Source organism: Mus musculus, chromosome 19 (assembly GCF_000001635.26).
Source record: "Mus musculus strain C57BL/6J chromosome 19, GRCm38.p6 C57BL/6J".
Lineage (NCBI taxonomy): Eukaryota > Metazoa > Chordata > Mammalia > Rodentia > Muridae > Mus > Mus musculus.
In genome coordinates, this window is record NC_000085.6 from 5,927,183 (window position 1) to 6,064,161 (window position 136,979).

The window sequence follows — 136,979 nt, forward strand, 5'->3', positions numbered from 1 at the left end:
AGTTCCAGGCCAGACAGGATACAGCATAATGAGACCCTGTGTCAAAAGAGGAAAGGGGGGAGGGGTCCGGTGAAAGGGTTCGGCTTCCCTTCTGAGTGCTGGGATTCCGGACAGGCACCATCACAGGCTGTTCCATTCAGTGCTCAGGACAGAACCCAGGGCTTCACGCTTGCTCCATAAGCGCTCTATGAACTAAACTCGCTATCCCCAAGTCTGACGAGCCGCAGAACGCACATGGTGGGAGGAGAGAACCATTCCCACAGGCTTTCCGCTGACCTAAACACTCACCAATAAATAAGTCAATTTTGTAAAGTGTAAGGAAGGAAAGGGCAAGCCAGAGACACCATCATGCTACTCTTAGAGATGAAAGAAGGCTCGAGGGCCAAGGACCTCTGGACCTTCCAACAGCAGGAGAAGACAGCGACAGACAGAATCAACAGCCATGCTAACACCTTCTTCACTGTAGCCTCACTGGCCTACTGACCTACATAACATGCTAAAGAATCTCTACGGCTCCTCTGTTGTTGTTAAGTTACGTGCATACGTCTGCCTCTGTGGAGATGTGTGGGGGAAGCCTCTGAGGGTACCTGGACGACCTTATTACAGGCGGTGTGAACTGCTTGACACTGGGTTCAGGGAATCACACCCAGCTGCTCGGCATGAGCAATATTTTAAGCACTGAGCTGTCTCTCTGGCCCAGATGTACTGTATTAAACCACCAAGCAAGCTTGTGTTAATTTGTTCCAGTATCAATGGAAAATGAAATAAAGGAAGCTAAGAATTTAATCTTTTTCTGCCTTTTTTTTTTTTTTTTTTTTTTTCTGTGTAGCTCTGGCTGTCCTGGAACTCACTCTGTAGACCAGGCTGGCCTTGAATTCAAAATCCACCTGCCTCTGCCTCCTGAGTGCTGGGATTAAAGGCGCGCACCACCATGCCAGGCTGCTTTTTTTTTTTTTTTTTTTTTTAAACTACATGGTAACCCTGACTGACTCGGAACCTAAACCAGGCTGGCCTCAAACTCACAGAGTCCACCTGCCTCTGTCTCCCTGTGTGCCAGCACGGCTGGCAGTACTTAATCTCCAGTTGGCAGGCAGTACTTAATCTCCAGTTGGCAGGCAGTACTTCATGCTCAGTTCCACAGGATGCATCAGTGCTAGCCTGATGTCATAGAGAAAAACTAGGGCCAGTCCTGGAAAGGGACCCAGGCCACATGGTGGTATGGGTAAAAGTTAAACTTTGAATATGTCCCCGAAAGAGGTATGTTGGGAATTTACTCCCCAAGGCAACGGTGTTGGGAGGCGGGGCCTGCTGGGGGCTGTTGAGGTCAGAGGGCTGTAAGCCCATAAAAAGTTTAGTTCCAACTATGGAAGGGCTGGAGAGTGCAAGCCCACTTTCTCTCTCTCCCTCTCCCCCCATCTACCCAGTCTCCCTTCTGTCTTCTGCCAGGGGATGACATCGTATGAGGACCCTCACCAGATGCCAGCTGGCATCCAGATGTTCTCAGACACTCCAGCCTCCAGGACCAGAGCTGGCAACAAAACCGGAAGTTATAGGGGTGGAAGGTTGTGGGGGGGGGTGTCTTAAGTTCTTCTCCAAGGCCCAGGGCTGTACTGGCAGCACCCAGCCCAGGGTTCTTTGGGGCGGTCTCTGTAGGGGGTGGATGATGGGCAGGGTTGGAGAAGATATGTAGGGAGCTGCAGAGCACTATGGGAATTGTTTTCTGTCACCCTGGATGGGAAAAGCTTTTGCTCAGAGCTGTCCATGCTACTTGGATGGCTCCTTGGCTCTTGCTGTTAATCTAAGCAAGACAAAGACCTGGTCTCCATCCAGAAGGGCCTGGCCCTGGGTTCTGCCCTGTACAAGGGTTTGAGGAGGGCACTTAGCCTTTCCTCCACTCACAAACAGGCTAGAAACCCAGTCTCTGAAGAGAGTCCCAGCAGGCGGGATGCGCATACATGGAGTTGTGCAGACAGACCTGGCATTGCCATTTGGTGTCTCACAGTTAATCATTTATGGAATGGAATTTTTAGTTGGGGCACTGAGGTATGTGCCTTTAGTCTCAGCACTCAAAAGACTGAGACAGGAGGATTGCCATAATTTTTAGACCAATTTGGGCTACATATACTGAGTTCCAAGCTAGTCTACAGAGTAATGCCCTGTCTCAAACCAAAAGAAAAATAAAATAAGATTTTCAGTTACTAAACCAGCTTTTTACACAACCCCTCTCCACCCACCCCAGGCTACATGTAAAGACCTAGGTGTGTGTGGGGTGGGGGTGGGGTGAGGCTGGACTAGTTTAGCTCTTTGGGGATGGCTCCCACCCTAGACCCTGTGTTCGGGTTGGACATCCCAGTTGTCCATTGGGAAGGTCCTGGGGGCACCATTGTGGCTAAGGAGTAGGGCCCACAAGGCACAGAGAAAGTCTGTGCAATCCGTGATGGATGGGAGAGAAGAGATTCAGTTCACACTGAGCCTGCAGCCTCCCTGCCCTCGGACGGACCCACGAGGTCCAGTCCTACAGCTTCCTCCCCCACGGAGATGACCACACAGACTGACTCAGCCCTTCCTTCCCGTCCCTGCCACTTCTTCCTGGAAATTGCCCTCATCCTAGGCTCTGACCTCTGCGGGCCCTAGAGGATACAGTCAGAAGTCCCTCCCCCAAGGGTGGACAGAATGAAGGGACTAAGTGGAGTCCCCTCCTCTTGGTTGGGCTGGAGCCAGCTCTCCACATCTTGGAAATATAGGGCCCTGAGAGGTAGACACGATGCCAGAGATGTCAGGGACAGTCATCTCGGGGAATCGAGGGAAGACACTGAGAAGGGATGATGGAGGTCTCAAGTGGTGTTCGAGGGCCCCTTCTGGGTCGCAGGGCCTCTGGGAATGGTGAAGGAGCTGTGTGCACCCTTGGAGAGCCTCTGATGTCCCAGCCCAGCTTGGTCTACAGTGCCTGTGGCCTGAGCCCACCCCAGGCCTGGGCTGGATTTTTTTTTTCCTTGATTGTTTTATGTTTCCTTCCTCCTGGGACTCCTGCCAAGCCCGGCCCTCCCCTCCTCCCTTTCAGAGAACTTGACATCCAAGGCTGGGCTTCCAGATGAGCAGTCACCCATGGACTCAGCCTCGGGAGACCTCCTTGGAAATTGGGTGGTAGGGCCTTGCTGGGGGACTTTCCTTTAGGTTTGAGTTTTGGCCTCTAGCACAGTACCATGGGGTTTTCCAGAGTGGTGACAGTGGTGACAGTGGTGACAGTGGTGACAGTGCTGTCCTAGTAGGGACAAGCCCAAACACTTCCTCTTAGAAGCTTTTGGGAGTGTCTTGGCTGCATGGCTGCCATCGGTAATAAATGAAAGGGTCATTAGGGGCTGTCTGCAGGACCTCCCAGGCCTAGGACTTTCTAGGTACCTCATCATTATTAGGGACATCCTTCCAATCACAGTCTTCACTCTCAGCACCTGGTGTTGCAGGTGCTGGCTGACATAGATCCTAAAAGGCCTTGTTTGTTTGTTTGTTTGTTTGTTTGTTTGTTTGAGACAGGGTTAACTCTACACAGCCCTGGCTGCCCTGCAACACACTGTATGGACCAAACTGGCTTCTAACTCACAGAGATCTGCCTGCCTCTGCCTCTAGAGTACTGATAAGAGCATAAGCCAGCCTGCCTGGCCAAAACATCATTTTTGCATGTGCACTTTAGCTCAAGATCTGCTGGACTAGAGAAGACACAATGGCCAAACTAGGCCCAACCTCTGGAACAGGTGACATAAATATCAATTCTAAATCAGTTTGGATGTGACATCATGTAGTCCCCAGGACAGCATCAAGCTCTGAATCACCACCAGGAAGACATAGTCAGTGGCTGGGAATCAAAAGAACAAAAGAGCGGCCTGCAATATGGCTTAGTGAATACAGATGCTTGCTGCAAAGCCTAGCAATCTGAGTTCAATACCTAGGCCACACCATAGAGGATGCTGGAAGGAAAGAACCAACTTTCAAAAGTTATCCTCTGGGGGCTGGTGAGATGGCTCAGCGGTTAAGAGCACTGACTGCTCTTCTGAAGGTCCTGAGTTCAAATCCCAGCAACCACATGGTGGCTCACAACCATCCGTAATGAGATCTGACGCCCTCTTCTAGTGTGTCTGAAGACAACTACAGTGTACTTACATATAATAAATAAATAAATCTTAAAAAAAAAGTTATCCTCTGACCTCCACATGTGCACCATGAAAACACACACACACACACACACACACACACACACACACACTACGAGAAAGAACTGCAGAGATGGATTGATGGATTTGCTGCCAGGGATAGAAAAACAAAAAACAAAAAAGAGGGTTGGCAGGGCTCCAAAGAAAGGGGACATCGAGCAGGTATGGGTGCGCTGGGTGAGCAGGAGGAAGCCTGGAGAGACTAGAGGACTTAGCACATACAGGGTGTGACCATAGACGAGACTACAATAGAGCAAGGCACAGAAGGGGACAGTAAGGGGTAGACTGGTTACTTTTGTCAACTTGACACAACCCAGAATTACCCGGAAAGAGGAAGCCTCAAATCCGGAATTTCTCAAATCAGACCTGTGACCGTGTCATGCAGAGACTGCTGTGACTGTTGACTGGGCGGTACCATGCTTCAGCAGGTGGCTATAGAGAAAGCTAGCTGGTTATAGTCCCAACTCTCTGGTCTCCAGTGTGAGTCACTCCACTCTCCAACCTCTAAATGGCTGAGGCTTGGACTTGGCCAGTCTGAACCATGGGGATAGTTCAGGGGTGGAAATGGGGTAACAGTAAACACAAGCTCTGGAAATCCTGGGGCTGTGAGGGTTCCAAAGGCCGAGACTAGGGACGCTGGTGGCTAGCTCTGCTGCTGTAAGCGAAGGGCCTGCCTGAGAATAAGAACGACACAGAAGAAGCAGAGGCACTTCCTGTGTTGGTGCACACCTATAATCCTAGTACTCAGGAAGTGCAGGAAGGAGGATCAGGAGTTCAAGGCCAGGCTCAGCTTCCGAGTGAGTTCAAGGTTAGCCTAGACTACTGAAAACCTGTCTCACCCTCCCTCCAAATAAAGAATGCAGAGCCAGGAAAACTAATTTATGAGATAGTTTATGTTCCTGGTCCCAGACATACCCAAAGCATTTTCATTACATTAGCTAACAAATTCCAGTCTTTGCTTGGGGTTTTGGTATGGTTTCTGTCACTTGCCATTGAGAAGTCAAGGTTCACTGCTGAGTAACTGAAGACCAGAGACAGAGATGGTCATGACGGTTACTGAATGTATTGGGAATGACAATAGGTGTCCTTTGGGGTATACCACAATTAGAACTTTAGAGCTTTCTTCTTCTTCTTCTTCTTCTTCTTCTTCTTCTTCTTCTTCTTCTTCTTCTTCTTCTTCTTCTTCTTCTTCTTCTTCTTCTTCTCCTTCTCCTTCTCCTCCTCCTCCTCCTCCTCCTCCTCCTCCTCCTCCTCCTCCTCCTCCTCCTCTTCCTCCTCCTCCTCCTCTTTCTCCTCCTTCTCCTCCTCCTCGCCTTCCTTCTCCTTTTTTTTTCCTTTTTTGTTTTTCAAGACAGGGTTTCTCTGTGTAGCCCTGGCTGTCCTGGAACTTACTCTGTAGACCAGGCTGGCCTCAAACTCAGAAATCCGCCTGCCTCTGTCTCCCAAGTGCTGAGATTAAAGGCGTGCGCCACCACTGCCTGGCCTTCCTCCTCCTTCTTCTCTTCCTCTTCCTTCATTTCCTCTTCCTTCTCCTTTCCTCTCCTCCTTCTTGGTTTTTCCAGACAGGGTTTCTATGTGTAGCCTTGGCTGTCCTAGAACTCACTCTATATAGACCAGGCTGGCCTCGAACTCACAGAAATCCAACTGCCCCTGCCACCCAAATTCTGGGACTAAAAGGCATGTGCCACCACCACCAGGCATTCTTTTTGTCAATTCAGAGACAGGGTTTCATTCACTATGTAGCTCTGTCTGGTCTCAAACTCACTGTGCTGGCTAGTTTTATGTCAACTTGACACAAGCTAGCTAGCTGAAAGGAGGGAACCTCAATTGGAAAATTGTCTCTGTAAGATCCAGCCATAGGTCTGCCGGGCGGTGGTGGCGCATGCCTTTAATCCCAGCACTTGGGAGGCAGAAGCAGGCAGATTTCTGAGTTCGAGGCCAGCCTGGTCTACAAAGTGAGTTCCAGGGGAAAAAAAAAAAAAAAAAAAAAGCTCCAGCTATCAGGCATGTTCTTAATCAGTGATTGATGAGCACCCCACTGTAGAGTCACCCCTGGGCCGGGCTGGTGGTCCTGGGTTCTATACGAAAGCAGGCTGAACAAGCCTTGGGGAGTAAGCCAGTAAGCAGTTCCCCTCCATGGCCTCTGCATCAGCGCCTGCTTCCAGACTATGTCCCCTGAGTGCTGGGATTATAGGTTGCATTCCCATGCCCAACCCAAACTCATCTCTCTCTCTCTCTCTCTCTCTCTCTCTCTCTCTCTCTCTCTCCCTCCCTCCCCCCCTCCCTCCCTCCCTCCCTCCCTCCCTCCCTCTTTCTTTCTTTCTTTCTTTCTTTCTTTCTTTCTTTCCCCCAACAAGCTATCTTTTCATGCAGCCCCAAACTCAGTCACATCAAGAGTCAGTTTCCTGGTCACACCTGACCTCCAGGCACCCACTACTCCCAGGGATGGCGGCATGATCAACTTTTACAGACACTCGCAGAACTGTTAGTAAGCACGGCCCCTCTCATCTCTTTACCCAAATGCTAAAAATATTTAGACAAGTTGAGCTCCCAAATCCTGCAGGGACTGATAGAAATCCCAGGGAAGGCACTGCAGGGCACAGATGACTATGAGGCGGGTGGGGAAGCCCTTGTAGATTTCTCTATTTGGTCACCGGAGCAAGCCCCATTCAACCAAAATAGGCTGCCCATCACAGTCCCGCAATATTGTGTAGACTGCTTGCTGTGGTTTGGATAAGCGTCCCCTGAGTACACTCATGATGAATTTTAATTCCTGTCAGGCACGATGGTGTGAGAATGTGATCCAAGCACTTGAGGTAGGATGTGCCATACACTCTATTGGAATTGTGACAACAGGGGACAAGACGGTCCTTGTTCTTGGAGATCAAGAGTGAGTAGCATGAGGGACAGGCTATGGAGCACTTCAGGAATAAAGTGGCAAGGCAGTTGTGACTATTTCTGTTGTTAAAGGCAAGAATGGGATGAGGCTGGAGAGGCGACTTCAGTGGCTGAGAGCACCTGCTGCTCTTTCAGAGGCCCCAGCATCCGCCATCAGGTGGTTCATAACTGCCTATAATTCTAGCTCCAGTGGGTTCGGACACCTCTGGCCTCCTAGGGTACCTAAACTCACATGCACATAGCCCCCCCTCCCAATCCACAAGTTAAAAATAATAAAGAAATCATTTTGTAAAAGCTGGCGAGAAGGCTCAGCAGGTAAAGGCATGTGCCTACAAATCGTGATACTCGGACCTCAGTCCCCAGAACCACGATGGAAGGAGACACCCAGCTCTCACAAGGTGCGTCTCTGACCTCCATATTCATACTGTAGTACACATGCCCCATCCAAATAAATACCTTTTAAAAAACTGCAAAGGTTGGTGATGTGACTCAGTCGGCAAAATCCTTGGCCAGTGTGAGCGAGGCTCTGGGTTCAATCACGAGCTCTGAATAAGCTGGGTGTGGTGGCATGCCCTTATAATCCAGCACTCAGGGGGTAGGAAGGCCAGTCTCAGCTATATATTTAGTTTGAACAGGATATGGGGATAAACCCAAACCCTATCACACATATCCCTAGGGGCAACTTTTGTTATCAGAAAGGTTCTAGGGAGCCCCAGGCACTCATGGGAATGACAGAAGACTTTACGAGAAACCTGCTTGGCGGCAGTAATGGCCTTCCTTTCCCTTTCTGCTTCTCTGAGAGGTGAGAGAGTGGTTGGAACAGGCTCGGTGCAGTAAGTGGGCCAGAGGGGAGCCCTCCTTTCCCAGAACTGTTCCTGCCAGGTGGAAAAGCTTTCTCTGAAGAGTCCGAGGGTGTCGGGACCAATGGCTCCTGCTGCTGACTCTCCCCACATGTTCCTGCTCCTGTTGTGTGTGGGGACAGCCCTGGAGGGTCTGGGCATGATCAGGAGAGTGGAGTGGGCAGTGAAGACAGGGCTGGCTTGGGCTGTCAGAGAGAAGTGTCCAGGAACCGGGGTCCGTGGGGTCATGGGCAGCAGCTGTCCTTGAGACCTCTGAGGGGCCTCTGGACCAGGGCAGCTGTAGACCTTCAGCTGTCAGGCAGGCTCTTGGCTGGGAGGAGCCTGGGGCTGGAGGAGGGTGGGGCTGGGAATGTGGAGCTGGCTTTGGCTCAGCCTGGTCTGAGGGCAGTCTACTCTAGGACCCTAGGCACTTCCACGGCATTCCCACAGGGAACAGAACAGCTGAGGGTATGTGAGAGGTGGCTGGTTGCCTGAACACAGCTAGCTGATTGAGCCCATCTTGGATGTCTGTCCTCTTTGGTGTCTGTCCTCTTGGACATCTTTGGAGATTTCCTAGTCAGAACCTTGCTCCAGATCCCCACCATGCCATCTGTTGCTGAGCCTTGCCCTGTGACTCTTAGGGTCAAACGTGTTCAATGCTTTCTTTATGGCTGGATTTATAGTATGACTCCTAAGCCTTTCCAGCCTTCCAAAGCTGAATTAGACTAGTTACAATCTCACCCTTCCCAGGCCCAGGTCCTGCTAGATCAGCAACTAGCACGCCAACGCCCCTCCCTTCCTCTCAAGCACAGAGCTGGGTTGGTTCCCAGGACTCAAGTCCTCCTCGTGGGTCGGCTATAGACAGTTGCAAACTTCCATGTAGATGATGGGAAGTGAACCCAGGACCCCTGGAAGAGAAGGCAATCCTCTCAACCACTGAGCCATCTCTCCAGTCACAATTTTGGGGGTTTTAAAAGAATGTTTCAGGAGCTAGAGACATGGCTCAGTGGGTAAGAGCACTGACGTGTGGGGCCGTGATAGGCAGCCTATTTTGGTTGAATAAGGCTTGCTCCCTACCCTGCAGACTTGCTCTTCTAGAGGTCCTGAGTTTAATTCCCAGCAACTACATGGTGGCTCACAACCATCTGTAATGGGATCTGATGTGCGCTTCTGGTGTTTCTGAAGACAGCTACAGTGTACTCATACATAAAATAAACAAATCTTTTTTAAAAAGCATAAAAGAATGTTTCTTTTATGTGTATATATATGCATCATGTGCTATTCCAGCCTGAGATACAGAGCAAGGCTTTGTCTCAGAAAAATCAAAACCAATCAGCCAGTCAGAGAGGAAATAACAAACCAGGGGGCTGGAGGGATGGCTCGGGGGGTTAAGAACACGTGTTGCTGTGGCAGAGGACCTGAGTTTGGTTCCTAGCACCCACATAGCTGCTCACAATCATCTGTAATGAGATCTGATCATTCTGACTACTGCAGGTTCCTGCACGCCTGCACGTAATGCACATACATACTCAGGCACACACGTCAAATAAATACTCTTTAAAAACTTCAAAAGTGGGCTGGTGAGATGGCTCAGTGGATAAGAGCACCCGACTGCTCTTCCGAAGGTTTGGAGTTCAAATCCCAGCAACCACATGGTGGCTGACAACCATCCGTAAAAAGATCTAAAAGATCTGACTCCCTCTTCTGGAGTGTTTGAAGACAGCTACAGTGTACTTACATATAATAAATAAATGAATCTAAAACAAAAAACAAAAAAAACAAAAAACTTCAAAAGTTGCCAGGTATGGTGGTGCACACCTTTAATCCCAGCACTTAGGAGGCAGAGGCAGGCGGATTTCTGAGTTTGAGGCCAGTGCCTGGTCTACAAAGTGAGTTCCAGGACAGACAGGGCTACACAGAGAAACCCTGTCTCAAAACAAAACAAATAAACAATAAAAGAGAGAGAGAGAGAAAGAGAGAGAGAGAGAGAGAGAGGGTAAAACCCCTAGTCAAGACCTCTCTGGCAGGTTAAGTTTTGGGCAGGAGGGAGGAATGATGAGTGCTGCGCATGTGCAGAACCGTCAGGTGGGTTCAGCCAGGCCCAGGCCCAGCAAAGTGAGGACTCAGCTCACCGGAAGTGATCAGGGCCAAGGGACCTGGGGTCAAGGGAAGGAAACCACACCCAGGGTGATTCCAGAAAGCAGGACAGATGGAAGGATCGAAGGACCAGTGTCCTGGCATCGACCCAGCCCTCCCGCCCCTGGGCGCCCCTCGTGGCTCTAATTCCCTAGCTTTGCTCCTGGCACTCAGCTGAGTTCCCACGGACTGGAACTATGAGGGGCTTTTGTTCCCTCCGCAGCTCTGCCCTCCAAGAAAAGGGGCTTGACTCCTAAAAGGGCAGCCACGCCCGAAAGGGGAGAGGGTGGCAGTTTCCCTCTATGAGTGAAGTAGGAAGCAGAGTCATCGATTTGCCTTGAGTTCTTGTGTCAAGGCGCTCGAGACCGGATCTGGGGAAGATGCTGCAAAAGGCAGATGGGGCCCTGTCAAGCCTGTGTCTTCCTTCCCCAGCACTTCATTCCGTTTCAGAGTTCTATGTCCAAGGGCAGGCGCACAGGCGAACTCTACTAGCAACGCATGCTGCAGGAGACTGTGGAGGCAGATGAAGTGAGGACCAGGGAGGCGAGCTGGCAGTCACTTGGCACCAACTTCCTGACAAGACTAAAAGGAACCTTCTGGTGCCCCACCCTTTTTGTTTGGGTCTTCAATGCCTACCAAGCTCTCCCAGATCACCTCCAGCCCCATTTGACTTGTATCCAGGCAACAGTCCCGGGCTTCCATTCATGCCTAGTGACAGAGTCCTTGCTTTCCTGCCTTCTCCCTTGACTCGCTCGCAGCTCCTCCCACTGCCACATCTCCATCTCTTCCTAAGCCTCCAAATCTTCCTGAGTCTGGACTCTGTCCACTGCGGGGCAGCGGCAGGACATGACGTTCCCCACAAACGTTCAGAAGCAACATGACAATCGCTAAGTGTCCCCGGAGGAGCCTCGTGGGCTCCCGTGATAAGGGCTAAGTGGGAGGGCAGCAGGATGGAGCTGGAGCTTGGTTACGGCTGCCTGATGGGTTAATCTTCCCAGGCTGTCTCTACGACAAGGGAGGGGCAGGCTGAGAGCTCATGCTTGGCTTGGTTAAAACACTCCTGTGCTCATGTGCCACGCATGCCACTTCTGAGGTTGACAAGTCATCCTGCAATGTGGACCATTAAATGTTTCCTGTGTTTAGAAGCCAGAGAACAAGGGTTATTGGCTCCTCAAGTCAAGGCTTGTTTCTAAGGCTTTCCTTGAAAGTTTTTTTTCTACATAGCCCCAGCTGTCTTAGAACTCACTATGTTAACCAGGCTGGCTTCAAACTCTGAGAGATCTGCTTGCTTCTGTCTCCCTGATGCTGGGATTAAAGAGCTACACCACTGTCTTAGGGTTTCCATTGGTGATGAAAGACCACAACCAAAAAGCACATTGGAGAGTGTGATGGTTTATATTTGCTTGGCACAGGGAGTGGCACTATTAGGAGGTGTGGCTTTGTTGGAGTAGGTGTGTCACTGTGGGCGTGGACTTAAGACCCTTCACCCTAGCTGCCTGGAAATCAGTCTTCTGCTAGCAACCTTCAGATGAAGATGTAGAACTCTCAGCTCCTCTAGCACCGTGCCTGACTGGATGCTGCGATGCTCCTACTTTGATGATACTGGGCTGAACTGTGAGGAGCGGGTGTGGCGGCAGTCCCAAAGGCGCCAGGGACTGCAGCTCAGTCGTATGACTTGCACCTGACTTCCTCATATAAGCCACAAACATATTGAGAGCTGCACAGGTGTACCAGGATACTGGTGAATCCATTTTGGTGGAGACATGCCCCTGCTGCCCTGATTAGCTGAAGCTGCGTACCTGGTGAGGTGACGTGGCCTGCTGTGAGTGGATGAGGGCTGAGAGTATATAAGAGTGAGAGGCCCGGGTTAGAGGGAGGATTATTAGGGGGAGATATAAACAAGAAGAAACAGGACTGAATAAACGTGTGCAGAAGGATCCTGTTGCAGCGTCGTTCTTCCTGGCCAGTTGGGCTCGCACAAGACTGAACCTCTGAACCTGTAAGCCAGCCCCAGTTAAACAGTCATCTATAAGACTTGCCTTGCCGGGCAATGGTGGTGCACGCCTTTAATCCCAGCATCGGGGAGGCAGAGGCAGGTGGATTTCTAAGTTCAAGACCACCAGCCTGGTCTACAGAGTGAGTTCCAGGACAGCCAGGAACCCTGTCTCAAACAAACAAACAAACAAACAAACAAACAAACTTGTCTCGGTCATGGTGTCTGTTCACAGCAGTAAAAATCCTAAGACAGGGAGAAAGGGTTTATTTGGCTTATACTTCCATATGGCTGTTCATCACTGGAGGAAGGAGATTGAACAGGCAGGAACCTGGAGGAAAGAGCTGATGCGGAGGCCATGGAGGGTGCTGCTTTCTTAAGGCTTCCTCGGCCTTCTTAGGGAACCCAGGACCACCAGCCCAGGGATGGCCCCACCCATAATGGGCTGGGTCGCCCCCCATGAATCACTAATTAAGGGAATGCCCTGCAGGCAGCCTGCAGCCCTGTCTGATGGAGGCATCTTCTGAATTGAGGTTCCCTCCTTTCAGCCAACACTGATTTGTGTCAAGTTGACAAAAGACCAGCCAGTGCCGCCACCATGCCCAACCTCCCAAACACTGTCACAAGAGGTGAAAGCTCTCATGGTGGCCAACCTGTTCCCCAGTGCCTCCTCCCAGCAGGTGAGGAGCACTGGCTGGCTCGGTAAGGCCCCATGCCTAGCAGTCAGAGCTGCTCCTCCTCGAACTTCCTAGGGCTGGCATCTGGGTTTCCCTCCTTGTCTCTGGCATGTGAGAGAGGACAGCCTGCTTATTATGGGGCAGAAATGCGTGCCTAACGTAATTCTGCAGTCTATCCCCAGATACCAGAACAAATCGACACGGTGTGCGTGTGTCCTAGGAAGCCTGACCTTACACGAGAGCTCTGGGCTACAGGTAAGTCCAAGTTACCGCTGGTCCCAGCAGAGTGTCAGATTGACCAGAGACTACAGCTATGGAAGGGCTCAACACGGCTGCCTCCTCCAGATGGAGAGGTGGGGCTGAGACCTCAGCATGCAATGTGAGACCTGGTATATGAGACTCGGCACAGGGAGAGCCAGGCAGGCTGCCAGCTGCTCGCTCTGCAGCCCAGTTTCCTCCTCAGCAACTGTAGCCTGGGGACTTTGGGAGGATGCAGGGTAAGGCTTGGGAGAGTTCCAAAGGGCTGGACCAAAGCTCTGCCTTCTCTGGACATAGGTCAAGTAGACAACATTCCTAGGACACTACTCAGGGGGAAAAAAAAAAGATTAAAATCAGTTATACTAAAAAAATTTTTATTTCTCCACACGCTGTATTTGATTCATACAAAAAAAGTCAGTTTTCCTGCCTTTGTGTCCATAGATGGTTCACGTCTGTACATCTACCTCATGAAGCAGGAGAGAAGCAGGGCGTAATTCAGATCAGAGCCACGCTGCATGGGGGTGAGGGACAGTGGGAAGCCGTGACTGGACGGCCCAGCCCTACAGTCCTGTCCCTGTGGCCAGATCCTTGTCAGGTACTCCAACAGTTTGGCCACCAGAGAGCCATACCTGGGCTCTTGGTGTTTGTGAGGCCAGGCAACCAGGCTGAGGACTCAGATTCTGACCACCTGCGCTGCCACGCTCAGGCCCTGCCTGCCCCCACCGTCCATGGCCTTGGGCTGCCTCCTGAGGTAGAGGCGGCCAAAGGTGCCGCCCACTTGTCCTTTGGTGAGCCGCCCAGGATTCACACAGACACAGCCAAAGATGTCCTGGGAAAGAAAGGACACTGGGTTTAGAGGCCCTCAAGTGGGTGCAACATAGTCAGACTCTTTTTTTTTTTTTTTTTTTTTTTTTTTTAAAGATTTATTTATTATTATATGTAAGTACACTGTGTGTACGGATGGTTGTGAGCCACCATGTGGTTGCTGGGATTTGAACTCTGGACCTTCGGAAGAGCAGTCGGGTGCTCTTACCCACTGAGCCATCTCACCAGCCCCCCATAGTCAGACTCTTACAGCGAGTTCTAGAAAATAGAAACAAAGGCAACCACTCGGGCAGACAAGTTCACTTGTGAGTGGAGAGTCTCCGGGGCAGAATGAAGAATGCCGTGGCTCTCAGGGAGGGAGCTCCCATACTGGGCGACAAAGCTGACCCCAACACTTTGTTTTCCCACATGGAGGGGCTATCTAGGAGTTGAGATGGGTGTCGCACACTGCAATCTTAGCACTCAAGAGGCTGAGGCAGGACAAGTCAAGGGTTCCAGAACATTCTGGGCTGTAGAGACCCTGCTTCAAAATGCTGCCCCTTGAAAAGCAGACAAACCAGTGTTTAGGAACTGACTGGGCCCAGCTTGAAAACGCTGGTATTGGACTTCTGCAAGGGAGTAAATACTGAGGCAGCGGGGCCTATAGAGCAAGAGTTTAAGGTATTGTTGGCTGAGCCCATGGGGAAGCCAGGTCAGAGTGCAGGGAAAGGCAGGCAGGCCACATGTCCCCAGGTCACCTTGCTATGGCCTATAGCCCTCACTCTGACACCTAGGCTCTGACAGGCAGGCGTGTGTCACTTTCTCACACTTCCTTCCACCAAGGGACTGACTATTTGCCACCCCTGACCTCAGCAATCAGCTCTGTGCTGGCCCTGAGAGGATATTGTCCCTTTCAGTAGACCCAGTTAGAGCAAGTGCCAGGTAGCCTGAAAGAAAAAGTCAGGTTCCGATGTCTCTGGAAAAAAAGCCAGTTCAAACCCACCTTCACAAAGTATCTCAGCTCGGACGGCACTATGAAGACATCGGGGGTGACCGGCAGCTGGGCATAGGTATAGAAGTTCTCGTAGTCTATGGCCATGTCCTCGTGGGGTGGATAAAGTGGGTAGTAACTGCAGAGATGGGAGAGCCGATTCAGGAGCCCTCCCTCAGTGAGGCTCCCACTCCCAGTTTCCACATTGCCCGTAAATATGGTCCGCCTTGTGCTCTTCCATTTGAGGGGACAGAACTTAGCTTTGTCACCATAGGGTGAAATTTCCTGTAGTCCCGGGCAGGGTCCTGACAGTCAAATATGCCCAAGCTCTGACCCAGTTCCTCTTGGGGTTGGCAGGACACTCACCTTCTCTGCGTCAGGATATGCTTAAGGACTCGGCTGAATCTGTCTGACGTCCCGGAAGAGCTGGGAAAGACAGAAAGCAATGGGAGGGGGACAGACCAGGTTTCTAGTCAGTGCTCTTCAAGGAGGACCCTCGGACTCAAGCCAACTAGAGAGAAGCTGAAGAGCAAGGACACAACTCCAGGGGAAGCTCGGAGTCACACTGCAAGCAGCCAGCTTTTCCCAGGGCAGGGCAGCAGGGCACGGGACCACCCTTAGAGGGAGAGAAGAATCCTAGGAACCGGGATATGGGAGGCCTCAGCACTGGGGCCAGCACTGTCCCGCATGAGACAAGTCACACATTTTAGCACCATGAAGCCACACAACCTGGCAACCCTGTGTCTCACACCCCAGTCAAAGCACACACCCAACCGCTGACCTCCCGGCTTGTCCCTCTCTTCTGGCAAGGAAGTTTGATAGACAAACCAGCTGCCTAGCCTAGATGCCAGGTCTGGCGGTGTCCAGCTGAGGGCCCCACATTCACTGTTCTGATAAATCCATGGGAAACGCACAGAGGAACACTTGAACACTCAGGTCACAAATTGGGAAGGTAAAGAAAATAACCAGAGCCAAAAATATAAATTTCAGTGCCTGGGTGTCTCCATTAGATAGACCAGGCTTGGTTCTTCGGGCCTCAGACCCAGCAGACTAGCGACAGCCACAAATCTGCCTGCCTGTCTGCTACCTTCAGCAGACAGAGAAAGGCTCGGCACTTTTGGTTTAAGTGTGGCTCTCACAACTCCGTTCCAAGACTGTCAAGTAGCATGGGGGATGTGGGTGGAGGTAGTGTCTTAGTGACAACAAGGACAGGACACAGGGAGCCAGCAGTCTTCTTACCTAAAGATCTCCTCAGCCCCGATGTGGAACAGCAGGTCCGTGGATGTCAAACCAAACATCACTCCATTTATGGAGAGGCTGCAGGGCTCTGACACAAACTGCACTCGCTGAAAGGAGGAGCTGACATGAATACTCGCATCCAACAGCCAGAGGGTTCTTTCCCACTAAAGCTGGGGCCTGCAGACCACCAAGGACCACCCAAGGGTGGTCCTATGACATCTCTGTTGCGGACTTAGGGGCTGTGCTCCCTCCTGAGAGGGTTTCTCTGCCCTCCTCCCCAGGGCGGTCTTCACCCCACCCACAGATGGCCGGCCCGAGCCGGGCACTGGTACCTTTTTGTCCTCTCGAGACAGCTCGGAGAAGGTGAAAGGCGGCTGTGGGTATACTGGCTCATGATGGACATCCCTCAGAGACGGGACAAAGACAAGGTGGGAGCCGGAGCTGCTCAAAACACAAACGCCAGAGCGAGTCAGCAGACCTGGGCTGTAGGCTCAAGTGTGAGCATGGCCTTTTGCTGGCAGTCCTCCGGGGAGACTTGATGGCATCCCACTCTGACCAGACACTACCTCGCAGGACCCCGTGAGGGAAAGGCAACCTCCTGGCACATAAACATGCTGATCTGGATCTGGTGCACATAGCTTAGGACACATCGTCTCTTGATTTTTGTGGCACCCTTTACAGAGGAGAACTGTTGTCTGGTGGGAAAAGGGAAAAAATGGAGACCTGGAGATGGGCCTGGGAGGCAGTGTGGTATTAGGAATTTGAGGCTAGCCTGAGCTCTGGAGTGAGACCCTACTTGAGGGGGAGCCTCAGGAATGGAACTAGAGCTTATGTCTGACCTCAGCTCTCCAGGACATAGGTAGCTTGCAGGCAATAACGTTCTCCCGACACATGGCTGGGGCAATACAAGCCAGGGAAGAGGGAGGCAAACTGGTCAGATCCTAAGGCTACCCCACACCTTGAACATCAACTCAAACCTTCCTGCCAACAAAGGGCTTCTGGACACTGAAGACGGAGACTGTCAGAGGGCCAGCCACCTCCTCATTCATGTCAGGAAGTGATACCGTTTCTACTCAGCAAATGAATGCTAAAGAGATACTGCCCAGCGGCAGCTGCTCCTTTGATGGGGACAGGAAAGTCTCTAGGGTTACAACATGGGGTGGAGAAAAAAGCTGCGGTTCCCAGGGCCAGCTGTCTCCACAGCCACACAGGGAGAAAAGGGAAGCCCACTTCTTTGGTTCCCTTTGGTTCCGTGGCAGAGAGGGCCACGGTAAAGCCAACAGGTCTAACTGTTGCTGTGAGGACGCGTTGGGAACCAGCCAATAGCTCTGCAAGCCCTTCCTCCTCGTGCTTAAACAATGAATGAAACAGGCACAGATGCCCCGGAGCCGGAGTTACAGGTTAGTTTCAAGTAGCTTGATGTGGCTGCTGAGAACCAAACTCTCACCGCTGAGCAGCCTCTCCATCCCTGCAGAGGGACTTTTGACACACCGTCAGACACTGGGAACTTGTGTGTTATGTCGGATCATCAGAATCTCGAGACCAAAGGTACCTTTCATATCACTCACAATCTGTCACCAAGTTCACTGCCACTGTCCAAGTCCACCATGTGGGTGCTAGCGTGTGGTGAATGGGACACGGAGGGAGTTGGAAGGGGCAACATTTTCTCCAAGTCTCCAGCATGGAATTCTGAAGGTACAAGGGGCTGGGGGTGGGGCGGGGCAGCTGTTTGACCTCATGGGACTGAGCTGCTCTTCGGGACTGGCTTCAGGAGAGCAATGGTTAAGGCGGAAACAGCCTCCGCTCATGGCTTGGAGCTGGCTATAGGGGGATGGGCCAGGAAGAAAATTTCAACTATGTGCAGCCTTGCACAACTTCACTTCATACATCATGGTGGGAGGGTCTCACTGTCGTCACTTGAGCAGTGAGGTGCACCAGGCCTCTCTGCTGCTACAAGGGAGCTCGCACACATCTGCCAACCTCTGAAGGCTTGGGGTTCTGCATCTCTGACTCAGCACCATTTCTATATTGCTCAGGCAGGGTGGGGCGGCTCCCTGCCCTGCAGCTCACACTAACCACAGATGAAAGTGCCTGGTGGCGCTGGGCGCTGGCCCCCAGGGTAACAATGCCCGGTCTATTCTTTGTTTATGTCACTGCTATCAATAGCACATGGGATGACGAACCAAAATCAGAATCCAGCCTCACGTTGGATGCACCAGCCAGTGCTGGGTGCTGCTCCAGAGCCTCTCCTGCTGTGGGGGGCGTGTGGGAGTGGTGGTGGCAGAGGTTTATCTTCTGAGGACCTCCACTCAGCATTCCCCAGGTTTCATAAACTCAACTGGCCCTAGCAGATCTGAGAAGAGGGAGGGTATCTGTAACCCTCCATTTGAGAAGGGAGGAGGATGGAAGCAGCTAAGGGCTCAAATCTCCTGGCTCTAGGCCTGATGCCAGCACTCGGTTGTATTACAACTAATCAACCCGGGATCTGTTCTCAGGACAGAAGGCGGAAGGAAGACCTTTCCAAACCACCTTTGTTACAGGTTTGCTTTAAAGCTGAGCCTCAGGGATGTTTGTTTACTAAACAGAAAGCAAATCCCAGGAGCCCGCCCACCACTTCATTTTCTTTCTGACCTGGCCAAACGAAATGGACAGGAACTGAGGGTCAGCTTCCGGTGACTCTGCCTCTAGCTTTAGACTCTCACTGGAGCCGTGAGGCCCACACTAGAACCCAGTGCTGATGTCAGTGCTGGGGCCTCAGTCCTGTCTTCCAAACTATGCCGAGGACTCCAGATCCACCCTCACTCAAGTCTTTCCCACCCATCACCCTAGCTCTTGGCAGCCGTCCCCCACCATGGGGAGCATTGACTCAGGAAAGGAACTTGGGCTCACCCCAAAGCATTCCCTTTGAGCGAGGAGAGGCTTGGGGCCTCTCAGGATTTCTCTGTCACTGGAATGCCTCCCTACCCTGGGACTATTCCCATGGAGTAACTGCTTATACAAGGGGAAGTGAGAAAGGGAAGTGAAGAGAGCGAGGAAGAGCATGTGAAACGCGTCCTCTCAAGTTTGTTTATCTGACTTACAAAGATGCCTTTTTACCCACTCTCCAGCACTCGAAGGTCAAGGGCTCTATCTCATCTCTGAGTTCAAAGGGCGGAAAGGACAGAACGGCCACGCGGTTTCAGTTTTCCTACTTGTCCTAGAGGAACCTGGAGAGCCCCAGGTTCTGCCCAGCAACTGGAATGCTAACCTTCTCGTTCCTTCGATAACTGTTCTCAGGCATTGCTTGAAAACGTCTTCGAATGGGCTTGTCAACTTACAGTTCTGCAAGAAAGTAAAAGAGGTGCACTCGGGGCAGACACCTGGTGTCTGCTCGGGGCTAAAGCTTGTAGGATGACCCCGAAGGGCTCAGAGCGGGCACAGGGTAACAAGGAGAAAGACAGGAGCCAGGCACAGGGCCCTGAGCTTTGCAAACCCAGCACTCAGGAGGGTGAAGCAGGATTGCTGTGAGCGCCAGACTAGCCTAGGATACAGACGGAATTCTAAGCCAGCCTGGCTCTAATGTCTCAAACAAAAAGGGGTGGGCATGGGGTAGGGCTGCCCATCTGCAAGGAATAGAGTCGAGACAAGGGAAGAATTACTCTCCTCGTACACAGCTGCGAGTCTGGGATGAAGACTGCCTTGAACCTTTTCTGTGAAGGAGAAACACGGAAGCCAGGCCCTTGACCGAGACCCCAGGAAAGACCATTTGTGATTATGTATCTCAGGACCTTAACACGTGACATACCAACTTAGAGCAGTAGCCACAGAACAGAGTTTCAGTCTCTGTCTCTTCAGCGAAGGTAGGCAGTGTGCCAGTCTCACAGGGAACTTTCTTTCCTTCTTATTTAGTTCCCACCCCCCCCCCCCAAGACAGGGTTTCTCTGTGTATCCCTGGCTGTCCTGGAACTCACTCTGTACACCAGGCTGGCCTCGAACTCAGAAATCTACCTGCCTCTGCCTCCCCAGTGCTGGGATAAAAGGTGTGTGCCGCCACTGCCCGGCTTCTTCTTCTTTTTTAAAATTTATTTATTTTATGTATATGAGTACACTGTTGGCTCTCTTCAGACACACCAGAAGAGGGCATCGGATCCCATTACAGATGGTTGTGAGCCACCATGTGATTGCTGGGATTTGAACTCAGGACCTCTGGAAGAGCAGCCAGTGCTCTTAACCCCTGAGCCGTCTCCCCCTAGGGGACTTTCAGAGCCCAGGCTCCTCTGCATTTGTCACTGCTTTTGCGCCTGAGCAGTTAGGTGGTATTGGAAAGGAGCCACCCATTTCTAATCCCTCCCTGGGTTCCAGACAGTCTGGTGGACTGGAGCCTTCAAATTCAAGACATGTATTAAACATGGCCAGTGACGATGTTTTCCTCATAGCTACAGGGTAGATGTAAGCCTGCTGCAGTTATAGACACACTCCCAGCCCTTCCCCCAGGCACTTACCTCCACCTGTTCATGTTTAGCATCCAGGAAAGGTCCGAACTGCCAAGGACAGAGGTGGGGAGAAAGCCCCCAAGGAACAAATCAGAATCGTCCAGTCTCAAAGGCTTTTAGACAGAGTATCTAAGGGCAGTTCCCTGCCCAGCTCCACCTGTCCCCTGGAGAACCTGGGGAGGCAGCAGATGGGCAAGGGGCATCTGAGTCCTGTTGTCCTCAGAGGGCTTCCCAGGGCCCTATATCCCCCGTGGTTGCCTCAAATGACACTGGGCTCTTTCCTGTTTTCTACACCTAGCAAGAACAGCAGACCACTATGTTCCCGGTAGCATAAAAAGACATCAGTCTGAGATCAGGACCAAATCAGAGCAAGAATCTTTCAAAACCAGAGGAGGACAGTAATGCTGGGCCTCTGGATCTAGTGACCGCTATGGAATGGGGATATACCTCCACAGGTGCAGATTTTAAAAAATCCAAGCACTTGGGAGGTAAAGGCAGGCAGATCTCTGTGAGTTCAAGGCCAGCCTGGTCTATGTAGTGAGATGCTGTCTCAAAAACAAAATGAAAGAAAACAAAGAAGAATTAACAAAACAAACTCTTTGTAAAGGATAGACAGACGTTTCCTAAAAACTTCAAAAATGTTAAAACCCCTTTCTATTCCCATTTCATTCCCACCCTCACTGCCTCCCTGCACACAGGGGACCTACCAGGATGCAGACATCTGGCTGGTCACGGTTGATGATGGCGATCAGATCAAGCAGGGGGTCATAGGTGATGCTGTCGGAGGTGGTATAAGGCCCGCAGGCAACTACCACCATAGTCTGCTCAGAAGCTGAGACAGAAGGCATTGTAAGGTCACGAGGAGAAAGAAAACGGGCATTGGGTGAAGGGAGCAAGGCCACTGAGGGAAACGCCACAGGATTTGTTTATATCCCACGAGTGCAAGTCTGGGGGACTCAGGGTGAGAACCTCACCCCCTCCCAAGAACACTGAACCAGCACAGGCAGGGAGGACACTGAGCCAAGGTGGCCTCTACAGGTACCTGCACTCAGAAGTGCACATAGTCACACAGTACACATATAAGCAAGCAAACAAACAAACAAACAAAATATATATATATGAATTATTTCAAACTTGGTGGCTTTAAAGCAATGTCCTATCTTACAGTTCTGGATGCTGTAGTGCAGAGTAACGTTGTCAGCAGGCTGCTGACTTCTAGAGGTCACTTGTGTGCCACCTTTAAAGCCGGCAGCCTACAGCTTCTGTTCCCCGACTTCCATCTCTCTGCCACCCATTTTCCTAAGGACCTGTGTGGCTGTACTGGATAAACCCACTCCAAAGATGACTGATTTATTTTCAATATAATTTATTGATTTTATTTTATGTCCATTGGTGTTTTGCCTGCTTGTATGTCTGCATGAGGGTGTCAGATCCCTGGGATAGGAGTTACATGGCTGGGAGCTGCCTTGTAAGTGCCGGGTATTGAACCTGGGTCCTCTGGGAGAGCAGCTCCTGCTTTTAACCACTGAGCAATCCCTCCGATTTATTTTACTTTCTGAGACAGTGTCTGGTTATACAGACCAGGCTATATAGCATATATAGACTAGGCTTGACTTGAACTTACAAAGATCTGCCTGCCTGTTTCCTAAGTGCTAAGACTAAAGGCAGACACTACCATACTACCCAGCCCCATCTCAGCACTCAGGCACAGGAGCAAAGCCCTTTCGACCATATAAAGTGGCGTCTACCACAGGATACCACCATGGGAGAGTCTGCCTTTCTCCCCCACACAGGCATCTGTGAGACTGTGTACACACTCCTGATCCCAGGTCATCTCCAAGGATGCCTGCACATACATCGATGTGCGGGGCACGGGCAGCATGCCAGAGTGGGCATTTATTGAAAATCTTTGCTGGGGTTTCTTCTACTTTGCTTACAAAAACGTTTAGAAATGCCTTTCCCTTTTCTCTTGTGGTAGCACAGGATGGAACTCAGAGCCTCACATTCGCTACACAAGTGCTATCTACTGAGTAATACCTAAGCCCAGCTACTGATATTTTGAAACAAAGTTTATTAACTTAAAAGAAAATTTATTATTATTTTATTGTTTTGCATTTTATATTCAGATTACTTGATCTTCCTTCCTTCTTTCTTTCCTTCCTTCCTGTTTTTTGAGACAGGGTTTCTCTGTGTAGCCCTGGCTATCATGGATCTCACTCTGTAGACCAGGCTGTCCTCAAACTCAAGAGATTTGCCTGTCTCTGCCTCCAGGGTGCTGGGATTAAAGCTTGCAAAGAGAGCACAGACTTCCACGTGTCTTTCCCCAGAGCTCTCTGATATTCACATTTTCCTCCACAGCACATTTGCTGGAATTATCTCCGGTCGGTCATTGCCATCTAAGCTAGGTTTTCCCACCCGTGCCCGTTTCTCCTCCAGGATTCCACCTGAGACACGGGGTTTGTATCGTAATGTGTACATGCTTTTCCTTCGCATGCCTGCTCAGCAGCAGCCTGGATGACAATGCTCACACGACGTCATCAGAGCCCAGATAATGCCGCTACCTGTGCTCGAAGGTCAGGCTCACCTGTGGCTCGTGAAGAGAGGGCCTGTGTGCCCAAGGACCCGCTGTGTCCCTCCTCCTCAGATGCCACTCCCACAGCTTTTGTTGCTTCCTGAGTCTGAGGAGTTATAGTCTGGGACTTTGTCTATCACCCCCGTTGTTGGCAAGGAAAATTTTGAAACAGAACTTACCTCCCTCCTCTTCAGTAGGCTGATAGAACGGAAGTGGCACGCCCTGAAACAGACGGAGAGCTCAGCTGAGGTCTTGCTCCTGCCATGGCTTTGGTAAGGGGTGGCTCTGAGTGTCTGTCGGTATGCAGTGGGAGGACTGGGACAGGGACCAGAGGAAGGGTCTCTGCCTTGCTCTTGGGAGTTACAACCCAGAGCCCACAGGATCTGCATTTTTCTAAATAGCTCACAGTGACTACACAGACCAGGCAATGAGAAGTCACTGATAGACATGCAAAGCGGGTGCCTAAATCACTGGCATGCCAGGTGAGGCTGGAAAAGGGAGCCCAGCTACTTCTGGCATCCTGCGGAACTCTCTGGAGGGCTGCAGTAGAGAGCAGAGATGAGGCCAAATTAAATTTGGCAGTAGCCATTTTTATAAGTGAAGCTTGAGCAGGACTCCCCCCAGTCACATGTCTGCACATGGCCTATGGCTGTATAATGAACGATACAGACTCACGGGTGGTCTTACAGCCTAAAACACCTGCTCCTTGGCTCTCTGGAGTTTACTAACTTATAGCTTGGAGGTGGATTCCAGTCCTAGAAACAGAAAAGCCTAGCTAATGACAGAGACTGAAAAGGACCAGCATCTTTCACCAGAACTGAACATACTGAGCCTGAAGCCAACGTGGAGTGGGGGAGGGGAGGCCCACCCTGTACCTCATAGAGTTTGGTGGCAGTAAGTCTCCTACCAGTGGTGTTGAATCCTTCCATAATTACAACCTGAAAGACAAGAAACACAAGATAGCTAAACAGGAGAGGTAACTGAGAGGTCTGCGATAATTACTGTTGGTAATTACAAACCTAGGGCATTTTCCAGAAAACAAACGAAGGGCACCCTTCGTTGTAACGTATCAGTTACAATTATCCTCTACACAAATGACCTAACCCCATCACAGTCCCATGAGGTAAGAATTTTTATTTTACTTTATGGACGAAGACACCTTGGCTTTGAAGGTCAAGTACGTAGCGCATAGCCACACACATCAAGAGGTGGTGGAGCTGTGATACAAACCTGGGCAGCTGGACCCAGAGCCAAGGAGAGAAAAAAATGTCCCTAAAATAGTGGGCCTATACAACCTGCTCTCCAGAAAACAAGAAACGGCTGCCCACTGCTCAGGTCTCTATCCCAGAAGGTTCTGGTCTCACCTGTCCAGGGAAGAGGGAATACTCTTTGAGTTCCGATAGGTCCACTGGGATCTGCGCGCCATAGGAGTGCTCCTGGTCCCCCTCGAGAATCACGGACTTGCTGTTCAGCTTCCCGTTGCTGTCGCAGCCAATCTGACCCAGGAGAATAACAGGCTCCTGCCAAGGGAAGAAACGGCACAGTGAACCCCAAACGGCACAGGTTTCGGGAGGTGATCACAGCATCGCCACTGAAAGTAGAAGGACCCTTCAAGGTGTCCAGGCCACCACCTGCCTACCAGGTGTGCTGAGAGGCTCCCCGGGTGGGAGCATTCTCAAGCTGGGGGTTCCTCCAGGCCTGCAGCCCACAGCACCTCTGGAAAACCAACGGCTATTAATAGATCATTCACAGCCGACGCGCATTAACTCATTCGACCTTCACAACCACAGTAAGGAAGATGTGGCAGCGCCCAGCAACAACAGGGTAACTTCATTACGGTCAAACAGTAGCGGAAGCCTGGGTCAAAAGTTCGGCTCCAGAACCAAACGCACAGCACCTCCTGGTCCTCTCAGGCTCTTGCATCTTCCCAGAGTCTTACACAACCCAGGCAGGCCTTGAACTTTCGGTTCTCCTTCATCCGGTTCCCAAGTGCCGGGATACCACACAGGATATCATATTGTCACTTCCAGAGGAAGTCATTCATAGCCGGAACGGAAATCTCTCCTAGTGGCTTCCTGGGTAGGGCTTCCACTCTTGGGAGCAAACTGAGTTAAGTCTAATCTTTCCCTCATGTGAGGCCCTTCCCCCACACTTCCTCTCAATTTCTCCAGAACTTCCTACAGGACAAAGTTTATTTATGGTCCCTCCTCCCTGGAAACAAACACAGGACAAAGGCACAGTCAAGGATTTCTATAGGACACATCTGGTAGATTAGCAGTGCTCTACAGAGAGTACTCATATCACAGTTGGAGCATGATGTAATTCTAGATGCCAGCGGCAGCCACTAATCGGTGACAGTCCTCAACCCAGAGCAGCCACCACCCAGGCAATGAGAGCACTCCCAGCCTAATGCTCTGACCTCGCAGGCCTGGACACTTCTACCCGTGGGGGCTCCTCAAAGGTAGCCTGCCCCACCACTGAGAAAGCCAGGTTTCATCCTTTACATATGTGCAAGACCGAGTCCAGGAGAGAGGGGAAAAGTCTGGCGAGCCAGCCAGGGAGCGCTTACTGGGGAGCCGACCGAGGCAAAGCACAGCGCTGGTGAGGGGGAAAGGCTCCCTCACTGACTTCAGAGAGCAGCGATCGCTTAGCTGGCCATGATGGCGCACACCTTTAATCCCAGCACTCTGATGAGAGGCAGAGACTGGCTGGTTTCTCGGTTCCAGGCCAGCCTGCTCTATCTACACCAGGAACCAAGGGTGGTCCTAATTATGGAGAACACGTCACGTGACTCTTACTTGCGCTGGGACCAGGAGAGGGGTAAAGGCCTCGATCTTGTGATGCTCCTTCAGCTCGCTGCCGAGCTCTTCGATCTTACTGGTCAGAACTGCAATCAGAGGGGACGGTGCTGTCAGTGAGGCATCTCACTTGGTGAGAAAAAACAGCCCGCTGCCACACATCCCAGCCCGCTGCCACACGTCCCAGCCCCCCTACAGGATGGAGAAGCACGGCCACCTGTCTGGTTTGAACTTCAGGCCTTAGTCTATTTTCTGACACAATTGCTAACCTGGTCATCCCCGGGGCCTGGGGAGGTCTCATGGCTCAGCCCCAGGGCATCGCTGGAGCCATCCTCGATCCTTGCAGGGAACTAAGGACAACCTGGAGCACTTGCGTGTCAAGTTCATGGCTCAAGCGCTGAGCTCCTTCCTTCACAGCTCATGTTCCATTGCTAGTGCGGCTGATACAACTTGGGAAATTACAGCCTCGCCCAGTGTCCTTCCCTTCACTGACACAGCACCCATGAGGTCATCTACCAACTTCTCCACTAAAGGCCACCGGCTGAGCTAGGCTTTGCCACTTCACTTCTCTCAGCTCTCCCGCGGGGCTGGAAGCCCACGAGGCCGTCCAAGAGAAACCCAGTTACCTTCTCGAACACCCATGAGCTGCTGAAACATCGCTTTGTAGCTGCCAGTGAGTGGCTCTGGGTCCCCCACGACCTTCAGACTGACGCTTCCAGAGCCTCCTCTCCCGGACCAAGACAAGCCCTGTGCGGAGCCAAAGGTGGTCACCACTTCTCCCCGGTTGGTTCTGGAGGTGTATTTCTGGGAGGGGGTAGCACTGAGGGGAAGCAGAACAGATTGGAGTCACTGTGCCTGCCCGTGGCTACCTGAGAAAGGAACACAATGAGAGTCTTGCAGGTCTGGAGAAGAAGCAAGCTGTCTTATAGAGACGTGGTGGGGCTGGAGTACTCTGGTCCTTCAGGAGTCTCGGGAATGAGGTGCTGAGGACCACAACACAACAGTTTACAAGTTTAAGGGAAGAAACATAAAAATGCTGGCATTTTTCTCCATCAGAACTAAATGAAGTTAAGACGAGATGCGCTTGGACTTGACTGAGCATTGAGTTTCACGTACTTTCCTTCCTTGTGAGTCACTGGCTGCCATTTGATCCTCAAACAGTGACTGGGTCGGATTGCTGAGCAATACAAACGCCTACAATACAGTTGAGAGCAGGCCTGGTGGCAAGGTCTGCAACCCGGGCACTCAGGGGGACATCCTAGACTACATAAGACCCGACCTCAAAACAAAAACCTCACAGTTCAAAGCACAAGCGACACTAAAATAAAAGTTCAACACAAGCAATGAACCTTTCCCCTGCTTCTGAGAGGCGGAGATGCAATGGACGAACAGCTAACAGGGAGCAAGCCCCCCTCGGCCCCGCCCCACGGCTGCATTCTGTCTCTTCCGACTGTAAATCACACCTCCAAGGACACTGGGGTGTTGCCGGTCCCTCTGGAAACTTGTAATCCTCCTGCTGTGAACACCGCTGACAGGGAGGCCTAGAAATACCACGCTCGGCTCGGCACACTGAAACGCCGTAGGAAGTCCCTGCACATAGGGCCTGGCTGGACCTGTTGCCAACACCCCTGCTTTCCAGATGAGCTAGGGAAAATGAGCTCAATTATGGCTATCTCCCGGGTTGCCTCAACCCAAGTAATTCACAGGCCACTTTCATAAGTTTCTGAGGTCAGCTTTCTTACTGTACACTTAAAAAACGACCAGGCAGGGAAGTCACCAACTTCTCAGAGTGAAACCCATGAAGGGCCATGCCTCACAGCCCTCTACTGTCATCAGATGCTCGCAGGGCACAGCTGTAAATATGGCCACAGTGACAGATGTAAAAGGGCTTCGCGCTTAGAGAGCATAACTCCCAAAATGGCTCTGCAGCAACTATTTGAACTCTCCTGTTTCAGAAGTCTAGAAAGTTCAATCTGAAAGCAGTTTTGAGAACTCTCCAAACCAGGTGGACCCCAGTGAAACCACACTGTCCTCCACGACTCCGTGACCACTGGTGGTCAATGCTGCAGAGCTCTCTGCTCTTTGAGATCTGCATTTTCTGTGCATCGAGTACTCTGCCTGTGTAGATGTGTGTGCGCCATCTGTGTGCCTGGCACTGCAGAGGCCAGACGAGCCCGTGGAGCCCATGGGACTGACCACTGCCTCTCTGACCCGGCAGACCTGAGAAACCTTATTCTGGTTGGTTTAGAAGGGATCCAGATGCCGGTATTTCCCTAACAGCTGGCCTGCTGTTTGAGCCCCATCCTGATGTGACAGTCATGCAGACGGGTCTCCTCAGCCAAGCACTCATCTGTGGGTCTCTCTAACGGAGACCCACCATTTGTGGATTTCTGCATAGTGGCTGCGGCCATGAGGAAGTATCAAGTAAGCTGGTGATGGAAGATTCAGTGACGAGAAGAAAACGCTCAGAAGGCAGCTGTCACCTGAGCACGGGGTGAACAGGTTATGCAATGCTGCAAACAAAGCCGCATGCTTTTCCTGTCCAAAAAAAAAAAAAAAAAAAAAAAAAAAAAAACCCACCCAACAACAACTTCATCTTACAAAAAGAAAGCCAAGTAAACGCAAGCAAGCAGAAGCAGGTGAGCTTTGCCTCGACTGGCCAGACCCGCCAGGCGCCTGGCCTTCTGAATAGCCAGGCTGTTTTCAATAGGAGCTATCAGTTCCCTATCTAGGAAGTGAGCCTTGGAGGAGCGGTGGAAAGCAAGCTTCCTTAATCACTGCACGGAACGGTAATTTTCCACGAGGCAGAGAATCTCAGGCTTTCCGGCCAGCCCGAAGCAGACGGCCCACTCCCATGGCGGTTAATAAGTTACAAGCAGTTCAGCTTGTCAGCAGAGAAAGAGGTGTGGCTTTCTTGGCGCCTGAATCGATTCTGATACATACCTCGGGGAGAAACTTGACGGTGAGAGAAGCTGACGTGGGCTGCGAGCAGCGACGCTCCTTTTGGTTAGGGGGGTTTCTGGGGTGCTGCTAACTCGCTTGAGAGGACCCTAGAGACAAGATGAAAAGTGAAACCCCACCCACTCTGGCTTCAAGTGTAGAGCGCTGCAGTTCCTTAGAAAGGACAAGGTGGTACAGTAAGGGACATGGGGCAGGACGGGGAGCCTCAGGAACCATCTCCAGCCTTGCTCCGTGCTCACACACCTTCAACGGTAACCCAACACCCACCGGGACACTATCTGCGCACTGAAGGCTGTCATGACAAGAATGCAGACATTCCCCTAAGGAGCAGGGCAGGCCAGCCACCTGACCTGCCAACCCGCACTTGCATCTTCATCCCCTCCCCCACTCTCTGCACTTAGAAAGACCAGAGTTTGGCAATGCATAGCTTTGACCTGTGTGCACACATCTTCCCGAGAAGGGATGGGACCATGTTACACTTCTTTTGGCCAAGTCTACCACACATTTTCCCAATTAAACCCTGGACCAACTCCAGGCAGATAAGGTGGTTGAGCTCATACTTGGAGAGAGTAGTCAGCAAACACCTCACTAAGTCACATCTGGTTGGGGGTTTTTTGTTGTTGTTTTTGTTTTGTTTTACTTTTTCTTTTCTTTTGCTCAACAACAGGAAGCCAGATAAGTTCAGAATTAAGGATGAAACCCAATCACGGGACCTAACATTCCCGAAAGCCTAGGAAAATGGGAGACTAACAGGAAAGACAATGTCTTGCTCAGGACAACCACACATCTCAGATGCACAAACTTTTCTGGCTCAAGGGCTCCCCCTGTTGGTGCACTTAAGGAAATGCCACCAATCTATCAACTGGTAGAGCCTGTGGGATAGATCCAAGGTGAGAACAGACTCAGAGCCATCACTAAGAAGGGCTGATGGCTCATACGTGAAATCCTAGCTTTTGGGAGCTGCAGTGCAAAGGTTACCCAACTGTGGGCCAGCACTGGCTATACCATGACTTGTGGTTTTATTTACTTTTATTCCTGTGTGCTTGTGTGAGCATGTGCATGCAGTGAAGGTACCTGGGGGGGGGGGGGTCCGCAAGAGACATCAGGACCCCTGGAGCTGCAGTTACCCAGCTGTAAACCGTCTAATGTGGGTGCTCAAGACTGAATTTGGGTCCTCTGCAAGATCGCATAACTGACAAGAGAGTTCTCCAGCCTGTTTTTTGTTTGAGACAGTCTCAGGTATTAAAGCCCACACTGGCCTTCAACTCTCTATGTAGCTGAGGCTGGCCCCCAATTTTTGATGTGCTTCTACCACCCCTGGCTGACAAACTAGATTTTAAATTTAAATTTTTCTATGTTTACTTATTAGTGAGTGTGTGCATATTGTGTGTGGGCTTAGTTGCCCTGGTACAAGTATGGAGTCAGAGGACAGCCCTGTGGAGCTGGCTCTCTTCATCCACCTTCCATGAGTTCTAGGGACGGAAGGCAAGTCCTCTAAAGTGACCGCTCTCCACACTGATGGCCCTCTACAGTCACTGCTTGCTTGTTTGTTTAGACAGAGTCTCTCTGTGTAATCCTGGCTGACCTAGAGCTGGGTAGACCAGGCGACCCTTGAACTCAGAGATTGATCTCTTACCTCTGCCTCCCAAGTCCTGGGATTAAAGGCGTGCGCCACCACACCTGTCTAAAATAACCACTCTTGAACATTCCTTAATTGTATCTTAATATCTTTCAACTAAATATAGTCACTGAAATAGTTATCCTAATTTAAACTTAAAACTTACGGCTTTTTACATACTGATTTTTAAATTCTATATGCATTTTCCTACACTGGTACAATCTTTATCCTTAATCTCTGATTAAGATAACTCTGATTGAGGTCATAAATAACTTTCATGCCTCCTTGTTTAGGATATGTCATTCTTAATTTTTATCATTATAAGCAGTTGTATGTCCACCACCATGCACCAGTGTGTGACCTGCATCATTCCCTCAGGCATTTCTAGGAGGTGGGCGGCTGGGAACAAACTGTGGGGCCTTGAAGACACTAAACATGTACCCACTGGGCTACACTCCTAGCTCTCATGAAACCTTTCTCCACAAAGGATGAATAAAACAAAGGATAAACATGACTTTACGATTCCTCCAGCTATTTTTTCAAAAAGATTCCTCTAGTGCACTAATTCTGCAGTGATCATGGCCCAGGCCCTAGGCAAAGAACAGGGAAGGAAGCAGCACCCACACTCTGAGAGCGTCTGTAATGGAAAGAAATGAACCAAAATTAAGATCCAAGAGGAAGAGACAGGAGGCTGCCACTTCTGACAGGCTGCTAGGTCTGGTATGCCTGAAGACCAAGCAAGATAACAAGTGTGTCAGAGTGGAGAGACAAAGGCAAGGCAGGACCAGTTCAGACACACCCTCTCCTCACACAAGGTAATTCACAACGTGAACCTTGTGTTTAAAGAGACCAGGCTGCCCTGGAATTCACAGATATCCACCTGCCACTGCTCCCAAGTGTTGGGACTAAAGGTGAGTGCCCCCATGCACAGCTCTGTGATGTGGTTTTAAGAATGCTATTTACGGGCTGGAGAGATGGCTCAGTAGGTAAGAGCACTGACTGCTCTTCCAAAGACCCTGAGTTCAAATCCCAGCAACCACATGGTGGCTCATAACCACCTATAATGGGATCTGATGTCCTCTTCTGGTGTGTCTGAAGACAGCTACAGTGTGCTCATATACATAAAAAAAAAAAGTTATGTGTAGGATGCAATTCCCAGATGCCGCATGTTCACCTTAGAGGGTGTGGTATAAGAGCTTAGGAGGGTCTCCTCTTCCTCCTCTGCTTCAATTCTGAAAACACTGGTCAAGGAGAGCAACTACAGGAGAGTAAATGAGAGACTGAATGTTAGGCATTTTTAAAGTTTGTTTTAAAAGCATATATACAACCTGGGAAATTACATAGCACATGTATGTGCTTAGTCCAAAGACCTTCAGCAGAAAAGGATACAGCTCTTGTATAGAAACAATGTCTCTGGTTCCTGCATGCCCACTGTCTTTGGAGGCACTGTGCCAGGCTTTGGAGAGTTTTTTGTTCAGAACCTGAGGAATGGAACAGAAGAAAATGGTGAATATGTTTAGTCCATAGTCTGGGCAGGGGAACATGGGGGTAGGGGGCCGCATTTCCCATTTGAAATAATCTCAGGCATTCAGAATGTAAGCAAAGAAAGGCTGGTTGGTAGAGCAGTTGCCAGGCATGCGAGAAGCCCTGGGTTCAATACCAGCATCACCCCACTCCCACCCTTAATGCCAGCACTGCAAAGCAGAAGCAGGTGGGCCCCTGAGTTTAAGGCCAGCCTGGTCTGCATAAGGAGACCCTGCCTCTAAAACCAACAAACACATGACAGTCTGGGCATGGTGGAACATGCCTCCTGTTATCCTAGCACTGGGAGAGAGCTTCTCCCATAGGAGCTGGAGAGATGGCTCAGTGGTTAAGAGCACTGACTTCTCTTCCAGAGGTCCTGAGTTCAATTCCCAGCAACCACATGGTGGCTCAGAACCATCTGTAATGGGATGTGATGCCCTCTTCTGGTGTGTCTGACAGCTATAAATAAGTGAATCTTTAAAAAAAAGAAAAAGACGACGACACAGTGCTCTTCCAGATCTGAATTTGATTCCCAGCACCCACACCAGGCAGCTCACACTACCTCTACCTCCAGCTCCAAGGGATTTGACACCTCTGGCCTCTGCAGGTATCTGTACTCATGCATGCATACATATGTTCTCACACACATAATTAGAATAATATATAAAAATAATATTAAAAATCTTCACTGGGGGCTGGAGAGATGGCTCAGTGGTTAAGAGCACTGACTGCTCTTCCAAAGGTCCTGAGTTCAAATCCCAGCAACCACATGGTGACTCACAACCATCTGTAATGAGATCTCATGCCCTCTTCTGGTATGTCTGAAGACAGCTACAGTGTACTTACATATAATAAACCTTAAAAAAAAAATCTTCACTGGGCAGTGGTGGCACATACCTTTAATCCTAGCACTTGGGAGACAGAGGCAGGCGGATTTCTAGGTTTGAGGCCAACCTGGTCTACAGAGTGAGTTCCAGGACAGCCAGGGCTATACAGAAAAACCCTGTCTTGAAAAACAAAAAACAAAAACAAATTCTTTGTAACCTTATACCAACAACACATAATACTAATTTCCAACTGACCATATACCAGTCAGTTTTAGGTGTTTCATATGCACCTCATTTAAAAATTTTTTAAAAAGACTTATTTAATGTATGTGAGTACACTGTAGCTGTCTTCAGACACACTAGAAGAGGGCATCAGACCCCATTACAGATGGTTGTGAGCTACCATGTGGTTGCTGGGAATTGAACTCAGGACCTCTAGAAGAGCAGTTTGTGCTCTTAACTGCTGAGCCAACACTCCAGCCCCTCTCACTTAATTTTTACGACAGTCATTTAGAACAAAGGTTATTAGAACTTAACAGAAGAAAAAAAGCAAGGCTCAGAAGTTCTAAGTAGGGCTCCAGTGATATGGCTCAGTGGGGAAAGACAGTTCCTGCTAAGTCTACTGGCCTGAGTTTGAACTCCACAACCCACTTGGTGGAAAGAGAGAACCACTTTTCTTTCTTTTTTAAGACAAGGTCTCACTACGTAGCCCTGGCTGTCCTGGAACTCGCTAGACCAGGCTGGCCTCAAATTCACAGAGATCCACCTGCCTCTACCTCCTGAGGGCTGGGATCAAAGGTGTATGCCATCGCTACCCAGCAACAACCAGTTTTTTATGGTCGTCCCCTCACCTCTGTAGCACAGGTGTGCATACATGCACACTCGAGTGCACACATAATAACTAAATACATGTAAAAAACCCAAAAGACATTATGATAGAAAGAAGTGAAGGGAAGGAAGGAAGGAAGGAAGGAAGGAAGGAAGGAAGGAAGGAAGGAGCAGGCTGCACGCACACCGGGACCACAAGCTTGCATCTGATCACCACTGAGACCTCCATGAAGCAGGATGATGCCAGAAAACTCACAGTAGCTCTTACCTCGTATTCAAAAGAGTTCAGGATGTCTACAGTAAGGCATGTCTTCCCCGCACTGGTGCAGAAGGCGATGAGCTCACTGACCATCCCGTCCTCAGTCTGTCGGTATAGAACACACAGCTCTGCCACTGCAGGGAGAGCAATGGGACCAGTAAAAGAGAGCCTGGGGCCAAACAGTTCTCTGCCATCCATTATCCACAGGGCTGGGAACACAGCAGTCATCAAAGCCAAGGGTTCTTGTTCACAGACACTCACTACTGTCGGGGTAGAGAACATGGAAGCGTCCGGTACCTTAGACACTCATGTGTGCCATAGGAAGACCAAGTGGGCGTGGGAAGGGATCATAGAGCTAAGGAGATGCTGGCGATTTAAAACAGCCAGGGCTACCTAGTGAGACCTTGTCTTAAAAAAGAAAGCGGCCAGGAGAGGCCCCAGGAGGTAGAGTGCCTGCCACACGAGCGTGAAGACAGGAGTGCAGAGGACTGGGTGGTGTGGCCATGAGGCCCGCTGTGTGGAAGGCAGAGACAGGGGATGCCTGGAGCAAACCAGCCAGATTAGTTAAAGCAGTGATTGGGTGCTGCAAGAGACCCAGCCTCAGTGTATAAGCTAAGGACTGATTGGGAAGACAGACAGACAGACAGACTGAGTCACCACAGGGATGGATCTAGCAGGAAGTGATTCTGCTTCTGATCCTGGCCATTCACAGGAAGATGAAAAGGACTGATCGTCAAAGGCTGAGAACTGGTGATGAGCAAACCCAAGGAGAGCCAGGCGTGGTGGCAGCGAATCCACAGCAAGAATGTGCTCCTGACGGTACACAAGCCGCAGTCACTGTGGCTCCAGAGGCTCGGACTCTTCTGGCTTTTGAGGGCTCTGCCTGCGTGTGGTGCACTTGCATATCCCAGACCAACACTCATCCACATAAGCAAACCTATTTTTTTAAAGATTTATTTATTTATTTTATGTATATGAGTACTCTGTAGCTGTACAGATGGTTGTGAGCCTACATGTGGTTGTTGGGAATTGAATTTAGGACCTTTGCTTGCTCCGGTCGGCTCTGCTCGCTCAGGCCCAAAGATTTATTTATTATTATACATAAGTACACTGTTGCTGTCTTCAGACGCACCAGAAGAGGGCGTCAGATCTCATTACAGGTGGTTGTGAGCCACCATGTGGTTTCTGGGATTTGAACTCAGGACCTTCGGAAGAGCAGTCAGTGCTCTTACCCACTGAACCATCTCTCTAGCCCCAAGTAAACCTATTTTTAAAAGAATAGATTTTAACAAAGAGAAGACAGTGAACAGCGGCAAATGCTGCTGATAATTCAAATAAGGACAAATTTAGCCCTGCCTTTGGCAAGACAAAGGTCATCAGTCCCCCATAACAGCAGGTTCCTATGACCGGGAGGACAAAAGCCACAGAAAGGGAAACTTAAGGTATCCAGTATGGACAACCCTTCTGGAGAGGCCTGTTGTAATCAGGAAGGGGAGAACTCAGGAGTGGGGTCAACAAAGCACTTTAGGCAAAAGACACACCCCTCCCAGTTGGTGACACCTGCTTTCAGGTGCAATCTGAGACCTCATCTCAACAGAAACAACAACAACAACAACAAAGAAAAGCAGAAAACACACCTGTTAGCTTTATAGGGACAATTTTTTTTTCTAGTAACACCTAAACTTGATTTTATATGCATGAGTATTTAGCTTGCATTGAAGTGTACAACATGCATGCAGTGCCTGAGGTGGCCAGAAAGGGGCACAGGATCCTCTGGAATGGGAGTTGCAGATCCCTTGGGTGCAGGGAAGTGAATGTCGGTCCTCTGGAAGAGCAGTCAGTGCCCTTAACCACACAGCCATCTCTCCAGCCCCAGGGCACAGAATCTTCAAAAGATTTCAAGTTCTTTTAAAAAAATGTATATATTATTACTTTATGTGCATTAATGTTCTGCCTGCATGTATGTCTGTGTGAAGGTGTCAGATATTGGAGTTATAGCAAGCAAAGCAGACAGGATGGCACTAATTCAGCTCTTAGCCTTGAATTCTCTATGATCCTCCAGGCCTCAGCCTCCCACGTGCTGGGGTAACAGGCAAGCCCACTTATACTACGGTTTTATTTCCTACAGTAAGAATTTCAAGGGGTACACACACTGCTATTCTGACACTGATGCACACATCTTCCAGGAGAGATGTGTGATTTAAATCTTTACCACTGGTCTCTGTGGAGCAATAGGATGAGGCACTGTACTCCAGAGCAAAAGTCAGGGGTCGGCACACAATCAGGCAACTAAGTCTCCTTGCCCATGTCCCTCCATCTATAAAGAGAGGGAGCCAATAAGCACCTTGAAGTTTCTTCCAAAGCTAAAATAAAGGACTAGGATCCACCTAGAGGAATTCCTATTTGCACAGATCACTAAAAACTCTGATGAGCAGGGCATGGTGGTGTACATCGTTAACCCCAGCACTCGGGAAGCAGAGGCAGGCGATCTCCGTGAGTTCAAGGCCAGCACAGTAATCTACATAATGAGTTCTGGGGTTACCCAGAAAGACTCTGTCTTTAAAAACCAAACAAACAAAAAAACCTCTAATGAGAAAAGTCATTGAGCAAGAGATGACTAGGTATGAGATGCAAACGGTTCCAATGTCTCCTATTGGTAATGTCACCTGTTGTTTAGTCGGGACCCAATAGGTACCACACAAGCATATAGAACTTGGAAGCGATCCTCTCGGTTCGGGACTCACGTTTCTCCAACAGGGAGTCCTCGTAGTCCAGGCCGAAGATCTGTAGTTCCTCCGCCAGCTGCTGGGTGGACACGGCCATGGTGACCCGGGAGTGGCCGGGCGCCTGCCGCCGGGCCCCGACCTCAGCTCTACCCTGCAGACGCTTATCCTTTCGCTTTACCGGAAGGTGACAGGGACGTGTCACGAGACCACCTGGCCTAAGCCCTCAAACGACCCCAGCCACCAGGTCACAGAGAAATACTTCAAAAGCCCTCGAGAGGTCTCGATCCAGAGAGAAAACTTGCTTCCGAGGACTACACCTTAGCTTCTCCGTGAGGAGCACAGCACAGGAAAAACCCGCCAAACGCTTTGCCTAGCGCGCGCTTGCGCGAGGTTCTGCTCGGGCCCCGCCCTCCCCGCGCACGCGCCGGTCCTCCCACTGCAGCTGCGCAGAACGCGCCTCTGCGCGTCACTCCGCGCGGAAATTGAGAATCGAGACCCCGTACTGTGGCTGTTTCAGGAGTCGCCTGTTCTGCTAAGCTCTGCGATGCTTGTTTGTCCCTTTTTTTTTACCCTTGGCCAGGAGGCGCTGTTTGTCTGTATCTTGCAGTGACTGACACGTGTGTCCAGCACGGCCCTGGAAGGGCACGTTAGCTCCTTCCTCCCCCACCTCAGCATCTCCATCCTGCTCTGCCTTGGTTCGTCCTGATCTAACGCTTTCGTAGGGAATGTGGTTATTATAGCTGTTATGATTGTCAGTCACGGGGATAGCGGGAGGGCAGGTCACTGAAGGGGGAGTGGTTAGAGAGTAAAACAAGGAGTGCATTCTCTTCTTGATGTATTTACCAAATTTTCGAACCAAAATCTCCATTGATTTGGCTTAGGTCAATTGATCTGTGACACCCTAAGAATGGAATGGAAGACTGGCAGAGCCTTTAAGAAAAAACGGTTTGAAGCTAGGCCTGGTAGCACACACCTGTAATCTCAGCACTTGGAGGCTGAGGCAGGTCTCTGCAAGTTCCAGCCAAGGCTATACAGAGAGACCCTAACAAGCAAGCAAGAAACACCAAACAGGACTGCAGAGATGGTTTAGCAGTTACGCTTACTGATCTCACAAAGGACTTGGGTTTGGTTCCAGCACTAGTGTGGTGGCTCACAGCTGCCTCTAACTCCAGTTTCAGGGGACCTGAGACCTCCTGACCTCCACAGGCTCCTACAATCACATGGTGCACATACATACACTCAGGTACTCACAAACACCCATTTAAAACCATGCCGCTAGCCCCAGCACTAAGGAAGCAGAAGCAGGAAGATTACTGAGTTTAAGGCCAGCCTGGTCTACAGAATGGCACCCAGAACAGCAGGGCCACACTGAGAAACCCTGTCTCAAAACAAAAACAAAGTGTGTCTGTGTGTTTAAAGGCTGATTGAACTTCAACTTTCTCAGTGAACATCGTGGCTCAAAGCTTCAATCTCAATATTTGGGAGGCTGAGGTGAGATATTAACACGAGACTGCAGCCGACTAGGCCCACATTTTAAGTCTGTCCAACAGAAAAACAAAACAAAACAAAACTTTACTGGGTTTTCACACTAGTAGCAGGAAGCACTGGGCTGGGCTGCAGGAATTTAGCCACCAGGTGGCAGCAAGGTCACACAACACTACGATTTAGTCCCTCAGTGCTGCCACACATCATTAACATCTGAGGCTTATGGCCTTTCTGATAAAGAGAGGTAAGATTTAAATACAGCCTCACAAACCTTGAACCAATTATCACCCATTTCTAGAGATTAGGGGTGTAGCACACCTGGCAGAGTGCTTGCCTGGCGTATCTAAACCTTGGGTGTGACCCTCAGAATCTGATGGCCATTGGCACATTTGTAATCCCAGTACTTGGGAATGAAGGACCAGAAGTTACCCTTAGCTACATCAGAAGTTCAAGGCCAGCCTGCTACAGGAGACCCTGCCTCAAATGAATGCATAAATAAAGCAAAGCCATCTTTCTTTCTTTCTTTCTTTCTTTCTTTCTTTCTTTCTTTCTAGATTTCTTTATTATTATGTCTAAGTGCACTGTAGCTTTCTTCAGACACCCAGAAAATGCTGTCAGATCTCATTACAAGATGGTTGTGAGCCACCATGTGGTTGCTGGGATTTGAACTCTGGACCTTTGGAAGAATAGTCAGTGCTCTTAACCACTGAGCCACCTCTCCAGCCCCCAAAGTAATCTTTTGACTATTTTATTATTTTGTGCGTATGAATGTTTTGACTTCAGGTATGTCTGATGCTGAGGAGGCCAGAAGAGGGCATCAGATTTCCTGGAACTGGACTTAGAGATTAAATTGTTAGCCACCATGTGGGTTCTAGAAATTGAACCCAGATCCTTTGCAAAAGCAGTAAGTCTCTTAAATGTCAAACATCTCTGTAGCCCCCGCCCCAAAGTATTGTTGTTGCTGAGATTAAAGTTGAGCAACACCACACACATCCCATCCAGCCAAAGTAGTCTTTCTCTCTTTCTTTCTTTTTTCTTCTTTTGGTTTTTTTCAAGACAGGGTTTCTCTGTGTAGCTCTGGCTGTCCTGGAACTCACTCTGTAGACCAGGCTGGTTTCAAACTCAGAAATCCACCTGCCTCTGGCTCCCAAGAGCTGGAATTAAAGGTGTGCGCCACCACTGCCTGGCAGTAGTGTTTCTTAAGGTAACCCTTAGAGGCCAGGCAGAAACCAAAATAAGACAAAGGAAGAAAAGAATGAAGGGAAGCAGAGAGGGAGGGAGGGAGGGAGGGAGGGAGGAAGGAAAGCCACAGTTTATGGAGCTGCCTACGAGGCACTGTGGCCTGTGGCCAGAGGTAGGGAGTGATGGTAACTCTGAAGGAGTGGGACAGCAACCGAGGTCACCAAGCCTGTGCTCAGTTGGGTGTCTCCCAGTCATCTTTCCTCCCTGGGTGTGCACTCTACTGCTGAGCCACATCCCCAGCCTTTGCGTGCTCAGGCCCTGTTGAAGCCACTGTGACCCTGTCAGCTCCAACCCCTTCTAGTGGGCTCCTCTCACATTCCTCCTTTCAAGCCTGGATGTGTCCCATGGCGCCGAGTGCCCCTCCCAGTACTCTCCTGGAATGTTCCTCACTCCTGAAGCTGACTCTTCCTATCTCATCTCTGTAGCATTTTGCTGTGTCATCCTGCACGGCCTCCGGGGCCTCTTCTTCACCCTCATCCCTGTTGGGATTGCACGCAGCTCACGTTTGGACTGGTATATTCCCATCAGAACACTCCCTGCTCTGACCTGGTGCCTGGCTCCTGGCAGGCTCTCAAAAGATGCAAATCTATGGAGGAAGCTTAGGGTCAGGGGAACTGGCTTAGGATCTCCTAGGCAGTGGAGAGCCTCCCCAGACTGGCACAGGTTCCTACCCACTGTACTCACATTGGGTTTGAGCCCTTTGTGACCTTGGACAGGTCATCGGACCCTTGCACTTCATGAAACTGATGGTGGGGGCTGCTGGCAGACCCCAGAGTGTACACAAAAAACAAAATGAACCAAGGAGAAAAAGATAAAGCCATAAGATCCCTCTGCATATGTAGCAGAGGATGGCCTTATCTGGCATCAATAGGAGGGAGGCCCTTGGTCCTCTATGCCTCTGTGTAGGGGGATGCTAGGGTGGTGAGGCTGAAGTGGGTAGATGGGTGGGAAAGCACCCTCATAGAGGCAAAGGGGAGGGGGTATGGGATTCGGGATTTGCAGAGGAAAAACCAGGAAGGGGGACAACATTTGAAATGTAAATAAAATAACCAATAATAATAATAAAGATCCCCTGTGACACCCTCTCCTGAGTTCTCCGGGAGTATATACTAGGAGAACAATAACAAGAGGACGTGAGACACCTCAACAGTGTCTGCGCTGAGCCAAGCATGGTGCTGTGCATCTGTGAGGAACACGGGACTTGAAATCACTGATACCTGAGCTTGCCATCAGGTAGCACTGATAAGAGCGAGGCCTCTGAAGCGATACCCTGGCAGGCTCAGCTAGGCGCCTTGTCTAGGACAGGCCTAGATAAACTGATGAACTAACTCCAAGGTAGTGTTGGTGTGCTAGTGAACCAGCCCCGAGCTGTGAGCCCTGATAACACAAAGCTACTCCCCCAATGAAATGATACAAAGATGTGAGCGTTGGGAACGGTCTCTATGATCCCACTGCCACGATGACAAAACATGGCCTTTCTAGCTTCTGTGTTGATATCTTTGGCAAGAGCCCTGGAGACTGTGTGTGGCCTGGATTGCAATGACTTAGAACTTCTAGCGCTGTCATTGGGTCCACTGTCAGCGCTGGCCTACACTCTCAAAGACCTCCTAGACCTTCATGGGTGCCATCCTTCCAGACTGCTGTAGCCAAAGGACTTCATGGTAGATGTGGGTCAAGCCTGCAAGCTTTCGAGGCATCCTAACAGTGGGACCCTGCGGCAGCATTTCTGCCCAAACAACTGCTCCCCACTTGGTAGGATGTCTAACTTTTATATTAGTATATTGTAAGGAATGTTTGTGATAATAAACCAAGCATATTTGAAAGACAAATCTTGTGTGCATGTCCTAACTGCCAAGTGATTTACAGTCTCGGGCTTGCTCTCTATACACACTTTTTTTTTTTTTTTTTTTTTTGAGACAGGGTTTCTCTGTGTAGCCCTGGCTGTCCTGGAACTCACTCAGTAGACCAGGCGGGCCTTGAACTCAGAGATCCACCTGCTTCTGCCTCCCAAGTGCTGGCATTAAAAGCGTGTGTCACCACTGTCCAACTCTATACACACTTTTAATCCCAGTACCTTCAAGGCAGAGGCAGGCAGGTCTCTGTGAGTTCAAGGTCAGCATCTTCTACATAGCAAGGTCCTGGTCATCCAGGGCCTATATAGTAAGATTTTGTCTCAAAAAAACAAACAAACCAAAGTTCGTAGTGGAGACATGCTTAAATGATGATTTTCTGAATATGTTGGATGTGTGGAAGAGATTAAGCCTAGGTCTTCCTAGCGCATTGACTAGGTGAATTACCCTGCTCTTTGGGTCTAAGTCCTTTTTTTATTTTTATGTTTTACACAGGGACTCACCATGTAGCCTATACTGGCTTCAAACCTGTAACTCTCCTATCCCAGGCCTCCCAAGTGCTGGTATTACAGCTGTGCTAGAACAGCTAGGCCAGCAAGCATGCGCTGCCACATCTGGCTTCCACATCATTTCTTTTTTTAGTTTTGAGTCAGGGTCTCCGATAGCCCGGGCTGACCTCGAACTCTCCATGGAGCCATGAGCTCCTGATTCTCCTGCTTTTGCCTCCTGAGTGCTGGGATTACGTATGTGTGCCACTACAGCAGCTTTCAAAGAATAATGGCCTAAAAATATGTCCCAAGATTCTTTGAAGCCCCTCTCTTCAAAATATAGGGTCCACTTCCTTCCTCTTACCAGGAACAAGTCTTAGTAACTCATTTTATGATGCAAATGACCATGGGTGATTTTAAATTTTTAATTATGTGGGTGAATAGAATGTGTGTGTGTGTGTGTGTGTGTGTGTGTGTGTGTGTGTGTGTGTGTGTGTGTGTGTTTAAAGAGGTCAGAAGAGGGCACCAGAGCCCCTGGAGCTGGAGTTAGAGAGGTAGTCATGAAGCAGATCTGGGCAATGTGGAGACAGCAGGCTCAAAAAAGTCCCTGACCCAGAAGTGTGCCACAAAGGTCCTATGACTTCCTGACACATAGAAGCTGGAAGGGAATCATGCTTGCTGGTCTACCCCGGTATCCTGAAGGGGTTTGTTGTGTGCATTCAGGAGTCAGAGTTCTTGAGATTCTATGGGCGGGGAAGTTTCTTGAATTCATGTCCTCCGTGTCAAGATGGCTATCATACTTTCAGCGATACAGAGTCTTTAGGAATAGAAGAAGAAATTAAAATATGGCCAGGCAAGGTGCCACACACCTTTAATGCCAGCATTTGGGAGGCAGAGGCAGGCAGATCTCTGCAAGTTCAAGGGCAGCCTACTCTATATAACAAATTCCAGGTCGAGGCTATAGGAATATGTCCAAAGTCTGCACTGTATGCTGACCTGAGGTCAGAGGGGAGCTGGGAATGCAGGGACATGCCTCTTTTATGACTTCTGGGAAACTGGGCCAGATCCCACTTCTGCAAAGTATTACTGCTTTGAATATCACCAACAGGCAAAGGTCCTGACTCTAGTCTCACTGTTGCCTCACCAACTCTTACACCAACTGTGCAGACACACTGTCTACCCCTTGGGGAAAATGAGCTTTTTCTCCAATAATGTCTGAAGGAATGGCCATGCTTTCTAAAGTAGTGAAGCAGAGTGAGTTCTGGAATTCAGGGGTGGAGATGGTGGTCAAGAAAATTGGCCAGGAAACCATGGAGCGTGGACTTCATTGTGACGTTTGCAAAGACCCAGCATCTCTGGTGGCCCTGGACAGTAGTGCTTTTATTGCAGTGGACAACATGATCTCCTTGGGTCCCTGGAGGATACTTCCCCTTCCTGAGCTTTCTGCTTGGGCTTGGGTGTGGCTCCCCAGCAAAGTCCACGATGCCCTCTGGCTTTGCATGGAGTTCTGCACCAGGATCTCCTAGCAGGACTTGGACACTCCCTCCTAGCACAGGCTGAGCTCAGCGTCAGGGTCCTGACAACTTAAATGGTTTCTTTGAGGGGTGAAGCCCCCAGCTGCTGAAGAGAAATTTCTTCACTCTTCTGTTCTGTGTCTCTTTTGGAACGGCCTTGTTTGACTCTGCTCAAAGGTAAATAGAAACTTCTGTTATCTTTCTGTTTTAGTCATTTCCTGACCTGTCCACTTACCTGCCTAGTCTGAACAGGTTTCTAGAAAAATCTCAATGTTCATTTTCCAGTTTTCGTGTTTGTTTGTTTGTTTGAAACAGGGTCTCATTTGGTATCTGTGGTTGGCTTGGAACTCACTATGTAAGCCAGGCTGGTCTTGAACTGACCAAGGCCCGCCTGCCTCTTCCTTACGGACCCTGTGCTGTTTATGTGGTACTGGGGTTTCCTGTGTTCTCAGCCACTGTGTGGCCTCCCGCGCCCCTCCTCCCACGTCCTCTGCTCTACCTTTATTCCTGTGCTTTTTCCTCATGTTGGACCTGTTCTGATTGAGAGGTAAGCCACGTAGAGGAAGGCAGAAGTCTGCCTGCCTTTCTTTCTTTCTTTCTTTCTTTCTTTCTTTCTTTCTTTCTTTCTTTCTTTCTTTCTTTCTTTCTTCCTTTCTTTCTTTCTTTCTCTCTCTCTCTTTCTTTCCTTCTTTCTTTTATTGTTGTGGGGTTTTTTCCCCTTATTTTCTTTTTAAGATTTATTTAATATGAGTACACTGTAGCTGTCTTCAGACACACCAGAAGAGGGAATCTGATCCCATTACAGATGGTTGTGAGCCACCATGTGGTTGCAGGGAATTGAACTCAGGACCTCTGGAAGAGCAGTCAGTGCTCTTACCCACTGAGCCATCTCTCCAACCCCCAGAAAGTGATTTTTTTTATGCATAGCCATTGACGATTCCTCTCACTTCCAGGCATTTCTGGTTGCCTGTAACCACTGGTCCTGCACTCCATAGTGCCAGAGGACACTCACCGTCTCTCCATTGCAGCAATAGTTTCTACCAGTGGCACATTGCGGGTCTCAGTCAGGAAGCAGGCGACAGCCATTCCAGCCAAGACTGAAGTGGCACCAAAGGATACAGGTGGCAGAACTGGACTGATCTCGCCAAGTGTGGTGATCAGGGGTGCCACCAAGCCTCCGAGGCGGGCATTGACAGAAGCAAATCCCATCCCCATCTGCCTGTGAGAAGTGAAGACCTATCAGCAGCTGGGGCTGGGTCCCCAAAGGGTCAGGCCTGCAGGTGCCAGGGAAGAGAGTGAACCCCCCAGCATGGGCACCACTCTCATACTCACCTGATCTCTGTGGGATAGAGTTCTCCCGTGAACAGATACACGCAGATGAAGGAGCTGGCCAGGCAGCCTTTGCCCAGCGCTGCCTGCACTGTCCGCAAGGTCTGCAGATCTGAAGAGGCAGAAGAGAGAGGTGGAAGCCGGGCGTGGTGGCACACGCCTTTAATCCCATTACTCGGGAGGCAGAGACAGGTGGATTTCTGAGTTCGAGGCCAGCCTGGTCTACAAAGTGAGTTCCAGGACAGCCAGGGCTATACAGAGAAACCCTGTCTCAGAAAAGAGAGAGAGAGAGAGAGAGAGAGAGAGAGAGAGAGCGAGAGAGAGAGAGAGCTGTGAGGGGCAGAGACTGGAGCAGGGGCCTGCGGGACTTAGGTGTAAGCCAGTGCACGTGACTTTAATTCCAGTCCTCTGGAGGAGGAGGCAGGTAGATCTGTTTGAGGTCAGCCTGATCTACAAGGAGAGTCCCAAGCCAGCCAGGGCTACATAGTAAGACCCTGTCCCCATCTGACTACTTCTCATTCATTTGCATCTGTCTCCACAGCCCGCTGTTAGATTCAAACCCTAGCTCTGACTCAGGTAGGTAACCTAGCCACAGTGACCTCCTATTTCTGAGCCCCTCAGTCCTGTGAGTAAGGGCAATACTAATACAGCTTTGCATGCTTGTTCAAAGGTGTCATCAGGTGGACACATGTCACCAGAGCAGTGTTTGGTGCTCAGTCAGCACTTCTTGCTGGTGTGTCTGTCATTAGCCTGTTTGTCCTGCTGCTCTTCACTGACTGCAAACCCTGACTGAAGCATCCCATGGGAGGTGGTCAGAGAAATCCTGGTAGGTACCTGCTTTGAGTTGGTGTTGGCTGGAGTAGACCAGCTGAGGAGATTTCCCGAATCACCCACACCTAAGCAGCTTTGCATCAATTACACCAATTCCTCTTTGGCAATTTCCTCTTTCAAGTTTCCTGTTTATCCCCTTTGAGACAGGGTCTCACTGGAGTCCCGGCTGGCCAAATACTGGTGATTCTCCTGCCTCTGCCTCCCAAGGGCTAGAATCATGGGTGTGTTGTGGTCATCTCCAGAGGGCCTCTCACTGCTTCTGAGACCCTGTGTCTATGTGGCTACCACAGGGCAGCAGTGACAACTCACCCTCAGGCATAAACATGTTGGCAATGACCATGAGCCCAGCTAGTATGAGGAAGGAGGACACTGTGGCCCGTCGTCCCACATAAATCATCGTGGTGGTGGCGACCAGCATGGCCGGGATATCGATGATCCCAAACAGAGCCTGTACCAGGTAGATGCTGAGCCCAAACTTCTGCAGGTCCATGGCCAGGCCGTAGTAAGCCACAGAATTAGAGAACCTGGGAAAGGAGGCAGAATGGCCCTGTTTCACCCACAACTCACTGTCTGGGGCTTGACGAAAGGGATACAGGATGTGTGACCTGGGGACCCTCCCCTCAGGGAGTTCAAATCCCTTTGGCAGCATCTTCTGGTCCCTCACGCCTCAGACACTGGAGCTCTTTCTCACTACATCTCGTTCACACCACCTGCTCCCCTGAGCTCAGGTTCTGAGCTCTGGGTTATCTTTGGTCTTCACTGTCAATACAGCTTCAGTGCTGGGATTAAAACAGTGCTAAAAAACCAAAACCAGGCTAGGTAGTAGTGGTGTAGGCCTTTAATCCCAGCACTTGGGAGGTAAAGGCAGGAGGCCAGCCTGGTCTATAGAGTGAGTTCCAGGACAGCCAGGGCTACACAGAGAAACCCTGTCTCAAAAAACCAAACCAAATCAAACCAAAACAAAAAACGAAAACAGAAGAAGACAGACAGGTTAAAGAACACATGCCAGTCTGTGCTTGTGAGCCCAGCACTTGGAAGACTGGGGCAGGAGGATCACCAGCCTGGGCTACATAGTGAGATCCTGTCTCAAAATCTTACCTTTATTTATTTCTTTGCTTGTTATTTTCGTTGACTGTGTGGTGTGTGTGTGTCTATATTCCTGCGTGTGTGTGTGCACTTGCATGTGGAGAGCAGACATTGACCACGGCTGTCTCTCTCAATCGCTGTCCACCCTGTTTTCATTTTAAAATTAATTATTATTGTCTGTCTACCTGTACCACTCGTGGAGGTCAGCGGATAGCTTTTGGGGAGCCGGTTTCTCTCCTACCTTGGGTCCCAGTGACGGAACTTGGCAGGTTGTGGCGGTTGTGTGGTGAGAGCTTTTACCTACTGAACCATCTTTCAGTACTGCTTTATTTTCTGAAACAGGAGATCTGAACTTGATCTCCTCTCCCCATTCTCTTTCTGACAGTCTCTAACATTATAGCTAAAGCTGACCTGAAACTCACTGTAGCTCAGACTGTCTTAAATCTCACAGCAATCCTCCTGCTTCAGTCTCCCAAAGTCTGGGATTACAGACAAGAGCCAGGCACCTAGTTGTGCCTCCTTTTGCATCAGACATGAAACTTTGTCAAGCTGAGTCATGTACCTTTCTATAGGTGAAGACCCTTGTAATGCCAGCACTGGAGAACCCAAGGCAGTGCAACCCAAAGCCAGCCTGGGCTATAGACTAAGATCCTGCCTTAAACAATCAACCAAGCTGGGCGGTGGCTCAGGCCTTTAATCCCAGCATTCAGGAGGCAGATACAGGCAGATATCTGAGTTCGAGGCCAGCTTGGTTTACAAGGCGAGTTCTAGGACAGCAAGGGCTACACAGAGAAACCCTGTCTCAACTCCATTCCCCACTCCAAAACAAAAAAATCAAACAAAACCCAATCAACTGAAACAACAACAAAGAAGACTCAGATGGGAGTGGAGGGGCATAAGTGCAGTAACACAGACCCCTCTTACTTCTGTCCTGGGTTTACCCAAACCCTTTCCTAGTATCCGAACACCAATCTTAGGTGTTGTTTTGAAAGAATTTTGCGTGTGTAATGAAGTTACATCATTTACATCAGTTAACTTGAAGATAAATTGGGGTAGGGTGAGGGAAGCTGATGTAATCACATTAGGTGTCTAAGCCTGAGCCTATAGGTCAAAGACAAGGAGTTAGTGATTCTGAGCCTAAGAGACTTTATTGGTTTTTTTATTCAGTTTTTTTAAGTGGGAAGGTCCACTTTTTGTTTGTTTGTTTGTTTGTTTTTCAAGACAGGGTTTCTCTGTGTAGCCCTGGCTGTCCTGGAACTCACTCTGTAGACCAGGCTGGCCTCGAACTCAGAGATCTGCCTGCCTCTGCCTCCCAAGTGCTGGGATTAAAGGTGTGTGCCACCACTGCCCCCAGCTGTTTTTTCAGTTTTATGAGACAAGGTCTCATATACCCCAGGCTGGGATTGAACTTGTTATTTTTCAGAGGCTAATATTGAACCCCTGATTCTTCTATCTCTACTTCCCCAAACGCTGGGCTGCAGGTGTGTGCCACTTCTCCCAGACAGAGAACAATCTGACGTGAGAGTCTCCACTGAAATGGAGACTGCTACCTAGCCAGCAATGTAGGTGGTCTCTTGGAGCTGAGAGTGGTCTATGGAGACATCGACCTTACAGCTGCAGAGAGTTGAACTCTGCCAAATGAATTCTTCCCCAAAGGCTCTGCCAAGGAGCTGAGCTACACAGATTCCTTCTGCTCAGCCTTGGAAGCGCTGTGCAGGGACCCAGGCTGTATCCAGGTGGGCCCTGGCCTTCAGGGTAGTGATGCTCGGTAAGTGATGCTGTAAGTCAGTAAAACCTGATCAGAGCATGCATGGACTCTGAGAAAGATGAAGAGCAGACAGACAAAAGCCACCCAATGTATATCCCTAACCATGAGGGCATGTTGGTGGCCTACCAGGGAAGAGTGAGACATGGCTTTATTTCTGAAATGGTCTTTCCAGAGAGACTGGACCATGACCAACCTGGAGTACCATCCAAGTTGGACTGTGACTGGCAATGTTTTGGAAAAATCTGGTGGATGAGAGTTGGCTACCCAGTTCCAGGACAGGCAAGGCTACTCAAAAAGACCCTGTCTCGAAAAACAGAGGGGGAGGAGGGAAATTGGCTACTGACCAAAGACAGAAGGTGCCAAGAGACAGACTAGTCTAGGGTTGGCAAGCTTCGAGTTACTATGGACCTGCAGATGGAAGCATGTCTTGGTGCCAAGGGGCAGAAGAAAGGGGTTTATACACTAAGCTAGGCCAAGACGGATCAGCACCAACTGGAATGTACTTGGACAGATTCAAAAACATTTACAGATCAGATGTCAGCTAAGAAGCAGTCCTTTTTATCAGAGCTTGGCACTGAATGCTTGGCCGACTACCCTGTCAAGTTTGCTTAGCCTACTGAGTTTGGGTGCATGCTGGGAGAGTGTGTGAGGTTGACAAATGGAGGGGGGATGGTCACATCCAAGATGGCCACACTCATGTCAAGCTGTATCCCAACACAGGGAGAATAGACTAGATATTCTCTATGATTCCTTTCTGTCTGACGTCTCTGTACCTGACAAAATTCTCACTTTTCCTATTTTCTCATTATTCACTAGCTTATCAAATATTTACTGCAAATCTGCCATATGCTATGGCTTTACCTGATGGTGACATTTCAAATATAATTGAATTAATTAAAAAAACAGTAGCAGAGCAGAATATTAACCTTTTTTTTTTTTTTTTTTTTTCCGAGACTGTGTAGCCCTGGCTGTCCTGGAACTCACTCTGTAGACCAGGCTGGCCTCAAACTCAGAAATCTGCCTGCCTCTGCCTCCCAAATCCTGGGATTAAAGGCGTGTGCCACCACACCCGGCTTACCTATTTTTTATAGAAACACATGTGTATGTGCGTGTGTGTGCATGCGCGTGCGTGTGCGTGTGTTGTCCTCCCTGGGGGCAATCTCCAGAGAAGAGCAAGAGCTCTCTCTTCCTCTCCCTCTCCCTTCTCCCCTCTCTCGATGGCACACAACGTTTTACTTTTTGTTTTAATTTTTTATGTGCGTTAGTGTTTTGCCTGCGTGTCCGTGTGTGCGTGAGATTGTCAGATCCACTGGAACTGGAGTTATAGGCAGTTGTGAGCTAGCATGAAACCAGGCCCTTAGGAAGAGCATCTAATACTCTTAACCACTGAGCCATCTCTACACCCCCAACCCCTTTAAGATAGGGTCTTACTATATAGCCCTGACTTACCTAGCACTCCCTGTGTAGCTCAGGCTAGCCTTGAAATCTCAGTGATCCAACTGCCTCTGAGTGTAGCCCTGGGAGTCAAGGCAAGCACAACCACACCCAGCCAAGAATATATTCACTTTCATCCAGGAATCCTTCTATGTAATTCACTCTGATCTTCACAACAGCACTAAGTGATGGCTAAGATTATAAAAGTCACGGGAGCCGGGTGTGGTGGCACATGCCTTTAATCCCAGTACTCAGGAGGCAGAGGCAGGCAGATTTCTGAGTTCGAGGCCAGCCTGATCTACAGAGTGAGTTCCAGGACAGCCAGAGAACAGAGAAACCCTGTCTCGGAAAAAAAAAAACAAAAACAAAAACAAAAAAACAAAACAAAAAAAACCAACAACAAAAATTAAATAAATAAAAGTCATGGGACTGATGGGGAAGCTGAGGTTTAGAGAGGTTAACACACTCAGGATCTAACAGTGAATGCTGATGCTGAAATCAAAACACAGGCCATCAGCTCCTCAGTCTTGCCTATTTTAAGGCAGAGTCTCTTGTAGCCCAGGCTTGGCTTTGAACTTGCTACATAGCCATCTCTCCAACCCCAGAACTTTCTTTTTTCTTTTCTTTTGTTCCTTTCTCTCTCTCTCTCTCCCTCCCCCCTCTCTCTCTCCCCCCACCTCCCTCCCTCTCTCTCTCTCCCCCCACCTCTCTCCCTCCCTCTCTTCTTTCTTTCTTTCTTTCTTTCTTTCTTTCTTTCTTTCTTTCTTTCTTTCTTTCTTTCTTTCTTTCTTTCTTTCTTTCTTCCTTCCTTCCTTCCTTCCTTCCTTCCTTTCTTCCTTTCTTTCTTTCTTTCTTTCCTTCTTTCTTTCTCCTTTGTACACCGAGTACGCATTGCTTTTGTAACTTGGAAATTAGCCACAAAAGAAAACAACAGAGTTCGGAGACATTTGTGCAAACTAACCAGTTCTCTTCTCCCTTTTCATACTCATAGCCCTCCTGGGATCCCAGAAGTCCCTGTCCCCACCCCACCCCAGCCTAGAGAGCCTCATGGAAATGGTGCAATTGGATCCAGATGGGCCTGGTAAGGCTCCAGGGCTTCAAGGGGGCCCTGAAAACGGCCAAGATTTTCTGTATAAAACAAAGTTACACAAGCCAAGATACTTGGAGAATCCTTTAGGAAGACCCATGGCCCCACTTCTGCCTAAGCTGTGGATTGCTGCCTCTTATGAAAAATAAGACTTTGCTAATTCTTTCTAGAAGGATCCAAAAGAGGTCTTTCAACTTCAGAGTTTGAAGTTGGTTTGTTTCTAAGAAGAAGAAGGACCATGAGGAAGTGGCAGGATACCAGAGGTTGCTGCAGGAGGGCAGGCAGGGGGTGTCTGGACATCAGAGGGCAGTGTCCAGACCCACCAAGAGTGCAAGGCAAGGTGGCAGGGTGGGAGGAATGACGGGGGGGGGGGTGATGTTTACAACACACCTCCATGAGGTCTTGGGATCTCCAAGGGCTCAGGGAACTTCATTCCCAGAACCCAGGGAACATGTCCCCAACTCAGGTCAGGGGCCACAAAACCCAAAAAGCAACAACAACAAAAGCACTGGAAACCCCTCTTCATGTCTTCCCTTTGACCCTCATAAGGCCCATACTGCAGTAAGTACTATATCACGGCCTGCCTTCCTGCCTCATATTCATCAGCTTAGGGCTGGAGAGATGGCTCAGTGGTTAAGAGCACTGACTGCTCTTCCAGAGGTCCTGAGTTCAAATCCCAGCAACCACATGGTGGCTCTCAACAATCTGTAATGGGTTCTGGTGCCCTCTTCTACTGTGTCCGAAGACAGCTACCGTGTACTCATATGCATAAAATAAATTAAGAAATCTTTTGGGCTGGTGAGATGGCTCAGTGGGTAAGAGCACCCGACTGCTCTTCCAAAGGTCCGAAGTTCAAATCCCAGCAACCACATGGTGGCTCACAACCACCCGTAATGAGATCTGATGCCCTCTTCTGGTGTGTCTGAAGACAGCTACAGTGTACTTCCATATAATAAATAAATAAATCTTTAAAAAAAAAAAAGAAATCTTTTAAAGAAAGTCTTGTTTACTTGTTCTTATTTGTGCCTGTATGTGTGTATCCGTGTGAGTTTATGTGTATCACATGTGCGCGGATAAGACTTTCTGCACAAATGTAGACACTTAGGTCAACATAGTGTCCCATCTATAATGTCAGTTCACCCACAGAATACCAGGTGCTGGTGCAACCTTAATCTGGTTGTTGTTGTCTTGAGACAGAGTTTCTCTGCGTATCCCTGGCTGTTCTGGAATTTGCTTTGTAGACCAGGCTGGCCTCTAACTCACAGATATCCACCTGTCTCTGCCTCCTGAGTGTTGGAATCAAAGTGGTGCAATGCTCCCCCCCTCCCAGCGCTGTAACCTTAATTAAAAACAAACAAACAAACAAACAAACAACATTTGTATGTATGAGTGTTTTGCCCCCATGTATGCATGAACAGCACATGGCTTTTGATAACCACAGAAGCCAGAAGAGGGCATTAGAGTCCCCTGAAATTGGACTTACAGATTGGGTTGAGCCGCCATGTAGGTGCTAGCAATAGAACCAGGCTCCTCTGCAAGAGCAACGAGTGCTCTAAACTAGTGGGCCATCTCTCCAGCCACTTTGTGGTTTGTTTTCTTTCGTTCTGTTTTTCTTTTTTTTTTTTTTAAGATTTATTTATTTATTATATGTAAGTACACTGTAGCTGTCTTCAGACACTCCAGAAGAGGGAGTCAGATCTTGTTACGGATGGTTGTGAGCCACCATGTGGTTGCTGGGATTTGAACTCTGGTGCTCTAACCCACTGAGCCATCTCACCAGCCCCTTGTTCTGTTTTTCAAGACAGGGTTTCTCTGTGGAGACCAGGCTGTCCTTGGAATTCAGAGGTCCCTCCTGCCTCTGCCTCCCAAGTGCTGGGATTAAAGGTGTGCACCAACATACCCAGCTTGGGGTGATCTCTGTCTCTGTCTCTGTCTGTGTGTGTATATGTTGGAGTGTGTGTGTGTGTATTGTGTTGGTGTGTATGTATGTGTTGGTGTGTGTGTGTGAGTGTGTCTGTGTGTTGGTGTGTGTGTGTATGTGTTGGGCTGTGTATGTGCGCATGCGCGCGCATCCTTTGCTTATGTATGCACCCGTCTGTGCTGATATGCTTATCCATGTGAGGAGGGCCTCAGGCATCTTTCTCTAGCTTTCAAAGCCTTTTCTTCCCTTGAATCTGAACCTGAAGGTCCATTTGACCAAAGCTAGAGTTACACGCATAGCAGGTCAGCTTGTTAACACAGGTTCTGTGATTTGAAGTCAGGCTCTTGTACTTGCAGGGCAAGCACTGAGCCATTTTCCCAGCCCTAAGGACTGGGTGCTAAAAGGAAGTGACATAAGACTGGATCCATATACGTTAGGACTAATTCAGGACAGTGTTTGCTAATGAGAGCAGAAAGCATGTCCCCACCTCAGGTCAAAGGGATGAGCCATCACCTACCAGACCCCCATGAGACAGCACGTGACCCTTCTGATGGCAGGGGTTCTAAAGAGGTCCAAGATGGAGTTGGAGGTGCGGACACTTGCAAACTCATCCTGGATGTAGGAGCTCACCACCTGGGAGAGGAATGTGTGATCAGGGACATTGAGGGTTCTGGGACGCCATTTTCCTCATTGGACTCCGTATCCATTGACAATGGTGCTTTGGTGCGTTTGTTGCCGTGACAATGGGCCATATCAGCAAGGTGCAATTCAACAGCCCTGAGTTTCAATGGCATCAGAGACTGTCACTCAGTTCCCAGTAACTTCACCACAGCATCAGATAGTGGCTAGAAGCAGCCGGGCTGGAGGGAAGCTGTCAGAGCGCTGGGCTGGCAGGCCTGGGCTAGCACAGCCTGGCTTCTGTCTCCAATACAGACCCACCACGTCCTCATGGGCAAACTACCCGGCCTCTCTTAACCTCCACATCTCTTTCTCTTTCTTACAGTTTTGTGTTACATTTATTTATTTTGTGTGCGAGAACGTGTGTGCCTCAGCGTGTATGTGGAGGGCAGAGGACAACTTTTAGAAGTCAGTTCCCTCCTCCATTGTGTGGGTGCTGAGGATTGAACTCGGGCCATCAGGTTTGGCAGCAAGTGCTTAGCCCACTGAGCACACTCACTGGCCCCAATCCCCCCCCCCGTTTTTTTTCCTCTTTCTCCTCTTCCCCTTCCTCTTCCTCTTCTTCCTCCTCCTCTCCTTCCTCCTCCTCTCCTTCCTCCTCCTCCTGTTGTGTGTTGTATGTCCATGTGTATGTATGTGCACTCATATATGGGAGGCGGGTGTGTGGAGACAAATGTTGATAATCACCCTTCTGTGTGTTTGCTTGCTTGCTTTCTCTCTCTTTCTTTCTCTCTCTCTCTCTCTCTCTCTCTCTCTCTCTCTCTCTCTCTCTCTCTCTCTCTTTCTTTCTTTCTTTCCTTCCTGACACAGGGTTTCTCTATGTAATCGTGGCTGTCCTGGAACTCCCTTTGTAGACTAGGCTGGCTTTGAACTCAGAGATCCACCTGCCTCTGCCTCCCTATTGCTAGGACTGCAGGCTTGTACCGCCACGCCTGACGGCGAGGTTTGGTCACTGACGCTGGAATTTATCCTTCCAGCTGGGCTGGCTGGCAAGTGAGTCCCTGGGGTGCACCTGTCCATCCTGCAGCGCTGGGTAAACCTCTACCACACCTGCCTCTCCTGTCAGTACCACAAAAACCCAGCCCAGCCTTCCATCCACACCCGCTCACCTCTGTAGTCAGCCTCTCCCCTTCCGCCTTCCTGCCATTCATCATGGCCACCTTCTGAAGGTTCTGCACAGCTTGCTGGGCCTTGCCGTGAAGGAGGAGCCATCGGGATGACTCTGGAAGCCACCTGGGGTACAGAAGGATCATTTCCACAGCAATCCCAGCATACCTTTACTCTACCAGACCCTAAAGACAATGTCAGGGTGCCAGTTTCACAAGCAGGACCCGTCGCCAACACCCCTTTGTTGTTGTTGTTGTTGTTTTGAGACAGGTTTTACATACACATACACACACACACACACACACACACACACACACACACACATTGCTATGTGGGTGGGTCCCAGAAATTGAATTCTATTTGTTAAACTTGAAGTCAACTGCTTTCACTGACTGACCCATCTTGCCTGCCCATTTTCCTCCCTCCCTCCCTCTCTCTCTCTCTTTCTCTTTCTTTCTTTCTTTTTCTTTTTTCCTTGAGACAGGGTTTATCTGTGTAGCCCTGGCTGTCCTGGAACTCACTCTGTAGACCAGGCTGGCCTGGAACTCAGAAATCCGCCTGCCTCTGCCTCCCAAGTGCTGGGATTAAAGGCGTGTGCCAACACTGCCTGGCGCTCTCTTTTTTCTTTCCTTCTTCCTTCCTTCCTTTCTTCCTTCCTTCCTTTCTTTCTTTCTTTCTTTCTTTCTTTCTTTCTTTCTTTCTTTCTTTTTTTCTTTCTTCCTTCCTTCCTTCCCTCCCTCTCTCTCTCTCTCTTCCTTCCTTCCTTTATCTTTCTTTTTTCTTTTTCTTTTCTTTCCTTTTTCTTCTTTTTTTTTTTTTTTAGCATATCATACAGAGAATCATTGAAGAGTCCTTCAAATCTAAGACACCCTTGGTATTAAATTGCATCTGGCTCTTGCCCTAGCTGCTTGGCCTTGAAAAAAATCATGGCCCCTTTCTGGGCTATACTTCAGTTCCCCTCTTACAAAATACAATGGGTTTTTATGAAGCACAGTGGAATTGATACAGGCAAAAATAATTTTGTATGTTCCAGAGCCCCATGCCACGGAAAGCGGTTGGCCAAAGATTCCCTAAAGTTATTCACAAGTACCTGGGACCCTGTGGCCCTCATCATGCCTCTGTTCTCTGTGTCCAGCACTTCCAAGGCTCTCTACACCTCACCTATCAGACACATGCCCATCCCAGCACCTCTCTGCTGGACGTACCAAGAATAGAGGAAAAAGACCAGAAAAGGAGCAGACACAGCAAACTGCAGCCACCGCCAGGGCCGGATCAGGTATGCCACGCCAGCCAGGATGAGCTGGCCCAAGGTGAAGGAGAAACCCAACAAGATGCCTGCTACTGTACGGCCTCTGGTTGGCATCCATTCTACAACTGTGAAAGAAAGGCAGGCAGCTGGAGTGACCCATCTACCACATAGCTATTTCATTCACCCACCCCTTCCTCATGGCTGTGGCCACACCAAGATCTACCTAGACAACACTCTTATATGGCCTATGGCAGGGTGCTCACTATAGGACATCAGACTCTAAAATGGCTTCATTGTAGCTGGTGGCGCATGCCTTTAATCCTAGCACTCAGGAGACAGAGGCAGGCATATCTCTGAGTTTGAGGCCAGCCTGGTCTACAAAGTAGGTTCCAGGACAACCAGAGCTGTTACACAGAGAAACCCTGTCTCAAATAAATCAAACCAAACCAAACAAACAAAAAGTCTTCATTGTAAGGTTGAATTTCCTGAGACAGGGTGTGGCATGCCCCTCCTTCAGTGAGTGTGTGTGTGTCTACACAAGAGCGTACAGGAACCCAAGCACGCAAATGTTTATGTAGTACAGAGGCCATTCTGGTATGATAGGCTGACAGATTTCAGGCATTTGCTCTCAGCTGCAGCAGGACACCTACCCTTCTAGAAGGTGGGACTGGATTTCTGAGGTCCCAATATGTGCTTGGCACCTCTCTTTCTTCCTTTTGTATAGAACAGAGTTTATGTAGAACACAGGGAGGGGAGTTAAGAGGGTAGTAGAGGCAGAGAAAGGCAGAGAGAGGGAGAGAGTAGAGAAGTAGAGGAGTAGAGGGCGGCCATGAGCACATGAGCAGGTGGAAAGAGTGGGGAAGGGAATGGGGAGAGGCAGGAGCAGGAAGGAGAGCAAGAGCAAGAGAGAAGCAAGAGAGCAAGAGAGCGCTTAGCACCTCTCAGTGTCCAAATGCTGGGGCAGAATAGAGCAGAAAAGGGGTACTGGTCTGTACACCTGCTTCTCTGGACCCAAGATTTCTCTCCCATCCTGAAATCAAAGGCCCACCTGCTGATGGACAACTAAAGGTGGTGGCAGTGTCTGAGCCTGATGATGTCTTCAGAGGCAAACTAAGTAAGAGCAGCATAGGCAGGTGGCAGCCCTGTGTTCAGAGAGGGCTGTCTATTGCCTTCCACCAGGGTTTCGCCTACAGGCTCCAGCTTATTCCTTATCTCTGAAAGGTGACACTCCTATCTGGTTAGCATCCAGGAGTTCAAACTCACTAGGTTGATCAGGCTGGCCTCAAATGTGTTATCCTCCTGCCTCTGCCTCCCGAGTGCTGGGATTACATTCATGCACTATGGCACCCTGCCCTAAGGTTTTAGAGTTTGCATTGTCCGATTGAAGCCTTTTGACTGCATGAACTCCCGGCCACCCTTTATTTACAGACTCACGTACCTTAGGCAAGCTTCAAACTGGCTGTGCAGCTGAGGATCACCTTGAACTCCTGATCCTCTTGCTTCCACCTCCCAAGTGCTGCGATTGCAGGTGCGAGCCACCATAGCTGTCTCCCTTGGACACCATCCTATCTTATGTCCCTGTGTCCCACTCACCTATGTGACCCCATGTAAACCTGGCACATCATAGATGATTAGTAGGTACTGTTGAGTAACTCTCATGAAATCAATCTGACCCTCTCAGCTCACAGATTAGTCAACTGAAACCCAGACCCAAGAAAGGCCACCACTGCCCACTGCTGCCCTCGGGGTCACAGTCGGCCAACCAGGGTCTTCCAAATCCAGACCCCTGGGTAGGAGGTTTTGAATTGCGGTTTCTGGGTGAGAATTACATAACGCAAAATTTGCAAAGCTGTCCTGTGATGCTGTAATTCTCTTGTTGCATGACCCCAGCCCCTCTGGGTCCCGCCTGGACTGGACTCACCCAGGGAGAGGGAGTTAAGGATGATGCCGGAGAAGGTCATGCCCATCAGGAAGCGGAAGACGCAGTAGGCACTGAAGGAGCCCACATACGCTGTGGCAGCCCCCGAAACTGCCAGCTGCAGGTACGACCACACCAGTGGGGCCTTGCGACCCAACCTGAACCCAAAGAGTGAGGGGCTAGGGAATCCTCACCAAGGAGGCAGAGAGGCCATGTCTGAAACTTCTGCCTTGGTGGGGACACCGAAGCAATCAAAGATGAGATGCCCAGTAAAAGCCACCCCTCTAAACACCACATGCAACCACCAGGCTGATCAGGGATAGAGGGACAAGTGTGATGGAAGATCAGAGACCGAGAGATTTAATCCATGTTGGGGAAAGGTAGAGAGTTTGAAAAGAGATCCATGCCTATAATCCCAGCACTTGGGAAGTACAGGCAGATGGATCAGAAATTCAAAAAAAAAAAAAAAAAAAAAAGAAAAGAAAAGAAAAGAAAAACACTCATATATATATATAGCCATGGTTTCACACGCCTTTAATCCCAGCACTTGGGAGGCAGAGGTAGGTGATCTCTGTGAGTTTGAGGCCAGCCTGGTCTAGAGAGTGAGTGCTAGGACAGTCAGGGCTACACAGAGAAACCCTGCCTTAGAAAAACAAAACAAAACAAAACAAAACAAAACAAAACAAACAACCCCAGACAACGAAAGGAATAAAGAGAGAAGAGACAGAATGTAGGTGAACGCAAGGGCTTTCCCTGGGGGACGAGGCGCTCCCCCAAAGGCTCACCTGTCAGCAAGACCACCAAACAAGGCGGCTCCCACCAACACCCCGGACATGTAGATGGACTGAGCCAGGTCACGAAGGGTGCGGGCCTCACACACCAGGTCCCACTATTGGGGAGAGAGGAGTGCTAAACCTTGTCCTTAGGCTTGGCCTCCTCCCAGCCCCCCAAGCCACCCACCCACCTCTGACCTCCATCACAATGGTAGATGGGAAAATGCTTCGGTCGTAGACCCAACCATCCTTGCAGCCCTCGGTGGCCACCCCATGGGAGGAGGCGTTGGGTTTCAGAAGGGCCCACTGAGGTTCTACATAGCGCCGGCACGGCTCGGGGTCCCCATGCTGGTTCAGGGGTATGGCAGCCCTCAGCCAGACCCCTGAGACATTGGTGGTAGGTTCTGTGTAGTTGGCAGGATGTTGGCAGTGGTGAGGGGGTGCAGCAGCCGTGAAGTTCTGTAGGAAGGTATGGCAAGCCAGCAGCCCACAGGGCAGCAGCAGCAAGGCTGTATAGACAAGCTGGAAGCGACCCACGCCTCCCAGGGCATCCAGCAGGTCTGTGAAGGCCATGGCCAAGGGCCCTACCCCAGGTCGGGCCTGCCCAGGCCTTATGTAAAAAGGCAGGGGAGGGACCTAGAGGTAGAGGATCAGGCCAGGGGTCAGGACCACACAGGCCTTCTCTACAATGCATCTCAGAAGGATCAAGTTACACCTCACAGGAGGCCTAAATGTCCCCACATCTGCAGTGTGTCCCTCCCCCAGGCCCTTTCTCCAGTTCTCTCTCTATCTGTTACCTCTTGAGTTAGCAAAGTCAAGGGTTGGGCGTTAGATAGATAGCTGAGTTAGCAGAGTACTTCAGGACCTTAGAAGCATTAAAGCCCTGCACTTGCTTAAAATCAAGGCCATGGTGGCATGAACTTGTAATCCCAGGAAGAGAGATTCATGGGCCTTGCTGGCCAGACAGCCAAGCCTAACCGTCGAGCCCCAGCTCCCAGTGAGAGATCCTGTCTCCAAAAGACAAGGAGGATGGCTCCTCAGGGATGACACTGGAGATTGGCCTCTGACTTCTGCAAAGTGCCATGGCACTTATGAGTGTGTGTGCACGTGCATGTACACACAAATACATAAATAATTTTAATTTTGTTTTTGGGGGTTTTTTGTTTTTGTTTTTTTGGTTTTTGTTTTTGTTTTTTGTTTTTTTGAGACAGGATCTCACTGCATAGCCCTGACTGTCCTGGAAATTACTGTGTAGACCAGGCTGGCCTCGAACTCACAGAGAACTCCTTGCCTCTGCCTCCTTTCGGTTGTGTGCACCTGGCTCTCAAATTTATTATTTTTTTAAATTAAAAAATAAACCAGTGTCTCTAGCTGCATATGAATCAGAAAATAGCCTAGTCGGCCATCAGTGGAAATAGAGGCCCAATTGGTCTTTCAAACTATATGCCTCAGCACAGGGGAACGACAGGGCCAAGAAGTGGGAGTGGGTGGGTGGGAGACTTTTGGGATAGCATTGGAAATGTAAATGAAATAAATATCACCCCCAAAAAAATCAAATCAAATCAAGGACACATTGTAGAACAGGATATGCCAACTGGTGAAATAAAGTCTTAAGGAGTTAAAATAAATAAATAAATAAACCAAATGAGACACAACAAGCAATACAGAAACAAAACCAAAGAAGTCCAAGTAGGGCAGTCAAGAAGCAGCGTCAGTTTGGGGTCGGGAACTTTCAGGGTATGTTGGCGAATCACCACAGCAAATTAAAGCCACTCTAGAGAGGGGCTGAGGGCTGAGGGCTGAAAGGAGAGGAATCCAGGACACCATGCATACCGCTCCCTCCAGGACCTGCTCCAGTGAGGAGGCCAGTTGACTTGGCTCCGGCCTCCCAGTAAATAGCTCCTGGAAACCATCAGCTCAGGACACTGGTTCTTTCATGATCAGAACTCTCAGTTCCATTTCTACATGCAGCCTTGTGGGCAGTCCCATCGCCCACTCCCTGCTCCCTCAATTTTTCTTTTCTTTTTTTTTCCATTTCTTCTCAAGATAACGTCTACTATAGCCCAGGCTGGCCTGGAACTCCCTATGTATGTATGTATGTATGTATGTATGTATGTGTGTGTGTGTGTATGTATGTATGTATGTATGTATGTAGTCAGATGGTGAACTTTGAACTTTATTTATTTATTTATTTATTTATTTTGGTTTTTCAAGACAGGGTTTCTCTGTATAGCCCTGTCTGTCCTGGAACTCACTTTGTAGACCAGGCTGGCCTCGAACTCAGAAATCCGTCTGCCTCTGCCTCCCGAGTGCTGGGATTAAAGGCGTGCACCACCATGCATGGCTTGAACTTTTTTTTATTTTTCTGAGACAAGAGTTCCTCTGTGTAACTCTGGCTGTCCTGGAACTCATTCTGTAGACCAGGCTGGCCTGGAACTTAGAAATCCGCCTGTCTCTGCCCCCTGAATTCTGAAACTAAAAGGCATGAACCACCACCACCCAGTGGCAAGCCTTCTACCAACCAAATACAGCCCACCTGGCTCCTTCCTCTTATCTCTGGTAAGAGCCACAGAGGCAGAACATTAATGTAAACTGCTGGATTACAGGGTGTCCCACTGTGGTCTGGGGTTGGGTGGGGACTCTGTGCTTTAGAGAGCTCCCTAGGGGGTCAGATCTATGCTAAGTGGAGGTCTTGTGTTTCCTTACTGATATCTGCAGAGGAGGAAGTCAGACTCAGCCCCCAGGTAGAGCATGCAAAACCAGAAAAGCCACCTGGATTGGCTGTCAGTGGAGCAGTCGGTTCATGTCTCTGTGCCCAGGCCTGCTCAACATCTCAGGAGCTGAGGTGGCCACAGCCAGATACCCAATCTCTGGCAAGGGTGGACAAGGGCATGAGACAGCCTGAGCTGCTTCTACGCCAAGGCTTGCTGGTACAATCAAGGGAACAGTTGGGGAGAATAACACCCAGAGACAGATGTACAGCCTTTCATTTTATTTTCTCACTGCACTGAAACACGGGACCTCCCTACCCCACCCCCAGTTCCTCCATAACCAGTACACTCATCCCTCAGGCATTCCCTTGAAAATGACCAGTATATATACAAAAAAAGAGAGGGAGAGGGGTCGGGGATGGGGAGGGCCTGAGCACCCTCGGGGCCAGGAAGTTCCTGGTGGGCACACAGGCTAGGAGAGGTGTAGTTTGGTTTGCAGAGGGATCTTGGCTGCTGCACAGAAGGCACAGGAAGGTGAGTCTGGCTGTGGGGCTCCCACAGTGAGGTGAGGCCTTCAACACCCGGGTGCAGACAGGGAGCTAGCTAGTGGTTATGAAGTCTGCAGCTCTAGGGGATGACAGGGGCTAGAGCCTCCACAGATTAGGCAAGACTCACATCCGGACAGTAGCAGCGAGGGGGAGGCAGGGGTGCCTGCCCCTGCCCCTGCCCCTGCCCCTGCCCCTGCCCCTGCCCCTGCCCCTGCCCCGAGGCAGGGATGAGCAGGGAGCTGTCTTCCTGGTCTTAGCCCTGAGCAGGGGTCAGGGTGCCCAGTCTGACTACAGGGGCAGGGAGGGCCCCGTGACTGCCCAGAGCAGTCGAACAGAGGTAGTGGGGAGGTGAAAGGACAGGAGGACAAGGGGAACAGGAGGACAAGGGTGCCTTCCTTCCTGTTCTGAGGAAGGCACCAGAAGCTGGTGTAGTCTGGAGTGGCACGGCGGGGAGGCGTGGCTTGGCGGGGAGGCGTGGCTTGGCAGAGGAAGAATGGAAGAACAAAGGCAACTGGAGCGGAGCGATTCCCCACTTCAGGCAAACATAGTCAGCTGGAGCCACTGCAGGGCAAGACAGACAGGTTACTTGGAGCTGCAGGACACATGGCCAGTCAGCTTCTTCCTTTACCCATCACCCATCCCAGAGGACAGACTGCAGACTGGGCTCAGCCATCACCAAGCAATATTTATAATATTTATGCCCTCAACAGGGGTGTTCGCTTCTCCTTCTTCTCCTCCTCCTCCTCCTCCTCTTCTTCCTCTCTCTCTCTCTCTCTCTCTCTCTCTCTCTCTCTCTCTCTCTCTCTGTATGTGTGTATGTTTGGCTTTTCTCTGTTTTTTTTTGAGACAAGGACAGTCCATGGCTGTCCTGGAACTCACTCTGTAGACCAGGCTAGCCTCAAACTCCCAGAACTCCACCTGTCTCTGCCTCCCTCGGGTTGGGCCTGAGTCACCGCCACAGTCAGCAGCAGCTGTCTCATTTCTCTACTCTGGAACGTTAGGCTGCTGGTTCCCACCAGCTTCTAGAAGCCTGGCCTCCCCTTCTTCATCCCCCACCCCCCAGGCTTCAGAAGCTTCCAAGACTGGGGTCCAGATTTGAAGCCTTGTTCCAAGGCCGTGGACGCCTGTCCTGGTCGGGTTGGGTGAACAGGGGGGATTATCTCACCTTAAATAGATCAAAGGTCACAACACCATCCAGGTCTGTGTCCAGAAGTTTGAAAAACCCTGTGTTCAAGAAAAATGAGTTAAATCTGGGACACCAGCCAGACAGTTAATGTTCAGCCAAGACTATCTCCCACTTCCCACGCACCCCAAGTTATTGCCCCTCAAAGTCATAACGCTTCCTGTCCAAAGAGGTCCCCTTAGGCCCCCCCTCCGTACACGCTCCGTGCTCCATGCACCCGTATAAGAGTCCTCTGTTCTCCTTCAGCCTCCACCCCACTTGCCCCTCTATGCCTCATGAGGAACACTGTATGCTTTGTGGTGAAGTGGGGTCCACTGGGGACACTCACGGAACATGGTCTCCAGCCGCACAAGACAGCACACAAAGTTGTCAAAGTCCACGGCCAGGTCGGGCTCCGAGTAGCGGGTGATTATGAGTTCATGCAGCTTCTTGTTAAGCTTGAAGCCTGAGCAGAGAGGGGATGGGCAAGTGAGGGCTGGAGCAGGGGCAGCCAGCTTGGGCCGGGAGGAGCTGCTCTGAGAAGATGTGCTGCAAGACCTCTTGGGTAGAGCTGGGGTGGGGATGGAGGGCAGGGTGGGGGCTGCATGGGGGCCAGGCTGGAGGAGATGGCTCAGAGGTTAAGAGGTCATGAGTTCAATTCCCAGCAACCACATAGTAGCTCACAGCCATCTGTAATGGGATTACATAAAATAAATAACAGCAACAACAAAACAAAAGAAGCTAGGAGGGGCTAGGCAAGTGAGGGCCAGGCCCAAGGGGAACATGGGAACATCACCCCAAGAACACCCCAGAAAATCACACGCTGGCTGCAGAGGATCTAGACATCTGGCCATACTTGTTTTTACGCAGGCCAGTGTGGGAGAGTCCTACACCTGCCTAACTGGAGCTTGGAGCCTGTACCGGCCCATCCTCACCCTGCCTGCTCCAGTCATGTGACCCAGACTCAGTCACTCTCCTAAGAATTACTTTTCTCTTCTTCACATTAGCAATAACAAAGGGCTCTGTTTGATGGCTCAGTGGATAAAGCATCCCTCACGAAAGCTTGAGGACCAAGACTGGGTTCCTAGAATCCACATAAAAGCCAAGGAAACTTGGTAGTTTGCCAGTAATCCCAGCCTTCACTGGGGAGGCAGACAGGATTCCCTGGGGAAACTGGATAGCCAAACTAGGCTAATCTGTGAGATCCAGGTTCAGTGAGAGGCCCTGTCTCAGCAACAGTAATGAAGGAAGACAGATGATATCACCCTCTGGCTTTTATGTGTGTCCACACACATATGAACATAGGTACATACATGCACACACCACACACACACATACACACACATGCAGAAATGAATGAAAAGGCCCTTGTTCTTGGTAAGCTACAAGGAGAGGAAAGGGAAGAGCCCAGATAAAGTCCGTAGCTTAGCAACCACAGCACCTTTAGTACTACCATCTCCCAGGGACAAGGGCCAGCCAGGTGGGTGCTCCACTGGCAGGGAGGCTGCCTGGGGTTCAGGAGCAGTGGGGCCATCAGCCTCAGGCCTCACCTGCAGCCTCGATGGCCATCCTCATCTCATAGGCACTCATGCTGCCAGACTTGTCCAGGTCAAACTTCCGGAAGATGGTCTGTGTGGAAGGATAAAGGGTGGGGCCGAGTGAGTCAGCTGCTGCTCAGCGGCATGGGGAATGGCCATTTGCTGAGACCCGTAGGCTTGGATGGGAAAGGAGTCACATGCGGAAAGGAAGCTCTGTTGGGAAGGCTGGCTATGTAGCTAGCCTGGGCTCTGCAACCAGGCCCGGCCATGCCATGACTGAGGCCACAGAGGGCCAGTAGAACCCAGCCAGGGAACCTCCTGCCACCTACCAGGTAATTTCGGATGCGGTTCCACAGGATGTTGAACTCCACCAGACCCAGCTTCCCGTTGCCATCTCGCTTGGCAGATGTTAAGAAGGAAACTACTCAGCTTAAAGTACTTATGTGAGAGGGAGGCCTGGGTGGAAGGGAGCCTGGCTGTGGAGGGGAGAGACAACAGCAGCTCCCTGTAGCTCCCTGCAGCTCTCTGCAGCTCTCAGCCAGCGTTGTTGTGTGTATCAGATACAGTGAAGCAGAGTGGGAGAGCTACCAGCCTTAGGGCCAAATAGGGACCGAGTTCTTGCTCCACTTCCCACAAGACCTCTGACTCAGAGTTTCCTTTGCTGGCCAACTGCAAGCTATCCAGGAAGGTGTTTGAACGTGAGGCCTGACCACATCCACACTCTCCTGGCTCTGCCTAAGCATTTCAGCTGCTCGTAGGACAGGTGGACAGCCTTATCCTCCACCCCAAACTCCACCAGACACCAGAGTAGGTGGAAGGATACATCCATGAGGTTCACCATGCTGCGGCACGACTCCAGGCTGAAGCCATTAGTGCGCAGGTCTTTGTCTGAAACAAACAACAAACAGTTTTGGGGGGCTGAGGATATCACTCAATTGATAGAGTGCTTGCCTGGCACACATGAAGCCCTGGGCTAGATTCCCATGACTGCATAAAGGAAGCATGGTGATGCATGCCTGTAACCACGGCAGTTGGGAGGAGGAGGAGGAGCAGGAGGAGGAGGAGTTCGAGGCCAGCCTCAGCTATATAGACCCTGTTTTAAAAAGAAAAGAAAGGAAGAGGAAAGGGGGAAACTGGGGAGATGGCTTAGGAGTTAAGAGCGCTGGCTTCTCTTGCAGAGGACTTGGGTTTGATGCCCAAATGATGGTGGCTCCCAACTCCAGATGCAAGGGGTGTGATCCATGCATGTGGTATATTTACATGCATGCATGCATGCAAACATTTATACATATAAAATAAAAATATAATAAAAAATTTAAAGCCCACAGCATCCACACACACATACACCCGCACACTCTCTATCACACATGCATGCACACACACACACTCCTACACTCAGACAATCTGTAAGTGCAGTGATGTTGGGGGCTGAAGCAAGAGGATTGCTGGGGCTTGCTGGCCGAGAGACCCTAACTCAAGGGTATAGAGTGGAGGGTGACAGAGCAGGGCATTTGATGTCCTCATCTGCCAAGCGAGAGATGACAGGGCTATAGAAGGGACGCGTTCCAGGAGCTCAAGTATGAAGTCTTTCAGAACCCACCATGCCTGGAGCTCTGGACTGACCAGTGGTAGGAAAGCTCCAATCCTGCCATGGGCGTTGAGACCAGCAGAGCATGGGGGGCGGGGGGAGAGTTGGGGGTGCTGTTTTCATGAGAAACAGCAGAGCATTTCTGTGTCTCAGAAGCCAGGTCTGTACCCACCAACTGGCCCAGAATGAAAGGAAGAAAGGACTGAGTAGACACACAAGAGATTAGGTGGAGAGGAGCGGACAGGACAGGTACAGGCTGCAGGCTGGGGATGGTAAATAAAGCTTCGCTGGCAGGGTAGGGCCGGGGAGACCTCCTGGGCTGAGAGAGAGAGGTGTGCAGACAGAGGTCAGGCACAACAAGCCACAGGCAACAGGCTGATGTCCACTTGCAGCAGCGGAAGCCAGGACGGGAAGGGAAAGTCAGGAGAGGGCCTGGGATTTGGTCTTATTCTGCTTCCCGAGACACGCGGCCTGGCCTGGAGGTGCACCCTTGCCTTTTCACTGGCTTTGAGCACCCGTGGCTGGCGCCACTCTAGGTTGTCTGTTCTCCCTAAGGCCACAGAGCTTAGGTGTAGACTGGAGTGGAGGAGGTTAGTGAGGAGTCTGGGATAGGAATGGTGAATGGGGCCAGGCAATGGAAACCTCGCCAGCCACCCTGACCAAGGTGTGGGGTTCAGCTCCATGCAGGAACGAGAGCGTGACAATTGGAGTGGTTTGGGAACAGGACCCGGGGATGGGTGGGTGGGTGGGGGTCCTTACGTTTGCTAATGATCCTGTTCAAGATGGTCTGTAGCTCCTTGACGCTGATCTCCATGTCCTAGGGGAAGAGAAGGATGGCACCTGTGGGGTTCCCCCACTTCACACAGGGGCTCCCCATCTTATCATCCCTGCCAGGCCTTGACTTACATCCCCTGCCAACTTGCTGAACAAGGTCTTGAAGTTGTCATCAATCTCCTCTTCAGAGAGAACTTTCTGTACACGAAACGGAGAGAATTAGGTTAAGGGTACTGAGGCCCAGCTCTTGCCAGAAAGAATAGCATTTGGAGGTGGGGCGCGACACTCACAGTTATGAGTCACTCTATCTCTCTGAGCCTCACTCTTCTAACCTGCAAAATGGGATCAGCCCTCTGCCTAGAACTCTTGTAGCTAAAATGCTGGGTACAAGTCAGTCCAGCGTTGGAAAGTTTGGGTTAGGGGCCCTGCTGTGTGAACGGAGGCAAACTCATCAGCCTCTCTGTGCCTGTGCTTACCACTCAGAAGGACCTAGAAGAGGTAATGATGGAGAAGCAAGATAAACAGACGGAGCTTAAAATGCCGCCATCATCACCACAGGCCCTAGTGAACTGTAAAGAGCTGGGCAAACTAAGAACCAGTATTGCTCTTAAGGACTCCTGTCTGGAGCCCACCTCCCATCGAATACCAGGGGAGACAAAGGGACCACGTACCTCATCAGGGAGGTTGGCCTGGATCTGGTCATCTAGTTCCCTGCAGAGCAGAGAAGAGGGTCAGTCAGAGGGGCCTGGGGAGATAGGGAGGTGGGAGAGGATGGGGGTCTGCTACTCACTGGGTCCCAGCCTTCTTCTCTGAGAAGAAGCGCAGCAGGAAGTCGCCTTCTTTGTTGGGCTCGAAGGTGGAGGGCACCACTATGTACTCCCCGGGCGGCAGGCGGATACGGTTGCTGACTTCCCGAAGGTTGATGAAGTGCTCTGACTGCGCCCGAGAAGCGTTGGCCAGGAAGAAATCACGCTTCAAGTGCACAGGCTGACCCGCCAGCTGGCAGGAGAAAAGAAGCAAGCGGGGGGCTGCAGGGTCCACTCTGTCTACCTTTAGATGCTGGCCCAGGCCTAGACTGCAAGTCCTAGCTAGCTAGCAAGTCATGCCCGCAGCCTGTGAGACCCTGGTAAGTCACTTACCTGTAGGTGAGTGCCTGGGCTGGCATCTAAAGGCAGACAAGTACAGGGCACTGCTACCTCCCCCCAGGGTTTGTTTGTTTGTTTGTTTGTGCGGTTGGGGGAGGGGTGAAATGCGAAGGTGTGAGAGTGTCGGTCTGAAGTAACCTTGTAGGAGTCTCCCCTCTCCTCTCCTCTCCTCTCACCATGTGGGTTCTAGAGATTGGACTCAGTTCATCGGGCTTGGGGTCAAGAGTCTTTATCTACCCAGACATTTCACCAGCCCTAGGCCCTGGTTTTGGTTGCCAGTGGTGCCCTAAATCAGGTATGATGGGGCACACCTGTAACCCCATCACTCAAGGAGTAGAGGCAGGAGGATCAGGAATTCAAAGTCACCCTCAGCTCCATAGTGAGTTTAAGGCCAGCCTGTGGTACATAAAACCCTATTTCAAAAATAAATGAGAAGCCGGGCGTGGTGGCGCACACCTTTAATTCCAGCACTCGGGAGGCAGAGGCAGGCGGATTTCTGAGTTCGAGGCCAGCCTGGTCTACAAAGTGAGTTCCAGGACAGCCAGGGCTATACAGAGAAACCCTGTCTCGAAAAACCAAAAAAAAAAAAAAAACAAAAACAAAACAAAAAAATAAATAAATAAGAAAGAAATGAAATAAAACAAAAGAAAAGAAAATCTGACTGCAGATAAGGGACTCCAAAAACACTATGATGCAGGCATTGTTCAGACGGCTCAACAAGTGAGCTCGCTGTGACCCAAGCCTGATTCCATCCTTGAAGTCACATAGAGGAGGAGGGAGAGAAGCAGCCCTCAGTCACTCTCTTATCTCTACACTCGTGATGATGTGGCATGTGTGCCTTACTCACACACATACAGACACACTCACACACACAGACACACATGCTCACTCAGACATGCACACAACCACGCACACACGCACACAAGCACTGGTTCACTGCTTCCATAGAGCCTAGGCTCAGTCTCACACACTGAAAAATAAATCTAAGATGCCATCATGCCATATCACTCTTTGGAGTGCTCCCTGGGTCACCGTGCCTTGCATGAAGCTGACTGGTGACTTTGCTGACCATCTTGATGGCCCCGGAGAAAACACTATTCTACTTTCCCTCCACGAAAACAGGGTCTCAAGTAGCCTAGGCTGGTCCTGACCCCTGTTTATAGCCCAGGATAACCCATCCTCCTGCCTTTCCCTCCCAAGTGCTGGGATTCCAGGCATGAGCCACCATGCACATCCGGGAAGTGCCGTGGCTCAATACAAACCCCGAGGCTCAAGGCTTAAGTGACTGTTGAAGAGTCTAGACCACTCAGCCCAGTGACTCCTGCTCCTTACCCCACCCTGCACTGGATTAGCATTTTTTCCATGCGGACAGCAGGACAGATAGAAGCTGGCCTGTATGCAGGCTGAGTGGGGATCTGAGGACAGGGGTTCAAACCCAATCTTTGCTCCCTGCTCCTGCAATGACTGTCCTACTTGGTGAACAAGAATTGGGAGAAACTGGGCGGGGGGGGAGGGTATGGAGGACTTTTGGGATAGCATTGGAAATGTAAATGAGGAAAATACCTAATAAAAAATATTAAAAAAAAAAAAAGAATTGGGAGAAACATTTTTCAGGCAGTGACAAGGTGACATTTCCCTGATGTTTCTTTATGTGTGGTACCGCTGACTTCGCCATGCTCCTCCCATCAGGCTGCTAAGTTCAGGGGCTGATGAAGCGAGCGAGTGGAGAGAACCACACCACCTACCTCCCGAGGGACCTGCAAGAGAGACAGAGAGATAATGCATGTTTGCCCAGGGCTAGGACAAACACGCATGATGGTCCAGTGCTCTCAATGGAGGGAGCCCAGAGGACAGAAAATGGGCCATTGATGACACAGACCTATCCTCCCAGTGAAAGAACAGGGACCGGTGACCTGAGCCTCTGAATCAACGCTGCTTAAAACAGCTGCCAGGTGGCAATCACAGTGTGATAAACCAACCCCAGGGACATCAGAGACCACATTTCATCTGCTGCCAGGGGTTCTGGGTATAGACCAAGGCTATGGCCTTCCTCTACTCTGTCAAGAGAGATCAAGAAGTTTCCATCTCTATGTTGAATCAAAGAATAAGAAGCAAGGGAGGTTGGGCAGTGGCGCTCGCCTTTAATCTCAGCACTTGGGAGGCAGTGGCAGGCGGATCTCTGAGTTTGAAGCCAGCCTGGTCTACAGAGTGAATTACAGGACAGCTAGGGTGTGGCTCAACCCGGAGGAAGAGGAGGAGGAGGAGGAGGAGGAAGGAAGGAGAATGAAGAAGCAGCTGCAGCAGCAGCAGTAGGCAGAAGTACTAAGTCCTTGAACAGCCTCTCTCTGGGTAGCAGACCTTCCCCCTGCTCCAGAGGCCTGTTCACAGGCTTGCTCCACGAGTACTCCACTTTGTTACAAAGCTGAGCCCACAGTCTGACCCCAGAGGCTGTAGCACACGGAGCTACAGCCACCTCTTCCCTGGAACCTTCCTTTCCTGTAGCCAACCGACTCCTTCGCCCTCTCTGTAGCTAATTTAGGAGCTCCTTCCTGCACCAGAGCCTCAGCTGTCAGCCTTTCAGGCCCTCAGGATGCACCTGGGCATCTCCTGGTGGATGCTCGCTGCCGTAGGCAGAGGTGGGTCCACCCCTGGCTAACCTGGTACACTGCAAAACCGATGGTCTCCATGTCCCGGCCAAAGCGACGCTCCCTGCGGCGGTGTTTCTGCATGAGGGCCAGCAAGAAGCTGCAGCCCGACTCCCGGTTGTCATAGTCGTCTGCGTCATCCACCTCCTCCAACCGGATCTTGAACTGGGGGTTTACCCAGAAGGTAGCTGCAGGAGGAGAGGAGAGGACGATCAGAGGCAAGCAGGGCAGGGCTTCTCAACCCTCCCTTACACCTCACTCCTATTCATTCAATACTGTGGTTACAGACGCGCTGTGAGTGTCAGAAGACAGGAAAGCAGATGGACGAGACGCCTCTTCCAGAAGGGGCAGTAGGTGAATTATCAGGATAATTACAAAGAAGTAAGCTGGAGGAGGTGCAGATTTATGATAACTCAATGAGCACTGGCGTGCTCAAGGTCCTGGGTTCTAAAAAGAAGCAAGCTAGTTGACCTGGGATTGTGGCAGCAAGCTGAGCCCTAGTGGAGTAGCCAGTGCCTGGTTTTCTCAGTGCCTTTACAAGAAGAAACTTTGAGTCTGGTGCCTTAGACCAGTCATTCACCCAGGCTGGTCATGATGGCACATATGAACACATATGCACACACACATACACATTTGTCTTGTTTCTAATGATGCATGTAGGGGTGGGTATGTGCACACGAGTGCAGTACCCACAGAGGGCAGAAGAGGGCGTGAGATCGCCTGGAGCTGGAGGTACAGGCTCTGTGAGACACTGACCAATGTACAGGGATCTAAACTGGAGTCTCTTGGAAGAGCAGTGTGCTTTCTTAACCAATGAGCCATCTCTCCAGCCCAACAAAAACTTTTTTTAAAAATTTATTTATTATTGTATCTAAGTACACTGTAGCTGTCTTCAGATGCACCAGAAGTGGGTATCAGATCCCATTGCAGATGGTTGTGAGCCACCATGTGGTTGCTGGGAATTGAACTCAGGACCTTCAGAAGTACAGTAGGTACTCTTAACCACTGAGCCATCTCTCCAGCTCCCCAACAAAAACTTTTTAAAAAGACATTTTAGGTAGAGAATATGAGCCCAGATGACAGGTCTGAGAATGTGACAGTTGTCACTACTCTGCAGAGAATCCAAGCTCACATGATAACGATAACATTTAACTTATGGCAAGCAAAAATTGTTCATAAAGAGAAGGGCAAACCAAGGGAGACACCCTAAAATCCTGCATTGTTCAGATCAGCTAAGCACAGCACTGCACACCAGGCCAGGCTCAATGACAGAGCCTTTGTGATACATGTGAGACCCTAGGTCTGAGTCAACGTCTTGAAAAACTAACACCTATAACACAAAAAAAGTAAGGCCAGGCTGGTGGCTTGAGTCTGTGATCCCTGTGGGTAGAGACAGGAAGAGGAGGCCGAGGCCAACCTCAGCTACACAGCCAGCTCAAGGCTGGCCTGGGCTTCAGGAGACCCTGTGTCTCAATGAAACAAAATGAAACAAAATGAAACAAAACACATAGAGTGTACTCTCAAGATGTTCAACCCACAGTGAGGAAAATTTACTAGATATGAGGATGGCTGTGAATTTCAGGCTAACCTGGATTGCAGAGTAAAAGACCCTATTAAAAGAAGGAAGGAAGGAAGGAAGGAAGGAAGGAAGGAAGGAAGGAAGGAAGGAAGGAAGAAAGGAAGAAAGAAAGGGGCTGGATAGATGGCACAGTAGTTAAGAGCACTCTCTGCTCTTCCAAAGGTCCTGAGTTCCAATCCCAGCAACCACATGGTGGCTCACAACCATCTGTAATGAGATCTGATGCCCTCTTCTGGGGTGTCTGAAGACAACTACAGTATACTTAGATAAAATAATAAATAAATCTTAAAAAAAAAAAGAGGAAGGAGGGAGGGAAGAAAGAAAGGAAGTAAATGAACTGAAATACACATTAATGTGTTAAGCTGGTGCGGTGGGTCAGCAGGTAAAGGTGGATCGTAGGAGCTTTGACCCCTAGGATCCACAAGGTAGAAGAAAAAAACTGAGTCCCTCAAAGCCACCCTCTGACCTCCCTGTGCTTCAGTGACACATGAACCCCTAGCACTTCAAAGAAAAATGTCATTTAGAAAATCAAACTAGATTATTATAAAGTCTCTTATGGGGCTAGAGAGATGGCTGGGCAATTAAGAGCACTGGCGTGCGGCTCTTCCAGAGGACCAGGGTTCAGTTCCCAGCACCCACATGGAAGCTTATAATGGTCTGTAACTCCAGTTTCAGGGGCTCTGCTGTGCGAGTCTAGCTTCTGTAGGAACCAGCCAAGCATGTTCCTATCAGATAGCTATACAGACAAAACACTCATACACTTCAAATAAATACATACATACATACATACATACACACATACATACACACACAACTAGGGGGCGCCTGCTGGGGGTGCATCTCAGCATAGAGCGCTTGTTCTGTACACACAGGGCCCTAGGTGCTGGAAATAGAAGAGGAAAGACAGGTCCGGCAGCCAGACATTCTACCCAATGAGTCATCTCTCCTTATGCAAACTCTCCAAGAAAACACAGAGAAAGGGGCTGTTTTAGAATGAATAGGCAGAGCTCACTCAGGAGCTGAGCCGGGCAGTGGTGGCACTTGCCTTTAATCCCAGCACTGGGGAGGCAGAGGCAGGCGGATCTCTCTGAGTTTAAGGCTAGCCCAGTCTACAGAAAGAGTTCCAGGACAGCCAGGGCTACACAAAGGAACAAGGTCCCATAAAATACTAGGACCACTGCCGCAGCAGCAGCCGCCACCACCACCACCACCATCAACAACAACAAAAAGGACAAAAATGAAAGAAAAAGAAACTGCCATATGAAATTTCAGTCAAAGGGCTGGAGAGATGGCCACTGGCTGCTCTTCCAAAGCTCCTAGGTTTGATTCTCAGCAGCTACATGGTGACTCACACCTGTCTGTAACTCCAGTTCCAGGGGATCTGTTGCCCGATTCTGACCTCCATGGGCACCAGGCTTATATTGAGTACACAAACACCTACCCACATACACAAAATACAAAACTAAAGGAAAACTTTTATCAAGGTGGGAGATGTAGCTCAGTTGGTGAAGTGTTTGCCTCCTAGAACACCCACTGTACAAAGCGTTGGGTCTGCACCTCAGCACCTTATAAACCATGCATGGCAATGCATGACCTATAACTTGGCACTTGGGAGGCAGAGGAAGGACAATCATGAATTCCAGACCATAGAAACTTTTTTTTTTTTTTGAAAAAACAAAAACCAAGGGAAGGGATGATGGACAGGTAGGGATGTGGCTCTGTGGCAGATCGCTTGCTTAGTCCCTGGATTTGATCTCTGTCACCACAGAACAGAACCACACACGCTTTTCACTGCCCAACTCCCCCCAAAGTTTGCAACAATGAAACCTACAACAAACACTTATTACTGGGCGTGGGAAGGTGAGCCACAGGTGCATGAGGTCAAGCGTGATGATCTGAGTTCGATCCCCAAGTCCCGGGAAAGAAGAGAACCTACTCTTTTGTTTTGTTTTGTTTTGTTTTTCCAGACAGGGTTTCTCTGTGTAGCCCTGGCTGTCCTGGAACTCACTCTATAGACCAGGTTGGCCTCAAACTCAGAAATCCACCTGCCTCTGCCTCCCGAGTGCTGGGATTAAAGGCGTGTGCCACCACGCCCAGCTGAGAACCTACTCTTACAAGTTATACTTTGACATTGTGGGTGAGCCCCTTGGCCCAAAAGTAAATAAACATTAGAAACTTAAGCAACAAAAAGACAAGGAGAGCCAGGACTCCGTTAGTGGTGGCTCCTAATTGCTCTTCTAGCCAGTGTCCTAGGCAGGAAAAAGTAACAAAAGTTGGAAGAAGAATGGGACAGGAAGAAACAAGTGAATTATCATCTGATTGCCTACAAAGAAGTCAATCTGGTTACAAAATACATTTAAAGAGGCAACTGTGCCTTATTGTACCCATAAATATTAATTATTAATTCAAGAGGTAAGAAAGTATTTGTTTGTTTTTGTCTGTTTTTTTTTTCCCCTGACAGGGTTTCTCTGTGTATCCCTGTCTGTCCTGAATTTACTCTGTAGCACAGGCTGGCTTCTAACTCAGAGGCCACTTGTCTCTGCCTGCCAAGGGCTGGGATCAAAGGCATGCGCCACCACATTCAGCTGAGAGACAAGATTTTAAAAGTAGATACTGGGCTGGAAGATGGCTCTGTGGGTAAAGGAGTTTTGCCACCAAATGCAACAACCTGAGTTTGATCCTGGAACCCATACATTGGAAGGAAAGGACTCCTGCAGATTGTCTTCTGACCTATCACACACACACATATACTGATTAAATAAATGTTATTTTTAAAACTATTTGGGGCCTGGAGAACCGGCTCAGTGGTTAAGAATGATGACTGCGGGCTGGTGAGATGGCTCAGCAGGTAAGAGCACCCGACTGCTCTTCTGAAGGTCCGGAGTTCAAATCCCAGCAACCACATGGTGGCTCACAACCACCCGTAATGAGATCTGACTCCCTCTTCTGGAGTGTCTGAAGACAGCTATACATATAATAAATAAATAAATCTAAAAAAAAAAAAAAAAAAAAAAAGAATGATGACTGCTCTTTCAGAAGATTCGGGTTCAATTCCCACACCTTACATGGTGGCGCACAACTGTAACTCCAGTCCCAGGGAAACAGATGACCTCTTCTGCTCTCCACAGACCCAGCATACATGTGGTACACAGAAATAGATACAGGAAAACACTCATACACATAAAATGGAAATAAAAAGATATCTTACTATATACACATATAAATATGTCAAAATCTAAAAGCATCTAAACGCTTGAGCTACTTCTGATACAAGCATTTTGGTAAGTCAGTCTGTGCTTACAGTGGAAGGATGGTGTGCCAAATACTAAATCTCAAAACTCTTTAAACATTATAATCTTCTCTAAAAAGCTATAAAGGCCAGAGTAAAGGGCTGAGAAGATAGCTCAGTTGGCAAAGCTTGCCCTGAAACCACAGGACATAAGTTCAATTCCCAGAACGCACATTGCAAATCCCCAGATTGCCTGGGCAGCAGTGCCTCTTGCCTTTAATTCCAGCATTCAGCAGGCAGAGGCAGGCAGATCTCTGAGTTCAAAGCCAGCCTGGTCTACACAGCAAGTTCCAAGACAGCCAGAGCTGCACAGAGAAACCCTGTCTTGAAAAACCAAGAAAGAAAGGAAGAAAGAAAGGAAGGAAGAAAGAAAGAAAGAAAGAAAGAAAGAAAGAAAGAAAGAAAGAAAGAAAGAAAGAAAAGAAGGAAAGAAGGAAGGAAGGAAGGAAGGAAGGAAGGAAGGAAGGAAGGAAGGAGGCAAGAGAAGGTTGAGGCAGAAGAGTCAGAAGTACAAGGTCGGGGCTGGAGAGATGACTCAGTGGTTAAGAACACTGACTACTCTTCCAGAAGTCCTGAGTTCAATTCCCAGCAACCATATAGTGGTTCACAACCATCTGTAATGGGATCCGATGCCTTCTTCTGTTGTGTCTGAAGACAGCTACAGTGTACCCATATACATAAAATAAATCTATTTAAAAAAAAAAGAAGAAGGAGGAGGAGGAAGAGAACAAGGTCATCCTTGGCTGCAGAGTTCTAGTGAAATTTGAATCCTATAGAACTTGGGCTTCCTGACTCTGTCTCCCTTCCTCTGGGGGCGGAGCTAAATGGGGCTGAAAGACTGCTCATGGTGTGCATACTGTTCGTGCAGAGGATGCGGTTAGATTCCCAGCACCCATTTGGTGGCTCACAAATTCTGTAAGTCCAGTTCTAGGGCATCTGATGCCCTCTTTTGACCTTCATGGGACCCAGGAATGCATGTAGTACACAGACATCCATGTAGGCAAAATACCATTATACATACATTAAAATGAATACATTTAAAAATAAATCTTAAAAAAATTTCAAAGATGCTCCTGAAGAAGGAATCCACCTTGTCTAATGACAAGACTTCTTATAAATCCATAACAGCGCCAGGCAATGGTGGCACACACCTTTAATCCCAGCACTCAAGAGGCAGAGGCAGATGGATTTCTGAGTTCGAGGTCACCCTGGTCTATAGAGTGAGTTCCAGGACAGCCAAGGATAGATATATAGAGAAACCCTGTCTTGAAAACCACAAACAAACAAACAAATATATCCATAACAATCACATCAATGAACAATTGGCAGAAGTGTAGCCTAGGGCCGGAAATACCCAAAACACACAGGAACTGCACACTGGCCACAGAGGGAAACACAGGCCACTCAGTTGGTACAGGAAACTGGTTCTTACAGGATTGGAGAAAAGCTGAAGAGGGAAGAAGAATGCTTCTGAAAAGCAACGATGAGAACACAGGCAGGAGCCCAGCACAGGGGGACACAGGCAGGAGTCCAGCACAGGGGGACAAGGCAGGAGCCCAGCACAGGGGGACAAGGCAGGAGCCCAGCACAGGGGGGGACAAGGCAGGAGCCCAGCACAGGGGGACCGAGGCAGGAGCCCAGCACAGGGGGACCCAGGCAGGAGCCCAGCACAGGGGGACAAGGCAGGAGCCCAGCACAGGGGGACCCAGGCAGGAGCCCAGCACATGGGGACAAGGCAGGAGCCCAGCACAGGGGGACCCAGGCAGAAGCCCAGCTCAGGGGGACACAGGCAGGAGCCCAGCTCAGGGGGACCCAGGCAGGAGCCCAGCACAGGGGGACCCAGGCAGGAGCCCAGCACAGGGGGACCCAGGCAGGAGCCCAGCACAGGGGGACCCAGGCAGGAGCCCAGCACAGGGGGACCCAGGCAGGAGCCCAGCACAGGGGGACCCAGGCAGGAGCCCAGCACAGGGGGACAAGGCAGGAGCCCAGCACATGGGGACAAGGCAGGAGCCCAGCACAGGGGGACCCAGGCAGAAGCCCAGCTCAGGGGGACACAGGCAGGAGCCCAGCTCAGGGGGACCCAGGCAGGAGCCCAGCACAGGGGGACCCAGGCAGGAGCCCAGCATAGGAGGACCCAGGCAGGAGCCCAGCACAGGGGGACCCAGGCAGGAGCCCAGCACAGGGGGACCCAGGCAGGAGCCCAGCACAGGGGGACCCAGGCAGGAGCCCAGCACTGGGGGACACAGGCAGGAGCCCAGCACAGCAGTGAATCAACTCGGTCAACACCACCAGGAAGGAAAGGGCAGCTTGGCAACCAATCCCTGAGCGGAGGAGGGAGGTGGCCTGGGATGGGAGGAGGAGGTCAAGAGAGGGCCACATGTTCTAAGATGGGATTTTCCATAAGGATGAGAGGAGAGGTGAAGAAGCAAGGTGCTGTCAGGGAAGAGAGAGCAGGATCTGGGATGCTAGGCCTCCCCGGCAGCCCGGACACTTCTGCCACTGTCCCAAGCGGAACCAGTGCAGACACAGGAGCACACACATGCACTGGAGACACAGGAGCACACACATGCACTGGAGACACAGGAGCACACACATGCACTGCAGACACAGGAGCACACACATGCACTGCAGACACAGGAGCACACACATGCACTGCAGACACAGGAGCACACACATGCACTGCAGACACAGGAGCACACACATGCACTGGAGACACAGGAGCACACACATGCACTGCAGACACAGGAGCACACACATGCACTGCAGACACAGGAGCACACACATGCACTGCAGACACAGGAGCACACACATGCACTGCAGACACAGGAGCACACACATGCACTGCAGACACAGGAGCACACACATGCACTGGAGACACAGGAGCACACACATGCACTGGGGACAGACAGGCAGAGGTGGGCACCCGAGGTATCCTATGTAACACTGACTCTCTCCCCTCTTCTCTTCCCCCATTCATTCCTCCCTCTTCCTCTCTTTTCTGACAGGGCTTCATGCAGCCCAGGCTGGCCTCAGACTTGCTCTATAGCCAAAGCTGGCTTCGACCTCCCGGTCCTCCTCCTATTTCCCAAGCACTGGAATGACAGGCATGAGCGGAGGGTTCCTAGTGGAATGGTGGGGACCACACAAGCTGCTTACTCGAGGTTTGTGGCTGTGGATTTACAAGGAAAGCAGCCTTCGTTGTGTGATTTCTCGCCAGCTACATTTAGCGGTTGTGAGTCAGTACAAAGCTGCTTTCAGTGGGGATAGCGGTTGTGCTGGGTGACAGAAGGAGAAACCAGGGAAGCGGATGTTTGCAAGGTCAAGATGAAAGCACAGAGGGCTGGCAGGACGGCTCAGTGGATAAAGGCGCTGGCCAGCAAGCCTCACAACCTCAGTTAGATCTCTAGGACCTACATGGTGAGAAACAGCCCTAAAAATTGTCCTCTGGCCTCCACACACACACACACTGTGGCATGTGCACACGTGCACGCCCACACATACCCCCATAAGATATATAAATGTAATACTTTTTAAAAATTTATTTATTGGGCTGGTGAGATGGCTCAGTGGGTAAGAGCACCCGACTGCTCTTCCGAAGGTCAGGAGTTCAAATCCCAGCAACCACATGGTGGCTCACAACCATCTGTAATGAGATCTGACTCCCTCTTCTGGAATGTCTGAGGACAGCTACAGTGTACTTTAAATAAATAAATAAATAAATCTTTAAAAAAATATATTTATTATATGTAAGTACACTGTAGCTGTCTTCAGACACTCCAGAAGAGGGCATCAGGGCATCAGATTTTGTTACAGATGGTTGTGGCTGCTAGGATTTGAACTCGGTACCTGGGGCTGGAGAGATGGCTCAGTGGTTAAGAGCACCAACTGCTCTTCCAAAGGTCCTTAGTTCAAATCCTAGCAACCACATGGTGGCTCACAACCATCTGTAATGAGATCTGATGTCCCCTTCTGGTGTGTCAGAAGACAGCTACAGTGTACTTATGTATAATAATAAATAAATCTTTGGGCCGGAGCGAGTGGGGTTGACCAGAGCGAGCAGAGGTCCTGAAATTCAATTCCCAACAATACATGAAGGCTCACAACCATCTGTACAGCTACAGTGTACTCACATACATAAAATAAATAAATAAATAAACAAATAAATAAATCTAAAAAAAAATCAAAACAAACCAAAAAATGATAACAAGAGAGAAACAGAGGGGGAGACAGAGAGACAGACAGACAGACAGACAGACAGAGAGCCAAATGAGAGAGTAATTAAAATGGGAGGTGTCAGCAGGTCGGTTAATTCCGTGGGCTGAGGCCTGGGCAGGGGCAGTGAGTGTGACAGGCCCAGAATTCTTTTCAGTGGGGCAGAGTAGAGCTGGAGTACAGAAAAAAGTTGAGGGGAGCTGGGGGTGGGGGCATAGAGAGGCCATTCCACAGTAGTGACAGTCACCATTTGTGAGAGGGGAAGGTAGGCGGACAGCGGGTCAGTGGGTAAGAAGGTGCTGGAATGAATGGGCAGGTGTTTGGATAAACAACAAGGCTTTCTTCCCCGGGCCCCAGACAGTCTAGCAAGCCCCTTTATTACCATCCATAAAGATAAGCAGCATTCAATCATGACTATTTGTCTCCCAAGGAACACAACAGGCTCAGCCAGGTGGCCCTGCTCACCCCCCTGCCCTGTCTCCCAACCACTCACCTGGGTAGTTCCTGCAGCCTCCAGCGGTGCTTCCCCGACGCCAGGTGCCCTCGTAAAATGTGGTATTCCAATTCCGGAGGGTCCTGCTCTTAAGGGCGTCCGGTGTAAGGTTGCAGATTTCCAGTTTGGTGAATTCACGGATGAAGTCTCGGAACGACATCCTGAGGGCCCAAGGGCAGAGGTGAACCACAGTCCTCCATCATGAACTGGGTTTTAGGGGAGCAAGGGGGGAAAATAGTGTTGCTTACCAGAACTCCCCATCCTCCATCTTGACCCTCAGCTGCTCTCGTTCATAGGGGTCCACTTTGTTCCACTCATAGGAGCTGTGGGAAGCAGGCACTGCTAGGGTTGGACACCACGGACCTATCTAACTTCTGTCCCTGGGTCCTGTCCAACCTGGCGTGTTTCAGAGCCCAGATCAGCAGGCTTTCTCTAGGGCCACCTCTTGAGGTCCTTAGAGATCCCCATTTAAAGGTCCCTCTTCTTTTTGGGGACAGGGTCTCACTAGCTGGATTTGAACTCATGGAGATACACCTGTCTACGCATCCTAAAAGCTTAGATTAAGCCGGGCGTGGTGGCGCACGCCTTTAATTCCAGCACTCGGGAGGCAGAGGCAGGCGGATTTCTGAGTTTGAGGCCAGCCTGGTCTACAAAGTGAGCTCCAGGACAGCCAGGGCTATACAGAGAAACCCTGTCTCGAAAAAACAAAAAAAAAAAAAAAAAGCTTAGATTAAAGGCCTAGCCAATTTTTACTTTTAAAATTGTGTGCGCGTATGGGCGTGCGCATGCTTGTGGAGGCCACGAGAGGGTGTTAGACCCCCTGCAGCTGTGGCCTCCTACGGTGGGCGCTGGGACCCAACTTCAGGCCTTTCCTGTAGGCTAGTACAAGCTCTTCACCGCTGGCCCACTTTTCTCCAGGCACCGCCACACTTCTTGTTTTTGCTTGCCTTTTTTTGGCATCAGGGCCCTGCTCTATAATAGCCCTGGCTGGCTTGGAACCCTGTACGTAGATCATGCTGATGGCAAACTCACAGAGATCTGCCGATCTCCGCTGAGATTAAAGGTATACGCCACCACGTTCCTACCTCCTTTAAGACTAGGTAGCCTTGGTTGAGCGGGACCTCACTGTGCAGCCCAGGCTGACCCCAAATTTGTATTGGTCCTCCTGCCTCAGCTTTCTGAACATTACAAGCAGAAACCACCACATCCAGCCAGGGTTATGTTTATCAAGGTCAAGTCAGACCTTGATGCCCTGGGTGTCTCCACAGGTTGCCCCAGTGCCCACAGCCTTGGTGGGCTCTGTCAGGGCAAACTCCCAAGATGTGACCCCTTTCCTCAACTCTGAGTGTACACCCAGCCTGCCGGGGCCCAGGCAGGAGTGTCCAGGACATCTCCAGGCTTCCCCCAACCTCCCTGTGACTTACCTGTCACTCCAGGGTCCTTTCCACTCCACTTCACCCCAGGGGTTCCGCATCCGGATTAGGTTCACCCGCTGGCCCTGGTAAGTTACCTGTTCCCAAAAGTGTGCATCAGTGTCATGACCTTGGACGTCCCTTCCCGGACCTCCGTCTTCACATCTTCACCCTGCTTCCTACCCAGCAACACCAGGGCAACACAGTCCATACCCCCTAAGCCAGTCCTCCAGCAATTCACAGCCCAGTGAGGCAGCTGTACAAATGAACTGGAGGCACTAGGCATAGCATTAACACATACCACCCGATGGTTATCCCAGGAGGTCAGAAAAGGAGACATCACTTCCCACAGCCCAGGTCAGATGCCGGGGAGGCTTGGAAGTAGGAACCACACTGCAGGGCAGGTCCCATCCCGGTAAATACCTGCTTGGCGCCCGTCACAGAGTACGCATGGCCCCTCACCAGGTTCTTAAAAGTAATAGCCTCTAAATCACGGATATCGGAGATCTACGGAAAGAAACGTGCACTGTGGTCAGAAGATGAGGTGCCATCCCTGCTTGGAGCATATATGAGGCTCAGGCCGTACCCCTTGTCCCCTTGCACACACAACCCCCACAAAAGCTGATCGAAGAAACTTTTAGACACTCCTCACCTAACCACTCCATTGTTACACAAATGCCGTTCCTTCTGGGGAGCAGGGCAGAGCCTAGATACCTCCCCAATCAATGCTCTCGCTATACTGCTGCTGGCAAGGGCTGGCCAGACTGTGAGTGTGCATATATACACACACTTATAATCAAGCAAACCCTCCAAGGGGGACTCAGCCAGGGGACAAACAGGGGAAAGAGAAGGACAGATCCAGTGGGGCTAAACTTGCGGGGTCAAATAGCCCTTTTAAAAAAAGTTTAGTTTAGGGGCTGGAGAGATGGCTACGTTAAGAACATTGGCTGCAGGCTGGTGAGATGGCTCAGTGGGTAAGAGCACCCGACTGCTCTTCCGAAGGTCCGGAGTTCAAATCCCAGCAACCACATGGTGGCTCACAACCATCCGTAATAAGATCTGACTCCCTCTTCTGGAGTGTCTGAAGACAGCTACAGTGTACTTACATATAATAAATAAATAAATCTTAAAAAAAAAAAAAAAAAAAGAACATTGGCTGTTCTTCCAGAGGACCTAGGTTCAATTCCCAGCACCCACATGGCAGCTCACAACTGTCTGTAACTCCAGTTTCAGAGGATTCAATACCCACACACAGACATGTGTGCAGGTGAAATGCCAATCAAATGCTCATAAAATAAAAATAAGGAAGTTATTTTAAAAGCTTCTTTTCTAGTTGGCTCTAACTCTCTCTGTATGCGACTCTAACTCTAACTCTCTCTGTATTGCTGTGTGCATGCGAGTACAGATACCCTTAGCAGCCAGAGGCATCAGATCCTCCTGGGGTGGGAATCCCAGGCACGTCCTGAGTTACCTGATGTGGGCGGGAGCTGAGAACCGAACTTGGGTTTTCTTTAAGAGCAGTACAAGCTCTTAACCACTAAGCCATCTCTCCAACCCTGAGACATTGTAGCAAGGCACTGCCATTCACAGAGTTCACACTTGGGGATGGCTCAGTCAATTCACAGATTTTAAGATCTCATGTTTTAAGTAAGATTCTGAGATTTTGTGTTGGGCTCCATAGCATTGTGTGGCCAAGGATAGCCAGGATGCTGGTGTGGAATGACCAAGCACGGGGCTAGGGAGGGCTAGAAGTGACTGTGGGAATTGTGGGCCAGACAACGGTAAGCAAGGAGAAAGGAAAGGAGAAGGAGCCAGGCGTGGGTGAAGTCAAGAATAGGAAAGAGATTGCATCAGAAGGCTGAAGCACTGGACTGGGAGAGCCTTGGAACACGGGAAGGTCATAAGAATGAAGGCCTGGCTAATCTACTCCATATTGTTCCAATTGTAGTATATGTGCTGCCTAAAGAAATGGCTCAATGTTAAGTGCACTGGCTGCTCTCCCAGAGGTCCCAGGTTCAATACCCAGCACCCACACGGCAGCACACAGCTGTCTGTAATTCCAGTTCCAGGGACTTGACACCTTCACACAGACATACATACAGGAAAAGCACCAATGCACAGTAAATAAAAACAAACAAACAGACAAACAGACAAGAATGAGAAGGGAGGGAGCAGGAGGGAGCTGAGGAGCTGGGGCACCGCTGAGATTTGAAGGAAGAAGTGAGGAACATGGAGTATTCGAGGAGGTGATGGGCGGGGCTCATCCCCAGCCGGAAATGAGCTGAGGAGGGGGCGAGTGGTGCGCTGAAGATGAGATTAGGGTTTGTCAGAGGAACTTAGACATCACTCACATTAATGGAGCAGCCCAGCAAGGAGCCTCGTTCCAGGGCCTTTAGAATGATCTGGTAGAGGTCGCTGGGGGCCTTCTGCAGGTCGTACCACTCAGTGACCCCACCGGTAAAGTCCTCGAAGGCCTCTGAGGTGCAGCCTCCCGAAAGAGCCTCATAGCTGCCATTCACTCTGTGGGCAGCTCCAGGTCGGTTAGTAGCATCATCAAGGAGGACCGGGTAAGAGGGCCAGGACAACCTCTCCACCCCCAGAGACCGAAGATGTGCCCTGGGGATCCTACTCACTTAGCATAGGCTTTCTCCAGCAGTGCGCTCCAGAATTCGTTGCCCTGGGCAGAGTGCACGAACACCAGCTTCCCGTCCTTGGTGGGCAGCAAGTCATCTATGACCACGTCGACCCACTCCCCGAACTGCCACAGCTGTGGGAGGGACAAAGTCAGCCCCTGCCCTGGGCCTGGTCCCCAAACTGCCACAGCTGTGGGAGGGACAAAGTCAGCCCTTGCCCTGGGCCTGGTCCCCAAACTGCCACAGCTGTGGGAAAGGGACAAAGTTAGCCCCTGCCCTGGGTCCCAGGCCTCCTCTCCAGCTTCAGCTGGACTTACTAAATGCACGAGTCTCGATCTGTATGCTGGGTACATGTGTAACACACACACACACACACACACACACACACACACACACGTATCGCGCACACACACATTCTTACAGGCATGCCTCTTGTCTTCTAGAGTGTACAGTCACTCAGCCCAGGGCACCACAACTATAGACACCTAAAGGTGTCTCAGCACTCAGGAGGTAATCTCTATGAGTTCAAAGAAAACCTGATCTACACAGGAAGTTCCAGGACAGCCAGTAAGACTATGTCTGAAAAACAAAACAATACCACAAAACCAGATCTGGACCGTGTCAGTGGTTCTGGGGGTGCCTGGGGGTCTAGCTGTTAGCCTCTAAGCCTCAGAACTAGAGTGCAGTCCTCGGATCCACAGGATGGAAGGGAAGAGCTGGCCCTACAAGTCATCCTCTGCCCTTTACACAGACACACTGTTAATCCCCATCAACACACGCACACGCGCACACACGTTATAAATAAATGGAATTAGAATTTTTAGATGAACAAGTCAGAACAAGGCTCGCCTTCAGATATGGGAGAGGGCAAGGGCAAGAAGGCCTCCAGTCCATGTTCCTCCTCAAAGCAACCCTAGGTCCTGCCCCTCTTACTTGCCTTCCTATTTTTTTTTAATTTATGTATATAAGTCTTTTTTGTTTGTTTGTTTGTTTGTTTGTTTGTTTTGGTTTTTGAGACAGGGTTTCTCTGTGTAGCCCTGGCTGTCCTGGAACTCACTCTGTAGACCAGGCCCACCTCGAACTCAGAAATCCGCCTGCCTCTGCCTCCCGAGTGCTGGGATTAAAGGCATGAGCCACCACGCCCGGCTATATATGAGTCTTTCTGTTAAGTCTGTACAACAGAAGAGAGCATCAGACCACATTATAGTTGGTTGTGAGGCACCACGAGGTTGCTGAAATTGAACTCAGGAACCCTGAAAGAGCTTCTAGTGCTCTTAGCACAGAGGGGCCAAATACCTTCCGGAGGGAGGGCTGTCCGCACAGGGCGTAGCCCCGGCCATCTCAGCTTCACAGCCCCTTGCTTCCTTATTTTAAGCCTGAGTATAGAAGTAAGTGGGAGATGTGGAAAGACAATGTTGTGCCCAGACCCTCAACCACAGATGGGCAGGCTGGTTCCAAATGCACCAGATTTGCTCCAGGGATGCAGGCCTAGGCTGCCTAGGGACAGAAGCTTCGGAAAACACCAAAAATTGTTGCAGGGAGAAGCCCAGAATGATGAGGTAAGAGGATCACTGAAGGATTTGGGAAGCGGCACTGACTGTGCCAAATAGAAGCTGGAAGAGGAGTAGATTGGAGATTTGAGGAAAGGGGGTAGGGAAAAGGGTGACAGAGCTGTCTTGGTTGGGGCACTCAGCATAGAATAATAGCTGCCATTTCTTCTGGCGTGGGCAGAGTGAGGTAGTGGGACCAAATTAGGCAGAAGGAAGGAACACAGAGACCCCCTTCAGGCATGACTGGGATCATCATGGTAGAAAAGGCCTCAACCAAGACTTTTGGGGTGTGACTCTCAACACTAGCTCCTGGAGAATTCACTAATGTAACTTGAAACGTGGGCCCTGTCAGAAACATCAGGGAATGGTGTTTAAACGCCATGTCTGTCTTTTCCTCTACACTCTGTCAGGTTTGCCAAGTCTGGGAAACTGGGAAAAGGGTGAACTGACAGGTGAAGATGGGGAAACTGAGGCTGGGGCAAAAAGCCAAAGCACTTCTTCCACACTTTCTCTGCTAAGCACAACCTTACCTAGGAGAGCTGCAAGCTGAAAATACCTGCTTGACCATTCACACATGACTGACCAGAGGTGGCACAGAGAGGCCAAATACCTTCCAGAGGGAGGGCTGCCCTCGAAGGGCATGGCCCCGGCCATCTCAGCTTCACAGTGCTGTGGGCCATCCTTTCCCATCTCCCTAAAGTCAGCTATTCCTCTGGCCCAGGGAGGGTGCAGGGACCTTCACCTGGAAATGAAAGATGCCAGCGTAGCCATCCTGAAAGCTCTGGCCGTAGGGAACCACTCGGTGCAGAATAGTCTCGTTGAGGGTGAGGGAGGCAATGGCAGCCAGGAGCCAACAGTCCCCTGGAATAGGAAAGACCCTCATCAGGCTTGCTTTCCGGATCTGCCCAGGGGAGGGAGGTGCTGTGTATGTGGGATGCCGGGGGCCACCAGGGATTCCCTGGGTGGGGTACCCTTCATCTCCCCTCCGCTTACAGAAAAGACCCAGGAATCTGGGCGAACCAGCACCTATGCTGATAGTCAAAACCTGTCTGGACCTGCAGGAGGGAGGAGTTGGGGCAGTGCCCAATGGAACGGGAACGGAGAACTACAATGGGGCAAACGCCCAGAACCCCACCCCTGGGGGCCTACCCAGTGCTCCCTGGCAGATGTCTGTCCGGGTGGCTCCATCCACGATGAACTGGGGGTTTGACATCAGTTCCTACAAGACCCACGGTCATGTTCCTGGGCCAGTCCCTCCTAGAAACTGGTACCCAGACACCACGAATAATGGGGGGGCCCAGTCCCATTGCCCACCACCATCAGAACCAAGTTCCACCCAGAGTGGCCCTCTTACCGTAGGCCGCTTCCATTTGATGCCATAGGTTTTAGAGGAATGAGGACCCAGTTCCTTGAAGCCCAGGCTATGAGAAACCGGAGGGAAGGCCTCGTCTTGGAAGAGGACCCCACTCTGCAGGCATCTTGCCCGAAGCGTTTCATAATCCTGGCCCAGGTACTTGATGGCGTTTTCATGGCGGCCCAAGCCCAGCTCCTTGTCCCGCTTCTTCTGTACTTGGGCTGACACCCCGGTGCAGTACACAGGGGTGATTAACTCCTCTGTCATCCTGGGGAACACATGGGCCTGGTAGAGATGCAGGCCTTCCCAGGGATAAAACACAACTGCCTGCCGACATTCTCCTGGACTCATTCCTCCCCAAACATGGGTCACTGCTCCCTTTACAGTGCCTGGGACTCTCAGCCACCTTGTTGTTAGGCTCTCAGAATCTGGAAAGGGGTGTCCAGTTTCTAGGTATCCTGGTCACCACCTCTCTTTTCCCTATTCTTACCGCCCAGAGGTGACAGTTTGGTATCAGCCATCCAGGCAGGTAGGATAGGGTGGAGGCCAGCCACAGCAGCAGAGCAGAGGTACTCCAGGTACGATCCCTGACACCATTTGCCTGCCTGTAACTTCCCCTCCACAAAGCTGCCAAGCATCTAGTTCATTTGCCCCTTTCCTCGGCTTAGGAACTGAAAACTCCACGCACTGATGCCTTTCCACAAGCTGAACATCAGAGCACTGGACACTGGCCCAGCTACAGCGGACAGGTTGAGCTGAGCGCCTGGGTTGAGCTGCTTCCGGACCCTTAACCCTCAGGCAAACACACAGAAGACCTGAAGCAGGGGCTGATCAGCGACAGCCCCCTAACCCCAGAAGCAGTGGCCTGGGTCAAACAGTCGTAGTCTGGACACCCAACTTCTTACCTGGGGAAGGGGAGTTTGGGAGATTGCTGCGGTCCCTGGGGCTGGCTTCCTTGGTGGCAGCTCAGGGCAGGGCCCAACCAGGAAGAGCGCTCCTCCCTGCCCTCCTCCCTGCCCTCCTCCCCGCCCTCCTCCACCGCCCCTCGGCCCTGGTCCCTCCCTCCCTGGTCCTCCACCTACGCCCGAGGCTCTTACCCCGCTCCCTCTAGGCTCTCCCTTATCTCCCCCGCAACACTTTTTTACTATCTCTTACTTAGGGTGTCTTTCAGTCCCCTCCCCCCGCCCCCTTCCTCTGCAGACTCTAAGCCAGCTCTGCGAGAGGACAAATTGGTAAATGGCAGAGTTGTCTCCCGGGAGGAGCCGGTCGCCGGTCCGGGTGAGAAGGGTTGGACTGGGACAGAAGGGCACCGCCGGCCAGAGAGAGGGTAGGGCAAGGGGTATTTTTAACTAGGGCCGCAGCTCGAGTTGCAGAGCCGCCGGCCCCACCCTATGTCGCCCTCCGGGAAGGTACTGGGGACGATCCGGCTCAGTGACGCCGCCAACACAGTCCTCCACCCGCCTCCTGCGCCCCCGCGTGCCTCTGGGTTGCAGCTGTCTTCCAGCCCAGCCGGCGCTCGGCGAAGCAGGGATTACCTCTGGTGGCTGCAACTGCTTGCTGGAGCTGCCCCTGGCTGGATGAGAGCTGACTTCTGCCGGACGCTAGACAAACGGTAGCCCCACCCCGGCCGGTCCCTGCCGCAGACCCGCTGTAGGGCTGAGCCAGCTCCCCACCCCCTCACCTTAGGGCGCAGGCCTGCAGAGCTAGCACTCCGCCCTAGCGGTCTTTGCGCACACCCTGCATGGCCTTAGGTAAATCCGTGCCTCGATTTCCCCAACCGTGCAGAAAAAAAAGAGGGACAATGGCCTTAGCCAATCTTTGTGTAGCATTCTGGCCTTCTCTTTCAAGTAATTGGTCTGCGCACCTGGGATCAGCTCCCTTGTGGGGGTTACCTGACCCGGGAGAGGGCAGCAGAGGCCCGGAACACCAGGGCAGGCTCACACAGGACCTGCAGATCCCCCTGGGCGCACTACAAGAGTTTGGAGCATCAAGGATGCAGAGGGATTGGAGCGGTCCCAAGGCTCTTCACAGTTATAGAGGTCACAGCATGGCCGATCAAGCTACATAAGATGGACAAGCATTCATTGAATAGATGGTGCTTTTCTTGGGATTCTAGGCACCTCGACACTCCAAAAGTTAAGAGCTGACTGCGTCTAACTTTCGCACCTGGGCGTTATGCTCAGCTGGGCATGAGCTGATGAAGACGCCTCTGCCTTCATGGTTAATGGAGAGGAAGGGTTGGTCCACACACTTTCCCCGACTGAAGCCTCATCTAATGCAGGTGTCAGTAAAGGCAGGAACTTTGGCAAGGGTGGGGAGATGCGCGTGGCCGGGGGCGGGGGAGAGGTAGGGTGGTGCCTGAAGAAAGCCTAGGCAGGTAGAGGACATGAGGTGTAGCGGGTGTTGCTTACTCCGGGGAGAAAAGAGGGGAGAGTGGCAGGGTTAGGCAGATTCAGGGGTTCAGATTTTTGTTGTTTTATTTATGTGTGCACATGCATGCAAGTAAGCACAAGAGGGCAGAAGAGGGTTTCAGACCCTCACAAGCTGGAGTTACAGGCAATCAAAGAGCTGCCTGATGTGAAGGCTGCGAACTGAACCCAGCACCTCTAGAGGAGCAGCAAGCCCTCTAGAACTGCCAAGCTATTTCGCCAGCTCTTCCCTCCCTGACATAAGGTCTCACGTAGCCTAGGCCGACTTTGAACTGTATGTAGCTGAGACTGGCCTTCAGCTCCGGATCCTCCTGCCGCCACCTCTCAACTGCTGTGATTACAGAATTTACCACTAAGCCCTGCTAGTTTAGATGTCATTCTATTGGAGGTGGCTCAGAATTGTACAAGCAAAGGAGGTTAAATAAGGGTGGGCTGAAGGGGTCAAGAGACATGGGCAGCCCGATCAAAGAATGTTGTAGCAGGACAGTGGTGGCACAGGCCTTTAATGGCAGTACTCTGGAGGCAGAGACAGACTGATCTCTGTGAATTTGAAGCCAGCCTGGTCTACAGAGAGAGTTCCAGGACTGCAAAGGGGGCTACACAGAGAAACCCTGTCTTGAAAAACCAAAATAAATAAATAAATAAATAAATATTTAAAATCCAGGGACAGAAAAGGATGGCTCAAGTCAAAAAGGTGGCAGGTGTCCCTTTTGGAGGGACCTGAACATTGTTGCTGACCTATGGTGCAGTACTATAAGGAGGGGATGTTCTGTGTGTTGGGGTGCTGAGTAGGGGCAAGGACACCCCCAACAAAGAAATCCCTCTCTTCCTCTCCTGATCCCGCTTGACCTGGTGGCCCAGAGGCCCTTACTCTTTGGAAGCCATGTGGACCCTAAGTGCCACCACCTTGGTTCTGTCCCCATATTCATTGTCACACCAGGAAATGAACTTGACGAGATGATCATTGAGGGTAGTGCCAGCCTCAGCATGAAAGGTGGAATATGGAGTCTACTTTTAAGCTGCAGAAACAAACTGGTCCTCAGGCAATGCCCTCCAGACCGATTCACTTTTTTTTCTTTTCTTTTCTTTTTTTTTTGAAACAAGGGGCATGTATAAGTCACGTTAGTGTCCATGTTTCTGTTCTCTCTTTCTACCATGTGTGTTCCAGGAATCGAACTCGGGTTGCCGAGTTTGGCATCAAGCACTTTTACCCACTGAGCCTTCTTAAAGACCATCTTGAGAAAGTGGTGTCTTGAATGATTCTGAACCTTAGACTTTCTGGAAAAGATAGGAAGAAAAAAGACAAAATGAAGAGATAACTGGTTAGCAGAAGATGAGGAGTAAGGGCTGACTGGATGGATCACAGGATGTTTTCAAGGCCAGGAAGCTACAGTCGTGGTAGATACAGGGCATGTATTGTGTGCACTGTATCTGTAAACCCTCAGAGCAGCGACATTAAGGATGAACCTGATGGTGAACTGCGGGAATAACATTGTGTCTATATTGCTCCAACAATTGTAATAAGCAGAGCACAAAAATGGAAAATAGCAAGTCTCCTTAGTTTTTGAGATGCAGCCTTGCTTGTGTAGCATAAACTCATCTTGGATTCATGGTTCTGCAAGAGCAGCAAGATTGCGTGTGGTTCAAGTTCCCAGAACCCACGTGAGTACTTGTAGCTCCAGTTCCAGGGATTCTGGCGCCCTCTTCCGGCCTCTGTGAGCATTGCCCGAAATGGTGCACACATGTGCAAACAACCATAAATATCAAACAAATTTGTAAATAAATGGAGCTTGGAATGTAGCTCAGTGGAGTAAAGCGCTTGTCTAGCACACACAAAGCTCTCTGTCTTAGGGTTTTATTGCTATAAAGAGACACCATGACCAAGGCAACTTTTTTTTTTTAATTTTTAAAAGATTTATTTATTTTATGTATATGAATACACTGTAGCTGACTTCAGAAACACCAGAAGAACATATCAGAGCCCATCACAGATGGTTGTGAACCACCATGTGGTTGCTGGGAATTGAACTCAGGACCACTGGAAGAGCAGTCAGTGCTCTTAACAGCTGAGTCATCTCTCCAGCCGCCCGAGGCAACGCTTATAAAGACAAACCTTTAATTGGTGCTGGCTTACAGGTTCAGTGGTTCAGTCCGTTATAATCATGGTGGGAAGCATGGCAGCATATGGCTGATTTGGTGCTAGAGGAGCCCATAGTTCTACATCTTGATCTAAAGCCAGCCAGGAAGAGACTCTTCCACACTGAGCAGAGTTTGAGCACTAGATCTCAAAGCCCCGCCTACACTCTGAAAGCCCCGCCTACACCCTGACTCCATCAAGGCCACACCTCCTAATAGTACACCTTCCTGGGCCAAGCATATTCAAACTACCATTCAAACCCTCCATCCAATGCCGAGCACAGCTTAAACTGCATGGTGGTGTGCTCTTTTGCTCCGGCGCCTGGGAGGTAGAGGCAGGGCATCAGGAATTCAAGTCATCTTCAGCTACATAACAAGTTTGAAACTTCAGGATCCTGTCTTAAAAACAAACAAACAAAAACCTAATATAGACGAGGCTCTGGGTTCGAGCCCCAGCAGGAAGAATAGGAAGGAGAGAAGAAGGGGCAGATGTCTTAGTTGCTTTTCTGTTGCATGCTTAGATACCATGGCCAAGCCAACTTAGACAAGAAGCCATTATGGGCCAGGCAGTGGTGGCACACGCCTTTAATCCCAGCACTTGGGAGGCAGAGGCAGGCAGATTTCTGAGTTCGAGGCTGGCCTGGTCTACAGAGTGAGTTCCAGGACAGCCAGGGCTATTCAGAGAAACCCTATCTTGGAAAAAACAAACAAAGAAACAAAAGAAGCCATTATGGGGGCTATGGTTTCAGAGGGTGAGCTCATGGCCGTCATGGTGACAGCACAGCAGCAGGCAGGGAGGGGACAGGAGCAGTGGCTGAGAATGCAATGGACTTTTGACACTCTTCCTCCAACAAGGTCACAGCTCCTAATCCTTCCCACACAATCCCACCAACTGGGGACCAAGTATTCAAACATATAGGCTTATGGGGGCCATTCTCATTCAAACACCCATGAGGAAGCAAGGGGAAGTTCTAGGGAATTCACACTACTGTAGTGTTTCATGGTGAGGGAAGTACTGGGATGAAAAGGGTGAGAGGAAGGGATTGCCAAGGACCTTGAGAAAACTTTTTTTTTTTGGCAGGGGGTGGTGGGTGGTGGTAGTGGTGACCTCTTTATTCTTCTGACTATAAAGGTTTCATGGATATATGACATATTGAAACAAGATACTCATTTTGAAGCCGGGCGTGGTGGCGCACGCCTTTAATCCCAGCACTCTGGAGCCAGAGGCAGGTGGATTTCTGAGTTCGAGAGGCCAGCCTGGTCTACAAAGTGAGCTCCAAGACAGCCAGGGCTATACAGAGAAACCCTGTCTCAAAAAACAAACAAACAAAAAAAAAAAAAAAAAAGATACTCATTTTAAATATGTAATCTGTTTAGACCTCACTAAAGCTGTTAAAGCCACAGGAACTTACTGGCAGATGGGGGAGGGGTTCTTGGGAAATGGGGATATATCAAATGCAACTCTAGCCCCTGAGTGGGCTAATGAGATGAGGCTGGGTTGAATTGGCTATTTTATTGGTCGGTTCTTTTACCTACCACCCTCTGCACCCCAATCCCATCTGCCCCCCAACACTAGGTAAGAGAGAAAGAAAGCGAGAGGGGCAAGGGGCATTGATATTGTTAGGCTACTTCCTGCTGACTGCTGACTGAGAGTGGCAAGTTCCTTGATAACCAGTTTCTTCTTGTGTGTTTGCTTATGACCACTTCAAACCCCAGCAGCAGGGGGAGCAGCAGCCTCCCCCTCTCTTGGCGCTCTGGCCTTTATATAGCTCTCTTAAGAGTCCCCAGAATTCCAAAGGTAAACTATCTTCAGCTAGCAGAACCACACCCCTGCCAGAGGTCCCCCTGTTTCATCCTTAGCTTTCAGAGTTAGTGTAGAACACACAGGTTAAAGGTTCCTTCACAGGTGACTCTTTTACTCTCAGCTGTCATCCACAAGCAGGATGGCCAAGTGACAACTCTCTGTCTTAAACAGACTGTTTCTGTCAAGTTGATACAAACCTAGACAACTGGGAAGAGAGAATCTTAACTAAGAAAACACTCGGTGAGACGGTGAGACGCTCCTGCAGGGCCTGGGGAGGCTGGAGGGAGAGCAGGGAGGGGAAACTGCAGTCGGGATGCGCTGTATGGGAGAAAAATAAATAAAAATATTTTAAAAAAGACTGTCCTGTGGACAAGTCCGTGGGATCTTGTCTTGATTAATGGTTGATGTGGGAGGGTTCAGCTCACTGTGGACATGTGGGGACCAGAGGTTGACATCAAGAATCACTCTAAATCCAGCTTCCCTGCTGAGGCAGGGTGGCAGTCAAACCCAGTGCTCACCAAACGGCTGGCTAGTCTCCTTAGGCAGTTTGCTTTGGGGATCCCATCTCTGCCTTCCGAAACTGGAATCGTAGGCAAGCTACCATGCCCGATCACCATGCCTGATCACTGAGAATTTAAACACTGGTCTTCTCAATTTCTGGGCAAGTGCACTTTAACTACTAAGTCATCTCTCAAGTCCCAAGATGGGCTTTTCTAAAACGAGCAGCCCCGGCCCTGTAACCTCATTAGTGTGAATCCCACATGCTTGCCTTGTGAATAATCCAAGGACTTCTTTGAGAGACAAATTCTATCACACAGAAAATTGTGTGTATTTTAGGAGCTGTGTGTTAGGGACAAAATCAGAGGTCAACATTTGTATACTATATTCATACATATATGAATATCTGATACACACACATATATGTCTGTTTATATTTAGGTTTTCTTTTTCTAGAGGATATCATAAGAAATTCACGAGGGACCACTGAGGTGACGCATTGAGTAAATTGCTGTTGTGTTTGAGATCTGGAGCCAACAGTGGGGGGAGAGAAACTAGTCCTGAAAGTTACTGTCTGATCTACACACAGACACACACACACACACACAGCCACACAAACACACACAGTCATACACACACACACACAGCCATACACACACATACAACCATATACACACACAGAGCCATACACACACACAACCACACAACCACACACAGTCATAGACACACACACAGCCACACAAACACACACAGCCATACACACACATACAACCATACACACACACACAGAGCCATACACACACACAACCACACAACCACACACAGTCATAGACACACACACAACCACACACAGTCATACACACACACAGAGCCACACAAACACACACAGTCATACACACACACCCATACACACACACAAACACACAAACACACATAGTCATACACACACACAGCCATACACACACACATAGCCATACACACACACACAGCCATACACACACACACACACAGCCATACACACAAACACACCTGTAATCTCAGCACTTGGGAAGCTGCAGCAGAAGGATTGATGTAAATTTAAGGCTGGCCTGGGCTACATAGTGAGTTTTAGGCAAGTGTGAGTCTTGTCTCAAAACAAAAGAGGAAGAAAGGGAGGGAGGGAGGGAGTTCGGAGAGAGGGTAGGGAAGGGAAGAAGGGAGAGAAAGGGGGAAGGGAGGGGAGGAGGGAGTGGCAGAAAGAAACACCTTGCAGTCCTCATCTTGGCTTCTAAGGTCCCAGCTTCTCAGCTTTCTGCCCTCTGCCCCTTGGGAACCACTCCTAGAGCCACCTCCAAAGTGCAAGAATCACAGGCCCATCTTCCTATGAGTGTCCAGTTTAAATGTCACCCCCTCTAAGCAGCCTTTCCCTCCCCATTAACAAATTTACTTTTGGAGTTTGCTTTGGTTTCTGAGGGTTCAACCTGTGGTGCAGTATGGACTCTGCTACAGAGCAGTCCCCCAGCACGGACAGTCACTCTCCCTTTTGGGGGAACTGTACTATTGGGAACTGTACTATAACACTTAATGCAGAGCAGCTGTCCGCAGCCACAGGAAGGAACCGTGTCTGTCTCATCTGGTTGGTTTTCTTTCTTTTTTTTAAATTTATTGATTATATGTAAGTGCACTGTAGCTGTCTTCAGACACTCCAGAAGAGGGAGTCAGATCTCGTTACAGATGGTTGTGAGCCACCATGTGGTTGCTGGGATTTGAACTCTGGACCTTCAGAAGAGCAGTCGGGTGCTCTTACCCACTGAGCCATCTCACCAGCCCGGTTGGTTGGTTTTCAAACAAGGTGTCTAGTAGCCCAGGCTGTTCCTCAAGTTCCCTAGGTCACACAGGGTGACTCTGATCTCTTGATCCTCCTGCCTCTGCCTCTGCCTCACTTGAATTATAGGTATGCGTCTCTGTCTGGCCGCCACGCCTCACTTACAAACAGTCCTAACCCTGAAGATATAGGAATAGAAATGTCACAGAAGGGAAACTGAGACTCGGGATGACAGCAACTGGCCGCCAGCGGGAAGGAGAGCAGAGCTGGTACTCTGCTTTTACTGCCTGACGCTGCCTGGACCCTCCCCCACCACCTGAGGCCAAGAAACCAAGCCGGACCTGAGCAGCACCAAGTTCATCAGACACTCAAGTGCTCTAGGAGTGGAGTGCGTTTCGGGTTAAGAGGAAAGTGAGGGGCAGAGTAAACACTGCCATCCTGAGGCCCACAGGCAGGAGGTCAGACAGTCTGTGGCAGAGCATGGCTCAACTAGAAAGCAGGCAAGCAGCTTTTGATTCTGTGGAGGTCATCAGCTAGAGCTAAGTGAGGGCTGGGGAAGATGCAGGTAGGGGATGCGATGGGACTGCACTGGGAAACCTGCCATGCCCACAAAGCTAGGAAGAGGCTGAGCAAGACCCAGCCCATATGCCCTTCTCTCTCTCGGCCCAGTATTGGCTCCGAACAGTTTCTGGCTTCTAACTCAGAGGTGTAGGTGCCTGGCTCCAGTCCCATCTAAGGGTACAAGAACATCACCTGGGAGATTTCTGACCACTGAGAGATCATTTTGGTAGTGAGAACAATGACTCTCAGATGGCAGAGAAGCCAATCCCTGACCCCCGCCCCGGCCCCTGACCCGCAAGCCCGATGTGGTGCAGGGGCCAGTGGCTGCGCCCAGTGGGGAGGGGCTCTTGACTCGAGAGCAGCTCCTTTCACCAAGGTACTGATGTGTTGCAGGCCCCGGAGTTGGCTGCTCAGCCATGATCTGAGAAGGGCAGAGTAGACTGTGAACAGCAGTGGACACCCAACTTCGGCACCCAACTTCAGCACCCCAGCCAGATCTCACCTCTTCTTAGTTCATTGCAGCTCCAAAGCCCACACAAGGCCTCAGAGAATCCGCAGTACTCAAGAACTCTCCCACTAGGGAGCACCATGCTTCTCCTGGGACCCATAGGGGAGATTTCAAATTTAGGCTCCTCCGCATCCTCCTCCACGTCATTGGCAAGGAATCTACTTGGAGAGGAATGAGATCAAGGGCACGGAGGCTGTGTGTGGCCTTGCCCTGCCAGTCAGACCGCCACAGTCACTCATAGTGCCAGAAATGCACTGGCAAGTAGACCAAGACCTTGGGCAGGAGGTACGAAAGGAAGAGGATCAGATGAGCCAATGGGGAGGAAGGGCTAGCAACTAGGTTCATTCGCTCACAAGACATTTTGGTGCAGGGAAGAAAAGATAAGGTATAATCGAGGCATGGAGGCAGGGGGATTGTGAGGTTATGCAAAAATATGTTGATAATTAAAAGCCAACCTGAGCTACATGGACTTTGTCCCTCCAAACCCAAATAAGTAAGCAAATAAAGGAATAAATAAATAAACCCCAGCATGCAGGAAGGTGGTTCAAGAGACTGGGTTTAAAGCCAGCCTGAGCTACAGAGTGAGACCCTGTCTCAAAATAAACCAGTGAATGCCTCGATAGCCAGCGGTGGAACTGCACACTATAACCCACTCCCGGGAAGTAGAGGCAGAGGGATCAGAAATTCAAGGCAGCTCAAGGCTATGTATCAAGTTGGAGGGCTAGCCTGGTGTTCAAGACATGAGATTCTGCCTTAAACACACACACACACACACACACACACACACACACACACACACACAAGTGACTATCCAGGAAGACATAATGAGGGAGGTGAGGAGGACAGCCTAAAGATGTGAGCTTAAGGGTTAAAAGCAAGACTATCCCAGGAGACTAGGGGACCCAGCAACCCACTTCACACCCCACTAATCCAACCATCCCTGCAAGCGACTCTGAGCCTTTACCCCAGGCTGTGTCTCATTTTCTCTGAAGTCTGAAAGTAGGGACTCTTTTGAGAGGAATTTGGTGTATGTGGGGTGTCCTCTGCAGTAGAGAAGAGAAGCAGGGGACACAGGTCACCCCTTTATTGACACAGTGATATGAGACACACTGAAGCCTAAAGCAGGTTCTGTCATGATCCCACCACATGCCAGACTTGCCAGCCAAGAGGGAGAAGGCCAAGGCCTCAGACCTCCTCGAGGTGAGGCAGGGATGATTCTGTTCTTCACACAGCTGCTCCTCATTTCATGCCAGTCCCCAGGTGAAGCCGTCCTGGGACCCCCTGGGGTCCTCTGGGACCCCAGGCTAGGACTGCAGCAAGGCAGGGCTGGCCTCAGTGGAGCTGTGCTAAATGCTGGAAGGGTTTTCTGTTATTCCTGCTGGGAGGTGAGTGGAACAGAAGACCCATCTTACAGAAAACTGAGGCCTCAGCAAAGTAAAGGTGGGTCCATAGGATTCCAAAGGCTCAAGTAGCTGAGTTTCTCTCTGTTCACCCTGCCCCTTTTCTTTCTCAATAGGGTCTCACTATATAGACCAGTAGACCAGGCTGACCTCGAACTCAGATGCTCACCTAGCTCTGCCTCCTTAGTGCTGGCATTAGGAATATAACACATGTCCAGTTCCTTTATTTTAAAACAAGCTCTCTATGGGCTGGGGAGACGGCTCAGGGCCCAAGAGCATTTGTTGTTCTTGCAGAGAATCTGGGTTCAGTTCCTAGCATCCACATGGGAGTTCAAAACCATCCATAACTACAGTTCTAGATGATCCAGTGCCCTCTTCTGGCCTCCACAGGTACCAGGCATACAAGTGGTGTGTTGGGTTTGGGGTGGAAGCCAAGAAAACTTGCTTCCAAGTTAAAAAGGAGCTTAAAATGCAAGCTTTACTTTTTGAGCACGCAGGGAGGCAGCCAGTTCAGGATCTGAACCCTGTCCCTGAAGGGAACGTGTGCAACACATATAAAGGATGGGAACACAAAGTGGGGGGTGGGAGGTAGAGCTGGGGGGGGCATAGGGAGCTGCAGGGTTATCCAGTCTTATTTTGACATCATGGGTTGGGCAAGGGAGTACCCACTGGAGATTGAGTTATATTCGGGCTATCTGGCTTCAAGGTCCTTAATTCAGCTTTTGTAGCCAGGTCCCCTCCTGGACTCTGGACCGGAATTTTAGAATAAGGGAACAAAGGAGTGGGCAAGTTCACATAGTCAGTTAAGGAGTAATAGGCCATCGGTTATATATTTTTATAACTTATGCACCTTGGTTTAGATAACAGAAATTTCTATATTCTTTACCAGTTAACAGACAATTAAGAAAATAGTTTGAGAAATGGGATAGATGTTCACTCCTAGGCCTGGGAACATGACCTTGTTTGACCCTGACGGCAAGATGGAGAAGTTGTCCTTGAGATGGCTGGACCCAGACAATCGTCTCCTTACAAGTTGTCCCAGAGATGTGGGGACTCAGACAACTGTTTACAACTGAAGTTGTTCAGCTGTGGGGAAGACCCTGGCTCCCTCAGGGCCTGGGACCTGGAATCCGGCTTCTCCCTATGATTAAATGGAATCTGAAAATGAAACGGGGAGGGGGGCACTCTCAATGTGTTTCTTTTGCCTGGATGTCAGTGCAACATTCCCTCTGTCTTTATGTACCCGAATCAAGTCTTTAATATTATGCCTCCTGTCTATTATATAAGGCATTGTATTATGCTCTCAAAATCATAGGTTGGAGAGCATTAATGCAGTTTTGGATAAACCATGAAGTGAAGTTTATCATGCAAGGGACATAAAATGTCAAATCTCAGGCTGGATCAGGCTGGTGGTGAGACTGGCGTGTCCTTCCTTTTGACTTAGCATTTTAGCTTGTTGCATGGGACAATGGTCACTGCTTCCAGCTCACATCAGGATGTTGTTATCCGGAGCCCAGGAAGGGTGAGAGGCTAGTCAAAGTCTGGGCAGTGCATCTGATTAGCTGATCCAGCAGACAGGCAACAGGCGGGGGAGCAATCCCATCGGCTGGTAACATCAGCTTTCAGCAAATCCAGAGCTCAGTCCATGGGTGATCCCTGGGTGGAGTCTGCCAGCCAGGTGAAAATCTGCTGAGACAAATCTAGACTAGGGACAGAAGTTAACATTGTCTAGCAACTGGGGAAATTAAGGAATCCCAAGACCAAGGGGGAAGTCCCATTTTCTTTCTTTTTTTTTAATATTGAAATTTTTAATGTAAAAAAGACTAAGTCAAAATTTTAAAGCAAACATGCCATAACAATATGGCGCCATTTCCATAACCAATGCCCATAAAGTGGCATCAGTACAAAAATCTAAGCAAAGACAGCAGAGCAGGAGTTAGAGTGCCAGGGAACGTTGATTTCAAGAAGAACCTTTAGCAGGCAAAAAAGAAGGAGCATAGGACATGAGTGTAAGCATGCAATTCAAATGTACAAATTATAAACATTCTCCATTCTTATATCTGGTTTCTTTTGAATGATTAAATTTTATCCTAATTTTTTCCCATCAACAAGCCAATTGGACAAACTCATTTACCTGAATTTACATGTAAGTAATGTAGAAAAACGGAAGACATTATTCAGATGAGTAAATTCTATTCGTTTTCATCATCTCTGTGATCAGGTTGCAAAGGACATGGTTTTCTCTTTGCTTTTCCTAAGCCACTGCTTCCTGCTTCTTCAGGTATCTGGTTCTCTTTTTTAGAACCTTTAGGGACAACCTGAAGAATTCCCTGATGCCTTTGTTGCCACTTGGGAGTTGGGCGCACACAGACTGGGTTCCCTCCTGCATGCTTATTTTCAGCTTTTCTCAACGAACTTGAAGAATTGGTGACAAAGGTGGAGGAGCCAGGCACCTTCCTAGGGGCTTGAGAAGCCAGCGCTTTTCTGTAGGCTCTGGGGACGTAGTTTGCTTTGGTCCGCACCATGTTCACACAGGAAGAGACAACTTTCACCGACACCCCAACTGCAGATGTCTCAATTAGAGAAGAACCCGAAATCCCATTTTCAAGAGCATGTGGTGTCCTTACCTGGCGTCCCTGTGATCTGTGGCAGGTGGATACAGGTCTTAAGATTTATTTGATTCCCTGATGCTTATGTGGATTTTAGTTTACAAAAGAATACATATTAGTATTTAACATTGTAATGAAATCTATGCTTTAGGAAAAGCAGTTAGCAGGTATCTGTAAGACAGCAGGAGTAGACTCATTCCTTTGAAACCTAGCAAAAGCTATAGGTTTGGGTTGAAAGGCACGAACATTCTTCCCTCAGTCCACAGGGCTGGACAGACAGTCTGACAGGATGTCTTTCGAACAGTGAGACGCACCTTTGAGTCTGTACTCACAAGACAGCCACAGGGGACTTAAAAGCTTGAGCCTCTGACTGAACTGTAAGCAGCCAGCACTCCTGCCATTGGCTTTTCAGAATCCCACTGATCAGTGTCAAAGTTCTGAGCTTTGAAATCTTAGTATAACAATAGCATGGGGGGGGGGGCAGGGCAGTGGTTGCACACACCTTTAATCCCAGCACTTGGGAGGCAGAGGCAGGCAGATCTCTGAGTTCAAGGCCAGCCTGGTTTACAGAGTGAATTTCAGGACAGCCAGGGCTACACAGAGAAACCCTGTCTCAAAAAACCAAAAACCAAAAACAACCAACCAAACAAACAAACAAACAAAAAAAAAACCCAAAACAAAACGAAAAACCAATAGCATGGGGGGAAAGAAATAGAAAACATTTCATATATACCATCTTGCTTAGTTTCTGTCTTCTTCTTCTTCTTCTTCTTCTTCTTCTTCTTCTTCTTCTTCTTCTTCTTCTTCTTCTTCTTCTCCTTTTTCTTTTTATTGTTTGTTTTGTTTTTGTTTTTCGAGACAGGGTTTCTCTGTATAGCCCTGGCTGTCCTGGAACTCACTTTGTAGACTAGGCTGGTCTCGAACTCAGAAATCTGTTCACTGAGAAGCCTTGGCTGGCCTGGAACTTACTACATAGTGTAGGATGGCTCTAACTTGCAGTGATACTAACTCTGCCCACAGAGTGCTGGGATCACAGGCCTGTGTTGCCAGACCCAGTTTAAAGGCACCTCTTTAGTCTTCAACTTTCAATCCCTGCCCTGGTCAGCACTAAGTACATGGTTGAAAGACCTGCCAACTCCGTATTCAGAAAGGAAACTGAAATGATTGACATACTTAATATGGATCAGATGGCTCGGCAGATAAAGGCCTGATGATCCAAGTTCGAAGGAGTCATATGGTGGGAAGAGACAACCAACTCTCGAAGTTGAACTCTGACCTCCACCATTGCACGTTGGCAAGCATTTGCTCTCTGCTCATAAACAAATATAATCTAATAGTTCTTCATACTCCCCTCCCGCCTTTGTTAGGCAGGAAATGAATCCAGGGCCTTGCCACAGGGCACTCTACCACTGGGCTTCATTCCAAACCCCAAAGACTTGGACTTAGAGCAAGCCCAGGGTCTTCCTCAGATACGCAAGCTGCCCTAAGCCCTACTCCATCCTCGGAGGGAGGAGCTGACTAAGGATCAGAAAATACCTGAGAGATCACACAAGTTGTCTAACATCCTCCAACTGTGTGTGTGTGTTTGGGGGAAGGGGCGGGGAGGGCTTACTTGATCTCTGAGGTTACCTACAGCTCTGGGACCCATGTTAGCATTTTTAAATAGCGCTTGCGGCTCTGCCCTGACTCTATACCAATCAGAGCCCATCTAAGGGAAGGGGCGGGACTTAACGCGCAACTCCCCCCCACCTTGCCCTGAGACCTCTCAGTTTTAGTTTTTTTGTTTCGTTTTGTTTTGTTTGTTTGTTTGTTTGTTTGTTTGTTTTCGAGACAGGGTTTCTCTGTATAGCCCTGGCTGTCCTGAAACTCACTTTGTAGACCAGGCTGACCTCGAACTCATAAATCCGCCTGCCTCTGCCTCCTGAGTGCTGGGATTAAAGGCGTGCGCCACCACGCCCGGCAACGCCCTCTCAGTTTTCTACCTTACAGCCGGCTAACTAGGAATTTCTCAGAGCTTCCTCTGTTCCCTCAATTACTTGAGAGTCCCTTAGAAAAGGGACAGCCAGCTGGGCGTGGTGGCACACAATTTAATTCTAACGTTTGGGAGACAGAGGCAAGCCAATCTAGTCTACACAGAGAGTTCTGGGACAGCTAGGGCTAAGAAGGGAGCTCCTGTCTCAAAAAACTCGGTGGAGGTCAGAAGGAGTTCTCTGATTCCTGGAAGTGAAGTTAGATGATTGTGAGTCACAGTGTGGGCACTAGGAATCAAACTGGGATCCTCTGGAAGAGCAGCCAGTGCTGTTACCCACTGAGCCACGGCTTGCCCCACAGCCCCCCATCCCACTTTATACATTTTGAGTCTCCTTCGTATCTCAGTTACCCAGACTGGCCTTGAACTTACTCGTAGCTCAGACGGGCCTTGTGAACTTGTGATTCGCCTTGAGTGGCAGGGATTCCAGGCCTGTGCTACCACAGTTGACAACTCAGAATGTCCTGCCATCTCAGCACCTCTGGGTCACTTCCTTTCAGCACATTCTCCTCTCTGGAGTCTTCAGGGTCCCTGGGCCTCTGAGGTCTGTGACGGGTCTGTGATGGCTTTTCCCTCCCCCCAGCCACCTCCCCCCCCCCCCCAACTCCCGGCTCAGAGAACCGCAAGGCCTTTCCGCCCAACCATATTCTCCATCACGGTGGCGATCGTCTGCTGCAGAGTTATTATCGGCTACCTCCAGAAAGGAAGCCCTGAGCCCGTAGCCTATGAATCTAAGCTAATCTAAGTCTGAGGTTACCCCACAAAGTGGGCAGTGCTTAGCAGCCTCATTTTACAGAATTTGTTGTGTTTTTTTCTTCTTCTTGTGTTGTATGTCCTACACCACACATATTGCATCAAATGCTATGTAGGCGTGACCTGGGTTTTCAATTGTTAATGAGGGGGGGTGGGGGACAGCACCAAGTGTTGGCATTGTATCTGGTATTGTCATCTCTGTGATCCAGTACCTGCAAGCTGCAATGGGAATGATCACAGAAGTTTTTGTCACCCTCAATCTGCCCAAAAGACAGCAGTAAGATATGGACTGGGCTTAGCCCCGCTGCTGGCAGCTCAGATGTGTAAACGCTGGAACCTCTCCCACTATGCTAACAGCTTTGCTGTTTGAGAAAGGAGTGTGGTTCAAAAAAGTGCTGGCAGCTGGGGCTGCAGCAGGAGAGAAGGCAGAACTAGCGATGGGGCAGAAGGACAGAGGCAGGAGACAGAAGCATGGACAGGAACAAAGCAGCGAGGTAGAGAGAGAACCACATAGAGGGACAGGAGAATTCAGGCTGTCACAGGCCAGGTGAGACACTATCCTAGCCAAAGGCTACAGCCTTAAACTATGTAGATGTCTCTGTGTCTTCATTATTAAACCCCAAGCAGGATTCCCCAAAGCCCCATAATATTCTTGTTTTCTTTATTCATTCACAATTTCATACATATATACCTTAGTCATACCCCCAATTCCCTCACTTCTCCCCTTCCTATCTCACCCACAGGCCCCCTTATGCACAGCAACCCCCAATCTACTTTCATGTCTCTTGTGTGTGCCCCATTTCACTTAATTAGAGTAACTTACTTGAGTAAAGGCAACTTCCCAGAGGCTACCCCACTGAGAGCTCAGGCTACCCCACTGAGAGCTCTCTGACTCCCTCTTCCCAGGCACTCATTAAGGGTCTACAGCTTTACAGAGAGGGTGGGGCCTCAGGAAGCCCGCCCCCCATCCACAGTGGAACTAAAACCAGTTTCTTGCAGCTTTTATTTTGTCTTTGCGTATGTGAGTGCTTTCCCTGCATGTATGTGTACCATGTGTTTGCCTGGTTCCTGCAGAGGTCGGAAGGGAGGGGTTGAATCCAACAGAACTGGACCGTGGTGAGCCCCACGTGGGTGCTGAGAAATGAATCTGGAACTTTTGAAAGAGCAACAAGGGCTTTAAACTGTTGAGGTATCTCCCTAGGTCCCGGGATGAAGTATTGGTGGGTCCAGTCCTGTGCAAGCCGCTGCCGCCTTAGGTTCCTGTGTGTAATTGCCAAGTCCAAATGGTGTCTTACCACACTCCCTCCTGCTGGGGTTTGAGATTCCCTCAACCCTCCCTTCCTCCAGGTCCCCTAAGTTTTAGTTTGGGTTATCTAGGTGTCTTCTTTACTGCTGAGTACTTAAAAGTGACTTCTTATTCTCAATAGTTTTGACTTTTTTCTCTTACAAACACCATTTGTCTCCATTTTGAGGACCAGGCCTGATTTCAAAAAAGGCCGTAAGGCACCAGCTTCAGGAAGATATCGAAAGTCCCAGAAACTAAGTTATAAGACACAAGCATTAGGAACAGACCATAAAACCCAGAATGAGATCATAAAACCTTTCACAAAGAACAGCCTGGTGGTAACCACAAGAATGGGAACATGTCTTATCTCAGAACGGGGCATCTGCGCTGGGCAGCCCTGCTTCATCACATGGTTGAACATCCATGGCATAGGAATGCAGTCCACTGACCACCTGTCACTGATCCCCTAGCACCTACCGTGAAATTTTAGATTACCTGGTCCTTCTAGAGAGTTCCCCCAGTTCTCTATAAGAAGGCCTGCACACCTTTGTTTTGGGTCGCCATTCTAGAGAATGGTTGATCCATCATGCTTGGATGTTTCTGCAGAATAAACGCTCTTTGGTTTTGCATCCCATCTGAGTCTGAGGTCTTCCTTCAGCGAGTTTTGGACCCTTACATGCCAACCACATGGCCAGTAAGTGGAGAACCAAAGTCTACCTGGCTGTCAGGCCATGCCTCCAAAAAGGATCAACTAGTGATGCTGGGGACTGGCTGTCCAATCCAAGGCTGCCTCTACACAAGGGCTGATAGGGGCCTATGGACTCTGCCAGCAGGTGAAGGAACTTACTGCCTGTCTAAGGATCCGCGTTCAATCCCCAGGACCCACATGGTGGAAGGAGAAACCTGACCCCTGCAGTCACCCTCTGACCCCCACATGCATGCATGTGTTGAGGTCAGGGAATTGCTACACAAACCATCGATCTCAGTTAAACAGGGCTGCTTTATTGACCAGGCATCCCAAGACTGATTGATCAGGTTCGTAACCTACATCTGGGAGCTAAGGCTGAACGTTTCCCAGGGTCAGTTTGTAAAGGCATGTCTACAGCTTGAGTGTTCAGACTGCAGGTGCATGATAGCACACCCAGCTTATATGTTTATTGGCTTTGCTTCTGTGACATTTTTCATCTGTGTGTGTGTGTGTGTGTGTGTGTGTGTGTGTGTGTGTGTGTGTGTGTGTTGGACCTGGGCTGACCTAGCACACACAGACAGCAGAGGAGTGTCAGGAGCCATCATAGGACAAGCTAATAACTAGCAGGTGTTCTTCCTTAAATGGTTTCGCTTTAGATTATATCTATGACGAAGCTCCGATAGGCAAGGCCCAGGAAGAAATCATTTTAGGAAAGATTCTTGCTATTAATATGAGTTTCCTGTTACTATTAAACATATATAACAATCACTAGGTATTAGCCCACCCTTAGGAGCAGATTTCTGCAGATCTATGAAGATACACGGGATACAGGGAATTAGCACTCTTAACCACTGAGCCATCTCGCCAGCCCTGACTTCTTAATTCTTAATGATGATCCTATAAGAATTCCTAAGGTTATATCAGTGATTATTAAGCTCTTTAATAGCGGGACTGCTATTGGATCCTTTTCTGATAGTCAAAACTTCAATGAGAACTCTGCCAGTCTCCCAAGTGTCACCAGTTAATTGCTCTTAGATAGTAATCAGACTTTCTACTACTCAGAGCACATTCCAAGAGATTGTAAAACAATTAATCAAAGGTCATAAAAAGGGAACGAACAATCTATTACAAATGCTAAGACAGAAGATAAAATATTGACAGGGTTAATCATACTAAACTTCACTTATAACTTGGTTATGGTTTTTTGGTTTTTTTTGTTTGTTTGGTTTTTGGTTTTTCGAGACAGGGTTTCTCTGTGTAGCTCTGGCTGTCCTGGAACTCACTGTGTAGACCAGGCTGGACTTGAACTCAGAAATCTGCCTGCCTCTGCCTCCCAAGTGCTGGGATTAAAGGCGTGTGCCACCACTGCCTTTGCCCGACTTGGTTATGGTTTTTAACTCTCAGTGAACCGGTGGAGCTGTGACAGGTGATGGAAACTTCTTTTTCAATTTATGGTTTGATTTTATGTGTGAACTCATGTTGAACATTTTAACATGTGATCATGTGTTCTGAAAGATGCATAAGTACTGGGGACAAAGAGATGAGAAAAAAAATTTTCCCTTGCCCCATTTAGGATCCTTTCGTTCCCCACCCCCTTTCTTAGCTAGCTATCATAGGAAACTTTTTATAACTTAGTAATAAACTTTATCACTTTAAAAGCTATAATCACTTTTCAAATTGTCCCTTTTTCTTCCTGCAACTTCAGACTAGCTGGCTTAAAGTTAGAGCCGCAATTCCGTGGAGATAGAACAAAGGCCATGTGACTTACTCCCCCGTTGTTAGGCTACAGGTGTCGATCGCCTAAGTATTTTTTTAAAGATTTATTTGTTTATTATATATTTTAAATATTATATATATTTTATATTACTTATTATATGTAAGTAAACTGTAGCTGTCTTCAGACACACCAGAAGAGGTCATCAGTTCTCATTACAGATGGTTATGAGCCACCATGTGGTTGCTGGGATTTGAACTCAGGACCTCTGGAAGAGCAGTCAGTGCTCTTAACCGCTGGGCCATCTCTCCAGCCTGACAGCAGCTTTTTATCCTCAGAAAGAGCAAGGAAGTTTTTAGGACTTTTTAGAAGTTATCATCAGCATTTCAGTATAGTTAGAGAACTAGAATGTCCAGAGACCCTCAGACCTTAAAGCCACACCAGAGACCTACTCTGTGCCCAGTCTCTGCCCTCTCCAGGAAGGGAGGATCCTGGCAAAGGAGACCTTGCAGGAGTTGGATCTCTCCTTCCATCATGAGGCAGCCCTGGCAGCAAGCACCCGTACCTGCTGAGCGATCTCACTGCTCCTACATTTTTATCTTTGTTATCTGTTTATTTTAAAACTTTTATTACATTTATTTATTTAATGCGTGTGTGCCTCATATGGAGATCAGGGGATAACCTGTGAGAGTGAGTACTCTCCTTCCACCATGAAGGTCCCAGAATGACAAGAACGACAAGGGGTATCAGCCTTGGTGGCACAGGCCGTTACTTGCTAAGCCGTCTCTTTGGCTGCTTTCTTTTCCTCTCTTTCCTTTCCTTTTCTTTTCTCTTCTTTTCTTTTCTTTCTTTTTTTTTTTTTTTTCTTGAGGCAGGGCCTCAATTACAATTAGTACAGTTTGGCACTGAACTTTCTGTGTATTTGAAGATGGCCTTGAACTTCTGATCCTCTTCACTCAGGGACTTCCTAGCATGTACCATACACTACGCCTGTTCCTAGCATGTACCACCACACTACGCCTGGCTTCTGTTATGCTGGAAATTGAACTTGAGACTCTGAATTCTAGGCAAGCACTCTGTCAACTCCACTACATCCACAACCCTTATTTTATATTTGAACTTGGTGCTCTAATTTTTTAAAATTTATCTTGTGCATCAATGTTTTGCCTGTATGTATATTTGTACACTGTAGACATGCTTGATACCTTTGGAGGTCTGAAGAAGGCATCTGAGCTCCTGGGACTGGAGTTATGGATGGATGGTTGTGAGCCATTCTACGTGTGCAGGAAGCCAAGGAGCAGTCTCTTTAGTGCCCACTCCCGGCTTTACTGCCCTCATTTCCTTTGTAGCGCTGGGGATGGAACCTAGAGTCTTGCACCTGCTTGGCCAGTGCTGTGCCACTGAGCCCCACCCCTTTCCCTACTAGCTGGGCAAACCTGGGCAAATTGCTTAATCTCTGTTCCTCAGTTTCCTCACCAATGAAACGGGGAATAACAGCACCTGGCTCATGAGATTGTCACGAGGACTAAAACTGGGCTGGGGACACAGTGTGAGCACAGCACACCAGTCTATGTGATCCTTCTGTTTACAGCACATGGAAGATATTTTTTTATAGTTCTGAGCTCTGCCCTTTGGAGGTCACACACAGAAGTGATTAAAATATCTGGTCATGCAGGCTTGTGTTTGCACTGGGTCAAATGGACTCGCTCCGTTTGAGTTCAAGCCTGCTGCTGGAAATGTCTGTGGCTGCGCAGAAAATGTGTCCCAGGCCAATGGGGGGAAGGGAGGTGAGCTACTTACTGTACTTTGGATTGAGAGGACTCAGGGACGACAACCAGAGTGAAAAGGAAATGCAGTTTGGGGATGAGGACGAACTAGAGTTTGACCGTGACACAGAGCATGATTAGAGATGGGGAAACTGGAAGCAGGCCACACAGAACTGCACGTGGCCAGTCACAGAGACCTCTGTTAGAGCATTAGGGAAGTCGATTGCCCCATGAGCATCCTGTCCCAGACCCTCCTCGCTTCTGTCCTGGAAAGCTGGTGTACTGGCTAGTTTTGTGTCAACTTGACACAAGCCTGGAGTTATCACAGAGAAAGGAGCCTCTCTTGAGGAAATGCCTCCATGGGATCCAGCTGTAAGGCATTTTCTCAATTAGTGATCAAGGCTTGTGGGTGGGACCATCTCTGGCTGGTAGTCTTGGGTTCTATAAGAAGCAAGCTGAGCAAACCAGGGGAAGCAAGCCAGTAAGTAACATATCTTCATGGCCTCTCCATCAGCTCCTGCTTCCTGACCCGCTTGAGTTCCGAGTTCCAGTCCTACCATCCTTTGGTGATCAACAGCAATGTGGAAGTGTAAGCTGAATAAACCCTTTCCTCCCCAACTTGCTTTTTGGTCATGATGTTTTGTCCAGGAACAGAAACCCTGACTAAGACAGCTGGAGAGGTCAAAACTATGTCTTCTCCATCTTACCCAGAGTTTCAGTTGGGTGAGACATATACCTTAGAACTGCTGTGGACACAGTTCAGTTGTGGCAGATCCAGGGTGGCCTTCTCTGAAGGTTCTGTACTGTGGACACTCCAGATTCTTGTTTTCCAGTGGTGTGTTTATCTGAGTGTGTAGTTTTTGTGGTTTATTTGAGCTTGGTATGTAGTTCAGGCTGGCCTAAGATCATCCTGTCTCAGCCTCCTGAATGTTGAGATTACACCACACCCGGCTTAGTTCTTTTCTTCCCTTTTTTTTTTTAAAGATTTATTTATTATATGTAAATACACTGTAGCTGTTTTCAGACACACCAGAAGAGGGCATCAGATCTCATTACGAATGGCATGTGGTTGCTGGGATTTGAACTCAGGACTTTTGGAAGAGCAGTCAGTGCTCTTAACCACTGAGCCATCTCTCCAGCCCCTCTTTTCTTCCCTTAAGGAGCAGGGTTCTTCCTGTGGCATGCCACTCCAAGTAGCTCTAGTAGATCCAGCAGGACCTCTGCCCAGGGAATTCTAGCAATCCTTGAAGATATTCTCCTTATCCTCCAGGAAGCTACTAGCCTCTGGCTCCTGATTGTTCCAGACTCACCACTCTAGAGCTGCCAGACTCTAGGCAATTAATTATATTACCCACTCGCTACCTAACTACACACACACACACACACACACACACACCATCTGCCCATACACAAACACACACACAATCTGCCCATGCATACACACACACACACACACACACACACACACACACACACACACAGCCATCCATTTCCCATCATTCGTTTCTTCGTTCCTTCCATGCTGGTTGAGCTCTTAGCAGTCCTCAGATGAGGGTCTGGGCCAAGGGAGACAGATCAAATGGTTGTTGTGAAACAAACTATTTTAAGCATGGTGGCTTATGTCAGTAACAATCATTTCTTTTTAAAACCTTTTTATCTTTTTTTTTTTTTTCTGGGCTGGAGAGCTGGCTTATCAGTTAAGAGCTCACACTGCTTTTCCAGAGGAGCAGAGTTCAGTTCCCAGCACCCACATCTGGTGGCTCACAGCCAGCTGTAACTCCAGCTCTGTGTGACCTAACATCTCTGGCCTCTTTGGGCACTTGCACACACATATGTATATCCACACACAGCCATACATATATACATGTGATTTGGAAAAATAAATCTTTAAAATTGTTTTACTTTTTAGTGTGTGTGCATGTGTGTGTGTGTGTGTGTGTGTGTGTGTGTGTGTGTATGCGTGTGCAGATGCTCTTCACCACAACAAATGTGTAAAGGTGAGTGGGTAACTAGGGTGTCAGTTCTCTTTCCATTCCTGAGGCAGGATCTCTCTTCCAGTTTCAGCCATGCTAAGAGTTCTGGCTCACCAGCTTCAAGATGATTTTCCTATCTCTGCCTGAGTGACGATGCCTTTCTTTCTAAGCAACCCACGTAGCACACACATTCTGAGACTGAAAGCTGGAAGCTGAAAGCCAACAAGAAGAAACTTCCCTCTCAGTCCAGGTTGATTTCTCCATATCATGCAACAGAGACGCCGTGTCCTCAGCAACGCAGTCTTATCCTGTTCTGGAGGGCAATTTTTGCGGTGGTTGGTTTTTTGTCAAGGGCCATCTGGGAAGAGGGCTCAGCTGGCAAAGGAGCTAGCTGCCAGCTCTGAACGTGAGCAAAGTCCTAAGATCCAGGTGATAGGAGGAGACAGATAGCTTCCATCAGTTGTCGGTGGTTGCCTGTAGGAAACATACATACACACAACACACACACACACACACAGAGGGGGGGGGAGAGAGAGAAATGTGGAATAAATGCCTCCATCAGTTGACCTACATAATATTTTCTATCTATCTATCTATCTATCTATCTATCTATCTATCTATCTATCTATTTATTTACATGTCTGTTATGGTGGTCTATCAACCAGCTTTTATTTTACTACCTATGGGTATAACATGAACTTGGTATTCTGAAAAAAAAAAACTTACAAATATTGGAAGAAATGAGTCAGGCTTTAAGTATCAGCAAGAGGGTAGTTGGTTTGATTGTTGCTGGTATAACAACTTTGGTTACATTAATAATAGCTAGTGCCACTGCTTCTGCAATTGCCTTGCTGGCTGGAAGAAGTTAAGACAGCCACTTTTGATAGTCATTTAGCAAAAAATGTTACTAATGTTCTTAGTATTTTTTTTTTCAGGACAGGGTTTCTCTGTGTAGCCCTCGCTGTCCTGGAACTCACTCGGTAGACCAGGCTGGCCTCGAACTCAGAAATCTGCCTGCCTCTGCCTGCATTTTCAGTGACAGGTAAGGAAAGCATTCTCATCGGAACAACCTAAGAGAAATGCAGTCTTATTTGTGAAATAAAAAAGGAAGATGTGAAGAGCTTTGGGTGGCCCTTCTAGGAAATTGGCAAGAATATTGAACATTGGGCTAGGACAAGAAAGTAATACAGCCAAGGAATGTATTCCTTATATCTTGATCATCTTGATAAGTCGATATAAACAGTGACCTCCGGACCTTTGTTTAGGCCTTGTTTGTTCCTTGACTACTTTGTTTGTTTATGCCTTAGCACTGGCCATAATCTTTGCATGTACCTAGAATGATATAAAAGCAGAGTGGAAAACTTGCTTCAGCACTTGCTGAGGTCATACTATCATGTTGTCTGATTGCTTTTTTTTTTTTTTAAATCCTTGCTCCCTCCCTCAAAACCCAGTGGACTGACTGAGCTGGCTTGGCTATTTTTTAAAAGATTTATAAGCCAGACGGGGTGGCGCATGCCTTTAATCCCAGCACTCGGGAGGCAGAGGCAGGTAGATTTCTGAGTTCGAGGCCAGCCTGGTCTACAGAGTGAGTTCCAGGACAGCCAGGGCTACACAGAGAAACCCTGTCTCGAAAAACCAATAAATAAATAAATAAATAAATATTTACCTATTTGTTTAAAAGATTAAAATTTTCCTTTTGAAAGATTTAATACCATTATTAAATTATTTTAAATAATTTAAAACTACTTTTTAAAACAGATTTAAGGGGCTGGAGAGATGGCTCAGTGGTTAAGAGCACTGACTGCTCTACCAGAGGTCCTGATTTCAATTCCCAGCAACCACATGGTGGCTCATAACCATCTGTAATGGGATCTGATGCCCTCTTCTGGTGTGTCTGAAGAGAGTGACAGTGTACCCACATACATTAAATAAATCAATAAATATTAAAAAAAACAGATTTAAAGATGTATAAATTTATTTAAAAATAGATATATTTAAAGATTTATTTATTATGTATACAGTATTCTGCTTGCATGCCAGAAGAGGGCACCAGATCTCATTATAAATGGATATGAGCAACCATGTGGTTGCTGGAAATTGAACTCAGTACCTCTGGAAGAGCAGTCAGTGCTTTTAACCTCTAAGCCATCTCTCCAGCCCCACTTCCTTTTCTTTCTTTTTTTCTTCTTTGTTTCTTCTTCTTTTTTGACAAGGTCTTACTGGCTATCCTGGATCTACAGAGACCAAACTGGCCTTGAACTCAGAGATCTGCCTGCCTTAAGAGTGTAATGTATTAAGTTGTTTTGGTGCAGAATATGGCTTAGCTTGGTAAATGTTCCATGTGCACTTAAGAAAACCAGGGCCAGATATTTGATCACACTGTGAACCCTGAGATTGTGTTATTTACTGAAAAACCCTCTTTCTAGTTGTGGTGTGGCTGAGCCTTAGCACACACCTTTAATCCCTCTGGTTGGAATACAAACAGGCCCTTAGTACACACTTAATCCCAAGCAATAAAGGTAAAGTTAGTTTGTAGAAGGAAGCACCTGTGTTTGAAAGTGATTTCTAATTAAATGGCAGACAAAGTGACAAATCAGAGAAAGATTTGACAGAACACGGTATGCGCAACTCCCATGAGAACAGAGAAAAGGGAAACTACTTTTTTTTTTTTTTTTTTTTTTTTTGGTTTTTTTCGAGACAGGGTTTCTCTGTGTAGCCCTGGCTGTCCTGGAACTCACTTTGTAGACCAGGCTGGTCTCGAACTCAGAAATCTGCCTGCCTCTGCCTCCCGAGGGAAACTACTTAAGGGAGAGCTGGGAGTGGGCTGTTTACCCAGAGCAGCTGTACAGAGGCAGGCTGCAGAGGGAGAACAAGCTATGCACAGGTGAAGAGAGAGTGAGCCGAGAGAATGAGAAGGACCCACAAGTGGGGTTGGAGAGATGGCTCAGTGGTTAAGAGCACTGACAGCTCTTCTGAAGATCCTGAGTTCAAATCCCAGCACCCACATGGTGGTTCACAACCATCCATAATGAGATCTAATGCCCTCTTCTGGTGTGTCTGAAGACAGGTACAGTGTACTGTATACAACAATAAATAAATCTTTTTAAAAAAATTTTTAAAAAGAGAGAGAGATCAAAAAGCTTGCTGTTGTTTAGTGGAGCAGAGTATAAATGTCTGCTGTGCCAACCAGGATGGCCATGTTTGTGTTTTCCTAATTGTTGGGAAAGAACTATGGAAATATTTTTTTGTAGACTGGTTTGTTTTCCTTTGCAGTTCAGTCACATTTAGCTTTTTTGTAGTTTAAAGTTCATTTCAGCAAATAAATATTTAGGATTGTTATAGTTGCATTATTATTGCACGTGCGTGCATGCATGCATGCACGCGCGCACACACACACACACACACACACAGAGGCCCGCATGATGTCCTCAGGGGCCAGAAAAAGGGCACTGGATTTCCTAGAACTAGTTGTCAATGGCTGAGAGCCACCCTGTAGGTGCTGCTACTGTCCAAAGGGTGCTCTAAAGCACTGAGCTGCTCTCAGCTTGTGACGTGACTTTAACACTGGTGCTGTTCTTTACTCAGAATCCTATTTGTTGGTTTTGTTTGAAAACAAACCAAACCAAGCCCATTGTGGTCCCTATTTTGAGCTCAGGGTCTGTGTAGGGTAGTCTGAGGGCCGTAGCCAAGTCCAGCACGTTTGCAGCTCCCGTGATGCAGTCTGACAATTAGCATCTGAGCAGCATGGGCTTTCCAGTGATGCCGCTGTCAGGAGCCTCGCGTGCTCCAGTGAGCACGGCTCCCCCGACACGCTCCTGCAAGTTACCCCAATAAACTCACTGGCTCAAACTGGATTGGGTGGGAATTGTTTCTTTGCTCCATGGCTACCCCACCTGGGGTGAACAGGCATGTCCATGCCTCTCCCTAGGAAAAACAGCATAGCAAATCAAGTTGAGTCTAGGAAAGGAGACGGTTGCACTCGGCCTGGTGTGAGAGGACAATAGTCTGTGTAGGTGCAGCTGTGGAGGAGATGGCAAAGAAAATGAGACTACGGAAGCTGAGGCAGTGGGATCAAAAGAACGTCCTCTCTTGCCAAACCTCACTGTTCCCACTCCTGCCTCCCACCCCACCAGGCTCTATTCCCACAGAGGCACTGGAGAGATCCCACTAGACCTAAGTCAAGCATCACCCTCACACCCTCCGGTGGGCCCTCATGCTTCACAGTACAGGCCCACGATGTAACCCGGGACTGAGCCCTCACCTATCAGCCACTCTTCACTAGTTCCTCTCTAAGCGTCCAAAACCCCGCACCTGCGTCCCTGCTGCTGGAGCTCTGCCCAGCCACTCATCCGCTGCACCTTCTCAGGGTTTGCCGGTCTCTCCCCAGTGTTACCTCCTCACTGAAGCTTACCCTGTGCTCACTGATCACCCTGAAGCCAGCACCTCCAGATGCCTGGTACCCTTTCCATTTTTCTATGTGTGATCTGAGTGCCTATGCCCTTGTGAATACATGGAGACCAGAGATCGTGTCCTACTCTGTAACTCTGCACCCTATTCTCTCGAGACATGGGGCTTTCAAGGAGCCTGAGCAAGGCTGGTGGCCCATGAGCCTTCTCTCTCTGTCTTCCGCGGCAGGAGGAGTATCGGCTTGTGACTGCAACCGATTTGTTCTTTGAGGATTTGAACTTGGGTCCTCATGCTGGGACAGCACACACAGTTACTTCCCGACGCTTCTCTCAACTCTCCAGTAGTCTTTCTTTCCTTTTTCTCTTTCTTTTTTTTGGGGTGGGGTGGGGTAGGGCATGGTTTCTCTGTGTCTCTGTTTCTTCCTGTCTTGGAATTCATTCTGTAGAACAGGTTGGCCTTGAACTCAGAAATCTGCTTGCCTCTACCCCCAATTTTCTGGGATTAAAGGCATATGCCACACCTGACCAGTAGTAGCATTTCTTACCTTCCAGTTTTTAGGTAATTCACTAATATTGCTAACATTAAGTTGCCCCATTGAACATTTGATTGTCCTGCTTCAGCATTTAAGGGGAGCTGGAATAAAATGCTGTACTGTCACACCTGGCATTGGTTGTGAAAGACTCCAAAAGGAGCCCCTTGCTCAGGCCTCAGGACAATAGCGAACACCCAAGAACTCACGACAGACCGAGCTTGTTGCAAACCACCTGAGGCTTTATTCGGGGAAAACCAGAGCTCTGGGGACGACTCATATCCCACGACTCATATCCCACGCAGGGGTAGAGGAGTCGACCTCGAGGGGAAAGGGGTCCCAGTTTTTATAGGCCCTCAGGGGGGAAAGGAGAAGGGGGGGGGGAGTAGGGGATTTCCAGATCTAAACAATGTCTATTCTCAAGAAATGGGTATGGGAGAGGTACAAGGAAAGAGGCTGGTGTAGGTGTAGCAACTCCGGATTGGCCCGGCTGTGGTTGCTGGGTTGATTTTCTGACTCTTTCTCAGCAACCAATATCACAAACACCTGGCAATGGGCTTCATCAGTGGGCACACACATGGGTCAAGGAACGGTCAAAACATTGGCAGACACACAGGTTCAAGGAGTGGCCAGAGCATTGTGCACCTCTATTTTTCTAAATCAGTGAAGCTACTTCTGCTAACACTGACATCTATCTTGCCAATTTCAGGGCTTCTGTGTCCTTTTACATTCTGTCAGGATCTTTCAGTTGTTTTGTTGTTGTTTCTTTTTTTTTTTTTGTTTTGTTTTTCAAGACAGGGTTTCTCTGTGTAGCCTTGGCTGTCCTGGAACTCACTCTGTACACCAGGCTGGCTTCGAACTCAGAAATCCACCTGCTTAGCCGGGTGTGGTGGTGCACGCCTTTAATCCCAGCACTTAGGAAGCAGAGGCAGGCAGATGTCTGAGTTCGAGGCCAGCCTGGTCTACAGAGTGAGTTCTAGGACAGCCAGGGCTATACAGAGAAACCCTGTCTCAGAAAACCAAAACCCAAAAAAAGAAAGAAAGAAAGAAAGAAAGAAAGAAAGAAAGAAAGAAAGGAAGGAAGAGAGAGAGAGAGAAAGAAAGAAAGAAAGAGAGAGAGAAATCCGCCTGCCTCTTGACATTGTTTTTAAAATTACATTTGTATGCGAGTCTGCTCATATATATGGGAAGAGCACCCTCTAGCTGAGAAATGATTAAATAGGTTGTAGAGGCCAGAGAAGTTTGTTATGAGTCAGTTGTCTCCTTCCACCATATGGGTCCTGGTGATTGCTCTTCTCATTAGACTGCCCAACCCCCGATTTTTTTGTTTTGTTTTGTTTTCTTTTTTTGCCACGAGGTGTTTTTATTTTCATCAATCATACAAATAATTTTCTATAATATCCCAGGGCAAACCGGTGAAATTTGGCAGACCGATTAGCGGAGGGGTCCCCTTCAGAGACCCGTGGGCCGGTGGCATCGGCTCGGAGTGCCCAGGTTTCACAGTGCAGCTTGTGGCTCGGGTCCATCTTACAGGTGGCTCTTCCTCCAAATCACGAGGGGGTGGGGTGGGGTGGGATGGGGAAGTCTTCCTAGGCTTTTAGGAGATTTCACTCCTCTTTTCCTGTTCAGTGGTCTCTTTGGTCGGCAGGGTGTTCTCCTGCGTCTCGGTTTTCTTCAGCTTGCCCTTATTGAAGCTGGCGATTTCCCCTATGTCCGGCTTGTCTGCCATTTTCTTACAACTCGTGGATTCTCCTTCCAAGCTTGCGCTCCAGGTGCTCCCACTCTCGTTGCTGCAGCAAGAGACCTTATTTTGTTTTTCGAGACAGGGTTTCTCTGTGTAGCCCTGGCTGTCCTAGAACTCACTCTGTAGACCAGGCTGGCCTCGAACTCAGAAATCCGCCTGCCTCTGCCTCCCGAGTGCTGGGATTAAAGGTAGGCGCCACCACGCCCAGCTTTTTTTTTTTTAGATAGGATCTCACTCTATAGCTGTACGCTGGCCTCAGATTTATGATGCTCTTCCTGCCTCAGTCTCCCAATTTTCTGGGATTGTAGGAGTGGGCCACTATGCTCTGCTCACTACATGATTTCAGAGGTTGAGTAGACCTGAACTGAAGACCAGACAAGGGAGCCCTCCCTCGACATCTTGGGGCCAGGGAAGTTGAAGCCATAGGATCAGAGGAAATGTGGCAAGAAAAAAGGCCAACATGGACACAGAACTTAAATAAAAACAGACAGAGGAAGTAAGACAGATATATACCTGGGGGAGAGGAGGGATTGCCACAAAATGTAGGAGATTTTCAAGAATGGGGGAGGATGAGTGTGTAGGGTTAAAGGTAGCCAGTAGAAGTTCATAGCTAGCCTTATGGAGGAAGGAAAGGGGAGCCATCTCGGGATGTTAACTGTTAAAGACAACAGGTGGTGGTGAAGATGGCTGAGACCAAGAGCACAGGGCTGAGGGGCAGACAGGCACTGACACTGCTACCCTTTAATACAGTTCCTCCTGTTGTGATCCCCAACCATAATTACTTCGTTGCTACTTCATAACTGTAATTTTGCTAGTTATGAATTGTAAGTAAACGTCTGATATGCAGGATATCTCATTTGTGACCCCTGTGTAACGGTTTGATTCCCAAAGGGCTTACGACTCACAGGTTGAGAGCCAGCCACTGCCTTAAAGTCGTCTAGAATCAGTTTTCTTTCTTTTTTGACAGACAAGATGTTTAATTCCGTTGTACTGAAGGAAAGCCATTTTATGTATTTTTCTTAAGTGCTCTATCAGTAATGACAATTCTGAAAGCCCCTGTGTTATATTTTAACAACACAGTCACCTCCGGTTCTGTATTCACTGTCCGTGTTGTGACTCCCACAGTATAAATTCCTCCAGTTGATCTTCATGAATTCTTATATTTGATCCCCCCCCCCCTTAGGCCTCTGAATTCCGAGTGAGTCCGAGTTAAAAATGGGAGGAGCACCCTCTAGCTGATAAACCTGGGTAATGAGGTGTCCGCTTTCAGTTTCCATTCTGTACGCGACTATACTGCTTGTGTGAGCCCTAACAGACAGAATCAGCTCAGAACAAAGGGTCTGGCTATCTCCCAGGGATGAACACGCACGCCGACTGAGCTTTTGGGGTGTTGAAAAGTCAACGCCTTCGCACAGAACTCTCCACCCCAACCTAGAAATAACTGGCGTTCTGTTTTATGTCAGTCCGGACACGCAAGCACTGCTCCTTTTGCGGGCCCCGTAAGCATCCCCCCAGGCGGGATAGGGATCCCCGGCCTATGGACTGCGCTTTCTCAGCTGGCATCCAGCTGCCTTGGCACCCAGTCCGGGGCCACTCTGCCTACAGACCCTAGCAACCACTCACCTGCTTTTCTTTCCCTATAGGCCAGAAATTTTTCCTTTCTTTTCTCATTGGTCCGCGTAACTTTATCGCAACCAATCGGCGGTAGCCACGGGAACAAACTCACTCCTACACAACCTGCGTTGGGGGGAGGTAACCTGGGAAGACCTATATCTGTTTTCTGCACCGCTATTTTTTTCCGAGAAGCACTTAACTTCTTACCGTGTCGTAGCTATCCCTGGAATGAGGCGCTTACACATTTTATTTCTTTCATGCCTGACATAAAGTCTGGCCCTTGCTCGCTCCTGCCCCCCGTCCAAATGGCTCGGCCCGCGGAACGCCCCATCTTCCAGGCACATTGAGAGCCGGAGTCTTGGAGGAGTTTAGGGTGGTGATTCTACAACGGCGACTAGCAAGTGGCGGGCTTCAGCCCTTTCCCGCTGCTCTCCTGGTCGCGACCACACGTCACAGCTCTCGCTCGTTCCGGTTGCTCGCGCACGGGCCCCAGAAGCGCAGGCGAGATCGGAGCGCGCAAAGAGAACTTGGTACGGTCCACTCCGCCGCGCCCCGCGCCGCCGGAAGTGAGGTGTCTTACCCCCGAAGTTCCGGTTCGCAGGGGGTGGGGAGTGTTGTTAACCGGAGCGGCTGCCGCAGTCGCGGTGATTGAGCGTGCTCGCGGCGCTGGGCTCCTGGTGAGTGGGCCTGGTCCTGATTGGGGTTGGGGGGTCGGCGTCTAGGACCTTGTCCTTTGGGGTCACTGCGATCAGCCCGCCCCGCTGCGTTCGGCCGCCAGTTTTCGGCCTGTCAGATGGCTGGAGACCTTAGGCGGCGGCGCGGCCACCGTTCCAGAGGCCGGGCCCCGCCTGCGAGGTTCGCAACTCCTAGCGTTCACAGGTGCGCGACTGTGAGGCGACCTGACTGGTTCTCAGCCCCGCCGCCGCACCCTGGCGGTCGGCCGTTTCTCCGGTTCTCAGAGTGGACACTGCTGGGGGCGGGGGGGGGGGCAGGGTTCCAGACTGACGTACCCCGATGGGCGCGCGTCTGCGCTGACCACCCTGGCACAGCTGTCACTGGTTGTGTCGCCTTCTCAAGCTGTGCCCTCTGCACCTTGCCTCCTCCACCCCTGGCGGGCCCAGCGAACCTGCCTCTAAAGCCTATCATCCCAGCTCCTTCAGAGGGTCAGCGGTGGCAGCCCCCCTCCTCCTAACTTTGCCTCAGTGACTCCCTAGAGGAGGCGCCTTGGCAGACAGCGTGGAAGAGCCCTAGATTTGAAACGAGATTGATCCAAGTTCTAGGCCTTGCATCAGTGTGAGCCTCTAACCCCTTTGAGTCCTAGTTTCTCGTTTGTGAAACAGGGAGTATATGCTGTTTTGAATCTAATGGCTGTCAAGGTGAAATGAGTGTTTGCCCTTACACTCTGCCAGGGACTGTGCTAGGTTTACATAGTGTGGATATCACAAATGTCATTTTCCTTGTGCAGGTCTCTGGGCCAGGGCGATGTTCCGCACCGCAGTGATGATGGCGGCCAGCCTGGCGCTAACCGGGGCAGTGGTGGCTCATGCCTACTACCTCAAACACCAGTTCTACCCCACTGTAGTGTATTTGACCAAGTCCAGCCCCAGCATGGCAGTGAGTTCAGGGCTCAGGGAAGAAGGAATGCCCGGGGAGGGAAGGAGGGGCAGAAGTGGGGCTACATGTCATAGAAGTAGGAGAGAAATAGCCCTGGGCCGCCTGACTTGGAATTATCTATGACAGTCTTGGGGACCTGTCAGAATGATTAGCCCCAGGCAGGGGAAAGCAGAAAATAACCTCAAACCACGACCTTTCCTCACCCCCAGGTCCTGTACATCCAGGCCTTTGTCCTTGTCTTCCTCTTGGGCAAGGTGATGGGCAAGGTGTTCTTCGGGCAGCTGAGGGCAGCAGAGATGGAGGTAATATGTTGGTGGCCCCAAAGGACAGGGTTCAGAGGAGGGTACCCAAATGATTGGTTTTCATATCATCCACTTCTCACCCCACAGCACCTTCTGGAACGGTCCTGGTACGCTGTTACTGAGACTTGTTTGGCCTTCACCGTTTTTCGGGATGACTTCAGCCCTCGCTTTGTGGCGCTCTTTACGCTGCTCCTCTTCCTCAAATGTTTCCATTGGTTGGCTGAAGACCGTGTGGACTTTGTGAGTTGGGAGTGGCTGATGGGCATGCCAGTGGATTGGGGTATGGGGCAACCCCAACCATCTTGATGGTGTCCCTCTCTGCCTCAGATGGAACGCAGCCCCAACATCTCCTGGCTCTTCCACTGCCGCATCGTCTGTAAGTGAGACTCATTGAAGAGGTGGGGGTGACTTGAGGGAAAAGAGGCCACTGAGGAGTAGACTGAAAAGTCAAAACCTATGAGCCACTACCCAGAGCCCTGGCTGCCCCTCCATCCACAGCTGCACAGGAAAGATAATTTAAGAAGTTAATTTGCATAGTCTCTACTCTGTTCCACTCCAGGGCTTCTTAACTGCCTGGGCACTCAGCTCTCTGCCTTCTCCCCTGGGCCTGGGTTGCCCCAACACCCTGCCTGGGCAAAAGTAGTTCCCAGAGGATTCGGCTTAGGTGTACACATTTAAGTAGATGGTGGGGCCAATCGCCATGGGGTGGGATTGTCGTGGAGCAGGAAGTGATTGTCAGGCCTCTGCTGACCTCGATTCCCTCCCTTTGGGGGTCTCCACAGCTCTCATGTTTCTCCTGGGTATCCTGGACTTCCTCTTCGTCAGCCACGCTTATCACAGCATCCTGACCCGTGGGGCTTCTGTGCAGCTGGTATTTGGCTTTGAGGTAAAACTGGCTTGGGGGAAGAAGCTGAGCTGGTCCTGCGTGTGCTGTGAGCAACCCCACAAGTGCTTCTGAGGGCCTGCCATGTCTCTACCCACTTACTGGCCACCAGGGAGCCTCTGCCATCTTGTCCTGGCCACCCTCATAGACTTCTAGGCTATTGCAGAAGGACACAAAGGAAGGCTGGTGTCGTGTAGAAGATTCTTGACCAAGTACCTTAGCAAGCCTTCCTGGAGGCTGATGTCATGAATGGAAAAGAGAAAACTGTTGGGTAGATCACCCAGGAGACGTGTCCCAGCTCACATCTGCTGAGTGCTTACCACATGCTGGGCCCTGTGCTGTGTTCATAGGTGACAGTTAATGCTTTGGAGGTAGAGTCAGTTGCTTTCGTCCCAGACTGGGAGGACCCCAGCTGTGTCTGCAGCCTGTGTTGGTATCACTGCACCTCTGTCTTGAAGCCTAGCTTGGCTAGAGCAAGGGGAAGCTGGTACTCACATCCATCTCCTGTCCCTCCCTCCAGTACGCCATTCTGATGACCATGGTGCTTACCATCTTCATCAAGTATGTGCTGCACTCCGTGGACCTCCAGAGCGAGAACCCCTGGGACAACAAGGCTGTATACATGCTCTACACGGAGCTGTTTACAGGTAACGGATTCCTAGGCCTCTTCCGGTCCACAGCAGCATCCGTCGGTGTGTCTGCCAGCCCTATGGCCAGCTGCGCTCTCCCTTTCCTCCTCAGGCTTCATCAAGGTCCTGCTGTACATGGCCTTCATGACCATCATGATCAAGGTGCACACATTCCCACTCTTTGCCATTAGGCCCATGTACCTGGCCATGAGGTGAGTCCAGCCTTGTCCCTTACTTCCTCAGACTGGTCTCTCCCATGTCTTCTTTCACTCACTGACTTGTCTCTTCAGGCAGTTCAAGAAAGCTGTGACAGATGCCATCATGTCTCGCCGAGCCATCCGCAACATGAACACACTGTAAGTGGGCTTGTTCTGGCTACTCCCAAACTCCGAGGTCCCCGTGCTTCCAGTTCTGGTCTTGACATGGACTCTGCCATCTTAACCAGGTACCCAGATGCCACCCCCGAGGAGCTCCAGGCAATGGATAATGTCTGCATCATCTGCAGAGAAGAAATGGTGACTGGTGCTAAGAGATTGCCTTGCAACCACATCTTTCACACGAGGTGGGAGAAGGTCTGGGAGACCTGCATCGTGGGCACAGGCTCATGGGGACCTGCTGACCGCTGCCTGATCTTACTCCCAGCTGCCTGCGCTCCTGGTTCCAGAGACAGCAGACCTGCCCGACATGCCGCATGGATGTCCTGCGGGCATCGTTGCCAGCCCAGTCACCACCACCTCCTGAGCCTGCTGACCAAGGACCACCCCCCGCCCCTCATCCCCAACCGCTGCTGCCACAGCCCCCTAATTGTAAGTGGCCCTTCATTTGCCCACAGAGGACCTTCTTTGTCCTCAGGTACTTGCCCTCGGCTGGGTACCGACAGTGCTGGGGAATCCCCGAGAAGCTCATTCTGGGTAGGAAGGGGTGAGAAGATGAGAAATAGACAAATGATGAGTGGTAAGCAGGGCCTGCCAGAGTGGAGGAGATCTCCTAGTAGCCAAGCGCACTGCCTGGGGTGAGACTGTCAGCCCAGCCTCTTCTCACTACTGTTTGTTTCTCTGCAGTCCCCCAGGGCCTCCTGCCTCCTTTTCCTCCAGGCATGTTCCCACTGTGGCCCCCAATGGGTCCCTTTCCACCTGTCCCGCCTCCCCCAAGCTCAGGAGAGGCTGCGGCCCCTCCACCCACCAGTACAGGTGAGCCTTGTGCATGCCAAGGCAGCTGGGGGGTGGCAGTCGGATCTGGAGACCAGGAGACTGACTTCCATTTTGCATTTGCCAGCCGTTTCTCGGCCTAGTGGAGCAGCCACCACCACAGCTGCTGGCACCAGTACTTCTGCCCCAGCACCTGGGTCTGTACCTGGCCCAGAGGCTGGTCCTGCCCCCGGCTTCCCTTTCCCTCCTCCTTGGATGGGTATGCCTCTGCCTCCACCTTTTGGTAAGTTGGCCACTCTCTGGGATATCTGGGGTGGAGAGCTGAGGCCCAGGTAGCTCAGCCTGACCTCTGTATCTCCTGCCAGCCTTCCCCCCAATGCCTGTGCCCCCTGCGGGCTTTGCTGGCCTAACCCCAGAGGAGCTGCGAGCACTAGAGGGCCATGAGCGGCAGCACCTGGAGGCCCGGCTGCAGAGTCTGCGCAACATACACACACTACTGGATGCTGCCATGCTTCAAATCAACCAGTACCTCACTGTGCTGGCTTCCCTGGGGTACGCATGCCACATTCAGTAGCGCTCCAAAAAGGTCCCATGTGGTTTTGACATCTTTCCCATGCGACATGTTTCCCATGCACCCTGTATTCAGGCCACCTGTCTACAGGCGTGCACAGGAGCTCTTGGCCACTCTACCTGCTTTCATCCTTCATTCAGGAAGTGCATCTGCACAGCCATGGAGGATCAATTTATTAGTGAGCTGGCTGTGAAATTTACTTGTTTTTTTCTAAGCTCAAATTATTTTTGACATTCGCTGCTACAACTCATCACCTCACGGCTGCCAGGGCTGACACGCTGAGGGAGCAGATCACAGTCACCTGAAGCCAGCTTGACCCATGCTTAAGTGCTAGTCTCATCACTTGCCTGAAGACTTGTATATTAGAATAGAAATCAAATCCCTAGTCACGTGACATGTGCAGAGGCCTGGTAGGAAGCCGGAGTCCAAGGCTTTAGCCTTCTGACCTGCTCAGTGCCTACCCTATCACTGGAGACTGAAGACTAATAGGAAAGTGTCAGCTGTCTGCCTGCAAGTGATTCAGAATCCTCGGGGACGAATTACTCGACCCTTTCATTGCTCTACCTGATAATCCAATCCGCCTATTCACTTATACTTACTCGTCACAAGGACTCAAGGATAGCTTGCCTTAGAGCTTGTCCTGCAAGGCTCATGGTGGTGGGTGGGTCGTAGGAGAATCTGTGCAGCCCAGAAGGCCAAGGTCAGGCCTCTTGTCCCTTCTCTTGGCAGGCCCCCCAGGCCAGCTACTTCAGTGAACCCCACTGAAGAGACTGCCTCTACAGTGGTATCTGCTGCCCCTTCCACCAGCGCCCCCAGCTCTGAGGCTCCTACCCCGTCTCCGGGAGCTTCCCCACCAATTCCTGAAGCAGAAAAGCCTCCTGGTAAGTGAGGAACCTCTAGGGGTGGGATGAAGGGTTCTCTGGGCTTCACCTCTGACCTCTCCTTCTAGCTCCTGAGTCAGTGGGCATTGTAGAGGAGCTTCCCGAGGATGGAGAGCCTGATGCTGCAGAACTCCGCCGGCGTCGCCTGCAGAAGCTGGAGTCCCCTGTTGCCCACTGACACTGCCCAGACCTGGCCCTGTTCTCTTGAGTGGCCCTCACTGGAACACGTCCTGCCATCAAGTGCCAGCTCCCTCTCTGCTTGCACCAGGGAGTAATAGCCCCAGTTGAGAAAGACTTGGCAGGATCTCTGAGGATCAAGGAGAAGTGTCTGGGCTTCCAGTCGATCCATCCCCAGTGCCCCTGGCAGCCATGGAGATACTGGTCAGCTCTAACCTCCCTCCACTTCTGCCATGTTCAACTGGGGCCTTCAAAGTAGAAGCTGAATCTCTGGTAAGCCTTCTCTTCCATGCTTTCTGGGAGAAGGTGAAGCCCCTCCAAGCCCTGCTTGTGAGTATGGGACCATGCTGCAGTGCCGAACAGTATTAGCTTCTGTTCCCAACTGTGGAAACCCAGAGGGGCTGAAGACAGACCAGGACCTTGCCCCACCCTCCTGCCAAGACTGGTACCAGTCTCTTTCCTCTAGCCCAGTCTTCCCAGAACCCCTTTGTGATGGTGGCTGTGCCCCCCGAAGCCCTGTGGCATTTCCATGTCTTACTGGCAACCACACAACTCAGGGAAAGGAGTGCCTGGGGGTGGGGCACAGGCGGGCAGCACCGAGGGACCCTGCCCTGCCCCTCCCCAGCTCTTTCCCCATATCACCCAGCAGCCACTGCCTGGTGGGCCTGGCTAAGGGTGTGTGCTGCTCCTTAAACCACTGCTCCCCAGAACCCAAGGCAGGCCACCTCCAACCTGTGGGATGTCGTCAGGATTGGAACTATTCTGTACCTACTGGCTTTGGGCTTAAATTTTGTCTTCTGAATTTGAATGCTTGACCCCAGGAAGGAGGAGCAGGTGTGGGGCTAGGTACCTGGACTTCGCAGTTTAGAACAAGCTCTGGGCCGGGCCGGGCCAGGCCAGGCCTAGGGAGCCAAGGCCTAGCTGCTGCTTCCTTCTTTTGGTTTTGTGTTACAGGAGTTTCTGGAGAGTTTCAGATGATTATTTAATTTGTAAATATTGTATAAATTTTAATAGCTTAAATTGTATATACAGCTCAATAAAAACTTGCATTAATGATTGGTAGAACGTGTCACCTAGGGTAGGGCTGGGCTCTTAGTCTACAGACCTAAGAATGGACCGGCCTGTGGTTCCTGGGATGAGGGTGCTGAGATCAGCAACTAGAGAGCACTGGGAGGTTGCTACCGCTAGCTACCTTAGGTCTGAGGTCACACAGGGTAGGCAGGTTCTGAACACCGTTTAACATTGTTTAGCCAGTTTAATGGTGGGTTGGACATGTGGCTGGTGAGGTGGGCGCCAGAAGTGAAAGGTCTGCATTTTGTCTTCACACCCCTGTATAGTTGATTACAGGTCACAGGGTGATTCCCCAACCCTACCTAGTACAGCACTCAGAACCTAAGATATTGCTTGTCTCATCCACTCCCGTCCATGTCTTTTTGCTGTACTGTCTTCTGTTCCATAGCTTCCACCACGCCCGGCCTATAGCAGGAGCTCTAGGTCAAGGATTGATTCCTTGATGGGTCTATGCTGTGAAGCCTCCAGAACAGGGTTGGGTGGTCGCTTCCAGAACAGCAAACAATAGGAAATGTATTAAGTTTATAATGGGACAGCAGTTTGTAATCTCAGGCTTTTCCACTGGTGCTCAGCCCAGTTCCTGAATTATGACTTACAGGCGCATTTGTATGTGCAATGCTTATGGCCGTAAACTAGACTTGCTCCCACTAGTTCATAACCCATTTAACCCATTTAAACGAGACTACGCCTGCCACATGGCTGGTGAGTTTCCTCTCCTCAGTTTGCTACATCCTGCTTCCTCCAAGTCCAGGGTGAATCTCCCTGTCAGATGTCCCGCCTTCTAGTCCTGCCTCAGCTCACTGGCCATCAGCTTTTGATTGACAGGGGATGCTTCCACACAATGCACAAGAGATTATCTATACAGCAGTTAATATCTGCTTTTGATAGCTTGATTGTTGCTATGGCCTCCCATGTTGGGACAGCTCTCAAGTGGACACATGGACACACAGGTCTACTTGTACTTTATGAAAGCAAGGCCTTATCTCAAAGCCCTTTCATCCTAAGTACTTAAGCCCTGATTTTTGTATCCCATTCCAGAGACTCAAATCCACCTCCTCTCTGGAGGCCAGTCTGTCGCGAGCACTGCCACAGGGCTGACCATCAGGCCTCAGAAGCCTTTCTCAAGAAGCCAGGCTTTAAGTTGCTCATCAAAGTAGCCCTTGATTCGAAGAGTACCTGTCACCTCATTAACCTGGGTGATAGGTGTCTTTCCCAGCAGTGGGCTCAGAAATTCTTCCACATCCTTCTGTAGGGCCTGGGGAAAGATAAACTCCAGTCACCAGTTTCCAATCACAGGACCCCATGCCTTCATCCCTGGAAGATTCGGGTACACACCCAAGCCACTTACCCAGATGTCACCTTCCACTTTCCGAATCAAGGTCATCTGTCGGTTGCCGTGTGTGATCTCCTTGTAGACAGGAATATTGTGCATCCGAGAGCGACGAACAAAGTAGGGCAAGCTGGGAAGAGGATCTATAAAGGGATACAGTATAAAAAGCCAGCTTATCATAGCCTCATCCACCTCAACCAAGGCCTTTCCCCTCACCGAAGCTGCAAAGGGCTCTGTCAGGGTTTGCTGGTCTCAAACTCTATATAGCTAAGACCTTGAACTCTTTCCACCTCCAAGTTCTGCGATTACAGGCCTGCTGCACCTGCTATAATGTATTAAATCCTAATGGACAAGACTGCCTTAGACTGCAGATCATCTCTGTTCTTCAGTTCATAGAGTCAAGGCTGAATTTTTACCTTGGTCCTATGGTCCCCACATAGACCTGCTACCATCTAAGTGCACAACAGAAAAGAAGGTGGGCACGACTATTCATGCCTAGAAGTCAGGCTGGGCATGCTGGCTTACACTTTAATCCCAGCACTCTGGAGGAAGAGGCATGGGGTCCTGTGATTGGAAACTGGTGACTGGAGTTTATCTTTCCCCAGACCCTACAGAAGGATGTGGAAGAATTTCTGAGCCCACTGCTGGGAAAGACACCTATCACCCAGGTTAATGAGGTGACAGGTACCCTTCGAATCAAGGGCTACTTTGATGAGCAGCTTAAAGCCTGGCTTCTTGAGAAAGGCTTCTGAGCCCAGCCTGGTCTACAAAGTGAGTTCCAAGACAGCCAGAGCTACACAGAAAAACCCTGTCTACAAACAAGCAAACAAATGAAGGCAGGCATGGTGGCACATTCCTTTAATCCCAGTAGTGGAATTTCTGAGTTTGGAGCCAGTGTGATCCACAGATTAAAAACTAGGCTAGCCAGGGTTACACACACTTACTTAAAAACATAAATAAGGGGCTGGTGAGATGGCTCAGCGGTTAAGAGTGCCGACTGCTCTTCCAAAGGTCCTGAGTTCAAATCCCAGCAACCACATGGTGGCTCACAACCATCTGTAATGAGATCTGACGCCCTCTTCTGGTGTGTCTGAAGACAGCTACAGTGTACTCACATATAATAAATAAATATTTTAAGAAAACAAATAAAAGCAGTTTACTAGAGTATGTGTGTATCTATCTACCTGCATCTTTGGGGACCCCCCACCCCCTACCCCTCAGCTCGGGGACTACTCTCTCCTTTCCCATTGACCCAGTGAGGCTGACAGCATCTGGAACAAAGAGATGGGAGTTAAAGGGATTCTTATTGGGTTTTGTGTGTGTGTGTGTGTGTGTGTGTGTGTGTGTGTGAATTAGTGGTTTGCCTACATGTCTGTGAGGCTGTCAGATCACTTGGAATTGGAGTTACACATGGTTGTGAGCTACCAGGTGGGTAGGTCCTGGGAATTGAACCTGAGTTCCTTGGAAGAGAAGCTAGTGCTCTTAATTGATGAGCAAGCAACCTCTTCAGCCCTCTTGGTCTCTCTGTAGTTCCAACTGTCCTAAAACCTTGTACTGGCAATGAGACTTTACAAAACAAAACAAAACAAAACAAAACAAAACAAAAACCCCACACTGGACTCTGCATTAAGGTTTCACATACTGAGATGATACCCATTTTGTTGAATTTACATAGGGTTCGTTGGACTGGAAGAAGAGAACTCCACACACATGGGTCTTCTCTGCTTTTTCACTACAAGGTAAGACCTCACCCCAGGAACATAGGGTGCTGCTGTTGGTACCTTCCCCAGGGGCAGGACAATACTAACCCTCCTACATCTTAGAACTTCGAAACCCACTGGAAAGTCCAAAGCCTCTATTGTTCAACTCACCTCTGGGAGGCTGCCAACCACTAGGAGTGGGGTAATGTTTATGTTTTGGTGGCTCTGGGATTTTGGTAGGGGGGAGCAGGCGCTCCACAAATTGGTATTCATCCACAGACTCCACAAAGCCGGGGTTATCAGGAGGCCCCTGGGTCTGGCTCTAAGGCAAAACAAACCATCTTTCCTTTAGTTTAATTAACACAGGAGAACTTTAGCTTAAAAAAAAAAGCATGAGTAAAAACTTGAACTGAGAAAAGCACCAGACTTGGATATTTTAGTGTGCATGATACCGGGGGTGGGGGTGGGAGTGACCTGAAAGAAAATTCTCAGTCAGAATCCCAAGACCTCTCCAGGACTCAAATGGCAAACGTGCATAATCCGGAAAAGCCGATTAAGCATACGACTGACCTATACAGTACTCTTCAGTATTTGTCTTTGAACATGTTTTTGAAACTCTTTAACTCCGAAATGACATGCTTGATCGATCAGGCACCGAGCGGGGACATACAGCTGCTCTCGGTCTTACCCAACTCTTGGGATGCGGCAGCCACATTCCCAAACCCAGACTCTCCAAGCGCAGTCCAGGCTCTGCACCTGCCCTCTCCACCCTCAATCTACCCTCCATAAAATGAAGCGGAGTACATAGCAAATCTAAGGCCTCGTGAGGGAATACGAAGTTCAGGGTGGTCATGAGCAACAGTGAGGCTCACACACAGCCTTCTGTCCACCGGGCTCTTACCAGCTTCCGTCGCCCGTAGCTCCGACCGAGGCAGCTCCTCCAGTCCTGCAAAGCGGCTCGCAACACCGCTGCTGCCATCTTGGCGCCTCAACTGAGTGTCATATGCGCGCGCAGCCGGGCTCGCCCCGCCTCCCTCTGCGCGCGCAGGCCACAAGGACCGAACGCCTGCGTACAGCGTAAGGGGCGGGCTGGGACGGCGGTGGGCGGTACAAACCACCAGCGATCCGCGCGGTCGCGCTGCAGTGACGTCACACGCAGCAGGCGGTGAGGACGTGCGCGCCCCCACTTCTTCCTCTTTCTTGACTCCATCTTCGCGGTAGCAGCAGCGGCGTCCGCGGGCTAGGTGAGACACGGGGGACTGCTGGGCCAGGAGCGCTCGGTAGCCAGCGGTCTACGGGCTCAGAGGGTGCGGGGAAGGCAAAGTACAAGGGCGGTTCTGCGGCCTTCGCTCCGTCTCCATCCGGGTCCCCGGCGAGCCTGGCCTTCCGCATGGGAGACCGCGCAATCCCCCGCCTTGATTACCGTACCGCGACCTTTCTCCTGGGCTGCTCCCTATCATCACTCACAAGCCTTTCTTCCTTCAGTAGCCAACATGCAGCTCTTTGTCCGCGCCCAGGAACTACACACCCTCGAGGTGACCGGCCAGGAGACGGTCGCCCAGATCAAAGTAAGTATGTACTGATCCCTGATTCCTAACTGCACTCCTTTACCTCCAGGCCCACGGGGAAAGTTTGTCTACTTATAAACATTGCTCCTTTTTTTCCTTAAGGATCATGTGGCCTCCCTGGAAGGCATTGCCCCCGAAGATCAAGTCGTGCTTCTGGCAGGCTCGCCGCTGGAGGATGAGGCCACCCTAGGCCAGTGTGGCGTAGAGGCCCTGACCACTCTGGAAGTAGCAGGCCGCATGCTGGGAGGTGAGTGCTTTTTTTCAGAGCTAATGGAATGTCTGTAGGTAAACCATGTGATAGGTCCTTTCTCTGATAGTATACTTGTGCCTTCTAGGGACTTTAGATCGTAGTGATAGTTAAGTCTGGTTTTCAGTATCCCCACTAAAACCTGGTGGTAGGGAGGCAGTGACGCAATCGGATCACTGTGAATTCCAGGCCAACCAGGGCTACACAGAGGAGCTCTGTCTAGGAAAAAAGCAAAAGGAAAGTAATAATAATTAAAGTCTTGTTATTAGGTTCTCAGTGTGCTCCTCCTGTCTTTGCTCTGTGTGTAGAATGTTAGCTAAGAGTATGGATTGGTTTTTAGAGTCCTTGCCTTAGTATCTGTCAGCTCTCAGCACTGCACAAACTGGTTGTGACTTGAAGTGGAAGACAAGACGTGGACAGCTATGTTGTGACCCTGTCTCTAAGCCTGTGCAACTTTCATTCTTTGTTGGGCCCAACTTGTCATTAAAAAGCTCAAGAGTTGAGGGAGGAAGAGTTGCTCTGGGCGTGACCTTGCTACTTAACCTGATCCCTTTCCCCACCCCTAACACAGGTAAAGTTCACGGTTCCCTGGCTCGGGCTGGAAAAGTGAGAGGTCAGACTCCCAAGGTGAGTGATTGGTGTTTGGACTTTGTTTCTTTCTATCACAGCCAAGTGAAGGCCTTTGGATTTCCCGTCTGTGTTCTCTTATGGAGAGAAGCTGGTGGGCAGGCATGGGAGAGGTCACCCAGGGTCTGATCAGTCCTTCCTTTCCTCAGGTGGCCAAACAGGAAAAGAAGAAGAAGAAGACAGGCCGGGCCAAGAGGCGAATGCAGTACAACCGGCGCTTTGTCAATGTTGTGCCCACCTTTGGGAAGAAGAAGGGCCCCAATGCCAATTCCTAAGTCCTATTGCCACCCTGCCATGCTAATAAAGCCACTGTGTCCAGACTTCTTATGTTTTCTTCATTTGTAAGGCTGTGACTAGAGGCTAGCAAAGTGCCTTGGTCTCAAGTAGGAAAAAAAGGGGGGGGGCAGTGGTGGGGCACGCCTTTAATCCCAGCACTTGGGAGGCTGAGGCAGGTGGATTTATGAGTTGGAGGCCAGCCTGGTCTACAAAGTGAGTTCCAGGACAGCCAGGGCTACACAGAGAAGCCCTGTCTTGAAAAACAAAACAAAAAAACAAGGAATCCTTAGAAGATCACAGAGGATGTGTTTACTGAAAGGATAGCTGAGCCGAAATACAGAAATGTGACAAGTGGTATTGGAAAGGTACAGATTCTATGGGCTCTGCCAGACAGCTTTTGGGTTTGTGTTGGTTCACTTTCCATTATGACGGCACTAGTGTTTTTGTTACAGGCATGCCCTATAGATGATCCACTAAGGCAGATCACCCATCTACCCCTCTATAGACCTCATAATGCTTAACAATACAAACTAAATTTCAACACAACTTGAGGGAAAACATTGTTTTTTTTTTTTTGTTTGTTTTTTAAGATTTATTTATTTATTATATGTAAGTACACTGTAGCTGTCCTCAGACACTCCAGAAGGAGTCAGATCTCATTACAGATGGTTGTGAGCCACCATGTGGTTTCTGGGATTTGAACTCGGGACCTTTGGAAGAGCAATCGGGTGCTCTTACCCACTGAGCCATCTCACCAGCCCACATTGTTGGTTTTTAAAAGAGATTTATTTATTATATGTAAGTACACTGTAGCTGACTTCAGACACCTCAGAAGAGGGCATCAGATCTCATTATGGATGGTTGTGAGCCACCATGTGGTTACTGGGATTTGAACTCAGGACCTCTGGAAGTAGTCAGTGCTCTTAACTGCTAAGCCATCTTTCCAGCCCCTCGTTATCGTTTTGTTGTTTTTTGTTTGTTTGTTTGTTTGATTCAGGGTCTCACATAGGCCCAGGCTGGCCTCAATTTGATATGCTTACGTGTTACGTATTTTGAGCTCCAGATTTGTTAAACATGTCGGGTTTATTCATTTATTTTTGTCTGTTATTATTATCAATAATATTTTTTCGAGACAGGGTTTCTCTGTGTAGCCCTGGCTGTCCTGGAACTCACTCTGTAGACCAGGCTGGCCTCGTAACTCAAAAATCCGCCTGCCTCAGCCTCCCAAGTGCTGGGATTAAAGGCGTGCGCCACCACTGTCCGGCCTGTTGTTATTATTTTGTTGGCCTTTTCTTTTTTCAAGATAGAGCATGACTATGTAGCTGTATCCTGGAAAGCACTGACTACAGGAACTCACAGAAATCAGACTACCTTTGCCAACGCTGGGATTAAAAGCGTATGCCACTACGCCCTGCTAAGACCCTGGTGTGTTGTTTGGTGGTGGTGGTGGTTAGTTTTGTTATTTAAAAGGTAGTTTATTTTTGTACAATTTGGTACAACCATAAAGAACAAACTGGGATTAGCGACATGATTTTCCCAAATTCGGCGAGCAAACCTGTTCCTTTGGAAGAGTTTGGACGACTTCTGCGCTTGCTCAAAGAAGTACTGGAGACACGAAAGTTACCGAGAAGTTTCGGAAATGTGCGGAAAGGAGGCCACGCCCGCCAACCACCCCCACACATAAAGGCGGAAATAACCAAAGAAGCGCCGGAAGTGGCGGAGCTGATACGGGACAGGCGGCACCAGTTTCCATGGAGCCCGCTGGGCTCTGCGGCTTCTGCCCGGCCGGGGAAGCGCTGCCTGCGCGCTACACCTGCCCGCGCTGCAATGCTCCCTACTGCTCGCTGCGCTGCTACCGGGCGCACGGCGCCTGCGCCGAAGACTTTTACCGCGACCAAGTGCTGCGAGAGCTCCGTGGCCGAAGCGCTTCGCCCAGCCGTCTGGCGGGCGCGTTACGCCGGCTGCGCGAACAACGCGAGGCCGAGGATGAGCCCGAGGAAGCAGGCCTCGGGCCCGGGGCGCGGCCGGGCGGCCTTTCTGGACTTTGGGAACGTTTAACGCCGGCTGAGAAGGCGGCGTTCGAGCGGCTGCTGAGCCGTGGCGAAGCCGGACGCCTTCTGCCTCCGTGGCGGCCCTGGTGGTGGGGCCGCGGCACCGGCCCACGTTTGCTGGAGGAGCTGGATCATGCCGCGAACAGAGATCTTGCGGAGCCGGAGCCCGCCCCTGCGAGGACCGCGCTGCAATCTGGGGATGATGCCGCTGCCGCAGAGCCATTTGCTGAAGACTCCTGTGCCGCCAGACCGCTAGCATTGCCTGCTCGCATCCCAGCACTGGCCAGTCTGAGCCGCAGCCCGGCATCGCCGCTGGTGCGCTTCCAGCTGCCCAACGTGCTGTTCGCCTACGCTCATACTCTCGCCCTGTATCATGGAGGGGACGACGACGCGCTACTCTCTGACTTCTGTGCCACCCTGCTCGATGTTTCTGGGGCCCTGGGAGCCCAGCAAGTCTTTGGCTCTACAGAGGAAGCCCTGCAGGCCGCAGCCCACGTACTGGAAGCGGGCGAGCACCCACCTGGGCCCCTGGGTACGCGGGGTGCTATGCAAGAAGTTGCCCGAATCCTGCTGGGCGAGGGTCCAGTCAATCAGAAAGGCTACACTCTGACAGCACTGGGGCACCTAGCTCAGACCCTGGGACGAGCCCGGAAGCAGGCTGTGATTGGTGGAGAGCGAGATCGACTTTACCGGGCTCGGAAGAAGTGCCAGTTCCTGCTGGCTTGGACCAACGAAAACGAGGCTGCCCTCACACCCCTGGCGCTAGACTGTGCCAGAGCCCACCGAGCCCATGCTGTGACAGCTGAGGAGATGGCAACGCTTACTGGAGAGTTAGAACGGCTTTGGGGAGGCCCAGTGCCACCCACTCCAAGGACTCTCATTGAGGAACTCCCTGGCTGAACTGGGTATCCATGTCATTAATAAAGATGTGTCTGGTCTGCCCGAATGTCAGCAGTGCCTTTTCCGTAAAGATAGTGCCCTGTCCTAGGCTTCTCTTGAAGTTACTGTGTAGTTGAGGATGACCCTGGAACTTTGATCTGTCACCCACCTGGACAGTGAGAGGTTACAGGGGTTAACCACCTTGCTAATGTACACAGTGCTGAATAGCCGAGGCGTCCTGTGTGCTACACAAGCACTCTATAACTGAACTACATCACATCCCCCAGGCCTGAGGTGCCCAGTTGTCTCTCCTCGTCAGACTTTTGGACCCACAAACCACTTCTAAGCTTTCCTTAGTCAACTAGTCACCCCCAAGCCTCAAGTCACTGGCCCCAGGATAGAAGAAAAACACAGGAAAGGTTGAAAACATTTATTCAACAGGGAAAAATACTTTCCTTCTGGAAGCAGTGGCTTCCTCTTGCTTTCAACCTCTTAGGTGGACCTGCTTCAGTAGACATAGGGTATGATTCGGTAAGGCACACGCTTGCAGTACTCCTGCCAGGCACGGCCATACTTTTGGAGGCACTGCTGCTCATCTCTGGCCTCGCGGTGCACCAGCAGTGCAGTGAAGTAGAGGACGTAGAAGTAGGGCAGCAGATGGGATAGCCCTGGAGGGAAGGGACCCATGGGATAGCCCTGGAGGGAAGGGACCCATGGGATAGCCCTGGAGGGAAGGGACCCATGGGATAGCCCTGGTGGGAAGGGGCTGCATGATCAGGCACTAGCACCCATTTCATATAAAAGCTTTCACAGCTGATGGCACACAGGGTGTCGGGTCATAGGTTTTGTGTCCACCTCCATTAACTGATTAGTCAGTCCTCCCACCAGGCACACCGACCTACTCCAAAACCCACTCACCACAGGGCAAAGACCATGCCAGAGCCATGATGAGATCTCCCAGGTAGTTGGGGTGTCGAACCATACCCCACCACCCAGACACCAGCAGCTGCCTCCCCGTGGCAGTCGGGATGGTCTCAAGACCTAGAAATACAGCTAATGAAACGGAACCACAGAGCCTTCCTGGTTCATCTCACCCATAACCTCTAAGAGACCCAGCTTACCAGCCACGCTGGGGTCAGAAGGATTCTTCCTGAATGTGTTTTTCTGGGAGTTGGCCCCTCGGAAGATGTAGTAACCAATAACTGAGGGAAGGTACGGTACGAGCAGGTGGTGAGGTAGGAGTCCCAGCCTTTTGCCTAACCCTGACCAAAGCCTGTCCAAATCCCAGGCTCTGCTATGATACCCAGGAGCTGGCTTCCAGCTTTAGAGAAGCGTCAGAGCCTAGGCCCTACCTGAGGGGTACTGAATAAAGCATGAATAGAAGGGGAAGGGGAAATGAAGGGCCCTCCTACTGACCCTTAAGGAGGCAGATGAGCAAGGCCATGGGCAACCCCAGAGGCTGTGGATGGTACAACAGGAACTGGGCCTGCAGGCTGTAGGTGAATGGTACCCAAGCTAGATCTCCAAAGACCAGCATGAAGCCAAAACCATCATGTATTATGTCCATGGTGGTGAGGACAGACTCCTGCAGGAACATGACCCAGATACTGGCTTAGTCCAGATGACATCCTCAAGATCCCCTGCTTGCCTCTTGCTCTCCAATCCAGTCTCACCTCATACCAGAGGGCATCACCCACATACAGCAACTGGAAGCCATTGACCAGCCACATAGCCAGGGAAGGACTCCCCCGAAGCT

General features: G+C 49.9%; 8 protein-coding genes, 2 long non-coding RNA genes, 1 other non-coding gene and 2 pseudogenes across 35 annotated transcripts in view; 6 read left to right on the plus strand and 7 right to left on the minus strand.

Moving 5' to 3' along the window:
• Positions 1–13,360: 13,360 nt before the first annotated feature.
• On the minus strand, positions 13,361–37,056 carry Pola2 (polymerase (DNA directed), alpha 2). 12 transcript variants are annotated; one of them, XM_006531681.4, is made up of 19 exons: positions 36,644–37,056; positions 33,909–34,033; positions 31,851–31,942; positions 31,636–31,693; positions 28,826–28,932; positions 26,509–26,702; positions 25,883–25,971; positions 24,449–24,604; positions 23,960–24,022; positions 23,264–23,306; positions 21,220–21,344; positions 20,522–20,560; positions 19,288–19,361; positions 16,607–16,735; positions 16,373–16,481; positions 16,041–16,147; positions 15,168–15,227; positions 14,814–14,940; positions 13,364–13,835 (listed from the first exon to the last, which is right to left on the minus strand). In XM_006531681.4, exons 1-19 carry the CDS (start codon positions 36,720–36,722, stop codon positions 13,680–13,682), a joined length of 1,932 nt encoding a protein of 643 aa, XP_006531744.1. In that variant the 5' UTR covers positions 36,723–37,056; the 3' UTR covers positions 13,364–13,679. The 12 variants fall into 12 exon arrangements, with proteins under 12 accessions (NP_032919.2, XP_006531744.1, XP_011246909.1 ...); XM_011248607.3 differs by having other exon boundaries at positions 31,636–31,719; positions 31,832–31,942; XM_006531683.4 differs by having other exon boundaries at positions 33,909–34,004; positions 36,644–37,017.
• A 5,995-nt stretch (positions 37,057–43,051) lies between these two features.
• On the minus strand, positions 43,052–58,961 carry Slc22a20 (solute carrier family 22 (organic anion transporter), member 20). Its single transcript, NM_198650.2, has 10 exons — positions 58,584–58,961; positions 58,398–58,501; positions 57,616–57,770; positions 55,651–55,819; positions 54,448–54,571; positions 53,178–53,293; positions 45,674–45,888; positions 44,537–44,645; positions 44,217–44,423; positions 43,052–43,371 (listed from the first exon to the last, which is right to left on the minus strand). The coding sequence occupies exons 1-10, from the start codon at positions 58,956–58,958 to the stop codon at positions 43,275–43,277; spliced, it is 1,671 nt and encodes a 556-aa protein (NP_941052.1). The 5' UTR covers positions 58,959–58,961; the 3' UTR covers positions 43,052–43,274.
• Positions 43,124–57,915, plus strand: Gm31719. Of its 9 annotated transcripts, none has more exons than XR_879487.2 (4): positions 43,125–43,381; positions 45,075–45,109; positions 45,204–45,359; positions 50,644–51,382. It is a non-coding gene; the product is annotated as a predicted gene, 31719 (long non-coding RNA). The 9 variants fall into 9 exon arrangements; XR_879486.1 differs by lacking the exon at positions 43,125–43,381 and adding an exon at positions 43,564–43,751; XR_001782726.2 differs by lacking the exons at positions 43,125–43,381; positions 50,644–51,382 and adding exons at positions 55,479–55,721; positions 57,585–57,915 and having other exon boundaries at positions 44,803–45,109.
• Positions 58,962–61,362: 2,401 nt separating the features above from the next.
• Positions 61,363–88,643, minus strand: Capn1 (calpain 1). Of its 2 annotated transcripts, none has more exon segments than NM_001110504.1 (22): positions 61,363–62,205; positions 62,810–62,868; positions 63,156–63,272; positions 64,357–64,435; positions 64,674–64,742; positions 65,168–65,232; positions 66,692–66,749; positions 66,839–66,904; positions 67,378–67,417; positions 67,497–67,705; positions 69,597–69,608; positions 70,509–70,684; positions 80,070–80,230; positions 80,318–80,392; positions 81,494–81,579; positions 81,905–81,988; positions 83,833–84,001; positions 84,115–84,248; positions 86,407–86,525; positions 86,814–86,883; positions 87,019–87,286; positions 88,554–88,643. In NM_001110504.1, coding segments are annotated over 21 exon segments (2,142 nt in total). In that variant the 5' UTR covers position 87,286; positions 88,554–88,643; the 3' UTR covers positions 61,363–62,178.
• On the plus strand, positions 85,438–91,277 carry Gm10814 (predicted gene 10814). Its single transcript, NR_045783.1, has 5 exons — positions 85,438–85,502; positions 87,047–87,174; positions 87,687–88,630; positions 89,135–89,301; positions 90,616–91,277. It is a non-coding gene; the product is annotated as a predicted gene 10814 (long non-coding RNA).
• A 9,073-nt stretch (positions 91,278–100,350) lies between these two features.
• On the minus strand, positions 100,351–101,219 carry Gm19505 (annotated as a pseudogene).
• Positions 117,260–117,715, minus strand: Gm8034 (predicted gene 8034; annotated as a pseudogene).
• Syvn1 (synovial apoptosis inhibitor 1, synoviolin) lies at positions 119,394–126,536 on the plus strand. Of its 3 annotated transcripts, none has more exons than NM_028769.5 (16): positions 119,394–119,946; positions 120,735–120,883; positions 121,093–121,185; positions 121,273–121,425; positions 121,513–121,561; positions 121,968–122,071; positions 122,589–122,715; positions 122,810–122,909; positions 122,988–123,053; positions 123,143–123,259; positions 123,340–123,503; positions 123,759–123,887; positions 123,973–124,128; positions 124,211–124,397; positions 125,146–125,297; positions 125,366–126,536. In NM_028769.5, the coding sequence occupies exons 2-16, from the start codon at positions 120,752–120,754 to the stop codon at positions 125,473–125,475; spliced, it is 1,839 nt and encodes a 612-aa protein (NP_083045.4). In that variant the 5' UTR covers positions 119,394–119,946; positions 120,735–120,751; the 3' UTR covers positions 125,476–126,536. The 3 variants fall into 3 exon arrangements, with proteins under 3 accessions (NP_083045.4, XP_006531913.1, NP_001158181.1); XM_006531850.4 differs by having other exon boundaries at positions 119,399–119,799; positions 125,366–126,530; NM_001164709.1 differs by lacking the exon at positions 119,394–119,946 and adding an exon at positions 119,963–120,148.
• Positions 124,152–124,210, plus strand: Mir6988 (microRNA 6988). The gene has a single exon (NR_105954.1). It is a non-coding gene; the product is annotated as a microRNA 6988 (primary transcript).
• Positions 126,448–130,573, minus strand: Mrpl49 (mitochondrial ribosomal protein L49). The gene is made up of 4 exons (NM_026246.4): positions 130,477–130,573; positions 129,747–129,897; positions 127,894–128,018; positions 126,448–127,800 (listed from the first exon to the last, which is right to left on the minus strand). The coding sequence occupies exons 1-4, from the start codon at positions 130,552–130,554 to the stop codon at positions 127,654–127,656; spliced, it is 501 nt and encodes a 166-aa protein (NP_080522.1). The 5' UTR covers positions 130,555–130,573; the 3' UTR covers positions 126,448–127,653.
• A 191-nt stretch (positions 130,574–130,764) lies between these two features.
• On the plus strand, positions 130,765–132,342 carry Fau (Finkel-Biskis-Reilly murine sarcoma virus (FBR-MuSV) ubiquitously expressed (fox derived)). Of its 3 annotated transcripts, none has more exons than NM_007990.4 (5): positions 130,765–130,819; positions 131,061–131,143; positions 131,246–131,390; positions 131,962–132,017; positions 132,167–132,342. In NM_007990.4, the coding sequence occupies exons 2-5, from the start codon at positions 131,069–131,071 to the stop codon at positions 132,290–132,292; spliced, it is 402 nt and encodes a 133-aa protein (NP_032016.1). In that variant the 5' UTR covers positions 130,765–130,819; positions 131,061–131,068; the 3' UTR covers positions 132,293–132,342. The 3 variants fall into 3 exon arrangements, with proteins under 3 accessions (NP_032016.1, NP_001153711.1, NP_001177365.1); NM_001160239.3 differs by having other exon boundaries at positions 131,064–131,143; NM_001190436.2 differs by having other exon boundaries at positions 130,765–131,143.
• Positions 132,343–134,024: 1,682 nt separating this feature from the next.
• On the plus strand, positions 134,025–135,286 carry Znhit2 (zinc finger, HIT domain containing 2). Its single transcript, NM_013859.2, has one exon. It carries the CDS (start codon positions 134,045–134,047, stop codon positions 135,242–135,244), a length of 1,200 nt encoding a protein of 399 aa, NP_038887.2. The 5' UTR covers positions 134,025–134,044; the 3' UTR covers positions 135,245–135,286.
• A 352-nt stretch (positions 135,287–135,638) lies between these two features.
• The window catches only part of Tm7sf2 (transmembrane 7 superfamily member 2), a 5,030-nt gene continuing 3,689 nt past the window's right edge, over positions 135,639–136,979 (minus strand). The window contains exons 6-10 of the mRNA NM_028454.2: positions 136,897–136,979; positions 136,640–136,808; positions 136,345–136,425; positions 136,142–136,264; positions 135,639–135,891 (exon numbers count right to left, since the gene is read on the minus strand). The exon at positions 136,897–136,979 is cut by the window's right edge and continues 37 nt beyond it. Of these exons, the coding sequence (NP_082730.2) occupies positions 135,731–135,891; positions 136,142–136,264; positions 136,345–136,425; positions 136,640–136,808; positions 136,897–136,979 (617 nt within the window). The 3' untranslated portion in view covers positions 135,639–135,730. The remainder of the gene's footprint in view (positions 135,892–136,141; positions 136,265–136,344; positions 136,426–136,639; positions 136,809–136,896) is intronic.

Coding starts and splice junctions, on each gene's coding strand:
- Syvn1 (NM_028769.5), top strand. CDS start 120,752: ATGTTCCGCACCGCAGTGATGATGGCGGCCAGCCTGGCGCTAACCGGG. Junction 121,426..121,512: donor CTGAAGACCGTGTGGACTTT/GTGAGTTGGGAG, acceptor TCTCTGCCTCAG/ATGGAACGCAGCCCCAACAT. Junction 123,054..123,142: donor ATCCGCAACATGAACACACT/GTAAGTGGGCTT, acceptor CATCTTAACCAG/GTACCCAGATGCCACCCCCG.
- Fau (NM_001190436.2), top strand. CDS start 131,069: ATGCAGCTCTTTGTCCGCGCCCAGGAACTACACACCCTCGAGGTGACC. Junction 131,391..131,961: donor AGCAGGCCGCATGCTGGGAG/GTGAGTGCTTTT, acceptor CCCCTAACACAG/GTAAAGTTCACGGTTCCCTG. Junction 132,018..132,166: donor TGAGAGGTCAGACTCCCAAG/GTGAGTGATTGG, acceptor TCCTTTCCTCAG/GTGGCCAAACAGGAAAAGAA.
- Pola2 (XM_011248607.3), bottom strand. CDS start 36,722: ATGGCCGTGTCCACCCAGCAGCTGGCGGAGGAACTACAGATCTTCGGC. Junction 34,034..36,643: donor GGACTCCCTGTTGGAGAAAC/GTGAGTCCCGAA, acceptor CTCTCCCTGCAG/TGGCAGAGCTGTGTGTTCTA. Junction 16,148..16,372: donor TGTCTCGAGAGGACAAAAAG/GTACCAGTGCCC, acceptor TCCTCCTTTCAG/CGAGTGCAGTTTGTGTCAGA.
- Mrpl49 (NM_026246.4), bottom strand. CDS start 130,554: ATGGCAGCAGCGGTGTTGCGAGCCGCTTTGCAGGACTGGAGGAGCTGC. Junction 129,898..130,476: donor GCTACGGGCGACGGAAGCTG/GTAAGAGCCCGG, acceptor GTTTTGCCTTAG/AGCCAGACCCAGGGGCCTCC. Junction 128,019..129,746: donor TGGTTGGCAGCCTCCCAGAG/GTGAGTTGAACA, acceptor ATCCCTTTATAG/ATCCTCTTCCCAGCTTGCCC.
- Znhit2 (NM_013859.2), top strand. CDS start 134,045: ATGGAGCCCGCTGGGCTCTGCGGCTTCTGCCCGGCCGGGGAAGCGCTG.
- Slc22a20 (NM_198650.2), bottom strand. CDS start 58,958: ATGGCCTTCACAGACCTGCTGGATGCCCTGGGAGGCGTGGGTCGCTTC. Junction 58,502..58,583: donor CATCTACCATTGTGATGGAG/GTCAGAGGTGGG, acceptor TCTCCCCAATAG/TGGGACCTGGTGTGTGAGGC. Junction 44,424..44,536: donor CTCTATCCCACAGAGATCAG/GTGAGTATGAGA, acceptor CACTTCTCACAG/GCAGATGGGGATGGGATTTG.